Consider the following 121,896-nt stretch of genomic DNA (forward strand, 5'->3'; position numbering starts at 1 on the left):
ATTATATAGTTCATACTTTGTATCATTTATGTACTAAATCCTTTGTATCATTATATAGTTCATGCCTTTTATCATTATATAGTTCATACTTTGTATCATTATATAGTTCATGCCTTGTATCATTATAAAGCTCATACTTTGTATCATTATATAGTTCATACTTTGTATCATTATATGGTTCATACCTTGTATCATTATATACTTCATACTTTGTATCATTATATAGTTCATATATTGCATCATTATGTACTTCATACTTTGTATCATTATATAGTTCATACCTTGTATCATATAGTTCATGCTTTGTGTCATTATATATAGTTCATGCTTTGCATCATTATGTAGTTCATACTTTGTATCATTATATAGTTCATACCTTATATCATTATATACTTCATGCTTTGCATAATTATATAGTTCATGCTTTGTATCATTATATAGTTCATGCTTTGTATCATTATATACTTCATGTATTGTATCATTATGTACTTCATACTTTGTATCATTATATAGTTCATACTTTGTATCTTTATGTACTTCATGCTTTGTGTCATTATATAGTTCATACTTTGTATCATTATATAGTTCATACCTTGCATCATTATGTACTTCATACTTTGTATCATTATGTACTTCATGCTTTGTGTCATTATATAGTTCATACTTTGTATCATTATATAGTTCATACCTTGCATCATTATGTATTTCATACTTTGTATCATTATATACTTCATGCTTTGTATAATTATATAGTTCATGCTTTGTATCATTATATAGTTCATGCTTGTATCATTATATAGTTCATACTTTGTATCATTATATAGTTCATGCTTTGTGTCATTATATAGTTCATACTTTGTATCATTATATAGTTCATACTTTGTATAATTATATAGTTCATACCTTGTATAATTGTATAGTTCATGCTTTGTTTCATTATATCCTTCATGCTTTGTATAATTATATACTTCATGCTTTGTATCATTATATACTTCATACTTTGTATCATTATATTGTTCATACTTTGTATCATTATATACTTCATACTTTGTATAATTATATAGTTCACACCTTGTATCATTATATACTTCATACTTTGTATCATTATATAGTTCATGGTTTGTATCATTATATATTTCATACCTTGTGTCATTATATACTTCATACCTTGTATCATTATATACTTCATACTTTGTATCATTATACAATTCATAATTTGTATTGTTATACAGTTCATACTTTGTATCATTATATACTTCATACTTTGTATCATTATACAATTCATAATTTGTATTGTTATACAGTTCATACTTTGTATCATTATATACTTCATACTTTGTATCATTATACAGTTCATACTTTGTATCATTATACAGTTCATACTTTGTATCATTTTAAAGTTTTCTGATTCTGATTTGAACATGTCATTTGCTCATCACCATTCAGGTTTGTAAGCATGCACATGGAGTCAGACAGACAGATGTTGTATGAATGACCATACAGGGAATCCTTATTTGCATCATTAATATTGTTCAGCTTCAGGATTTTGAATTTTTTAATTTCATTTCCATATTTTCTTTTGTCTTTTAACTTAAAATATGTAGGCTGTGTATTTTGATGAGGGTTGTCAGAGATAGTAGACCACAGCAGCTCAAAGTTTTTTGTAAATCAAATTATAAACGAACAGTATTGAGTGTATATAAATTCTTGTGGAGTACATCTTTCTGAAATTTAATTCTATATTTACATGCTTACAGGAAGACAAATGTTGCCATGTCCATTTGAAATTCAGTGCCATCTGACCATGTTTATTTGAAACACAAGGGTATGGGAATACAAAACTACAAAGCTAGAAACCAAAATTGCTATGGTTATGTCATATCTGGATATTCATAATGGACCATCCTTGACTTCCAAGTCAGTTAATACAAAATTAAATGAAACGGGGCAATTAACGCATTAATACGATATGCATTTCTCTAAATACAAAATTAAATGAAATGGGGCAATTAACGCATTAATATGGTATGAATTTCTCTAAATACAAAATTAAATGAAACGGGGCAATTAACGCATTAATACGGTATGAATTTCTCTAAAAAACAAAATTAAATGAAACGGGGCAATTAACAGATTAATATGGTATGAATTTCTCTAAATACAAAATTAAATGAAACGGGGCAATTAACGCATTAATACGGTATGAATTTCTCTAAATACAAAATTAAATGAAACGGGGCAATTAACGCATTAATACGGTATGAATTTCTCTAAATACAAAATTAAATGAAACGGGGCAATTAACGCATTAATACGGTATGAATTTCTCTAAATACAAAATTAAATGAAACGAGGCAATTAACGCATTAATATGGTATGCATTTCTCTAAATACAAAATTAAATGAAACGGGGCAATTAACGCATTAATACGGTATGAATTTCTCTAAATACAAAATTAAATGAAACGGGGCAATTAACGCATTAATACGTTATGAATTTCTCTAAATACAAAATTAAATGAAACGGGGCAATTAACGCATTAATACGGTATGAATTTCTCTAAATACAAAATTAAATGAAATGGGGCAATTAACGCATTAATACGGTATGAATTTCTCTAAATACAAAATTAAATGAAACGGGGCAATTAACGCATTAATACGGTATGAATTTCTCTAAATACAAAATTAAATGAAACGGGGCAATTAACGCATTAATACGGTATGCATTTCTCTAAATACAAAATTAAATGAAACGGGGCAATTAACGCATTAATACGGTATGAATTTCTCTAAATACAAAATTAAATGAAACGGGGCAATTAACGCATTAAATCGGTATGAATTTCTCTAAATACAAAATTAAATGAAACGGGGCAATTACAAAATTAAATGAAACGGGGCAATTACAAAATTAAATGAAACGAGGCAATTAACCCATTAATACGGTATGCATTTCTCTAAATACAAAATCTAGACTCATATCCTAATTCTGTTTACCACTGAAAATATAGAAGCTTAAGGGATAATACAATGTATTAAAAAAGAATTTTTTTTGTTTTAATTGATGACATAATGTAGAGTTCTAATTGGTTGGATATCCCACAGTGACAATATCAATGATAAAATCATGAGGAGGGGGAGCAGTATACACCAAAAATAAATACATTTGTATTAATCTGTGTGACTGGGGGTAATTTTTATTATTTTTATTCCATCCATTCTGGAGATCCATTTGATATAAAATAAGAAACAAGTGCCTCTTCACACAATGTCATGATAATAAATGTCTCAAACTGATACCCTCGGTCTGTGAAGAAGAAAAAAAATCATGCTATACATGTTACACATTTTATATTTTACATCTATTATACTCTCTCTCACTGTGACATAAAATTTGTATAAATACACCTTTTATATTTTACATCTACTGTACTCTCTCTCATAAAATTTGTATAAATACACATTTTATATTTTACATCTACTGTACTCTCTCTCATAAAATTTGTATCAATACACATTTTACATCTTACATCTATTGTACTCTCATAAAATTTGTATAAATAAACATTTTATATTTTACATCTATCATACTCTCTCTCATAAAATTTGTATAAATACACACTGTATATTTTACATCTATTGTACTCTCATAAAATCTGTATAAATACACATTTTATATTTTACATCTATCATACTCTCTCATAAAATTTGAATAAATACACTGTATAATTTACATCTATTGTACTCTCATAAAATTTGTATAAAAACACATTTTATATTTTACATTTATTGTATTCTCTCTCATAAAATTTGAATAAATACACATTGTATATTTTACATCTACTGTACTCTCTCATCAAATTCATATAAATACATGGGCCCCGAGTGGCCAAGTGGTCTAAAGCTCTCACCGTTCTGGATCACTACCATCTCACCTCTGTCTGCATGGGTTCGAGTCTCAGGCTCGACTGACGTGGGTACATGAGAAAGCTTGCCAGTAGCTTGTCATGGGTCAGTGGTTCTTCCCAAGGTTTCCCAGGGTTCTTCCTCTACCAGTAATACTGGCCGCCATGTTAGCCTATCTTGTGCTGAAAAATGGCATTAAACCCTACCACAACAACATATAAATACACACTGTAAATTTTACATATATTTTAAATTTATCAAATGTCAGAACCAACCATCAACATTAGGAATACATTTTTGGAATTACCAATAACAAGTTTTTCCGCTGAATGATAATAAACAAAACAGCTTTGGTCACTAACATTCTGAACATTCATAATTCTTCTTTATACACTGTAACAATGTTTGGCTATTATTAATGTACAATATATGTGCACTGCATTTTGATGAAAATGATTAAGAAATATATATATTGCCTGGGGGTGGGGTGGGGGTGGCACTGTGGCAAAGGACATTCTTGTTATTTGAAATGGATTTCTAATACTAAATATCCTGTGATGTTTGTTTTAAAAACAATGGCAGGTGGGATCTTATTTCCAAACATGGACCTATGAAGGGAGAACTATCATACTTTAAAGTAAGACCTGAGACCCCCATATCATTTATTATGACCCGATACTCTCCAAACACTTATTATGACCTGAGATCCCCCAAATGCTTATTATGACCTAAGATTGCCATATAACTTATTATGACCTGAGATCCCCATATCACTTATTACAATCTGAGACCCCCAAAACACTCATTATGGCCTGAGCTCCCCATACCACTTATTCTGACCCAAGCTCCCCATATCACTTATCATGACCTCAGCTCCCCATACATTTGTTATGACCTGAGATCCCCATATCACTTATTATGACCAGAGATCCCCATATCACTTATTATGACCTGAGATCCCCATATCACTTATAATGACCTGAGATCCCCATATCACTTATAATGACCTGAGATCCCCATACCCCTTATTATGGCCCGAGATCCCCATACCACTTATTCTGACCAGAGTCCCCATATCACTTATTATGACCCAAGACAGCCATATCACTTCATCTCTAAATTAATAAGATGCATGCAACATCTTAAAATTTCTGACTCAAGGTGATCAACTCTTGGGAGAGACATTTAAGCTTAAATGTACATATACAAATGTTCTCCCTAGACCATGAACAACATGGACAGGTTCAGTGACTTAAGTCCATATAATATCACAAAAGGAACCCTATAATGTAACTCACCACTCTTCTACCATTGTCAAGTGTCAAGTTTATAAAAGTTTATATACATGTAGATTGTTTTCTTATTGCATCATGGGAAGTAGGTGTGTCAGTGATGGATGTTGCAGAATGAGTGAATCCTTGCCATCTTAACATTACAAAAAATTTGCAATTTTTTTTCTTCAATAAACGTCAAATGAAAATTCTTCTGCAAGACAGAGAGGCAATGTTAAGACTGGACTTATAATTTTCACAATAAGATATATAACCAATGTTATTTATTGGATGAAAAAGTTTCATATGCAACTATAAAAAATGTGGTAACAAATTCTATTAGTAAAATGTGATTCTCTTCATAAGCATGCTTTCTTCAAACATATTTCTCTTGTCTAGCATGTCTGTCTGAAGCAGATGCACCGAGATTAAAGTTCCATTATTAGCACAGAGGTTTTTAGCTACATGTATATTAACGTTTAAAAAAATTAACCAATGTTTAAGTCAAAACGAGGAAAGTGACATAATATGTTCTGAGCCTGAAAGATTCTGAGTTATATCTAAAGTGAATTTCATTATCTTTATTAATTAACTATGATTGGGAAAATATATGCACAATTGAACGCTAGAATAATAATGAACACAAGGTGGAAGAAAAAGCAAAAGGATCAAAGTAGGTGATAAACAAGCATGTGTTTGCAGTCTCAACATCAGAAAAACAAAATATCAGAAGTATTCAAGTTTATTATCATGTAAAAGTCAACTAAAATTCTAATTTACAGAATCTTTAGAGAGAGAAAGACAGTGATATGCAGAAAACTGCCAAAGACTGAGAACTACAACAATACAAAACTGGCAGTTCAGTGTTACCTCCCCTGAAATTGCTAATTTCCCACATTATTATTCATTTCTGCAATATATTTAACTTGGAATTTATGGATAATTATCAAATATTAACTTCCACTGTTAATTGATGGGCAATGATTGGAGAATTAAAATGTGACACTCCAAGACTTCATGCAATAAAAACTACACCTTTCCAAGATGGCATTTGAAATTATTGATTATCAATTGTCCAATTATCAAACTTATTTTTGTCCATAGCTTGACTGATTCTTTACTTGGCATCTAGCTATTACTATTCTACAAAAGGTTTGCATGCCTCATTTTGTGAATAAGATGATTCAGAAATATATCAGAGTCCTTTCTTGGGCGATTCTGATGATGGGGTGATTTCGACAAAAAAGTCAATGCTAAACATCAACATTTCCAAACAGTTTTTAATGAAAGTGAAAGGTGTCAGAGACTGTACTTCTGGAAATACACACATCATTTATACCACATTCCCAAAAAATATCAAGTTTTACTGAAGCCATCAAAGTCACACCAATCTCATAACTAGTGATACACCCAGGATTTTATCTAAAAAGGAAGCTTCCCCCATCACCAAATCAAGGAGGACATAGAAAGAAAAAAAAACAATGTGGTATAAATATAATGTAGAAAAAAAATGCAAAAAGAACAATTTGGTAGGGAAGAACCACCACAGTTAATTATTTACCCAAGACCATCTCTCCTTTCTGCTATATTTTGTTAGGGTTCTGCTGAATAAGAAACACATAAGCTGTGTGACATTTAGTTGTGTTTGCATTAATCTGTTGATTGCTTTTGAGCTTAATCTGTTCCTTATCCTTGATCATGTTCTTTGCTGATAGCTACACAGTCTACCATCTGAAAGGGAACATGCAGAAATTTCTTTATTGTTGTAAGTATTGTCTCTTGCATATTTTTGCCCCCAAATAGGCTGACTCAACATATCATATTTGAATTCACACTGCTGTAAAATAAGCTATTTCTTCCTATAACTTTAGCAAATACTGCACTCCTGCCTTGGTGTTCTGTTCTAACCATCTGAACTGTAACAGTCAAAGTTTCTGAAACTATGCTTCAAAAAGATTTTGGTTTCTTCTTTGACTGTTCATCTAACCCAATACCTGATATAATTTTTAGAATTATTGTCCTCTGGTGAGAAACAATACTTCATACTTCACTTTCTTCATTCTTCAATTCACTTTGTACATTTGTGCCACCACTGACTTTAAGCTGACAAAAATCAGTAATTTTCCATCTGCTATGCCAGACTATAACCTCACCTTCCAGAAATGGACTAAATTTTGCACATATGTAATATATTATAATACACCTTTATCGGTTAGGAAAAATTGCCACAATTTCCAAGCATCATTTCTATACAACCCACGTTCGCACACTTTGAAACAGACAGGTATTTTTGATCAAATAAGTATCTTTACTTTTAATTTGATTTTAGATTTTTACCTATTAAGTTAATCCATAAAATTTAAACAACAATTCTATATTGCACTTTAAGATAATCTGCATTAGGTTTCACACAACACTGCTTGCCAAGTGTACAAATTCTTAACATCAGCCTCTCTGCAAAAGCCATGTTGCTAATCAAGTTGGGTTTAACTTCTGACATCACAGGCTCACATGGGCATGTAAGGGTATTTACGAAAAGTTGTTAGGCTGTTTCTGTAGAGGTTGCATTTTTGGCAGTAATTAAATAGCTATATCTCCTAATCCAATCAATGAATGTGTCCTGTAAAGTGAAATGTGTAACAAATTAAGATTCTTCACTTTATTCTATAGCAACCATTAATAAATTCAACCAAGCATTCCTTCTTGTAAAATATATTGTGAGGAGCACTGGACAAAATAGATTATGAACTTAACACTTTAGGCTTATTTAACTGTACTTGGTAGACATGGTATCTTATATATCAAACAAAACAATTCCACAGCAAAGTTTCTTCAGCAATAATTACATACAAATATTAAGAACTGTACTTTAAATTAGTACTGTATAGCTGACATGTCATAAAACAATATAGTCAAACCTCAACAGTCACCGGAGTTCAGTAGTCACCTGGTCACAATGGCCATTCTTCACACATGCCCCATTCAAATTTCCTACATTAATATCAGCAGTCACCTATCTTCTGTGGAGTATGGTCATGTGTTTCTTAACCAGGTCATGGTTTCACTCTGCCTTTGCCAGTCAGTGGTCATGTGTTTCTTAACCAGGTCATGGTTTCACTCTGCCTTTGCCAGTCAGTGGTCATGTGTTTCTTAACCAGGTCATGGTTTCACTCTGCCTTTTCCAGTCATTGGTCATGTATTTCTTAACCAAGCAGTGGTTTCACCCTGCCTTCTGTGATCAGTGAAGCGTATCAGCAGTGACTCCTCCAAGTATACAAAATTAAACTTGTTTTGTTAAATGAGCAAGGCATGGTTTATATAAAGGTATATTACATGAAATGATAGCTTCTTGTTACTCTCTGGTCATCAATGATCTCTCATAAGAACCGACTGTCTTTTAATCTCAGTGAGTTTGAGCAAATACTTAATCCATCAATTGTTTTTAGTGTGAACACATTTTCATGCCTAATTACACCTGCTGGCCTCTGTTTCCCAATCATAGGTAAAGGTTGGATGCAAATTAAAGGCAAAAAAGAATCAAAACTTCGACACATACGATAATGAAAGGAGAATCAGTAATGATGTAATGTACATGAGGGATTAGAGTGAGGATACAGTGTGGAACTTTCTTATATATTAATGTTATTTTTGTTTTTGCTAAATAGATACACTAAATACATGTTGATAGCATGCTACTATTGTTAATACATGCAAAAATAATATAAATGACACTACTAATAATAATAATGCTAATTATATTTGGTACATAGTACATGCATTTGTTATAAACATTGTTTGAGAGCTGAACCTGCCTTCAGTGGTCACCTGTCTACAAAGGCAAACTTGGCCTTTTTCCCATGGATAGTCACTGTGCACACATGCACACACACCTTCATCTTCTAAATCTGACACTGTAACTTAAATTATTCATATCTGCCTCAAAAAACCAAGGCCGAGATAAAGAGGTCAAATATAAATGCTGAGATAGAAAATACATGATCAAAACATAATTGCATCATCAAACAATGTTTGGTTGCATTCAAGATCATATTAATACCCTTTACTTTGGAAAGGCCATTAAACACTTCTAGTCTATGAATGGAAAAACAGCTAAATATTAACTGTCATTGTGGAAAAAGATAAACCATTCCAAATAAGCTATTACTTGTATTCCTTGAAGATATAGGAGTGTTTACTCAAACTTCCTACCACCTTCTAGCTAAAACAATAGACTTAGCAGTGAAATCTGAAAAGTCTGACTGTTTTGGACAAACTGAACCACATTTCTCAAAACTGAATTCAAGCTGTCTTGGAAGAGAGTCGGGATCAGACAGTTTTATGTCAAATTTCTGGTAGGTGTATATTTTTGTACATGGAAATGTGACTAGACAAAACCTATTTTTTTCTTAACCGACTGAGACCTATTCCATTAGACAGGCATGAAGGGACCTAATCCATTAGACAGGCATGAAGGAACCTAATCCATTAGACAGGCATGACGGAACCTAATCCATTAGACAGGCATGAAGGGACCTAATCCATCAGATAGGCTAGAAGGGACCTAATCCATTAGACAGGCATTAAGGGAAATAATCCATTAGACAGGCATGAAGGGACCTAATCCATTAGACATGCGTTAAGGGACTTAATCCATTAGACAGGCATTAAGGGACCTAATCCATTAGACAGGCATGAAGGGACCTAATCCATCAGATAGGCATGAAGGGACCTAATCCATTAGACAGGAATGAAGGGACCTAATCCATTAGACAGGCATGAAGGGACCTAATCCATTAGACAGGCATGAAGGGACCTAATCCATTAGACAGGCATTAAGGGACCTAATCCATTAGACAGGCATTAAGAGACCTAATCCATTAGACAGGCATGAAGGGAATAAATGCATTACACTGGTTATCCAGACCAATCTGCAGACATAGAATTGTGCCAATAACTGATTGTCTGGATGAATGATAACTGCTACAAAATACTGTGCATCTGGAAGACATCTTTATAGACTGCATGACTAACAAATGAGTATAACCAACATATGGATGATTAACATTTTACTGCATTGGAAACAGTGCAACTGCATCTTTATTATCAAAATGAAACACTTACAAAATGGTGGTTAATGAAAGACATATAGTATATTCATCATACATGATTGTGAGACATTTACATTTTCAGAGCTTTAGGATTATACGATGAGCAAGGAAAGGATAAGTTTCTTTCAAATTTATATCTAACAGTCATGTAATGTGTAAAGCAATAAATATGCTCTATGTTTGGAGTCACAGTCATTGACACAAATAATCACCTTTTATATCACATGATTACCAGACAGACAAGTTATACAAATAATATTTTAATCAAATTAAACATCAATATATCATAGTTTCAATAAAAATTGTTCCCAATATAAACAATAGACAATAGACTGTCATCTCACAGCATTATTTCCTCTTTTTGAGATCTCGGATAGCTTTCAGTATGTATCCTTTTGTTCGAATAATGCCACGGCATTTGATAAGGACTGAGTACCGCAGAACCCAGTGTGCCTCCCAATGACTACCATCCTTATATGTACTGTTAGCCGCTACCACTTCCTGTAGAATCTGTGCAGGCATTATGGCTGTGAAGGAAGAAAACTAAGAACATTTTCAATCATATTTTTTTAAATTTAAATCTCCAATGAATTTATTTTACAGATTGTAAAGCAAGTCTTCAAAACATATATATGATATATTGTAGTAAAAATGGTATCATCAATAAAATGGTTGAATTATTCACATGAGGTTTACTGTTGTGATTTTTTATCCTTGTGTACATAAAAATATATATTTTAACAAGAGGTCCAAGAGGCTCTAAGATCACTCATCTGTCTGACATCTGCCTAACAGCCCAATGCAAAAGCAGCTGACCAAAAAATCTAGTTTAGTACCACACTTTCCATAGAAATTTCATCACTGCTGTTGACTGCATAACTTATGAAAACAAATTTTCAAAGTTTACTATGTTTTTTGTACCTCATTCCAACTAACAGCATAATAGCATAATCTGTCCAATCTTGAATGGCCTTTATTCCAGAATACTTTTGTCAAAATTGTTCAAATCTTGCTAACCAGCTTTCTAAGACAGAATTATTCAAATGTTTTTCTTTTTAGTAACAGCAGCCATATCTGATAGTTGATCAGAATCACTTGTATATTTTAAAGCCTTTTATGTGATGCACTCTTTGTCAACTTGTACATTTGAAAGCCTTTTGCGTGATGTGCTCTTTGTTATCTTTGGTCAAATTCTGTAATAGTGGCCATATTAAATGGTTGATTGCATCATTTATGAAAAATTCCGAAATCTAGTAAAATTCACTTCAGTGGTTTTGATAAACAGTTTATTTAGAGTTCTATTTCGGTAATGGTGGTCTTATCTGACATGAATACAATTTATGCCCCAGTTGCTAAAGCTAATACATCTTTAAGAAAAGAACAAGTTGTCCTAGCTCTACCTGCTTCTGACATTACAGACATCATTTCCAAACATTAGTGTTCAAGTTAATAGACTCCTGAAGCTTTGAGTCTGGCCCTTACCAACTGTTTGAGGCCAGATGTCTGAGAACCAAACAATTTATTTGACATGATTTTATAAAATAAAAATATAAAATGAAGTTGTAAAATGATTTTATTGAGAAGTTTTTATCTTCATGATGTTATTAGTCATGATATAAGGTAATATCACATCTGTGATATCACCTTAAAAACAGAATATAAAACATATAAATGTCAAGAGAAAAATATTGACGTTATTCTTATTCCATGTAAATATAAATATGGGGGACAAACACAATTTACCATTGAAGGGGTGTCTTCTGTTTTTTTTACTCAGCATAATTTTAAAATTTTATATTGGTGGTACCCTTAACACATTAAGGAGCATTATGCCAGAATCAGATTTAAAATGAATAGACTTTACAGGCAATGCAAAAATAGGTGCTTACAAAATCCGCAAAACTTATTTTTGTAATAACGATAAAATAAAGAAAAAATATTCATACTTTTTGGATCATTATGAGTAAGAAGCTGGATATCATGTTGTTTGGCAAACTCCCCCAGATCTTTCGGAATGACACAGCATGACTCCAAGTTTACTTGGTCAATAACAGGTTTTACCTGCAACAGAAAAAGAACACAATATTTAATTGTATGTAACACATGCCCCAAGATATTTAATTGTATGTAACACATGCCCCAAGATATTTAACTGTATGTAACACATGCCCCACTGTGGACAAGATGAACTTAGATCAGCCGTCACATAACTCTGGGTCTGTATTGTTCGTGGTACATATGTGATCTGTCAAGCACATTAGGTTAGGACAGATCTGGATCTCTATTGTTCATGGCATGTGTGTGATCTCTCAAGCACATTAGGTTAGAACAGATTTGGGTCTGTACTGTTCATGGTACATATGTGGTCAGTCAAGCATATTAGGTTAGGACAGAGCTGGGTCTGTACTGTTCAAAATATATATGATCTTACATGAAGAGTGTTTATGACAATTGTCAAGCATATTAGGTTAGGACAGATCTGGGTCTGTACTGTTCAAGGTACAAATATGATCTGTCAAGTACATTAGGTTAGGACAGATTTGGGTCTGTACTGTTCAAAATATATATGATTTGATATGAAGAGTGTTTATAGTGATCTGTCGAGCACATTAGGTTAGGATAGAACTGGATCTGTAATGTTCATGATAGAACTGGATCTGTAATGTTCATGGAACATGTGTGATCTGTCAAGAATATTAGGCTAGGACAGAATTGGATCTGTACTGTTCAGGGTAAATATGTGATCTGTCAAGGAAATTAGTCTAGGATAGATTTGGATCTTTAATGTTCATGATACATGTGTTATCTATCATGGACATTAGGCTAGGACAGAACTGGATATGTACTGTTCATCGTACATGTATGATCTGTCAAGGACATTAGACTAGGACAGATCTGGGTCTGTACTGTTCATGGTACATATGATTTCAGGTAAAGAGTGTTGGTAGTGATCTGTCAAGGACATTTGGCATGAACAAATTTTGATCCATACTGTTCATTGTGCTTATGATTTTCAGCAAACATTCTGCCATCATCAATCATTACACTGTCCTCTCAAACAGGAGTTCTACCAATATAAGCAAAACTGAAACAAAGAGTAGCAATAAGCAGAAATCCACTGACCTATCCACATTGGCTTCTAAACCACCAACATTTGCACCACAGTGAAAACTACCTCTTAAACCTCAAATATCATGATTTGATTAAACTTCCTTCAGCATCTCTGGATGGCATTTTGTCTTTAAATGAAAGCAGTCTCCACACCACATACTAGCAATGGTATGCGAAGATGTTCAGTTACAATTTAACCATATCTGCATTTAGTATGTGAAAATAATGAATATATACTTTAATGCAAAATTAATCAACTTAAAATGGTAGAAAGAAGTTAAGAAGACTATATCAAACAAAAACACCACAAAGACCATTACTATTTCCGCTGCTGCATGGCTGCTAAGATAAGTGTCTGTGTTAATTTCAATGAACCAATCTCGTGGATATAAAATTAAATATTTTTATATCATATTAATGCATTTCGTTCTCCACAAATACACAGAAACACTCTGAAACACGAACACATGTACATACATGCACAGATATGGTCCATGCAGGGTATGATGGCATTTTTTGTGCATGTCATATATACCTGTTAATAAGTCCAACTGTAAAACTGCACAGACCCAGATCTGTACCACATAATGCATGAACAGAAATGGGCCTATGCAGTTGGTTAGGAGTAATCAGGAAAACAAACAAGACAGGCCCTGCTCTGGACTACAGACAAAAGACAATCCCATAAACTCTTCGGGTCTATGACCAGAAGAAACCAAAACCTGTCCCTTGAACAGGAAATGTGCTCTGTCGGCACACCGTGTGATAGCAGTTCATGGTCTATGGCATCTTCAGCTGAACTTGACATATAAGTGAGTACACATGGTATTGAACAAGAAATATTAACATTAAACACATGCTGAAAATATATATTAATATTGTTTTTTCTGTCATATTACTGAAGATTCTGATGATGGCAAATTATAAGAATGCATGAACAGGACATGGTCTCTAATGATAAACTCTGTCCATATCCCAACATTGTGTTATGTATATACTGCACGCAAACACGTGCTGACAAATACCTTACCTGTGCCCACTGATACAGCTGTTCTAGCATCCCTTTATCCAGGTCAGAGATTCCAAGGGACAGGACTTGTTCCTTCTGGACAAGCCCCTGCAGTACCTCCCAGTATGGTTTGATAATATCTAGAGTCAGCTCCTCCCCATCTCCCTGCTCTGGGAGTGAAATCAGAACTGTTTCCACAAAGCTCACACCCAGTTCTGTCAGGGCTGTGGAACAATACTCAATAATTAATCAATCTTACAACAGACATTTTTTAAAAATAACCTAATGCATGCCAAATTTTCAATCTCAGTATTTATGTAACTACTGGAAGAGAGTGGAAGAAAGTATGCAAGAAGGAAGACGAGTTCATAGATCACCTCATCAATATGCACAGACCACACTCATAACAGGACTCTCTGCATCACTGAATGCTATAGGCCTATTTACAATGTGCAAATAAAACTTTTCATATGAAATACTCTGGAAACTCTTTGCTAATGTGAAAGGGCAAGTGGTATGTCATTACAAAATTAGTGAAATAACAAGCAGGGAAAACTCATACTGTAACAATAGTAATGCAAAGTAGTTTTCTTTCCAGACAGCTAAAAGGGGTGATTTTAAGGACTACAACAGCTTCCAGCATGCTAATGGATTTATACAGCATATATTATTCTGAACTATAAACCAAAACACCAAATCTGTAAAGGGACATAAATCTAATATTCTTCTCATACTGCTCATGGATACTTGTCTCCCTTATTTCAGAAACCAGGGCACAAAATTAGGACTGGTACATGCATGCAGTTGAATCTTACCTCTATCTACTATTTCCTTGAGAGCATCAGGGGGAAGTAATTTACACAGAAATATCTTCACTGGAAAGAAAATATGAAAAACTATTAATTACTGTCAATCAAATTCAAACATTTTCACAACAGTAACTATAGTGCTTGTTAATGTGGTAATGTAGAGTGTGAGTGTGTGTGTGTGTGTGTGTGTGTGTGTGTGTGTGTGTGAGAGTGTGATTTGGATTTTTAATGGAGCTTTTTAAAAAAATTCAGTTGTATCACTACAATGTCTGCAGTGTGACAGTTAATAGTGATGTCTAGCACTGGGGCATCATGTAGCATGATGTCCCACCCAGTCACATTATCCTGACATCACTAACGACCAGTCCTAACACTAACCTCCTAATGCTGCGCCTGAAACGAGGCAGCTGTTAGCACCATTTTTGTAAGTCTTTGACTCGACCAGGGATCGAACCCATGACCTCCCGCATCCGACGCAGACACTCTAACCACTAGGCCACCAATTAAATACTAATATAGTTTAACCAAAGTCTATTCAGTGCTGATTTTTATTAAACACTCTGTTACATAACTGTCATCAATAAACTTCCGGACAAAAGTTTATGGGTTGCTATGGAGTTTTACAATACTGGTCAGGTACTAAACTGGGTCAAGAAGGAGCATGTCAGATCTAATCATAACAATACTGGGTAAAATAAATTCTTTTTTCAACATGCATAGCTTTCATTGCGACATCACAACATGCAATATTCAATCTGGTTTGTAATCGATGACACATTTAGGTTGACCTCATCAAAAATTCCTATGTACCTTTTGACACTGAGTTTTGCTTCGTGTGTTTATCACAGTGTGTAAATAATCAAGGACTATGGATGTGTGAGCATCCAAATTAAGCTAATAATCAACATTTAAAGGTATATGTAATCAAATTATAAAAAGTGATACCCATTGCTGAAATGGTACTAAATACAAAAATGACCTATATGCCTTTTATGACAGAAATATAAACACTGTTCAAATTCAGCTGAAAGACAATTCAGCCTTTTCAAGTTAAAATATTGTCTTGTCTGGAGGGAAAACATTTTAATTTGATTTGGAATGATTTATTAGGCTGTCTTGCACTTTTTGTGCAGTCGAAACCTCCATGGGCCAAAATCCCTAACAGCTGAACTTACAATGAGTCAAAACCTCCATGGGCCAAAATCCCTAATGGCTAAACTTAAAATGAGTCAAAATCCCTAACGCCTGAACTTAAAAGAACCCAAAACTTCCAGTACTGTACATAGAATAGTGCTGTGGTAATGTAATGATAAGCTGACCAACAGGCACTGACTTTTTGAATTTTCATGCTTAAAGGAAATTGTCTTCAGATTAATTCAGCAATGAGTACTCAAGTAGTAATTTGCAAGTCAGGTATCCAAATATTGGACTTGAATATTCAACAAAAACATAAGATGACTCCCACTGACAACTTGGAAGATATGTTAGTTATAATTTTCATCTCATCTCAGTTAAATCTATCTTATGGCTCTTTTCCTTTCTTGAATCATAGGCAATACTATTTTAGAAAATATGAAAAACATGGGAGAATCCTTCCAAACTTTTGAAACAAACTGATTTTATAAGCTGTATAATGGCAGCCTAATAAAACAGTACTGATGTTTACTTAGAAATCTGCCCCTGTACTGTGACTGCCCCTGTACTGTGACTATGTTTGTACCAATTATACAGTCGCCCTCCTTCCTCTCCAATCCAACAGTACCAGTCTCTCCCACAATGAGATAAATTATAATTATGTTATTATTTTGTAATTCTAGAAAGCAACCTCCATCTAATCACAAGGACTTATGTCTTCATCTTAAATTTTGCTGATGTTATGCCCATACATGCAGGCACTGACAACATTATGCCCATGCATGCATGAAGCAACATTATGCCCATACATACATGCATTGATTGATGACAGTATGCCCATACATACATGCATTGATTGATGACAGGATGTCCATACATACATGCATTGATTGATAACAGTATGCCCATACATACATGCATTGATTGATGACAGTATGCCCATACATGCATTTATTGATGACATTATGCCCATACATACATGCATTGATTGATAACAGTATGCCCATACATACATGCAAGCATTGATGACAGTATGCCCATACATGCATTTATTGATGACATTATGCCCATACATACATGCACTGATTGATAACAGTATGCCCATACATACATGCATTGATTGATAACAGTATGCCCATACATACATGCATTGATTGATGACAGTATGCCCATACATGCATGCATTGATTGATGACAGTATGCCCATTCATACATGCACTGATTGATGACAGTATGCCCATACATACATGCACTGATTGATGACAGTATGCCCATACATACATGCATTGATTGATGACAGGATGTCCATACATACATGCATTGATTGATGACAGTATGCCCATACATGCATTTATTGATGGCATTATGCCCATACATACATGCATTGATGACATTATGCCCATACATACATGCACTGATGACATTATGCCCATACAAACATGAATTGATGAAGCAGCAGAGGGGGCGAATCCGACATTTTGTCCAATCGTTATTTTGCTTAATTATTACTTTCTGCACTCAACGATCTAGTGTCGTCAGCGCCTGGTAAAAAAAAAACGACGTCGGTCCATCTTACACGATGGTGACGTCATTTGGTTTAATTAACACCTTCTGCGCGCCGATCCCCAGCGTCGTCAGCGTCCAGTAAGCACATCGACGACCGCGTCGATGTCATCGCCCCCTCTGCTGCTAAGAAGTTATTTACAATGAAAATTATTTACAACTAACCGAATATTTGGTCAAGTCCGATACGATATCGTGTCCGAGGATCATGTAAATTTATCGTTATGAATCCATGTGGGGTCGACTGAGCATGACTAAAAAAGTTTCGAAAAACATTAAAGTCCATGTCACCGCCGCACCATGTCTGCCAAATATTTCGTAGCGTGTGTGTATCAACGCCGTTGAATACAGCAAGAATATTGCAGTTATCTCTGATTACTTTTGGAATCTGAGTGTATCGTTGAGTGACATATATCACGTCAGTGTTTTTATGCCTGCCTCTGGAAAATATCCTAGCTGGGTTCTTTTGATTGTCTAACATAACATCATCGTACACGACTAGATTGTTAACGTCGCCATCAATATCATCAATACCCGGTGCATCATTGATATCCGTAATAAACTCAATAACATTCTTTTTAGCGATCGCTGATGCATTCTCGTTGAAATCTTTCAACACCTCGTAGCATCGTTGATCATCTACGCTAGGAGCAACCAAATACAACTTATCCCACTTCATCCATCTCATTATTAAATTGAGTAACAATTGCGTCTTGCCGGATCCAGATGGTCCGATGATAATCATCCGGATCGAGTTTGGTAACGCTGCAACATGCTTAACTGGTTCTCTTGTTTTAGTCGCCGAAAAATCAATTATATTCATATCTCTATACATAAATTATGGATCTATATTGTGTGAAGTGTAGAGTGCGTACTGGCACAAATGATATGACAACCATTACGACAAGAAATAACAGATCGGCGCTTACTGGTAAGTGTGTACAATGCGGTACAAAGAAATTTAGATTTATTTCTATTAGACCCGGAGATGTTTTAAAAAAAAGCGAGGAGGTGACATCGCAGCCAAATTGGCAAAACTCCCCGGAACACCGTGGGCAAAGTATCCAGGAGAAAAACACCTCCCAGGATATAACTACTGTGGCCCCGGAACACGATTAGATATTAGACTCGATGATCAAAATCAGCCCAAACCCGGTGAGTATCCAATAAACGCTATCGATAAGGCGTGTCATGCTCATGATGTTGCTTACAAAAGTAGCGATCTGCAACAGCGTCATATCGCAGATGTAAAATTAATTCACGCGCTAAATGCTATTCCTGATAAATCCGTCAAAGAAAAATTGGCCTCATGGTTGGTAAAATCGGCTATGAAAGGTAAATTAATGATTGGCGCTGGTAATTAATAACAATCATCCAAGAAAAACGATGGATTCCATCTATTATTCTCCGAGAGGATACTGGAAGGGGAAGGCCGCAATTGGTAAGCTTGCAAGCGCTGCAAAGGTAACAAAGACCACTGCGGCTAATTGGTTATCCAAACAGGCTATATGGCAAATCTATCTACCACCGCCTAAACAAATCAACTTCTCGCGCTTTGATGTCAGCGTACCTAATGAAGTTCATCAGGCTGATATACTATTTCTGCCGCATGACAACGGTTACAAATACGCGCTAACCGTAGTTGATGTTGCGAGTCGATACAAACAAGCGGAACCGTTGAAAACAAAGTCAGCAACTGAAGTAGCCGATGCGTTTGAGCGGATTTATCGAAGAGGTCCTCTGCGCTGGCCAAATCTATTACAAGTTGATCCTGGTAGTGAATTTCGCGGCGCTGTTTTATCAACGCTGAAACATCATAGCGTCGCGATACGACGAGGTCATACTGCGCTACATCGTGATCAGGCAATTGTTGAACGATTCAATCGGACTCTCGCTGAACGGTTATTTGGATATCAATACGCGAAGGAATTCATTCAAGAAAAACGATCTCGTGAATGGGTCAAAAGGTTGCCAGGTGTAATTGCAGCGTTAAATAACGAGATTACCCGAGCAATCAACATGAAGCCCAGCGACGCGATTAAATACGAGTATATACCCGGAAAATTAAAAATAAATAGCGTTTCTAAGCCGATTCTTGGCGATGTCACTGTTAGATATCTGTATGAACCAGGAGAGCTTGAAGGCGGTAAAAAAAGGGTTACTGATCCTATTTGGAGTGTTACCACACATAACATATCAACGATAACACGATCAACTGGTAGACCACCGATCTATAGGCTGGATTCAACTGCTCCTCGGCGTGGATTTACACGCGAGCAACTACAAGTGATACCTAACGATACTCAATTACCCCCACGTGGTCTTAACTAGCGCCGTTGCGTCTATTACACTCAAGACAGGTCAACCTCACATTGTTTTTGACATGACCGAGACTGTTATCGATCCTATCCACGGTAAATTGGCGAGTGTCTTTATCCGAATAACGCCAACTCATTATACAATTGCAACTCGCGCAGTGATTATTCTGTTGTTGTCGTAGCGAGATTATTAATTCGGCATCAATATCAAAACGCCGCTGTTTTTTTTTATCCTGTTGGCGGTAACCCGAGAGTTTTCTATCAATGACGCTTGCATCGATGGTGACTTTGTCGCCGGCTTCGTCAGTGACTCCGTCGGTGACTTCGTCACTGACTCCGTCAATAACAATTCTTCGAAGCTGATTTATCCTTCGTACTCTGGACACTGCAAGATAGACTAGATTCGACCATTCGATGCGATTATCAACTATCCAAACAATTGTGTCCGTGATGGTTAGTCCCTGCGAGGAATGTATTGTTGTTGCGTATCCTAGCGTCCACGGGGATTTATCAGCACGTAGCGCGTCCTCGACGACGCTGATATCAACGAGCACGATATCATTCAGCACGAGAATTTGTTTTTTTGTCCCCGACGCTGTCGGGGCTGGAATTTCAACTTCAATGTTCTGCCGCCGTGTGTCCGCGGGTCTATAACATAACGGCACTGGACGCGTTGGAAACTTTTCCTTATGCAACGCAAACAACCTCCGCTGAAGTGTGTCTCTGACTATCTTTCTACTCGCTACAATCAAATCGTTTGGTCTCCATGTTTCCCAGAATTCATTCAACGGCGTTTCCGGAATTACCTCGCGGATTATTTCACACTGAACTCTATCCGGCTGTAATCTGATTAATTTCTTAACCTCGCGCAGTTGTTCATCAAGTGCTCGGTAATCAGTATCGGTTTTTTCATAATAGTCCACAAAACCCCTTAACCAATCATGTGGACCCTCGCCGACAAATGGTGGTGGTTGGCCATGATCTCCACACATGATTACCGCTGTATTCGCGCGCAGCAACCACTCAAGAAACATTTGTAAAGTATCTAACGAAACAGTACATATCTCATCCCAGATGATAATGTCGGGAATAAATTTTTCACCCATTCGATCAGGAGTCCACTCACCGCCGCTGTATCGAAAAAAGCTGTGATAAGTAACGGCGTCAACATTTCGTTGTTTTATCTCTCGCGCTAGTCTATGGGTCGGTGTAAGCACGATTATACTTGCCCGCGTTCGAAATAATTCAATTACCCGAGTCGTCTTTCCTGACCCGCCACAGCCGCTTAAATAAACCGTCTTGTGTCTACAAATTGGATCAGAACACGACGGTGCATTAGACCATTCTGACAATTTATCACCGCGTAAGTAGTTGTTCTCAACGGTGACATCTGCTGACGGGGAATAATCGCGTCGTATTTCATTTTTAATTCTCCATGTACCCCAACTCTCGTCCGGACTAGTAAACCCGGCTACGTTTCCCTTGTACGCTACGTCTATATAAAACGAATCAACGGCTACTCTAACCGCGGTATCGGGGAATCTATTTATCATCGAGAATAAATTGATAGCGGCATAACCCAGCATAGACGCCCTCAAATGTGGATACGCCGGGCTCTCTCCATCGCTGTAGGTAACAACTGTACCCAACCTCGTTCCATTGGACAAGAAAGCTGTTTTGCAGTTCACGTATCTATTTTTTGCCACTGCGTCCTTGATTACGAAATCATATTCTGCGTCATCTATAATTAGCCGTGAGCAATATCGTTTGTAGTCGCAGTTTTTTCCACCTTGTGTGAACTTACCAATTATTCTTCTACCGAGATCTTTTGCCTCGTGGTTTCGTTGGTTAAATATCCTCCTGGACCATTCGATGATATATTCCTCGTCGGCATCAATGTGTTTTCTGGACTCGTCAATTATGCTATCTAGACGCTCCGGTTCTGGTAACCAGACTTCAGTCTGTGCCCGGTATGATATAATCGCGTCACTGACAATCAACGAAACTAGCATTTTACAATCAATCATATACCGTAGCAGCGCTATTGGAAGCCATCTCTTTTCAGCTATGTGTCTACCGATCCAAATATAGCAACAGCGATGGAGTCCTGCCGCGAATTCAAATGATACTATGCGAGCGAATCCGGTTAAATCAAAATCAGGCAGTGGTCCATTAATAGCAACACGAGTCATTTCATGTCTGGGGTGTCCAAATCGTTTGAAATACTCAGCGGCGGATCCATACCCGAGAAAACTCGCTGGATAACAGGCAACCATATCAACCGAGATCATAGCGTCGCGGTTGTATTCAGTGTTCCATAGTCCACCGTGATAGTATTCCAAACAACTGGATTGTACATCCGGTAGAAATTCCTTGCGCGTTGGTCTCCACGCATTTTTCCTTGCTGCAACATGAGCTACAACCGATGGAATCGTAAAACAATTTGTTAGCAGTTGTTCATCATGCTCTTCAAATTCCATGGCGGTTTTTTTCATCTTGTTGTGAAACGCTTCAGTGCGATATAATTCACCGTTTGGTCTTACAAACTGATCAAAGGTATCCATGTCGTTTTCAGCGCTGCGAAGTAACCACACTGATACAGGGTCGTTTTTACACAAACAAGCAATAGCATCAAATAGTTTCCTCTCCGCGAGAAAACCGTTCTCTTCCAGGAATTCCCCCGGGATATACTTTACTGTTCTATCCCGTGGAAATATTGTGATCGCGGGCGTCCATGCGTGTTCGTTATGATCAATAATTTTGATTGGGGCTCCATTTGATTTGTACTTTGATTCGTATAATACTTCACCGGTTATCGTTGTAACGGTTATTGGAAATCTCAGCAATGTTTCTAATCTCGCTATGTCGCTGATGGTTGCTCCACGCTCTTTTACGGTTAGTTCCCACTGGTTGATTTTGCTACGTCGTAAATCAGTCAATTTGTTTCCTCGACATGCATTTGTAAAATGCTCTATTATTCGTTCTGCTACACAATTTATCCCCGTTGACTGTTTCATCGGTTTCAGTTTTCCGATATCAGGTTTCTTATTTAACGGGTATATTCCATAAACAACTGCTGTTTCAGGATACGCTCGTTCATAGTATGGTTTGTCAATTCCGGTTAACAACCCCGGCTTGGAGTCGCGGCTGACAATGACTGTTTTCTTGTCGCTGAGAACCGGTTCAAATTTATCACGTATGATCCAATCACCTGATTCCACCCGGACAATGAATTTTACTCTGAAGAAATATCTTTTACCGTCAAGTTGTGATATTATCATTGCTGCGCGGTTGTCGTTCATGGTAGCATCAACAACACCATCAATTCGAAATGTTGACCAACTGTGAGATGCGCCATCACGCTTGAATTCATTGATACAATCGCGTATTTTATTCAACAGGGTTCTATCGTTTATTAACGCTTTTGGTGTGTCCTTGAGGACTCTATCGAGATTGAATTTAATATTTTTCCGGGGTTTAATTGCTGCCAATCTCTCAAACTCATCCATATAATTAAAACAAGTATTTAAATGAAAGAACATAGTATAATGAATCACTGCAAATGGTTGATGATTGGGTCGATAACCCCGTGCAATAAATCATGTAGAGGTGAATTCTGCGGGTATCATTTACAAAGCGTTCGTAATGGTTCTCTTGGCCCCCTACCGTGCTTGGTTTGCCACGTTGGTGTAAGAGGAAAATCGCAGTTGTGTATCAATTGTGGCGGAAAGCGATACAGAGAGTTAAAACGCTATTATGATAAACGAATAAAAAACGCCGTCATTGACCCCACCGCTGACTCAGTCATCAAAACCCCCCAAGACTACGTTGAAAGATTCATAATTAAACCAAATAATAAATTAGACAAATAGTATTATTATACAAATGGACCAAGAATTTCAGCCGCATCCTGTGTTCGTCAGTTACGAGGCGTCTCGCGACGGCATTGTTAGAAACCGCAAACTGAAGAAGCCGGTTGGTACCGTAAATAATCACGGGTATTTAATGTTTGGTGCCGGAAAGAAGAAATATCTCTGTCACAGAATCATCTATGAATGTTTTCACGGATTAATCGAAAATGGGCTTGTGATTGATCATATTAATAATAATAAGACTGATAATTCTCTTACAAACCTGCAAGCCATCTCTCAGAGTGAAAACACCAAAAAAGGTAAAACAGGGAAGCACGCAAAAAAAGCAAAGAGCGTCAAATCGTTTGATACAACAACGCACGAGGAAAAAACATTTCACTCCATGAATGCGGCAGGAAAATATTTTGATATTTGTATGCCCGCAGTACGATTTGTTGCAGAACGAGTATATCAAACAGCGATCTCAAAAAAGACGAGTCACAGAATTCGATTTTCATATATAACAGAAATTAGCGAGTGACAAGGTCACCAGCGCCTATGGCGCTGACAAGGCCACCATGACAGTGTGAAACGTTATTGTCTATTCCGGAAGAAAACAAAGTATGAACACCTTCGGAATTGATACACGGGGTTTCATTTTTTTTTATTTAAAAACAAGATGTTTTATAAGAATAATGAATATCGAAGACATCAATAATATATTAGCCGAGATTTCAAAATTAAAAAATCAAGGAATTGAATTATCTGATGGTCTCGACAGTGAAAAAATATTATCCGATTATGAGATTATTAACGAACAGTCGAAACGGGGGCGTTTTACCCTGGCCCGCGAGTACTTTTTTATAAAACGATTACAACATACGATTAATGAAAACTTGTACCACAATGACGCAAATGCATTCATTGGACTATTTACTGCCGTTGAAATAATACGAAAAAAACTCGGACGTGTTTATGAACGACGCCGGGAGATTTCTAGTAAAATCAAAAACATTAGAAGAATTATAGACGGAGCCTCCGGCGAGAAATTAGAAATTGCTTCGCAATTGCAATAATGGTAGGTGAATCACTTACTACTCGGCTAGCCAGAGAGCGGCTAGCAGCGCTTAAAAAGTTCATACCGTTACGAGACAGGGTCCGAGAACAACTTCAAACGCGGCAGCAAATGCAAACTGATTTTACTGTTGGAAGCGAACAACTCTTTGCCCCGGTAACTAAAGCGACCAAAGATGTTACGGCGGCAACTGTACCCGTTCTTGGTGCGCTTGAAAAGATAGCGGCTCAGACCGAACAAACAAAAAGGTCTTTAGAAACACTTCCTGCAAAAATAGCGGCTGCTACAACACGGAGGCCGCCACCACTCGCTATAACCGAACCACAAGAACCCTATGTTACAATGGCCGATGAAGAAGAATTAGGTGCTACTGCGAAAGAACCAGAAGAAGAAATACCCGAAGAAACACCAGAAGAAGAAATACCGGAAGAAAAAGAGGGGAATATACCCCGTATTGTACTCAAGAAGAGCACAATAGATGAAATTAGAGGCTTCAGCAGCAGGGAAGAATTAATTAATTTTACCGCCAACAATTTTGCTAAGAGCATACGAGATAAGAAGCATATCAATAGCGGTTACGAGAAAAATATAAAGTCGTTAAAAGACTGGGCAAGAATAGTGTATTTAGCAAGTAAACATAAAGATGCATTACCACATCGTAGTAAATCCGATTACGACGCATTCCACAAGGAAGTTAAGAGTATAACACCAAAAAAAGGAAAAGGATACCCTGTTGGTAAAGAATCCTACGGCGTTACCTGCCCTAATAGTGTTCTCAGTGATATATCACGGCTGGAAGTACTAATTGGAGGAAAACGAGCCGGAAATAACTCTCCGGAAATAATCAATGAGGCCGCTGATATTTGCAAGCGTTTATTTGCAGGCGGTATTATGGACATTAATGCATATCGAACGCTCATAGACGAACTCGTGGATGATTAATTGGAAAACTGGTGTTTTTAATAAGGATGATCATACACTACAACCATGATAAACCAGTACTCGTCTACGTGGTAAACTCGCGATTGCCTGTTTACCGCGCGTACTATGGAGATGGTCTCGGTAGCACCATTGCGGGGTTATTTACAAGAATGGCTCCAAAAGTAGCGCCGTTAGCCAAACAATTAGGAATGAAGGCTATTGATGTTATTCGTGATAAGGGTATTAGTGCTATTGGAGATGTTGCCGGAAAGGTGCTTTCAGTCGCGCGGGACAAACTAATGTCATTGGTGAAATCCAAGAGAAAAAAACAGAAACCACCGGTAATGCCATCAACGACAGTGATGCCTGCAAATGTCAGTAAAGTAATAAATAACGCCGTGGAAGAAAAATTAGAGTCGTTGGCGGCTCAGCCATCCGCCGATGCGGCAACCAACGCGCTCATGAACGCGATAGCGGGGAGTGGTTTAAATTCAAAGAATTTACGACGAAAAAATCGCAATTGAAAACATCAACATGATAAATAATAAAATGTTTGCGCGAACCGCTGATCCCGCGTTTGATATGGATGCCCCAGTGCGCAGGGATGATTCTGTCCGTGATTATCAATATTATTCTTATTATGCAGCGCAACCCGACCTACGATCGCGAATTGAACTTCAGGTCCAAGATACCAGTAAATACTTTCTGCCGTGTGAAGCGTTTATCGAAATCGAGGGAGAACTCGTGACAAATGCCGCCGATAATGCACCATACGCAGATGACCATCGTGTTCGAGTTGGCTTCGTCAACAACGGTATCATGGCGTTATTTGAGAGCGCCAGATATCTTATTGACGGGCGAGAAATTGAATCAATAGAACGCGAGGTTGATGTTGCAACAACGATAATTGGGTTGGCGAGATACTCGGATGATTATACAAGATCGGCGGGCCCATCTATGATGTTTTCGAAGGACACCACCAATAACGCTGACCATTTTCAGTACATCAACGTGCTGGTGGAAAAAGATACCGCAGTTGACCAGGTTGAAGCAAATAACCCAGACCGCAGAGTAAAACCAGTCGCTAATTTCAATATTATAAAAAGCACCAACAATGATTACAATCTAGGATTCGCAGCACGAGTAGGAATGTTGCAAGGACCACGCCGACAGTTTTCATGCGCGATTCCACTCCATCACATATTCGGATTCTGCAGAAATGTCAGAAAAGTTATCTATGGGGCTAAGCATACAATCGCGCTAACGCGAAGGGGCGATGATAACAATGCAATATGGCGTGCTGCTGGCGTCGCTGCCGGTAAAGTCGTTTTAACTAAAATGGCATTGTGGATGCCGGTGCTGACTCCATCAGTTACCACGGAAGCACGATTGTTAGCATTTATGGAACAGGGAGGGAAATCGCTGTTGAGTTGGCTAACGGTAACAACTGATGCTAAAGAGGATAACGTCGCCGATACGTTTACATGGCACCTAGCATCAAAACAGGGTGTTTCGGCCCCACGTCATATATTCATAGCGCTACAGAATAGGGAACGATTGGGTAATCAAGAACGCAGCCATATGATATTTGATCGATTAGGAGTCGTGGAGGTTTCGCTGAGAATAAACGGACAACAGGAACCATCCGAGGATATACAGCTTAATTACGGTGACAACCATGTCGCACGTGTGTATCATCGATTGCTGTCATATATGGGTCGTGATCAAAACGTCGACACTGGTTTGCAAATATCACAACTTGATTTTAAAAACCTGTATCCGATTTATTATTTTTCGCTGGAACATCTTGATTTAACGAGACAATCCGTCGTTGATATACACTTCCGAGCTCGTATAGCCCCAGCTGGTGTTAATTACAGAGCGGTCGCTGTCATTCTCAGTGATAAATCAATGCTGCTAGAAGGTGTTGGTGGACGAATGAGAATCGTTGATGCGCCAGTGGAAAACATGTAATTGAAAACACAAAACGCGTTTACAATAAAATGTCGTATAGTGTCGTCAGTGTAGAGTTGACTGATGGTCAAGTCAAGAAATTACGATCAAAGTCGGCTAAACAATGCGGAACCACAATAACGCTGAAGCCGTCACAGATGGCAGGTGGTAATCATAAGATATCGTTGACGGCGCGTCAAATAAAACATTTCAATGATGCGATGAAGAATAAAAAGGGTGTTCAAATAGATTTTTCAACCGCAGCAATTAAAAACATGGAAAGGACCGGTGGGATATTTCCGCTGTTAGCTGCGATTCCGGCATTAATTGCCGCGGCCGCACCAGCAGTGGCTAAGGCGGCGGCGTTAGGAGCCGTTGGTACCGCGGCGGGGATGGCATTGAAGAAGGCAACCGGGAAAGGTTACAAAAAAAAACGACCCGTAGCCGGAAAGGGTCTAAGACTACCGGGAACCCCGTATTCATGGTACTCGGGAAAGGGTCTAAGACTACCGGGAACCGTTTATTGACTCCAATGTCTAATTTTGATTTAATAGACGCCGCAAACGCGCTAGCGATAAAAAACTTCAGAGGTGTTTTCATGAGGGATCAATTACCGGCGGCACCAAGGAATATTGAAACCGGTATAATTAACCTCGATGGGTCCTCCGGAGCGGGAACTCATTGGGTTGCATACGCGATTGATCCGCGTGCAATCGTCTATTTTGATTCATACGGGTTAGCCCCGCCGAAAGAGTTCATGCGGTATATCCGGGCGTGTTCAGCCCGGGCGTGTTCAGCCCGGGTTTTTTATTCCACGCTGCCAACACAGCGATTAAGCGACCCACCGATATGTGGCCGCGAGGTATTGAACGTACTTGCGGCGATTTCATCATCGCGGAAACCACCTCATGTGGTTGTAAACGAATACACTAGTGGGGTCGTAGAAGCTCAACGGATTTTAGAGAATAACATTTACAATAACGATGATTGATATCTGGGGACGACCGGTTTCGGCGCTGAAAAAGCCCACGGAAACGGCCGCAACCGATGACATAAAAAAACTAATTGAGGATGAAATCGCTGATACGTTGAATTTAACAAGTGTTGACCCAGGTGAAATAGTTGTATTTCAAGACCGCCAGGGTAAATTGAAATCCGGTAATGTGTCACTGAATGACGTTTTAATACGACAGCGTGATACCGACGAGGGCGCTATCGCGTTGTATACCGCCGACGGACGACTCAGACCGGGTGGACATATATCAGCGGTGACGGATAGGGTAACATTAGTCCAGGACGGTTTTACAAGGTTAGATAGATCGGTGACCGAACTTGACGCGCAGGTGAAAAAATCTGCCACCGAGGTGAAAAAATCTGCCACCGAGGTGAAAAAATCTGTCACCGATATACAACTCACTACCGCTAGTTTTTTTGGAACCCCGACGGTAACCGAACCGAATCTTGCAACAATAAAAAATACTATTTTGGAGTTTACGACGCTGTCGGGCCAATTTACCTCGTTACGAAAAAATGTTAACAGGATCGATGACAACTTTGATAAATTCCTTGGTAAAAAAAATACCAAACCGGATGAAATCACAATAACTATAAATGATATCACTGCGTATGGACAGGAAATAGAAACAATCAAAACTGATGTTGCAACGAACAAAAGGAGTGTAGACGCGCATGAACGGGAAATAGAAATAATCGGCGCTAATGTTGCAACGATCATAAATAATGTAGACTCGCATGGACGGAAAATAGAAACAATCAAAACTGATGTTACAACGATCATAAATAATATGGACACGCATACACAGGAAATAGGAACAATCAAAACTGATATTGAAGCGAACAAAAAGGGTGTGGACGCGCATACACAGGAAATAGGAACAATCAAAACCGATATTGAAGCGAACAAAAAAAATGTAGACGCGTATTGGCGGGGAATAGGATTAATCAAAACTGATGTTGCAGCGAACAAAAAAGGTATAGACGTACATACATATGAAATAGGAACAATCAAACTTGATGTTGCAGCGAACAAAAAAAGTATGACCGAGAATACACGGGAAATAGAAACAATCAAAACTAATGTTGAAGCGATTAAAGACGGACTACCGAGAATAACAGAGCAACTCGAAACTAATATTGAAGCGAACAAAAAAAATGTAGACACGTATGGAGGGGAAATAAAAACAATCAAAACTGATGTTGAAGCGATTAAGGACAGACTACCCAGAATGACAGAGCAATTCGAAAAAATAAAAATCCCTCATGAGAACATCATCAACACAGTATACACAATTTGGCATGGATCATTCGATTGGACTCCTACACAGAATACAGTAAATATTACCGCAACTGTTAAGGGTATTTATCGATTGACACTGGTTTCAATGATGCAGTTTAATATATTATCGTCGAGTTCATCCGGGTTTAACAATACAATATCAACAATTATAGACAGGAACGCAACTGAACAGTTTACAATTTATGCCGTTGATAGAAATCTAACCCGGGCAAACATTACATGGTATGTGGAATTTGCAGCGAATCTAAGTAATTAAAAACACTAACCCTTTTAAAATAAAAATGACCACCAAGGAAGTTGAATCAGAGGTATCACCGACGTCACATCAATATCGATTCGATACCGCAAAAGAATTTTCCGCGAATTTGAAAACGCTTTCCGAACAATACCGTGCAAAAATAAAAAAATACCGCAGAAAAATAACCGCCATCGACGCGGTCGTGTACTCGGTATCGGGTATAGTAGCTGGCGCCGGTGTTATTTTATCCACGGTGACCACGATAACCCCGATCGCTGTTCCAATCGCTATCTCCGCGATGACAACAGTTGCTGGAGTTGCCAACGCAATCACTAGGAAGATATCATCGTGTTTTCAGAAAAAACTCAACGAGTATACAGTAAAACATCAAATAGTATCCGACGCATACTCGAAATTATCCGGGTTGATCTCGTTATCGATTGATAATTTATTCGTATCCGATGTTGAATTCTCCACGATGGTCCAGTTGTATAGCTCCGCGATGTCAAAAATCGAGGATTTTCAACTGGAAGCCGAAACCACCTGGTTGTTGAAATTAGACACTAAAGACAACAAATAATAATAATGTCGCTGAACCCCGAAGGGTTTCAATTACTTCAGCGGATCGCGGAGAACACCACTCCGGTACAAACAAGTATGATATCGATAACGTCAACGAAGCCAGAATTCAATGTAAACTTCCCTTCTCCGATTCCAGTAAAGGAAATAGCGCTGGCAAAATTGCGAATATATCACAGTTGGCCTAATATTCGAGCGAACGCATTTAACGGACAACAACCTAATAACTCGCTGGTTTTTGCACGGACAAATAAACCCGATGGAACCCCAAACTGGGAGGAGGTTACAATACCAACTGGGTCATACCAAATAGAGCAAATCAATAAAGAATTTCAACGCAGAATAAAATCGATCACAGGAAAGGAATCAAAAATCGCTATTACGGTTCATGAACCGACGTTATCATCGACGATTGAAATAAGCACACCGGGGTATATGGTTGATATTTATAACAGTTCAATAAGAACCATACTAGGATGGCCTAAGAATCCACCTTATGAAAACCCCGAGGGTAAACAATCGTATCATGAGATTAATCCCAATTATCGAGATGTTTTGTTTGTTATGAAAAACTCGTCACCCCCCGACTGGTTTACATTTCAAGACAGGAATACCATGTATTGGTATTTTAGGTACGAGAAAACTCCTGGATCGCACATCAATGCCGAACTTAATTTAAATGATATCGATAGGTTTTTTATCGAGATTAATCGTATTTGCCAATCACAACTAGAACAGCTACGGGAAACAAAAGCACGAAAACACATTGAGGTGTTAAATCAACTTATATCAGACATGGAATATATCAATGAAAGAATCATCGGGGTAATATCCACTAGCAGAATTGATAATAAACAAAAATTCCTAACCGAGTATAATATCGCAGAAGCCGATTTACCCGATTTCAAGTTTCCAGGATACAACGCGCCAGAACTAAGAAAGTCTCTTAATGATTTTCTCGGTCCATCAACTTATATCCTCAGACACGATAACGGGGATGATGGTAGGCATATTGCTCCATACAACGTAAATATCGCATCGGTGATAGCAATCAATCTAGTGTGTGATGTTATCGAAGGGAGTTACCAGGTAGATACCAATCAATCAAATCAAGCTCAACAGGGATATATCCTTTATTCATTTTCACCAACAGCCCCTCCGGGATTTTTAATCGTTGAGAATCCGATTAATCCGGTCTATATGCGATGCCATGATCGGTTTTTAACGAGAATTAATTTTAAACTCACCGATCAGTCAAATAACCTAATTGATCTACAGGAGGAGGAGTTAGTGATCACTCTGTTTGTAAGATCATTGTAAGCAGCAGAGGGGGCGATGACATCGACGCGGTCGTCGATGTGCTTACTGGACGCTGACGACGCTGGGGATCGGCGCGCAGAAGGTGTTAATTAAACCAAATGACGTCACCATCGTGTAAGATGGACCGACGTCGTTTTTTTTTTACCAGGCGCTGACGACACTAGATCGTTGAGTGCAGAAAGTAATAATTAAGCAAAATAACGATTGGACAAAATGTCGGATTCGCCCCCTCTGCTGCTGATGACATTATGCCCATACATGCATGCATTGATGACATTATGCCCATGCATGCATTTATTGATGACATTATGCCCATACATACATGGATTGATGACATTATACCCATACAAGCATGAATTAATGACATTATGCCTATACATGCATGGATTGACAATATGCCCAAACATGCATGCATTGACAGTATACGCATACATGCATTGATTGATGACAGTATACTCATACATGTATGCATTAATGACATGCCATTACAAGCATAATGTTGACATTATGCCCATACATACATTTACTGATGACATTATGGCCATACATGCATGCATTGATGACAATATGCCCATACATGTATGCATTGATGACATTATGCCCATACATGCATGCATTGATGACATACCCATACATGCATGCATTGATGACAGTATGCCCATACATGTATGCATTGATGACAGTATGCCCATACATGCATGCATTGATGACATACCCATACATGCATGCATTGATGACAGTATGCCTATACATGCATGGATTGACAATATGCCCAAACATTCATGCATTGATGACATTATGCCCATACATGCATGCATTGATGACATTATGCCCATACATGCATTTATTGATGACTGTATGTCCATACATGCATGTACTGATTGACAGTATACCCATACATACATGCATTGATTGATAACAGTATAATCATACATGTATGCATTAATGACATGCCATTACCAGCATAATGTTGACATTATGCCCATACATGCATTTACTGATGACATTATGCCCATACATGCATGCATTGATGACATTATGCCCATACATGCATGCATTGATGACATTATGCCCATACATGCATGCACTGATGACATTATGCCCATACATGCATGCATTGATGACATACCCATACATGCATGCATTGATGACAGTATGCCCATACATGCATGCACTGATGACATACCCATACATGCATGCACTGATGACATACCCATACAAGCATGCATTGATGACATTATGTCCATACATGCATGCATTGATAACATACCCATACATGCATGCATTGATGACAGTATGCCCATACATGTATGCACTGATGACATTATGCCCATACAGGTATGCATTGATGACATACCCATACAAGCATGCATTGATGACAGTATGCCCATACATGTATGCATTGATGACATTATGTCCATACATATATGCATTGATGACATTATGTCCATACATGCATGCATTGATGACATTATGTCCATGCATGCATTGATGACACTATGCAAACATGCATGCATTGATGACACTATGCCCATACATGTATGCATTGATGACAGCATGTCCATACATACATGCATTGATGACACTATGCCCATACATGCATGCATTGATGACACTATCCCCATACATGTATGCACTGATGACATTATGCCCATACATGCAAGCATTGATGACAGTATGTCCATACATGCATGCATTGATGACATACCCATACATACATGCATTGATGACATTATGCCCATACATGCATGCATTGATGACATACCCATACATGTATGCATTGATGACATACCCATACATGTATGCATTGATGACATACCCATACATGCATGTATTGATGACATACCCATACATGCATTGATGACAGTATGCCCATACATGTATGCATTGATGACAGTATGCCCATACATGCATGCATTGATGACAGTATGCCCATACATGCATGCATTGACGACACTATGTCCTTACATGTATGCATTGATGACATGCCCATACATGTATGCACTGATGACAGTATGCCCATACATGCATGCACTGATGACAGTATGCCCATACATGCATGCACTGATGACAGTATGTCCATACATTCATGCATTGATGACAAACCCATACATGCATGCATTGATGACATACCCATACATGCATGCACTGATGACAATATGCCCATACATGTATGCATTGATGACATACCCATACAAACATGCATTGATGACATTAGGCCCATACATGCGTGAAGCAATATTATGCCCACACACACACATTTACTGATGACAGTATTCCCATACATGCATGCATTAAGGACATGTCATTACAAGCATAATGATGACATCATGCCCATATGTGCATTTATTGATGACAGTACACTCATACATGCATTTACTGATGACAGTATGCCCATATATGCATGCATTGATGACATAATGATGCTCTGAAGTTTGTGAAATGTTTTTACTTCACTAAAAATCCTCTCACAATTAGCATTAGAGTGTGGTAAAGAAAATGTCCTGACATAAAATAACCCAGATGACTATTTTCATTCGGGCACACGAGTAATCCTTTTCAATTTTACTGTCTGGAAAAAAGTGTACAAAATAAATCACCAGTATCACTGGCAACTGAAAAAGGAAGGTTCCTTTCTAATAGAAATTTAGTAAAACGAACTTCAGATTGAATTACAGCAAGTTTCTCTCTGGTATTTATAAACATTTTAAGTTCAGGTTGTGCTGTTGATGATGAAGCAGCAAGTTGATGTTTATTAGATTTTCATGGGCGCCTCCATGACCAACAGCAAAATCACAATTACACAATTTGCAAAATGCAAAGTTTTCTCCTTTACTAGATGGTTTCACAAATTTAAACATGATGGTATAATTGTCTTTGCAGTTCTGTTTTCTTTCCTTTGCTGCAGAAAATTCTGAATCTTCTGCTTTCCTTTTCTATGTGAAAAAGATGAGATACAGTGATACTGGCACATGCTTTGCACAATAAATATGGTGGTTAGCTCAAATTCAAATGAACCAATCATGTTTTAGTACTCTGTATCACTATATACATGCAATACATTTACTCTAATGTAACCAGAGTCCTGTTCTAAAGAGAAAATTTCCAAGGAAATTTGTAATTAAATTTTTTATTACAAAAACAGATTTTTAACACGAAAAACATACAACTGTATTCAAGGGTACAAATAAGGAAAAAATGGAACACTTGGCAGCTATGGTACATGCATGCACCAATGACATTATGCCCATACATGAATGCTTTGATGACATTATGCCCACAAATGTATGCACTGGTGACATTATGCCCATACATGCATGCACCAATGACATTATGTCCATACACACATGCATTGATGAACATACATGAATGTTTTGATGACATTATGCCCATACACGCATGCATTGAAGAACATACATGAATGTTTTGATGACATTATGCCTACAAATGTATGCACTGATGACATTATGCCTATACATGAATGTTTTGAAGACATTATGCCTACAAATGCATGCACTGATGACATTAAGCCCATACATGAATGTTTTGATGACATTATGCCTACAAATGTATGCAATGATGACATTATGCCTATACATGATTGTTTTGATGACATTATGCCTACAAATGCATGCACTGATGACATTATGCCCATACATGCATGAATTGATGATATCATGAACATACATGAATGTTTTGATGACATTATGCCCATACATGCATGCATTGATGACATTATGCCCATACAAGCATGCATTGATGACATTATGCCCATACATGCATGCATTGATGACATTATGCCCATACATGCATGCATTGATATCATGAACATACATGAATGTTTTGATGACATTATGCCTACACATGTATGCACTGATGATATTATGCCCATACATGCATGCATTGATGACATTATGCCCATACATGCATGCATTGATGACATTATACCCATACATGCATGCATTGATGACATTATGCCCATACATGCATGAATTGATGACATTATGCCAATACATGCATGAATTGATGACATTATGCCCATACATGCATGAATTGATATCATGAACATACATGCATGCATTGATGACATTATGCCCATACATGCATGCATTGATGACATTATGCCCATACATGCATGCATTGATGACATTATGCCCATACATGCATGAATTGATGACATTATGCCCATACATGCATGAATTGATGATATCATGCCCATACATGCATGAATTGATGATATCATGAACATACATGAATAAATGGACAAGATCAATAACTGACAGAAGAAAAGCTTCTACAACAAATTACTTGCCTGTAACTTTGAGTTCTTCTCTCTCATCTGTTGGAAGGGTTTCTTGAAATTTAGTGTTAACACAATTCAGCTCTGTTTCATACTGAAAAAAGATACCTTTCATAAACACAAAAATAACTCATAATTCAGTTAAAAGATGTATATTTAAAATGTAATGACTTACTGTTAACCACAGGTTTTTCTTTAAATTAATGGTTTTCATGAGTTTTAAAAATGATCATAGATTTAATATTAGCATCTTTTATTGTGTTAATAAAGTCTTTGATGACAGAAAAATATAGAACTTTACTGGCAATTGATCCTCTGCCACTTGCTGTCAAGTCATATATTTAAAAAAACAGTAAACCTGAAACCTGTTACGTTCAGCATGGATATAATCACATGTATAGGCCCATTTTTACATTGCTACATTTTGAATTAAAAATAAGCTATAGTTGACAACATCCAATTCAAGAACTGCCTTTTTCAATGCACAGAATGACTAGTATACACACTGCAGTTACGACACGAAGTCAAACCTTTATATTTAATTAATCTTTATTCATAAGCATGTTGATATTTTTAAAAGAAAGATGTTCAATAATAAATTGTATAACTTTCTTTAGGTTTACCACATTATAAGTACCACCCGCTTACAAGTCAAGCTCCAGCTACATAGACTCCTATCTGCTGGTGATGGTATATCGGGGTCTGTGCAGTTTTTTTAGGAGTGATCAGGATAACAAACAACATGGACCCTCATCGTCTATATTTACCCATGGTTAAGCCCCCCCCCCAAATTATTTGGCTTATACGCAAGTATATATGGTGTGTGATCTAATATGTGCTCAGGTTTCATTTCCACATACACATTAAAGAAGAGTTGTTTATTTATTGTTTAAGTATATTTAATTTGAATTGTTTGTTAGTTTTTATTTCTCCATGATTATACATTATGCATAATCGTATTCTAGACCTGACTTCGTCCAAAATCAAGTTCATGTTGCACTTGACCAGTAAAATTGTCTTATGGACAACAGAATGTATAGCTAATATTTTTCCTATGACTGTGGATTGAGTATTCAGATTATTAATGTGAACTTGTTTATCTTAGTCTGAGTCTGGGACACTGGAAGTGCCCCATGAAAAGTCCTGGTCTACCTGATGTTTACCACATTCTTTATTATTATTTTGCAACAGATTTTATCTTGCTGATAACTTAGAATTTTCGAGAAATGAACTTTTGACCGTCATCCTGGTTTTACTTGTGTGTCTTATTTTTTTATAATCTTGTTCATTTGAGAAATTACTCATTGTTGCTTTAAAATCTATAGCAAAGTCATTCTTATGGTTGTGTTCAGTATTTAATTTGGGTGGAATTATTTATTCAAATTATTAATCACTGGAAATACAAGTGATCCTTATTACTATTCTTGGACAGAAACATTAACTTGGATTTATAGTGAATTCAGACAAGGTCATTTTGGATTATATTATTGTGATTCATCAAAGACTGTTGGCACAACATCACACTTCAGGCAACTGGCACACCACATTCGAGACTACAGGCACTTCAACCCTTTCAATATTGGAATTTAATTGGAATACCACTGGTATTCAGTTGGAACTGTATTCATTAGGACTAGTGATAGAATTTTTTTGGACTACATATTTGGGATTTAATTAACAATACTGTAAGTTCTTCTTAAATTTTTACTTTGTGTTCCAGGGAAATAAATTGTTGGCTAAATTTTTACAAAACATGCTGGTTTTCGCTCTTTTCTATTACTTAATTTAAAACCATAGTCATAATATTACGTCCTACATTATTTCAAAATATTGAGTTAAGTTCACCCAATGCTGCACAAGTAAAGTGCATGCTATGAGAAAACCAATAGACCTTGAACACACTGGCCATGGATTGCACCACATTCAGGGTACTTGTAGACTTGAGGTAGACAGTAACTATACAATACAAAAACTCTTGTCAGGGAGCTGTCCACTTTACAGGAGCAAAATCTTCAGCAGTAGAGGTATGTGAATTATAAAACTCTATTCTTTTCACTACATGTATTATGTGATCAAATAATTTTTTACACTGGATGTTCCAGTATTTATTCTCAATTTTAGAAAAAGTCAGACATATGTCATATAACTCTATGTTATCAGATGCTGTTTAGTCTGTTTTCAAGTTCACCATTTTATAACTGAACAAATGAATTTAATCAATTTCAATGTTGCATGTATTACGGATGGAATAAAATGTTCCAGTGCTGCATAATATAAATGTATTCAGAGCACAGTATAATTGTACTTGGTGCATAATACAAATGTAATTAGTTCAAACTGAAATTATCTGTGATTTATTATTAAGCTCACATCAATTTACTGTATAGTGAGACCTAGCAATCACATTTCCAAAACTCACTAAGTCATATTAAGGTTTACCTTTAACTTTTTCATCTTACTGTGGACTTGACACACACGTCTTGGTCTTTTTATTTAAACAAAATACATCAAATATGCAAAATTTGGAAGCAACCGAAATGCATTCATTCGATTTAACCACTGTTCATTCTAAGAAAATTTACCTGAAGCTGATTTTTATCTGATTCATCAAGAAACACTGCTAACGTTGATCCTACACATTCAGTAAGCTGAAATGATAAATCAGATACAAGCTGAGAATGACTGAAAAAAGAATCAAAGATAAATGTTTGTTGAAAAAAAACCAGCATACCTTAGAAAGTGGATCTGATTTAGTGACTCAAAACTTATTTTGCTCAATTTCTGTTACAACAATCATAAGTTTTAACTAAAGAAAACTTCTTCCTATGACCTTTATTGCGATGACAAGAAAGTCAAAGGGCTGACAAATCTTGTGCCAAAGCTCTGGGGCTGTATAAATGCAGAGTCTAGACATATATCTTTAAGCAAAGCCCAGGGGCTACAAGAAAATGCAGAGTCTATAAAATAATCTTTTGGCAAAGCCCTAGGGCTACAATAATGCAGAGTTCAGACATGAATCTTTTAGCAATGCCCTGGGGCAACAAGAAAATGCAGTCTATACACAAATCTTTCAGCAAAGCCCTAGGGCTACAAGAATGCAAAGTCTGGACTATGCTGGAATCTACAATTTTCAAAACAAATCAGAACTACAATGACTCTCCAACAAAACCACTGTTTTCACTGTATATTCCAACACACACACACACACACACACACACACAAACATGACAGTGACCCAAGGGTCATAATGCAAAATATGTCAAATATATAATGCATCTTCCTGCAGCACAGTTTGAAGTCTGGCCAGAAAATATTTCAAAATGTACATGTAATTGAAATTTGTGTACAATGATCTTGGACTCTCTCCTACAGACCCCAGACATAGAAGCCAATAATGACATACCTGTCATATGGTCACCATTTAAAACACATAACAGAGATTTATGAATTTCCACACATTGGTTTAGAGCAATGGTATGATCGATGAATGGAGAGATGACAGACATCACAATATCCCCTATGCTTTAAAATGTCTGGGAGTAAAAAAATCTGTCATGAAATAGAACAATTGTTGATGACCACTCATAAAAGTTACAAAACTAAGTGATCATGCAACTAGTTTTCATAGTAATGTGACTTCTCTCTACCAGTGACTATACGGTCCTTTTCTAGCAGCCTTTTGGGTTACCATTGGATTCTGAAATGCATTGAACCAGGATGTTTTAATAAAAGTATCTTAGGGCATGGGATATTTAAATGTTGCTTTACATTTAAAAAATAACTGTGACTTTCAATATACAAAAAGAATAAACATTTTAGACTGGAAGAACAGGACAGCATAATCTGAAACCTTACTAACTTTGATAAGTAATAAAATAGCATTTTTCTCAAGTGTGTGATTTTTAATGTAGCTTTAACAATTTTTCAGTCAAAACACTACGATGTCTGCAGTGTGACAGTTTATAGTGATGTCTAGCACTGGGGCATCATGCCGCAGACATGTAGCATGATGTCCCACCCAGTTACATTATCCTGACACCAGGCTGACCAGTCCTAACACTAACCTCTTAATGCTGAGCGCCAAGCAAGGCAGCTGTTAGTACTATTTTTGTAAGTCTTTGGTATGACTCGGCTGGGGATTGAACCCACGACCTACCTCATCCGAGGTGGATGCTCTAACCACTATGCCACCAGAGTGGTCTTTTTCTGAAGTGAGGGTGAAATATGTTCTAAGATATAAGGATGCAACAAATTAATAGCTAAATACACTGACATTCTGCTACAAAAAAAATTTCCCCCAGGAATTCAGATAAGACCAATTATTCTTCCTTGTAACTCCTAAGCATTAAAACCATCTCTGATAATGAACAATACGAGTTTGAAATTAGCCACTGTGTCAACCATTTTGGGTGTATGATCAGTACCTTTTTCAGTTAGGATATGACATGCCTTCCTTAATCTTTGGCAAAAAAATCATCTTGATATGACCATCCATTGTGAAAAATCAAGTTTCTCAATATCTATGTTCACTGTGCCAACCAAATTTGATTGGCACCCTTTTCATTCAAAATTAAACAGATATCACAATCAGACTTCAGCTGAAAACTCAATGTTAGTATCAATTTCCATTTAGGAATAGCAACAAGCTTTTCAAGATGGCTGCCATTGTGGCTGCACTGGTTGCATCAGCACCATTTTGACAAAAACCCAATGTGAGTAGGACTTTTCCATGGAATAGCTATAAGGCTTTTTAAGATTTTGAGAATATCTAGTGGTTCCTAACTGACAATCTGATGTCCCATATGGCTGCATGGCAGCCACTTTGAAAATCTTGTTATTGCTATCAAATAAGCAAAATCTTTATTTAAGTCCAGCTAGACATCATAAAATGTCTTTCAGTGAAAATGCTCACTGATATTCAGAAACAGCAGCAAGATTCAGTGTCAGATCAGGGCAATTTTTGTTTTGGTCAATCCACTAGAGAACATAAGATGCCATTTAGTGATACACCCATCCATTCAGAACAAGTACAGATAGCAATATTTTCAAGATCACTGTGGTAGCCATATTTGATTTTAGGCAGAACCATTTTTTGTTTAGGAGCAATCAGACATCATTAGAAGTCTTCTTGTGAAACAATCCATGCCACTATCACTCTCCATTCAGGTGAATTTGCAATAAGAACAATTTCAAAATGGCTGTAGTGACAGCAATACCAGACATCAGACTGTCACCATTTTCATTACAGACCAAATAAACAATATAAAAGGTTATTTTATAGATAATAACCATTCAACAAGATTTTCAAGATGGTGGAGGCCATAATGAATGAATTTTTATTTAGGACCAACTAACAAAATTCATGCGATATAGTGATAACAAGATTTTGGCCAACTGGATTTTTGAATCTCACCATTCCATTTATGACCAACTAGACATCATATGAAGTCTTCTGGTGAAAACTGCATGTTGATGTGATTTTTGATTCAGGGGAGCCAAGATAGTATGCCTGACTCATGACTGAAAGGGCGAGGTTTGAATCCAGCCAGTAGATCAGCTTGCGTTGGCTACTGTAGTGCATGCTTGGGCGAGGCACTTTGCTCCAAAGGCCTCGGCATTAAATAATCTAGTTATGCTGATGTGCTGAAAAAAAACACCAAATTAAGCCAAAACTTTCCATTCAAGATTTTCAAGGCTGCTCTGGTGGCTGGCCATATACTGGATGTCTGAGCAACACCATTTTCATTTAAGACCAACTAGACCTTGGCATGAATGATGGACAAAAGGCCGTCCCATATGCTCTTCTAGTCTATGACCAGTGGAGGTAAGAAAGGGCACTCAAGCATGAAAACATAGCCACAATAGCTTAAAGTTGAGTTACTATGATTTTGACGGATCAACATACAGCTGTAAAAAGTTTACAAACGTTCTACTGGGTACCAGTCAATCTTAATTTCAAACCAAACAGAAACTCTTGATGTAAGCAGAAAGACTGCTCAATGTACTATTGTGGTGCCTAGAACAGTCCATTTCAGTAAAAACTTTGTTATCAATGTCCATTATTTTCAATGTTTAAATATTTCTATTAAAAAAACAACTGAACAAATACAATTTAAGGAATTAGAGATTATCAAAGATGGTGGACTACATCATATATGTTGCTTGAAACATAGACTCATCCATACAAATACTCGCCCATGCAAATACTCATCCATGCAAATATGGCAACTGTGTTCTGAAAGAAACTCCCACTTGATTCAAATGCCAATTTGATTGTGTCTGAGATCCCCTGGCAAGAATCAGGTTAGGAATTATAAATTGATGAACCAAATGACAAAGTTTTGTTAATTTTTATATCCTGGATGCTTTTTGTTTTTAAAATTGGTAGGGGGTGGGGTACAAACCAACAGGAGAGTGTGCAAATACAACAGAACATATTTCATCAACCCATAATTTAGGACATCTATTTAGATCTTATCTAATAAGGAAACCAAAGTAAACATCAATAAATGCATAATTCTTTTATTTTATCAGACTTTAATTAATGTGTGTCCTTACAGGCACAGCTTTACATCTGTAGACAACTGCTAGACAACACATGTCAAAATTAATTTAAAAAATCCCATTTGCCATGATAATACATTGCCAAAGTAGCATCTGGCATGCTAGTTTAATTGATTCAAATGAAAACAATGATGATTAATTTCTCAATCCTACCATGAAGAGTGTGATTTTGGTTTATTCATTTTTTGCCAGCATCCGGCAAGACCTGTCAGAAAAATTTATTTATTAACTTTTACTTATTATAACCTGGTCCTTATTATAACCTGGTCTTTGTTTATACAACAATACCTAAACTGAGATTCAAAACTTATCTATCCCTCTTAAATTTATAAGATAGCAATTATGTCTGTGCAACTGTGCACATGTTGGTTTTCCATGATGTCACAGTTTTAGGACATCTTGGAATTTAATTTAAAGCCACTACCTATTAACATGACCTATTTAGAAAAGGGTCTATATAATAAAGCTAAATTCTTAGTCAACGCATTTATCCCTTACGGAACTGCAACTGATGAAAATGTGAAAGTCATTCAATGTAAGACTACTGTACCATGACAAGCCTGCTATGTCATTTTGCACGAGTCATTTTTCAGGACAAGACCAAGCCTCTTCAATACATTACTGACTATAAATACTAACGTGACTTTCATCACGCATCTTTCAACTTGTTTTGTGTTGATTTTGATATGGATATTACATCGAACCATCACTGATTTTATATTATGTTCAAAGTTATTTTAATATGTACGCAAAATATATGCAACCAAGCAGAGACACGTAAACCCGCATCCGACTTGTATCGTCCTGATGGGTCGTCAGAGAATCTGAAAATACATTTATCTGACAGCTGTTTCTAAAGCTAAATATTAATTTGAACTTACCTCTTCCGTTGGGGTTTGATTTGGTTTTCTCTTCAATCTGTTCCAGTTTACAATATTGCCGCTCTGCACGAGCAATGTACAGGCTTTCGGTATCAACAAGACTTCGTCAGCCATGTTTGTAGCTATGAATCTCAATAGTACTTAACACACAACAGATATGGTTTATTCAGGGGTCGAAATTAAGATAGGGGGAGTAACTCTTACTCAGGTGCTAACATTAATAATAATAATGAGGACTCTGTATAGCGCCTCATCTTTAGAAGCTCTAAGCGCTTTACAACATTAGACAACACCTGTAAAATAAAAAACATAATAATATTATTACAAAAACAAACACCATGAAATTAGAAAAACATTAAAAAATAAAAAACATGCTGAGAATATTTCAGGTAGGAAACATTATTATAGGTCTTTAAGTTTGTTCTTGCTGTCGAAATAAGTGAGTTTTGAGAGCCCTCTTGAATGTGATCACTGTGTCTTTGTGTCTAAGTTCAGTGGGCAATTCATTCCACATTGCTGGGTCCTGGTATGCAAAAGAACGCTGTCCATATGACTTTGTTTTCATAGTGGGAATAATGAATATATATATATTGACTGGTTTATGTGAGCACACAAGTGGCTCAGTGTGTACTCTGAAGGACTTGTGGTACTTAAATCTAGCTTCCATAGTAAACATACAGAAGAAACAACATGACATTAAATATTTCTGAATGCTAAACAACATACATATATTTCTTGGTACACACCGATCTGTGACGAGAAGACCATATGTTTCAAGGCACTTTTTGATCTGTTTGAAACATGTTTTCCATTCTGCCGCTGAAGAATCAGGTACTAATTTCTGTAATGTGTATCCCAAAGTAAAATCCATAAAACAGCTAAAATTTAATCAATAAAATATTTCCTGTTTTTTTTCCAGTTGCAAACTGGTTAAGTTCTTTAATGATTCTTTTTACCAAAATGTTACTCCTCATTGTCAAGCAAAAATAAGCCATCCAACCCTATTTTATCTTCAGCCACTTCTAGACTGGTTCCCATTCTTCATATATAATTAATAATGTGAATCCTGTAATGTCTTTGTATACTATACAGGATATGGCACTGGATCAGCAAAGGATATGCAGCAGTTCCACTATTCTTGCTTTTGCCTCTGTAATTCCCATCAGTTCATTGTTTGTAGCTCCAGTATGGACAAGATTGCACCAGGTGGAATGATTCTATAGATCTTCCATATTATCGTTATTATAATATATATATATATATATATATATATATATATATATATATATATATATATATATATATATATATATATATATATATATATATATATATATCCAAAGATCAGACTGGCAAACCAATAAAGTGGAAAGGAGCCCAGTGGAAGAACATTTCTATTCTCCAGGCCATATTTTCATTGACGTAATCCTGACTGGGATTGCCCATAACTCAATATGGAGTACAGAGTTTATGAAATCCAAAGAAGCATATTGGATTCACCAGCTGCATATTTTACACTCTAGGCCAATAAATCAGCCTCTCACCCATGATGATATTGATTGGCAGCCAACTTTGGCTGCACACATCAGTATACATTTTATAAGTTTACTGGTATTTCTCATGGCTGTGGAGCTACAGTTGGTTGATGAGTGCTTCTGGTGGCATGTACATTGTATTTCCAGAGCAAATCTTTTGTTTGGTGACTTGTAAATCAACCTGGAATAGCACAACCCTCTATCCTGTGGCAATTTTGAATTTCATGCCAGATATAGTTGCCAATTACTAGTATGTATCGAAAGTGTAAGCAGGTTTCTTCTGGAAAGATTTGCATGCAACAAAATTGCACATTTTAATGAACAGGTGACATCAAACCCACAAATCATCCCTCAGTATCAGCACAGACTGGGTGAGGGTTGATTTATTGAACAGTGTAAACTCTAACCTGGCAGCTTAAATCAGGAAGAATCAATATGGGCATTTGTCATGCATAAATAATAAGGAACTAACAGGTTACCAAAAATGTATTTTCCTACCATTTATTTGCTTTCTCATTTTTATGTAAAAAACATCTAAGAAATGCAATTATAAGTTTATTACCCAGAATTTATTAAGCTATTATATACTACATACTCAATGACACAATAGACAAACAGCTCATGAAGATATTACATCCAGGATGAAATATTATATCCAGGATGAAATATTATATCCAGGACTGAAAAGCTTATAGATGGAATCGGGTCACAATTAGTACTTCCAGTTCAGTACCCACGAATGTAGTTCTAGTCTATTTTTAGAACATTTCTTCTTCTCTCATTTTTTTGGTGATAGAAGAGTTTATTTATGCATGTTTGGTAGGGATTTAAAGGTAATTGTTTATTCTTGATAATATGAGATCAGGGTGTTGCTGTCTGTGTGTCTTTCAGCGACAGTGCACAGTGAGTAATAAGGCCTTGGTGATGATCCGGAAGTGAAATCTGTGTTCTGTTTACATGCTGCTATGTTGACAGTCCAGCATCTAAAAAAATAGCAGGTCAACCTTTGACAAGAACTTCACCGTGAAGTCATCTTTGAAGGTATTTTAGATTAACAAATGATTTGCATTGATTGTCACACAGTGGAAAGGACAGTACTGAGAAACAAATGTGAGAACATATAGCAAAATTATTTGTGTTCCATGTCCAGATGGCTCGAACAATGACCTCCTAAAGCATGACTGGGGTCAGTTGTTATAGTTGCTAACACCAGACAGTAACAAAAACTCAGCATATTCCAACCTTTATTTTGTATTTAATTGCACTTGCCTAAAGCAAACATAATGTAGACTTTGTATAGTAGTCACATTTTGTGTTTTGTTATGTTGTCCTTTGTGTAATAACAAAAGATATGAAAATTTCAAAAGAACAGACAAAGTTTTTAAAAAAATGAAGAGAATCTTTAATTGAATTGGAAAACAACCAGCTTTAATATGATACACAAATAATCATTGATAATTCAAACTCATCCAGAATGCTTCATGGACACTAAATGGGCCATGTAAAATGACCTTACAGTCACTGAAACAATACTTACGACAGTTCCAGAATACATAGCACAAAGTTATCAGTACCTTCACAAAAGCCACTTGGTGAAATGCCTGCCTGTTCTTGTCCGAAATTATAACAACTGAACACTTGCATTTAGGTCCTGATAATATTTTCTATAAAGATGCAACTCAATCAATCCAAAGCTATAAACCATATATCTGTAATGATAAATGTATGAATGAAATACCAGATGAATATTAAGAAACAGACTCAAGCTATATTACTAGCTGCTGAACATGCAAGACAAAGACTATATACCTCTAAACAAGACAAAGACTATATACCTCTAAACAAGACAAAGACTATATACCTGTAAACAAGACACAGACTATATACCTCTAAACAAGACAAAGACTAATATACCTCCATGCAAGACAAAGACTGTATACCTCCATGCAAGTCAAAGACTATATACCACTAAACAAGACAAAAACTGTACACCTCCATGCAAGACAAGACTATACATCCATGCAAGACAAAGACTGTATACATCCATGCAAGACAAAGACTGTATAACTCCATGCAAGACAAAGACTGTATACCTCTAAACAAGACAAAGACTGTATACCTCCATGCAAGACAAAGAATGTGTACCTCCATGCAAGACAGGGGCCCCAAATGGTCGAGAGGTCTAAAGCGCTCTCAGTTATGGATCACTGCCATCTCACCACTGTCTGTGTGGGTTCGAGTCTCCGATTCAGCCAATGTGGGTATGTGAGAAAGCATGCCAGTAGCTTCTCATGGGTCGGTGGTTCTTTCTGGGGATTTTCTCAGGTTCTTCCTCCATCATTAATAATGGCCGCCATGTATATCCTATCGTGTGCTGAAAAATGGCGTTAAACCATACAACAACAACAACATGCAAGACAAAGACTGTATACCTCCATACAAGACAAAGACTGTATACCTCTAAACAAGACAAAGACTATACTTCCATGCAAGACAAAGACTGTACACCACCATGCAAGACAAACACTGTATACCTCTAAGCAAAACAAAGACTGTATACCTCTAAGCAAGACAAAGACTGTATACCTCTAAGCAAGACAAAGACTGTATACCGTCATGCAAGACAAAAATTGTATACCTCCATGCAAGACAGAGGCTAGATATATCCATGCAAGACAAAGACTGTATACCTCCATGCAAGACAAAGACTGTATACCTCCATGCAAGACAAGACTGTATACCTCTAAGCAAGACAAAGACTGTATACCATCATGCAAGACAAAAATTGTATACCTCCATGCAAGACAGAGGTTAGATATATCCATGCAAGACAAAGACTATACTTCCATGCAAGACAAAGACTGTATACCTCCATGCAAGACAAAGACTGTATACCTCTAAGCAAGACAAAGACTGTATACCTCCATGCAAGACAGAGGCTAGATATATCCATGCAAGACAAAGACTATACTTCCATACAAGACAAAGACTGTATACCCCATACAAGACAAAGTCTGTATACATCTAAGCAAGACAAAGACTGTATACCATCATGCAAGACAAAAATTGTATACCTCCATGCAAGACAAAGACTGTATACCTCTAAGCAAGACAAAGACTATTCTTCCATGCAAGACAAAGACTGTATACCACCATACAAGTCAAAGACTGTATACCTCTAAGCAAGACAAAGACTGTATACCGTCATGCAAGACAAAAATTGTATACCTCCATGCAAGACAGAGGCTAGATATATCCATGCAAGCTTAATGACTGTATACCTCCACGCAAGACATTAAGACTGCATACCTCAAGTTATATTAATAGCAAATGAACATTCAAGACAAAGACTGTCTACCTCAATGCAAGAGAAAGAATACCTCCAGCTATATTCATAACAGAATCATATCAAATTATTGAGAATTCTGGTGGCATGGTGTGTTAAGGTGGCACTCACCAGATAATATGTACTTTTGAGAGAGTGACATATGTAAGGTGAAGTAGTTCGCATTTAAAACATGCACAGTGGAGAGAATGTTGGCATATCTCTATGCTACATTAATGTAATGTGGATGATATTTCTTTTGGATATTGTACTTTTGGAAATTTTATATGATTTAAGCACACTGCTAACTAAAATGACTGCTCCCTTGTGTTAAAAAATCAGTCTGAATTAGTCTAAAGTGCACTATACATAGCAGCTATTAAAATAGGGAAAATGAATTTTGCCAGACTAGACAATACCAGCTTCTGAAAGTGCAATGAATGAATTACCAAATATATAAAATGTAAAAAAGGTTATCGGCTCTTTTTTATACAACTGACCTCTGAAGTTCAGGAAGTGAAAATGACCAAGTAGAGCTAGCACTTTTTTGAAAGGTGCACATTTGAAGTAAGGCCAAGCTGTATACTCTATAACCCATAGTACACCCATCAATCATACACCAAAATAAAGGGAATTAAGGGTTCTTTGCATTATACCTAAGATATACAAGGTCTTTTTTAAATAGCCAGTATAACCAGTGAGGAAAGCCGGGGAAATTCTTTTTCTTTAAAATCCTAATGCAAAATGCGAAACTGTATAGCGCCACCTAAATTGATACAGAGATAGGGGGAGTAACTCTTAACATAAACCAAACCAGTTAAGTGATGTTATTTTTATATGCTCCAGCTTCTGTCTCTGTAATTCCCCTCAGTTCATTATTTGTAGTTCCAGTATGGACAATACTGCACCAGGTGGAATGATTCTATAGATCTCCCATATTATTATTATTATTATTGCTATCAGTGGAAGTTTTCAAGGGAGATAACTGTCTTTTTCTTATTTCTTTCCTTCATGCACACACATATATATACACACACATATCCATTTTATTTTTCCAGTAATACAAACTATAATTGGTAAAATGTAATCCCTTAGCCAAAAGTCCTGATTCTACTCTTCAGCTTTTATAAAACTTAGTTGTTGTTTTTTGGATTTAATGCCATTTCTCAGTGCAAGACAGGCTATAAATGTGGGTCAGTTAATAACTGGCTAAGGATGAACCCAGGAAAACCCTGGTAAGAACCAATGGTTCATGGGAAGGTACTGTCAGCTTTCTGACATACCCACATTGGCCAAGATTAAACTATGGGCTATTTCTCTGATTAGCAACTCACATGTCAACATAATTGATTTATTTCACAATTATCTTTAAAAGTCTTTGAATTTCATTTTTTTTAAGGGTACCAATATTTACAATTTTGTGGATGAATGATTGCAATGAAGTAAAATATTACTATGGAAAGTAAAGGACATCATCTACAGTCCATGAATAAGTTACAACAAACTGTCAATTTGTCCAGAATCATGAAAACTGACCCTCATGAAAGTAAGTGAATTCACAGTAGTACAGTATTCTGTTTATTTTCATTGGTTAAATTGCCAGTAAATTAAAAAAGTCAATGTATTTAATGCAATTTAGCTGAGATATCATACAAGGGTGTTATATACATTATACAGTCCCTCTCATTTACTGGTATATCCTTCTTTTTATTTAGGCAGAATTGTGCTGACATGCAGTTCAAGCACGCACACACACATATGCATGCACACATACACATGCATGCAAATACACACAACCAAGTGATTTTAGTGTGAGAAAAAGTTACGATGTATAAGGCAGAATGGTCCAGAAGTAAGTTACCAGTATCAGGTTTATATTTAATAATATGTTGGGGCCAAGAATTTGGAAAACATCAATATCTGGGCAAGTTTCTGGAATTCAGGAAGTCATTACAAATCTGGGTAACTGGGTCATATTCTTCTGTAGCAATATCATCACAAATCTAGGTAACTGGGTCATATTCTTTTGTATCAATATCATCACAAATCTGGGTAACTGGGTCATATTCTTCTGTAGAAATGTCATCACAAATCTGGGTAACTGGGTCATATTCTTCTGTAGCAATGTCATCACAAATCTGGGTAACTGGGTCATATTCTTCTGTATCAACATCATCACAAATCTGGGTAACTGGGTCATATTCTTCTGCATCAACATCATCACAAATCTGGGTAACTGGGTCATATTCTTCTGCATTAACATCATCACAAATCTGGGTAACTGGGTCATATTCTTCTGTATCAACATCATCACAAATCTGGGTAACTGGGTCATATTCTTCTGTAGCAATATCATCACAAATCTGGGTAACTGGGTTGTATGTAATGCTGTTTCAGCACATTTAGTTATGGTATGGTCTGAGGGGGAAGGTGGCCATCCATCATTTAGTTATGGTATGGTCTGAGGGGGAAGGTAGCCATCCATCATTTAGTTATGGTATGGTCCGAGGGGGAAGGTGGCCATCCATCATTTAGTTATGGCATGGTCCGAAGGGGAAGGTGGCCATCCATCATTTAGTTATGGTATGGTCTGAGGGGGAAGGTGGCGATCCATCATTTAGTTATGGTATGGTTTGAAGGAGAAGGTGGCAATCCATCATTTAGTTATGGTATGGTCTGAGGGGGAAGGTGGCCATCCATCATTTAGTTATGGTATGGTCTGAGGGGGAAGGTGGCCATCCATCATTTAGTAAGGGTTAGCTAATCATATTCTGTATGAAAGGGAAGTGGGTATTGGAACTGTATATATTATATAATTATATAGAAGACACAGACAGAGTTAGTAGCCATCCATTTAGTATGTATGCAAAAAATCTGGCAAAACTTGACCCCTCCATTCCTCCCTGTACACATGCATACTTTTTTACACACACCATACCTGCGTACGTACACTTGACGCACGCACACTCCCCCCCCCAAATTCTATAGAACAACCTATATTTAATCCATGCAGAAACGATCAAGGATTAATAATATTAATGCAATTAATAAAACAGATAGTCCACCAACACTGAATGTCTGGCTCCATCAAAGAAATAAAGCTGCGTAACTTTAAGAAGTTTGTCTAGTGTCTGCTAAAATTCAAACACCTACTGAACCCAGTCGAACAGGTTATGTATTAGACAAATTTCACCCCCCACCCACTCCATTTCCTATGCATACGTACATTATCAGTAGAACCCCCCCCATACGCAAGCGTATGCATTTGGGTTTACCCCCTCTCACCTCCATGCATATGTACTAAATGGTTGGCCCCTTAGGGGACCAAGATAGGCTGGAATGGACAGTGAGAGAGAGAGGGAGAAATAGGTATGAGACTGAAATAGAAGAAAGACAAATACAAAATGGGGACTTAACGGAAGAGATAGAAGACATAAAACATGTCGAGTGTAATGGAGAAATAGATACATATTATTAGAACAGGCAACCATATGATAAAACCATGTAGCCAATATGTAGTGTACAACATGGACAGGTGGACAGAACATCAGTAGGTGTATGTTCTGATATAAACAGAAGTCGGCCTTAGTATTTTAATTATATACCACTAAGGCCTTCCCTCTCCCCAAAGCTAGACATGAACACAGTGGGTTAGACATGGTAGAGACCGATGATTCATACATACATACATACATACATACATACATACACACATATATATACATACATATATTTATATTTAATTTACATAGTTTGTTATTTTTATGTTTTTATATTTTTTATTTCATTACATGCTATTGTAATGTAACATTGTATGTTGAATTTGACCGTGTCCAAAATCGAGTTCATTTCTGCTTGACCTGATTGACTTTTTTTATTTTATTCTGTTTAAACAACTAATACATTGCTAAATTATTCTGTGTATGGGCTTAATATCAGGATCATTATTAACAGAAGCAGTAAATATGTTTATCTGGGTCTAGGTTTTTGAATTTCCTGAGTGTAATCCATGTTATGGTTTTTATTTTGTACACATTAGGATCATTCTAGGAAGTTATTTTCCATTAGATAATGGGTCTTTTAAAAAAAAATGGCAATTGTGACCTGAGGTCAAGTAGAAATTATAAGTCCTAGCAGAATCAAGTTGTATTATATGTTGTGACCAGTAATTTTGGGCTGAATTTTATTTCTTCAAATTATTTCCATCCATCCGTCCATCCACCCACCCAATAAAATGGAATTGATCTGGATGTATTTTCAACATATTGCCAGAAGGTAATGACTAACTCTCAAGATGTAAGAAATACCAGTACGTGTCTAAAATGTACACCGATGTGTGTAGATCTAAGTGTCTAACACCGATGTGTGTAGATCTAAGTGTCTAACACCAATGTGTGTAGATCTAAGTGTCTGCATGGACTTGCACATTTTAAAGAATAGTCAAGATCAGTCCAAAAAACATCAGTCTGTATCGGTACAGGTTTGGGGCTGATCTATTGGACTACAATGAATACACAAACTGCAACTTGTATTCATTATACATTATTTATTACATGTTGTAGGTGCAGTATATTTTTAACTATGGCATCCTTTACGAAATATTGCAACAAGTTTAGCTTACAGATAATGTAAAAAATGTGTCAAAAGACATGCTACCTTAACGGAACCATTGTATTTACACAACAAACCCATGTTAAAGTTTTTAAAAATTGATTTTATTTTAAATTTTATACATTAATGATATGCTTGCACTATCTCACCCCACCCACAATGAAAGTTTACAATTTTATACAACCTGTTCATTCTCTACTTTGTTACACCAAACTATAATCCAATGTTAATTTCAAAGCGCTTTATTAAATAACTGTCACAACCATTCGCTCACTGCATAAACATCTTGAGGAAGAAATGAATATTTTCATAGTCAAATATAAAATATGAGATCAGTCAAATCTATTAAGAATCAAATCTTACCTCTGAAATCAGTCACATTTATCAAAAATGAAAACTTACTAATGAAATAAGTCAATCTGTCAAGAATCAAACCATACCACTGAAATCAAAGTGTCAAGAGTCAAACCTTACCACTGATATTATTCAAATCTGTCAAGAATCAAACCATACCACTGAAATCAGTCAATCTGTCAAGAATCAAACCTTACCTCTGCTTTCATTTAAAAAAAGTCAAGAATCAAACCTTACCACTGAAATCAGTCAAATCTGTTAAGAATCAAAACTAACTGCTTAAGAGTTTTACTGCTTTCTATTGCTACACATGAAGATAATTGCTGAATATGTCCATAAAACTGAAATTAAGTGTATTTACCCGCGTATGTATCCTGGACTATGGACAGCACAAGACCATGATCAGGGAGATGTTTTGGCCATCTGACAAAATGATCTATTCTGGCCCAGATTTCACCACCGTAATTATGTCCTAAAATATGGTCATGGTCAGATTGTTACTACAACATAGCCATATTGGTTGTTCCACGTACAATTTCAGACCCTGCTCATAATGGCATCATGTGATGAGTGTGTGTGTGTGTGTTTTAGGTTTTTTAGGTTTTTAACGTAGCTCTAAAAAATGTTCAGTCATATCACTACGATGTCTGCAGTGTGACGGTTTATAGTGATGTCTAGCACTGGGGCATCATGCCGCAGACATGTTGCATGATGTCCCACCCAGTCACATTATCCTGACACCAGGCTGACCAGTCCTAACACTAACCTATTAATGCCGAGTGCCAAGCAAGGCAGCTGTTAGTACCATTTTTGTAAGTCTTTGGCATGACTCAGCCAGGGATTGAACCCATGACCTCCCACATCCGAGGCAGACGCTCTAACCACTAGGCCACCGGAACGGTTGCATCATGTGATGAGAGATTTGGGTTGCATTCTGTTTGGGAAGTGTGATAGCTCAGTGGTTAGTGGGCTGGACTCGTATCCGAAAAGGTACAGGTTTGAATCCTACCATTGGATCAGCTGGGGTTGGTTATCATGGTGTGTTCTATTCTAACTGTATTGGTACTAAATAACCCATTAGTGCTGCTGTGCCATAGATAACCAAATCAACAACATGAACAATAGCTATTCAATCAGGCTTAATGCAATATTCCCTTCAAATGCTCGTGGGTTGGTGGTTCTTCCCGGGGTTTTCCAGGGTTCTTCCTCCACCAATTATACTGGCCACCATGTATAGCCCATACTGTGCTGAAAAATGGTGTAAAACCCTACTACAACAACAACAACAATATTCACTTCTAGTTCTGAAGGCTATTTAACTTGATGGAACAGTCTGTCCTCTCATGGCAATTTTCAACATGGTGGTCAAGTACTTACATCCAGTCGTTACAATACTGAATTTTACATTTTTAAACTCTTGACAGATTAACAAAACAATGTTAACGCGCCCTTTCAAAATGTACATTTTATGCACATTGTTCAATTAATTGGTCAAATTATGGTTCAGGTGCACGACAGTTAAGAAAAGTATTTGCACAGCCAGGTTCTCCATGTCTCTGTTTATATGTCAAAGTTGGTAAGCGATTCTGTTAAAGTAACATGTTGCTCATGGATAGCCCCCTCTCTCAGTTGCAGCATTTGCTAGTAGCCCTTACAGTTGGCTTGAAGAATTGCTAACAAATGCCTAATGCCACATGATACCTTTCATTATTCAACACAGTCCTGGTTCTATCCTATTCCAGTCAGGAGTCCATTACAGTTTGGCATGCACTGGGATGCTGGCTGAAATATATCAGCAGTTTTCCTTTATTACATAAGAATGGCTTTTATTGCACATAAAACAAAATAATTACACTCTTACACATATAATAAAACATAATAAAACAAAGACAACTAATGATAATAACATACTGAATGAAAATTAACAATATTTCAATACATTAATGATCTTTCTGATGAAACTTTACCAAATAAGTGAAATAACTCCTGTTTCAGCAAGTTTTTGCAGAATTTGATTTTGGAGGTATTCATAATAAAAAAAATACAAGACAAATGCCCAAGTCATATATTCTCTTAAAGAAAAACAATTTCAATTAGAATTAAAGACCATCACTTGCATCATAAATACAAATTAAAATCAAATAAAGATTTCCACTTGGATCATAAATCCAATAAAATCGAATAAAGACTGCCACTTGCTTTATATACCAAAATAATTAACTGTTCCTTGATTTATCGCATACACAAATTGCTATTTCCTATAAAACTACATTATACAACACCATGCAATATTTACCTTGTGTTATATAACATAATGCAATATTAACCTTGTGTTATATAACATCTTGCAATATTTACCTTGTGTTAAATAACATCATGCAATAAATATTTACCTTGTGTTAAATAACATCAAGTAATATTTAATATTTACCTTGTGTTATATAACACCATGCAATATTTACCTTGTGTTATATAACACCATGCAATATTTACCTTGTGTTATATAACATCATGCAATATTTACTTTATTCAATACTATACAAACTAGATCTAATCAGTCCCTATGACATAACCACATGCCTTTACTACAGATAAAGCTCACAATAACAGTTCATGTATTTATACTACTTCGTGAAACTACAAATCTACAATACAGTTGCCCCTATTACAGAACCCCTAATTATACCGTTGCTACTCATATATATTGGAATTCTCAGCAAAATTGGATATCAATGAGGACCTCAACTCAATTACAATTAACTGAATGTATTTGTTTTTGTATACACAATAGCATTACAAATAACTGAATGTGTTTGTTTTTGTATACACAATAGCATTACAAATAACTGAATGTGTTTGTTTTTGTATACACAATAGCATTACAAATAACTGAATGTGTTTGCTTCTGTATATACAATAGCATTACAAATAACTGAATGTGTTTGTTTTTGTATACACAATAGCATTACAAATAACTGAATGTGTTTGTTTTTGTATACACAATAGCATTACAAATAACTGAATGTGTTTGCTTCTGTATATACAATAGCATTACAAATAACTGAATGTTTGTTTTTGTATACACAATAGCATTACAAATAACTGAATGTGTTTGTTTTTGTATACACAATAGCATTACAAATAACTGAATGTGTTTGTTTTTGTATACACAATAGCATTACAAATAACTGAACGTATTTGTTTTTGTATACACAATAGCATTACAAATAACTGAATGTGTTTGTTTTTGTATACACAATAGCATTACAAATAACTGAATGTGTTTGTTTTTGTATCAAAGATTTTAAATTGTCTGGAAGAATATTTGCTCTTGTCATGGCTCAATAATATACAATACAGTCTTACACACACACACACACACACATGTGCACACACACACACACACACACACACATCTGAAAGCTCTAAAATGAAAGTAAAATCAAAGTCAGCATTCATCTTATAACAATAAATGTTACATACTATATTAATTAATTATCACACATTAGTGTCTCCATATCTCAGGACATATTCACACCTTGAGAAATTTCCCAAAAGCTCCAATTTAAAATCTCAGTCAATTGGCTCTATTCTATACATGGTCATTGTCCTATGCGAATCAATTGGCTCTATTCTATACATGGTCATTGTCCTATGCGAATCAATTGGCTCTATTCTATACATGGTCATTGTCCTATGCAAATCAATTGGCTCTATTCTATACATGGTCATTGTCCTATGCCAAAAGTAGTTTCTGACATATTCTTTAAGCACATTAGCAAAATACATTTACAAAAAATTGGAACTTGTCATTTATCATGCTATCTCACTCTCTCTCTGTGACTGCTCTGTTACCATGCCATGTACTTAGAGCAAAGGCCTTCAATTCCATGTGGAGATCAATGGTGAATAATACATTTCTACTTCATGTATTTTTTTTTTAAAGTACAAATTTTATATGGCACAGTGTCATTACCTTCTTGGTTAGTTTTCTAAATTCAATAAACCAAATATATATATATATATATATATATATATATATATATATATATATATATATATATATATATATATATATATATATAAAACTTTCTGTGAGAATTTAATGGTGTAATTTCTTTTCAATATAAACAATCCATACCTCATTATGTTAGGAATTATCTGTAGGCAAAGACAAATGGGAATTGGTTTTTCTTTTGTCTTTCATTTGTATAATTAACATCAGTATGGTTTTGTTTTGTTTGCGGGTTTCAACAGCACTTTTAACACATTATTGGCTCTATCACATTACTGGCTATATCATGCAGAGGAAATAGGAGCTAACTGTCTTTCCTAAAGACATGCTGAGGCTGCTGACCTGCATTGTCCAGGGCAGATATCAAACTCACAACCCTTGGACTATTAATCTGAAGCTCTACCAAGCTACCATAGCTCTCAACCTTCATAATAATTATCAACACCATGATTTAGTATGGGGATTGTGTGAATTCTCCACCCATCAATAATTATCAACACCATGCTTTAGTATGGGGATTGTGTGAATTCTCCACCCATCAATAATTATCAACACCATGCTTTAGTATGGGGATTGTGTGAATCCTCCACCCATCAATAATTATCAACACCATGATTTGGTATGGGGATTGTGTGAATCCTCCACCCATCAATAATTATCAACACCATGCTTTAGAATGGGGATTGTGTGAATCATCCACCTATCAATAATTATCAACACCATGATTTAGTATGGGGATTGTGTGAATCCTCCACCCATCAATAATTATCAACACCATGATTTAGTGTGAATCCTCCACCCATCCGCTCATTTATCCATCTGTAGCCACATCTCCTAAACTGCCAGGTGGACATGTGGTAACTCGTGAGATCACCCTCTCCATAAGCGATACGACTTTTGTAACACTCAGCAGAGGTCAAAGGTCAAATATGCAAAAATTGTAGTTACTGTGACCTTTATTATTTATTTTACTAATTTAATAACTGTAGGTCAAATGATGTATGTTTGTAATGGATCTGATCTGCAATCCATGGGACACAGTAATAGGGTGTGTGATGGGAATGGAATAATGGAAGGTGTGGGGATTTTTCATGGCAATGGATCTGGGTTGGAATTAAGCTGAAACCCAAAAACAATAAAGTGCTGATAATCTTGGCAGCATATTTCATCAAATGAACAATACGTACATATTTTTACTCAGGTGTAAGTATCAATGGCTGAGATAATTTGAGGAACCATCAGTGAAAACTAGATCACTGTGAGCAATATTTCATTGTTCAGTGTTTTAGTCTTTTGTACTTACTACAAAGTTGAGTAATTTGTATTGACATCATTTTCTCACATTCTTTTGCCCATAGAATCATACATCTTTGTATTTTGATGTGTCATTTGGTGTACTATACCTTTCAGTGAAAACTAGATCACTGTGACCTACATTTCTTTGTTCATTATTTTGTACTTACTACTGGGATGAGCTTGGAATATATTGGGTATCCAAATGGAATAACTTTCATTTAGGACCAAGTGGATATCATAAGTCTTTTGGTGAAAACCTCATGTTGATATGACTTCTGTTAAGGAAGAGTAGAGATAACAAGATTTTCAAAATGGGTGCCATAGTGATACTTCTGGATGTCAGATTTCATTTAGGACCAAATATACATCATGAGAAGTATTTCGGTGAAATCCCAATGTTGATAGATCATCCATTCTGGAAGAGTAACAATAACAACATTTTCAAGACGAGTGCTGCGGATGCCTGAGTGGCACCATCTCCATCTGGGACCAATTAGATCTTGGGATGAATGTGTGTGTAAGTTTCATGGCAATCCTCCAATTACTTTAAGAGATGTAGCAATAGCAATAGCTAGCGCTAATCCACAATGGACAAAAGATCATTCCGTAAACTCTTCTGGTCTATAACCAGTAGAGATGCAAGTTGATCTCATTAATATCCATGAATCTCATTATTGAGATCTTCATGACACACATCCATATAATCAAAACTGGATCAGAGATATGGCCTCCAAGCGGTAACAAGCAATTGTTGATCGACCGACAAGTTACGCACAGCAGATGCATCATAAGTACACTTGGCCTTATTGCTAGCTGAGTTTGAGATACAGGGCTGGCCAGTTTGAGATGCAGGTGAATTTATGATACAGGACCAGCCAATTTGAGATACAGGTGAGTTTACGATACTGGACCAGCCAGTTTGAGATACAGGTGAGTTTATGACACAGGTGAGTTTACGATACAGGAGATACAGGTGAGTTTACGATACAGGTGAGTTTACGATACAGGAGATACAGGTGAGTTTATGATACAGGGTTTGCCAGTACTACCACAGCATGTATCATTAAATAGGATCCTCAATTTTCCATCTAAGGAATTCCACAGCAAAGGTAAAGTGCATGGGGGTTTGTGGGGGCGGATATCAGACAGCACTTAATATCAATTATACATGTGGTAAGGAGTTATTCAGAATGTTTTAATTACTTAAATGTTCATGTTAACCAGTCTAATTAAAATTTGATGGATTTGGGTATCTTAGAATCCTTTTATGACACACCCACCATTCTTTTTCTGGAGTGAACCTGATTAGCAAGCCAGACACACAAATGAAACGGTGCAATTTTATATCCTACCACTGGGTCAGCTGTTGTTTCTGTGGGTAAGGCACTTCACTCCAATCACTTCAACACTTACATTTCTGTGCCATAAAAGACTAATGCAACATTTAATTAATTGGCAACCAATTTAAGAATATTCAGCTGCATATAATTAGCAAGTCCTGCATTATTAACACGTCATATTTCCTTGTGCCTTTGTGAAATGGTGATGCCTTTTAATTATGGTAAGACTAGAAAAACTGCCTGAAGGAAAGTAAAGGCATCCACCCCCATCTACTGGGATGGTCTACTCTGATCCTTAACTGGTTCTGTATTAATTTTAACTCATCAGTGGAAAAAGTTACAGTCTGATGCAAATTCATCACAAGTAGACTGCACAAGTAGGAGAACCAGTCAAATTACATGCATGTTTGCCAGTATGTGATTGGTCAATTCATTAGGGTTCAGCAAATGCAAAACTTACTGACAACCACGTCAGTGTGTTTGAAAGGAAGATTATGAATGTACCAATTTAAGTAAAATGAAAATTTATCAGAATTTTCAAATTTTAACTCAGAACTGCATAATGGTCATTTGGTCCACTTAAACAGCAACTTCTGCAGGTCTAAATAATTTCCTGTCAGTAATTACAAACTGCCCAATGCTAATTTCCAAGACTGGTAGTACCAGTCATCTGAAACAAGCAGCATCTCTCATGTCATACATAACTTCCAAGGGTCCATATAATGCCTAGACTTGGGCTAGATTTTCCAAAGTCACCAACTTTTCTCCAAAATTACTAACATGTACAATAACATCATATACCCACGATGGTCTGTTCCATTCCAGATCAGGGCCCGGAGTGGCTGAGTGTTCTAAAGCGCTCTCCATTATGGATCACTGCCATCTCACCTCTGTCTGCGTGGGTTCGAGTCTAGGATTCGGCCAATGTGGGTATGTGAGAAAGCTTGCCAGTAGCTTCTCATGGGTCGGTGGTTCTTCTCGGGGTTTTCCCGGGTTCTTCCTCCACCATTAATACTGGCCGCCATGCATGGCCTATTGTGTGCTGAAAAATGGCGTTAAACCCCACAACAACAACAACCATTCCAGATCCTGCTGGTCATTTACTTGTATTGTCTTTCATAACTCACATACTTCTCCTATAGGTTTTGTTTCAAATTAATAAAAATTAGAATTGATTGCTGAATAATGCATTTTTGCACACAAAAAATCCCATATCATTTATTCAACCTGAAAAATATGTTACAATAGTAGATGTCAGCAGCAACATCAAAGAAAAAATCTGTCCATCTTTCCTTTATAAAATTTAATGTTTTGTTGAAATAAATTACCATCCGAATGTGACTGGTGATTTCAGCATTTGCTAACACCAACACAAAATGCATGGATCTCTGGCCATGTTAAACACTAAAGTAGCTTGGAATGCAATTTTTAACTTCACAATGGAAATAGCAACATAAACATGTAACATTTTTTTGTCTTGCATGCTTTGCTATATGTAACACAGACATAATCATATCTGACATTAAAAAAAGAATCACACACACACACAAATATATAATGTGTTGTTTTTGTTTATCAGCAATAATATTTGTCTCACAGTCTGTGTCATGTAATGCTGACATTTTAATTCTGCAATGGATTCAATAATTCAGAGTCAACTTATCAAATAACTGCAAAAACCTGTTAGTCACATGCAGTGTTAAAAAAAATATGTTTGTCACAATATCCTTCATGATTCAGTCATCATTTTCCATGTTTTTTTTTGTGATAACCAAAGTGAAATAAACAAGTTTAACAATTTCAGTAGGTCAGCATGACTAGTACCCATGACAGTCACATAGCTGACAATTCATGAAGTCAGCATGACTGGTACCCATGACAGTCACATAGCTGACAATTCATTAAGTCAGCATGACTGGTACCCATGACAGTCACATAGTTGACAATTCATGAAGTCAGCATGACTGGTACCCATGACAGGCACACAGTTGACAATTCAGTAAGTCAAGCATGACTGGTACCCATGACAGTCACATAGCTGACATTCATTAAGTCAGCATGACTGGTACCCATGAGTCACACAGCTGACAATTGAGTAAGTCAGCATGACTGGTACCCATGACAGTCACATAGCTGACAATTCATTAAGTCAGCATGACTGGTACCCATGACAGTCACATAGTTGACAATTCATGAAGTCAGCATGACTGGTACCCATGACAGGCACACAGTTGACAATTCAGTAAGTCAAGCATGACTGGTACCCATGACAGTCACATAGCTGACATTCATTAAGTCAGCATGACTGGTACCCATGAGTCACACAGCTGACAATTGAGTAAGTCAGCATGACTGGTACCCATGACAGTCACATAGCTGACAATTCATTAAGTCAGCATGACTGGTACCCATGAGTCACACAGTTGACAATTGAGTAAGTCAGCATGACTGGTACCCATGACAGTCACATGTTTACATCACAGCTTATCTTTTCATACACATGACAGAAAAATCTCTCCAATGTGCAGTCCTTTTCTTGGTTCATTGTGACTGCGACCAGTCTTGGGTCAGTTAGCATGGGTCATCAGATAATGCAGTAGCTATGTTGGAAGAGCATCGGACTTGTTATCCCATGGTCATGAGTTTGATACTCATCCATACCAGTGTGTCCACAGAAAAGGCACTTAGCTTCCTTTTCTTCAGCATGATATAGCCAACTAAAGACTCAAAATGCCCGTAAAGCCAACTAAGTGCTAAATGTGTCCTTAAAGCCAACCGTCTAATCAACAAGCAACCAACAACTGCATGATGATTTGGTTTCATCACAATATCAAACAATGTACTTTAATGCCATGATAGCGTCTAACATTATTTAAGTGTTTGCAAAGAAAGCAAGTCAATGATGTGATAAAGTGAAATGAGATAAATATATCTCTACCTTATTACAATAACAAATCAGTGAGAAAATTAATCAAAGGGATTGGCATCAAGACAATGCAATCCAAATCTCAGAGTTACTATACATTGACCTTAAAGAAGATAATGTAAGCAATTGGCTAAGAGTTCCTTGTCTCAGTGTCAGGCCTAATAGTGATCTCACCTCATACCTTCTGTCTCAAACTATTACAGGAGCAAATGAGTCACATGTAACAGTGTCACATTTTGTGTCTGAGCTTATCTCACATGATTAATGAAACATGCCACATATAATGTCCAATAACCATCTCTCCTTGCCGCGTGTACTTAATATCAAAATGAATCAGCTAGTCATGTGATTCTTTTGTCTTGACTAATCATGTTACCTTAATTTGTCTCTCCTATGTCTTTATTTTTATCTCAATTTGCTAAGGGATTTTGTCTCAAGCCTGTTACATGTCATCATAGTTTTGCTTTACACTGTCTAGCTAGTTTCTATAATGATTCATAGTCTGCTTCGGCCACACTTTTGGGGGATGAAGTATCCTCTGCCAGAAATTTCTCAAATTCATCCATGTTTTCCTCTTCTTCTGATGCAACTTTATTTTTCTTCTTTTTCTTCTCCTTCTTGCTGCTTTCTTTTTCTTTCTCACCAACCTTCTCTTTCCCTTTACCATGATCACCTCTACTCTTCTCTTTCTTCTTGTGTTTCTTCTCTGACTGATCCCCCTCCTACAGACAGACAAGAAAGGTTCTGAAAATTAATACTTTTCTTGCTTTAAAATAACAAGTAAATGCTCATAATATTGACAGTGAATAACTGGGTCAAACATACAACTGCCATAATTTCCATAATAATGACAATGAATATATGGGTCAAACTTACAACTGCCATAATTTCCATAATAATGACAATGAATATATGGGTCAAGCTTACAACTGCCATAATTCCCATAATAATGACAATGAATATATGGGTTGTACATACAACTGCCATAATTCCACTAAATAATGACAATGAATATATGAGTCAAGCATACAACTGCCACAATTCCACTAAATAATGACAATGAATATATGGGTCAAACTTACAACTGCCATAATTTCCATAATAATGACAATGAATATATGGGTCAAACTTACAACTGCCATAATTTCCATAATAATGACAATGAATATATGGGTCATACATACAACTGCCATAATTCCCTTAATGACAATGAATATATGGGTCAAGCTTACAACTGCCATAATTTCCATAATAATCACAATGAATATATGGGTCAAACTTACAACTGCCATAATTCCCATAATAATGACAATGAATATATGGGTCAAGCTTACAACTGCCATAATTCCCATAATAATCACAATGAATATATGGGTCAAACTTACAACTGCCATAATTCCCATAATAATGACAATGAATATATGGGTCAAGCTTACAACTGCCATAATTCCCATAATAATGACAATGAATATATGGGTCAAGCTTACAACTGCCATAATTCCCATAATAATCACAATGAATATATGGGTCAAACTTACAACTGCCATAATTCCCATAATAATGACAATGAATAAATGAGTCAAGCATACAACTGACATAATTCCCATAATAATGATAATGAATATATGGGTCACACATCCAACTGACATAATTCCCATAATGACAATGAATGTATGAGTCAAGCATACAATTGCCATAGGTCCCATAATAATGACAATGCAAATATGGATCAATCATACAAATGCCATAATTCCACTAAATAATGACAATGAATATATGAGTCAAGCATACAACTGCCATAATTCCACTAAATAATGACAATGAATATATGAGTCAAGCATACAACTGCCACAATTCCACTAAATAATGACAATGAATATATGAGTCAAGCATACAACTGCCACAGTTCCACTAAATAATGACAATGAATATATGAGTCAAGCATACAACTGCCACAGTTCCACTAAATAATGACAATGAATATATGAGTCAAGCATACAACTGCCACAGTTCCACTAAATAATGACAATGAATATATGAGTCAAGCATACAACTGCCATAACATACAGCTGCCATTAACTCCCTTAATGACAAAGAATATATAGCTCCAACATACAGCTGCCATAATTCCACTAATTAATGACAAAGAAAGCTGAAAATCAAATGCCACTAAAATATCATGAATGTAGAGATGCAATCCAATACTTGAATTAATGTGCTGAAACGTAAGTGATGTGGTCCTTCAATTGGTTGCTATAGGAACCATAAACAATAATGCTGATGGAATGCTGAAAGTCAAATTAAGCTGAGGTTAAATCAGTATAAAGTTACATACCAAATTGGTTGAAATCTGAATCATGGTAGCTCTTTTGCTGAAAGGAATGTAAGTGAATATGAAAATCAGGGGCATTAACCCTGCTAAACGTTACGCTGCATGCTGAGCATGTTACCTTAGCAACACCACCAGTCAAACTCTGACGATCACCAATCAAACTCTGACGACCACCAATCAAATTCTGACGATCACCAATCAAACTTTGAATGACCACCAATCAAATTCTGACGATCACCAATCAAACTCTGACGAGGTCTTATTAATATCAAAGTGCCACTTAAATTTGTTTCATATCCAATAAGGGAGTCATTTTGCAGAAATGAAAGCAAGTGGGTCTGACAATCAAAGACCCATAATTATACTAAATGACACAGACTGCAGACAATCAAAGACCCATACTTATACTAAATGACACAGACTGCTGACAATCAAAGACCCATAATTATACTAAATGACACAGACTGCTGACAATCAAAGACCCATACTACTAAATGACACAGACTGCTGACAATCAAAGACACATAATTATACTAAATGACACAGACTGCTGGCAATCAAAGACCAATAACTATACTAAATGACACAGACTGCTGGCAATCAAAGACCCATACTTATACTAAATGACACAGACTGCTGACAATCAAAGACACATAATTATACTAAATGACACAGACTGCTGGCAATCAAAGACCAATAACTATACTAAATGACACAGACTGCTGGCAATCAAAGACCCATAATTATACTAAATGACACAGACTGCTGGCAATGGAGCTTAGCCAAGGTCAAATTACATATATATCAAATTTCGCTGAAATCCAATTAAAATTAAGTTTTTGCAAGGGCTAATAACTCCAATAAACAAAGGTGTAGAGTGCTGTTAATAAAACTCAGTAAAGATTCAATAAATATCAAGCTGTCTGCCAAATTTGGTTGAAATTTAATTAAAAATAAAGGAGTTGTACAGTATTGAAAGTGGGCGAGTAAAAAAAAATCAGGCTCTATAGTTATGCTCAGCAGAGATGTATAATGCTGACAATCGAACTCTGCCAATGTCTGATCAATATCAAGCTGCCCTTAAAAAGTTGGTTGTGACACAATATTAATTAAGAAAGTTATTATTCACAAAGAAAAAGTGTGTGTGTGTGTGTGTGTGCATGTTTGTGATTTGGATTTCTGAGGTAGCTTTAAGAACTTTTCAGTCATATTGCATCAATGTCTGCAGTGTGGCCATTTACAGCGTTGTCTGCAGTGTGGCCATTTACAGTGATGTCAAGCACTGGGGCATCATGCCACAGACATGTAGCATGATGTCCCACCCAGTCACATTATCATGACACCAGGACAACCAGTCCCATTAACATCTCAATGCTGAGCACCTAGTGAGACAGCTGGAAATTTACGTCTGCAAGGTCTCATCAAGCTAGGTACCAAATTTGTTTGAAATACAATACAAATTAGGGGAGGTATTGTTTGGAAATGTTTGGTCTGAAAATCTGAAGCCATAACTCTGATAAATGAAGACAAAAATGATGGCAACACCAACATCAGGCAGCGTAACAAATTTGGCTTAAATCCAATAATAACTAAGAACATATTGAGTGAAATGAAGGTGGGTGGGTCAGCAGCTATAAATGTGCTGAATGAAACTTGGTAAAGGTCATGTCAATATCAGGGGCAATAACTCAGTTAATCAATGAAAATGCTGACAATGAAACTTGGTAAAGGTCTTGTCAGTATCAGGGGCAATAACTCTGTTAATCAATGACAATGCTGAAATCCAATAAAGATAAAGGAGTTTTTGTTTGGAAATGAGAGTGGATATGTCTGACTATCAGGGGCAATAGCTCTGTTAATCAATAACAATGCTGAAATCCAATAAAGATAAAGGAGTTTTTGTTTGGAAATGAGAGTGGATATGTCTGACTATCAGGGGCAATAACTCTGTTAATCAATAACAATGCTGAAATCCAATAAAGATAAAGGAGTTTTTGTTTGGAAATGAGAGTGGATATGTCTATCAGGGGCAATAACTCAACTAAACAATGACAATCTGCTGGCAATCAAACTGTGCCAAATCCTAATAATAATAATTAAGAAAGCTATTATACACAAAATTAAGTTAGATGGATGAATGGACAGCTGGACATATGGATGGAGGAATGGACAGCTGGGCATATGGATGGAGGAAAGGTATGACTGATTATAATATCCTCCCCCAGCCAAGCAATTATGATTCACATAAATGTGTAACTTTACTTTGTGTGCGTGTGTGCAACAATTGTACACCTCTCACAATGCAGACTCATGTAAAATGCCATCCTGTAATATCTTGACAGATCAGAGTTGAGAATGTTTGGTCCTTTGATGATTTCAAGTGAACACTAGACACAAGTCTGCCAGCTGTGTTTAATTAACAGTATGCCCTGAAAGAAGTTAAACATGCCTGGTCTACACTGTCACAGCATGATGAACACTGTCCATGGGTGAAATCTTTATCTTGTATTATTTTTATGTGAAAGAAAGTCACTACCATAAAGCAATGGTACTTCATGCAAGACAAGAATGATACCTGAATTCACATTATATTCTAATTATCAATTAGACCCAGATATTTATTCCGACAATTTGTAAACAATTAGATTAGTATAATTATCAATAAACTCTATATATCTATTTAGACAATTAGAAAACAATTAGGCTATTCTAACTGTCAATCAGACCATTCTAACTGTCAATTAGGCTATTCTAACTGTCAATTAGGCTATTCTAACTGTCAATTAAGCCTAGACATTTATTCAGACCATTAATAAACAAGAGTCGTCTAGAGATGATGTATCAACTTGCTTATTAATATGAACACCAAGTTTGGATGAAACATCTTGAATCTGAACACCAAGTTTGGTTGAAATACTTTGATATGAACACCAAGTTTAGTTGAAATACCTTGATGTGAACACAAATTTGGTTGAAATACCATGAACAGTTTTTTCAAGTTATGCTCCATAAATGCACATGTTTATGGTCAAATGGACATTGTGATGACTAAATCCACCCCCATATTATACTCCTGGCAGTGAGATGGACATAGTGATGGCTAAATCCCCCCCATATTATACTCCTGGCAGTCAGATGGGCATAGTGATGGCTAAATCCCCCCATATTATACTCCTGGCAGTCAGATGGACACAATGATGGCTGAATTCCGCCCCCCATAGTACACTCCTGGCAATCAGATGGACAGAGTGATGGCTGAATTCCCCCCCACCAACATATTACACTCCTGGCAGATAAAAATATCTACAGTTAGATGGACACAGTGATGGCTAAATCCCCCTCCCCCCATATTACACTCCTGGCAGACCTGGCAGATAAAAATGTCTACAGTTAGATGGACACAGTGATGGCGAAATCCTACAATCCCTCCATTCATACTGCAATCCTGGCACATGAAATATAGCGAAATCCTACAATCTCCCCCATTCATACCGCAATCCTGGCACATGAAATATAATGTTCTTCTGATCATGCTTTAATTGCCCTTTTATATGATGACAGTACTCGAGTTTTCAGTACTTCATTAACTGATTGATCAAGGATGAAAATTTCAATTAAATGTGCTGAATTATACTTAATGTAGTTTATCATCATGTAGTCCCATCAACTATCATGATGTAGTCCTACCAGTTATCATATACTTATCATCATGTAGTCCTACCAGTTATCATATACTTATCATCATGTAGTCCTACCAGTTATCATATACTTATCATCATGTAGTCCTACCAGTTATCATATACTTATCATCATGTAGTCCTACCAGTTATCATATACTTATCATGATGTAGTCCCATCAACTATCATATTGCATCATGATGTAGTCCTACCAGTTATCATATACTTATCATCATGTAGTCCTACCAGTTATCATATACTTATCACAATGTTGTCCCATCAACTATCATACTGCATCATGATGTAGTCCTACCAGTTATCATATATTTATCACAATGTAGTCCCATCAACTATCATACTGCATCATGATGTAGTCCTACCAGTTATCATATATTTATCACAATGTAGTCCCATCAACTATCATATAGCATCATAATGTAGTCCTACCAGTTATCATATACTTATCATGATGTAGTGCTACCAATTATCATATACTTATCAGGATGTAGTCCCATCAACTATCATATATGCATCATCATGTAGTCCTACCAGTTATCATATACACATCATGAGGTAGTCCTACCAATTATCATATACTTATCATGATGTAGTCCTACCAGTTATCATATACTTATCATGATGTAGTCCTAACAGTTTTCATAAACTTATCACGATGTAGCATTAGTTGTATATGTGTATTGTTTCACTAGTTAAATAATTTTGTAGTTCTGCTCTAAGTAAAGAGAATGATGGATGGATGGATCGATAGATGGATGGATGGATTAGACAAATGGATATAAAGATAAAAATATTGATGCTAAAGAAATTTTAGTAGCTATTGGCACACCTACACCAATAGTCTAGTAAATGTACCAAATTTCACTGAAATATCATATACTGGTTTGGTCCAATAAATGTATCAAATTTCACAGAAAATATATATGGCTTTAGCAGTTTCTCCCCAGAAACAAACATGTGAATAATCGAAAATGATCAACCTAATGCATGCACTTTCTACATATCATTACCTTTTCTTTTTCTTTTTTCTTTTTCTTTTTCTTCTTCTCACTGCTGTCTTTAACACTATCATCTATTCCATTATGACTAGATTTATGTCCAGTATGACTAGATTTTGAAGTCCTCTCTAAAAATAATAATAATAATAATAACAATAATTATGATAATAAGACATGGGAGGTAACAACAAATGTGGAATAGAACACATCTTCAACTTCCAGCAATTTATCTTAAAACAAAACTCATAAATTATTGACAGGAAGGGAAAATGTCACAACACTGTTAACGCTGTGCTGCTCTGTTGAATATATGAGGCTTATTCTCATGTTTGTCTTTCAAGATAGGCCCAACGGGCAAGTCAGTACTGGCCTTAGAGACTGTGCCATGACCTGTTTTTGCTGTGGAGCCAAAGGCAATGAAGTGAGGCTACGTGAAAAGCCCAAGACTGCAAGGCTTCACAGATTTTCTTGTGAAAAGCTGATCTTTCCGTATCTAGTGGTTTAGTCATGAGAACATTTCTGACACTGGTGGCATTGGTGACAATGCTGATAAGATCAGTATCCCTGTTTGTTCCTTTCATTGCGCTCTTATTTTCCAGAATTAACTGCTTGGCCTAATGGCTGCCCATCTTTTCTCAGACCACTGCAAGCACACGCTGCATGAATGATTCAAACTGCCCCCCCCAACCCCCCAGGTAAAATTAATCGAGATGGTATGATTATCTTCAGCTAGCCTGAACCACCTGCGTCCCACAAACTTAATCCTGCCCATTGTTTTAGGAACCTGTAATTAAAGTAAAACAATTTCATATACAGGTAAAATAAACTGAGCATTGCGCTGGACTTTCTCTTAAGTGAATTACGCTTAATACAAAAGAAAATTATAGAAATGATCTTATTACTGTAAACAAATAATCGATTTGCCTGATACAACATTTACCTGATGCATCTTACTAAAACACGTAATTCTGACTTGAATTAAAAGTACCACAGACAATAAGGCAAGCAATTAAGATGGCACCAATCAGCTTATTATACAACAAAGTTTGAAGTACAAATTACTGATCTACAATGACTAAAGACTGATATTTAAACAGAAAAATAAATAAGTTAACTTCCCAGAGGTGAGAAAACTTGAAAATGAAGCTCTGAACTGATGACAAGGCAAATAAATGAGTCATTAATTGCAAGTCCTCACACAAGAATGTGCTGACACAACAGAAACTAGAAACTGGTGATGGACACAATTTAGTGTCAATCCCCTATCCAAGGGGAGACCACTCAACTGACTTCAATACTGGTAATCAGAAGACATTTGAGCCAAAACAAGACACAAAAATTTTGAGATGGCTGGATCTGCAAGGTAGTAGATGAATTCCTTTATGTATTTGAGGAAGAATGTGAATACTATGACCCCAAGTTTTTTCAAAATTAATAATAATAATAATAATAATAATAATAATAATAATAATAATTAATAATATAAACAATAAAAATAATGATAAAAATAATAACAATAATAATAATAATGATAAAAATAATAAAATATTATTATTGTTATTATTATTATTATTATTATTATTATTATTATTATTATTATTAATTCAGACTCTGGCCCACATATGAAAAGTAAGTTATCACATAATAAAATATAAAATTTTAATCCAATATCAGATGAGGGCAGAAGCATAACTACATTAAAAATAAATATTATGTTTTCAAAATTTTATTATCAAACAGTTTCAACTCGACTCCTTTGGGAATAAATAAATCCTTGGTTACGGTAGTACTAAAAGGCCATCTACTCCATAATTATCAAATATGGCTGAAGCATTATTTTAACTTTATTTTCTATTAAGAATTTAGTTATTGTTCTGGCAAAATGACTCAGAAACAGGATATATATTGAAGTGAATTTGGGTTGAATGTTGTCTGAATTTACTTAAGAAACCACGACAATGTTCTGGAGAAACAAAATATAAAAAATCTGAGTTCTGCAGAGCAAGGTACCTATCCTACTATCTGAGCCATGATGTATCCCCCCCAGTATCACCTGTGACTAAGCTGTTATGTATATCTATATTTTTTTTAAATCCTGGTACATGATTTTATCTAATTTTTATAATTCTTATTCATGGCTGTAATGTGTACAGAATCAGCTTGGTCTATGTGACTTGGATACAGTATGACATAGGATTTATAAATGGCTGTTTACTTATGTGTTGACGATCAGTAATAATGATCTTAATAATAAGACTAAAAATAGCACCTATGGCATATTTTCTCAGTGACTGATGGGATGCTGATGTTTCCAGATAAATTATATGGCTTCCCATTGGTTGTGCTAGGTCATGTGATTATTCATAACTGACCCAAAATCAATAGTGTATGATGTCACATTGGGTCTACTGCGAAGTACAGTCACAATATACTATGTATATAAGGAGATAGTTAAGCAATCAGATTCAATCTGATATTGGAGTCATTTATACTGTGTTCCTGTTGTAAGTCTGCAGACTTATTTTGTGTTATACTTAGACACTGTTCGAGAGGAAAAAGATTTGCTTGGACTGTTCAGTGGAAATGAAAAGTGCTCATTATCTGGACTATAATACCTATGTCTCAGCATGTTTACAAAATTAAGAATGAAATATATCTTTAGTTCAAGTTCAAAAATCAATAAATGATTACATCATAATATGGTATCCTGCACTTCGAAACACAGAATAAAATTAATCCAGTCTTACTTGGTCTTTCTTTCTCTTCTTCTTTTGCTCCTTCCTCTTCTGATGAAAGACTGATCGGAATTTTGTCTTTTTTTGAGGACTGACTTTGAACTTTGTCTTTCTTTGAGGACTGACTTTTGGCACCAGTATTTTGCATCAATACCTGTTGAAATATACAGTAAAAATTGAAGACATGGTAAGTACTGTATATACAGATCCCTAACTGTAACCCTGTTTAGGAAAGTACTGTATATACAGATCCCTAACTGTAACCCTGTTTAGGAAAGTACTGTATATATGGCTCCCTAACTGTAATACTGTTCAGGAGAGTATTGAATATATGGGTCTCTAACTGGAACACTGTTCAGGAAAGTACTGTATATATAGGTCCCTAACTGTAACCGTGTTCAGAAGAGTACTATATTGGTCTCTAACTGAAACACTGTTCAGGAGTGTCATTTCATATAAGAACTTCAAGTCAGTTTTGTAGCTTTGGGTTTAAGGATGTTAATGTTTGTTTACTGTTCTGAATTGAATTTTATCTCTGACACTTCAGTGGTGGTATCAAGAAATATTTAAAAATATAATCGGCATCAGCATCATGATGTTGACAATGCCTATGATGTTTACAGAAATTCCAAAGTCTTACCGAACCATTCAGCCTAAGTTGAGAAATACTGTTGTCTGACCATATCAATCACTAATACAGTCTTACCATGCCATTTGGCCTTGGCTTAAGCATAATTATAACCTGACCATGCCATTCAGCCTTGGCTTAAGCATAATTATAACCTGACCATGCCATTCAGCATTGGCTTAAGCATAATTATAACCTAACCATGCCATTCAGCCTTGGCTTAAGCATAATTATAACCTGACCATGCCATCCAGTCTCAGCTTAAGCATAATTATAACCTGACCATGCCATTCAGCCTTGGCTTAAGCATAAGTATAACCTGACCATGCCATTCAGCCTTGGCTTAAGCATAATTATAACCTGACCATGCCATTCAGCCTTGGCTTAAGCATAATTATAACCTGACCATGCCATTCAGCCTTGGCTTAAGTATAAGTATAACCTGACCATGCCATTCAGCCTTGGCTTAAGCATAATTATAACCTGACCATGCCATTCAGCCTTGGCTTAAGCATAATTATAACCTGACCATGCCATTCAGCCTTGGCTTAAGTATAAGTATAACCTGACCATGCCATTCAGTCTTGGCTTAAGCATAATCATCACCTGACCATGCCATGTCATAACTATTTTGAAAGCATTCAAACTGCACAAAACTCACCTTCTCTTCCTGTGAATCAAGCCAACTGCTGAAAACATCTTGTTCAGCTAGAGCTCCTGTACTGATGTCCACACATTGTAATACCTGCACTTGCTGACCCTGGTCATCTGTCTCTGAATCTGAAATGTGATTGGCTGATTTATCCTTTTCTGCACCTGAAGACTTTGTAACTGCATGATCCTGTTCACTGTCTGATGACAATGACCTAGATGCAACTAGATGTTTGCTGGTGGATGCAGGACTTTTTATATTTGAGTCTGATTTTTTATTCTCAGGTTCAGAATTTTTTCTAGTTTTAGAACCTTCCTTTAATTTAGCTTTTGATTTTGTTGGTGGTTCCTGATCAGAGTCCAAATCTAATTCAGCAGACTGAACAAGGGGATTTGGAGAGGGTTGTCTCACTTTCCTCTCACCCTCTTCCTCCTTCTTCTTCTCCTCCTCCTCCTCACTAGACAGCACAATATCCTGTTTTACCTTCACCTTGGTTGCTTTGGTAACAGTAACTTCTGGTTCGTCTTCAGAGTCCAGGTCATCTTGGAATCCAGCCACCATTGGGTTGCCTTCCTGCTCATCGTCGCTGTATAAAGATTCATATTCACATCAGGATCAAGTTTTCATAATTCCTCTTTTTATAAATTCCACAGTTACTTCATAAAATTTATTTTATCGATATTATTTTTACATTTTATCCTTGATATTTGGCTCAAGATTTTAAAGTGGGAGAGGCAGGTGTTTTAAAGTTCAAATATTTAAAATTTGAATTCAAAGTCAGACTATTTTGGGCTTTACAATACTGCACATTTCTACACTTGTATTTTTACAAGATTTAGATGAAATTCTGAATGAGTCATCCTATGCAGAAGGCTCCTCAGAGATGAAAATAAAAATGCTTTCTTGTTAGAATTACCTTGACCATCATCTTTGACCTTCTGACCTTTTGAACCCAAATCTATAGTTTCTTTTTAAGTCAATGTGCAAGCCATCCACCACAAAATCTAGTCACGAAACTTACTCTGGAAGTTCTATGACTAGATTTTGTGAATGGCTTCCACTGGATGGCTTAGTGTGTAATACATATTTCTTTGAGTCAATGGCCTTGACCTTTGTCCTTTGTACACCTAACAGCATCCATCTACAAACTATGTTCAAGGTTCATGAATTTAAGCTACCATGTAAAACTGATTTTTTGTTTAGTAAGTGACCTTGATCTATGACCCAAAACCAACAGACTTCTCCCTAGCTAAAGTGCAAACCTTTCACAAACTTTGAGAGCTGAAAATCTGTCCTGAAACTATTTTTATATTTTTTCACCAAAGTGAATCTTGATGTTTGACTTTCTGGTCCCAAAATGGATAGACTTTTTTCCAACCTCAAATGCAAGCCATCCACAAAGTCTGATCCAGGTCTGTTCAGAGAAAACTAATGTTTTGTGCAGAAATAAGTTTTCTTCAGTCATAATGAGTTTGACCTTTGACCTGTAGAACCCCAAATCAATAGCTTCTTGCTAAATGTTGTTGGTGTAAAACTGAATGTACTGCAAGGAATGAAAACACTGCAGACGGAGAAGGAACATGTGTTATAATGTACAGTCAATGTATTGGCAGGCATATAAAAACTAGTTATTTAGTTCATAATGCAAACACTATATCTTTTTTCATACAGAATGATTATGAGTGTTCTCTTGAACAGTGCTGTCATTAGAAAATGCATTAAAGGCTTAAAAAGAATTACAAAGTGACAATGAGCCATGCACTGGCTCTAACTCTCTCCACAGTGAAGTGGAAGAAACTTTTTCTTCAATAAGCACAGTTGTGCTTATAAGACAGTTGTCTTAGGGGGCGCTCACCAGATAATATGTACTTTTGAGAGTGTGACATACGTAAGGCGAAGTAGTTCATATTTAAAACATGCACAATGGAGAGAATGCTGGCATACCTCTATGCTGCATTAATGTAATGTGGATGATAGCTGTATACTCTATAACCCATAGTACACCCATCAATCATATGCCAAAATAAAGGGAATTAAAGGTTATTTGCATTATACCTAAGATATACAATGTCTTTTTTAAATAGCCAGTATAACCAGTGAGGAAAGCCGGGGAAATTCTTTTTCTTTAAAATCATAACCCTATGCAAAATATGAAACTGTAGAGCGCCACCTTAACAGACTCAGACTATGTTAAAACATTTCTAAACCAAAATGGAGCTCTAAGCGGTAACCTCCAATGTAAAGATCTAAAGTCAATCAACAAGGCCAATAACTCTGTCAAAAATGATTTTCTTCCATGCACATCAATGTCTTTTAGACAATGTACATACCAAATTGCAAAAGACATGCTGAATGGTTCCTGAACTGCACAAAATGAACACATGAAAATGAAGGTCAAGGCCAAGAATGAAGCAGAAGAGAAGAAAACCCTAAAAATTACACCTATGACAAAAAGACATTGTGAGGGGTATTCAGGAAATTACATTCTGCTTTTGGCAATACAACATGCATGAACGACTGATAAAAATGAAAACCCACAAGTTTTCTTTATATCTGGACAAAAATGTCTAAATAACTGATAATGCAACATATTTGAAAAAACTTTCTGTCACTTTGTACGTCGCTGGGTCATTCATAGAAATGAGTTGAAAGTATCAACTACTGGTAAAGTGCAACAAAGCATTTGTGCATAAGAGTGAAAAACATAATTTTAACTGAAGTATTTGTAAAACACATGTCTCCATGCTTCCAGGCTTTGCTCAAGCATCCTCCAAAACCTATGCTCTGCTACTTGCCAAACATACCCTAAAAACCATGCACCCCTACTTTGCCCAAACATCCACTAAAATCTATGTGCCCCTGCTTTGCCCCAACATCCACTAAAATCTATGTGCCCCTGCTTCGCCCCAACATCCACTAAAATCTATGTGCCCCTGCTTTGCCCCAACATCCACTAAAATCTATGTGCCCCTGCTTTGCCCCAACATCCACTAAAATCTATGTGCCCCTGCTATGCCCAAACATTCACTAAAATCTGTGTCCCTGCTTTGCCCAAACATCCCCTCCCAAAAAAAATGCTCCGAGGGTCGTGTTGTTGTTGTTGTTGTTGTGGAGTTTAATGCCTTTTTTCAGCACACGATAGGCTATATATGGCAGCCAGTATTAATGGTGGAGGAAGAACCCAGGAAAACCCAGGAAAGAACCACCGACCCACGAGAAGCTACTGGCATGCTTTCTCACATACCCACTTTGGCTGAATCCGAGACTCGAACCGGCGCAGTCAGAGGTGAGATGGCAGTGATCCGTAACGGAGAACGCTTTAGACCACTTGGCCACTCGGGGCCCCTCCGAGGGTCGTGAGTCTGGGATAAGAATACTCAGGCATGAGTGAGTTGTATATATGAATTTGTCATTTTCATGTACATTAAGTGTGTACATAATTACAGGGTGAAGTTAAAATCCAGGGAACACAACTGAATATAACCCTAGACGTGACCCAGGGTCTCAATTGATCACCCAATTTAATTTGTGTTGACCCATATGTCAGTGACACACACACACACACACACACACACCAGTTCTCAAAAATTAAGTCTCATAATTTCAAAGGTATTTTATATTTATGCAAAACCATGCCCAAAGCCCCCACCCCAAAGAAACTGCATAAAAGTTCTAAAACTGTTAAGCACATCTATCTACAGTCTCTTCAAAATCCAATCACAAGATTTTATTTACGTCTATATCCGTTTTGAAGAAGTTGCATGACACTGTATGCATCATTTATCAAGAACAGTGACATATGCTAATGTGTGGGCTTGAAGCCTTGAATGATGGGTTATGTGTCCTAGCCCCATAGCTGTGAGTGCTTGCTTTATACCAAGTAGAAATCTATCATCAGGGTAGAGTAGGCTGATGATGCTATATGGAAAGTGGGACAATAATTACGTACACAGTGAGTTAATGGTACTGTACATACAGTGGGACACTGGTACTGTACAGAGAGGGGGACTATGGCGCTGTATAGAGAATGGGACATGTGCTGTATAGAGAATGGGACAGTGTTGCTCTAAAGAGAATGGGATAAATACTTGTTGTTGCTGTTGTAGGGTATAACGTCATTTTTCAGTACAAGATATGCTATACATGGCGGCTAGTTTTAAATGGTGGAGGATGAACCAGGGAAAACCCCAGAAAGAACCACTGACCCATGAGAACCTACTAGCAAGCTTTCTCACATACCCACATTGGCTGAGCCTGAGACTCAAACCCACGCAGACAGAGATGAGATTGCTGTGATCCATAACGGCAAGCACTTTACACCACTCAAGGCCCCCTGGGACAAGTGCTGTATAAAGAGTGGGACAATGGTGCTCAATTGAGAGTGGGACAATGATATGTACAGTGTGAGCTAATAGTGCTGTACAGAGAGTGGGACACTGTTGCTGTAGAGAGAGTGGGACAATGGTGCTGTAAAGACAGTGGGACAATGCTGCTGTACAGAGTCTGCAGTTGTTGTTGTAGGGTTTAATGCCATTTTTCAGCACACAATAGGCTATGCATGGCAGCCAGTATAATTGGTGAAGGAAGAACCCTGGAAAACCCTGGGAAGAACCACCGACCCACGAGAAGCTACTGGCAGGCTTTCTCACGTACCCACGTTAGCCAATCCTGAGACTCAAACTCATGCAGACAGAGGTGAGATGGCAGTGATCCGTAACGGTGAGCGCTTTAGTCCACTCAGCCACTCGGGGCCCCTGCTCTACAGAGAATGGGACAATTGTGCTGTACTGAGAATGGGACAATGATGTACAGAGAATGGGACAAAGGTACTGTATAGTGAATGGGAAATGGTGCTGCATGATAGAGGGGACCACAGGTGCTGTAAATAGAGTCTGATTTATCTTTACATTCATCAAAGCAATGCCCCATGCATCATACATACAAACAACACACACAGACAGGATTGCTTTGGCTTTTATAGGTTTAACACTATTTTTATTTTTCAGCACATGTTAGGCTATACATAGCAGCCAATATATCTGGTAATGGAAGAGCCCAGGAAAACTACAGCAAGAACCATCAACCCATGTGAAGCTAGCTTTCTCACATACCCACATTAGTCGAGCTGAGATCTGAACCAAAGTGGACAGAGATAAATTGAGATATCAGTAATCTGTAAAGATAAGTGCCTTAGACCACTCAGCCCCCACCTGTGGCTCCCAAACAGACAGGAGTAATTACCAAACCCATCCCTAGTAGACTGGTTAAAAATGAACCCATTCAGCCACCTGTGGCTCACAAACAGACTGGAGTAATTACCAAACCCTTCTCTAGTAGACTGGTTAAAAATGATCCCACTCAGCCCCAACCTGTGGCCCCCAAACAGACAGGAATAATTACCAAACCCTTCTCTAGTAGAAAAATGAACCCACTCTGCCCCCACCTGTGGCCCCCAAACAGACAGGAGTAATTACCAAACCCTTCTCTAGTAGACTGGTTAAAAATCAACCCACCTATCACTGTCCAGATTTTTGCGGGCTCCTGGTTTTGTTGAATCTGACATATCTTTGGCATCATCAAGGAATGATGCATCGAGTTCGCCAACATCCGGTACAAAATCCTCCACATTTTGGACAGGAACTGTGTTGAGCCCACCATGATCACCATCACCTCCTGACAAGGACAAAAATCAGGCTGATTCAAAAAGCCAAATTACAGAAAAAATACAGTACGCAATAATGTGTATGTGAGTATGTGAGTAATGTCTGAGCAGTGAGTAGAATCATGTCTGTGTGAGGATATCATGTCTGTGTGAGATATCATGTCTGTGTGAGATATCATGTCTGTAACTTTTCTGCATCAAAATAACTCTTCCCAAAAAGTATTTTCTCGTACTTCAATGTTTCATAGGCAACTCTCACAAACTCCAAGATTTAAAAACAATCTGAAACAAATGTTTCACTGAAATATGACTTGCTGAAAATATGAACTCACTGCAAGATATGTGACTTTTGGGAAATCAAAACAGTATGCTTAAATACAACCAATCAAAATTTGATATCAATACTATATTAGCCTTATAGTCCGTACACAAAGATGAGTAATGCCTCCTATAGACAAGGTCTTCAAATAGACAAAATTAAAAACTTACTGAACCAAGCTATTGAGACTCATTGCCCATCTCAGGGCTATTCCATTTAAGAAGAATGTATCCTTGGTCAAAAGGTAAGCTAACACAACTGGGTTGCTGTTCTTGAGTATAAACTATTCTTTTACATTATTTCATTAAAGAAATGATCATGTCTGTTGATTTGGAGTCTAAATCAAACTTCCAATCCAACCCTGGAATGTACTTAAAATGAATATTTAGTCCTCAAATGTATGTGTGGCAGAAAAGAGAAGCCCTCTCTGAAATGTTCTGAAAAACATTAGTAAAGAAAACAAATCTATTAATTTGTAAAATCAACTTTAATTTTCAGAAAAACAACTTAAATTTTTACTGCTTATTTGAGTCTATAATCATCTTAATTATTCCAAACCTTGAGCTGCAAACCCTGTGAGCATTGGACCTATAATGTAATGAAAATGTGGGTTGTGAGATTTGTGTACTTGTGTGCCTAGCAGTGCAAATGGTGAGTACCAAGTCAAATTTCATAAGCGCCATAGTTTCATCTCTTTCAGCAGATTAAAGATTAAACAACTGTACTACTCACAGTTTCTGAGAATGTAAATAATTGTCATATCGATTTCATGCATGTATGACTCGATGTAACAGTGCTTAAGTTTGGATTGACTAAACAAATGTTAATGGCAAGCACCCAAGTGATTCATACTGCAGCCTCCAAATATTCTGGTCAGAACTGAATAAATTTATCTCAACATCAGTTCAGTTATGGCTAAATTACATATGCTTCTGTCATCAAATGGTAGCCAAAAATTCCCGGGTTTTCCCCAACTTTCATCAATATTTGCAAAACTCAAGGACTTTTCACAGTTCTGAAAAAATTATCTTCCTCGAAGCGTGGGAACCCTGAGGTTCTTTTTTCAATGTCATCACATTAAAACAGATTTGGAATGGACAGTGTATTTTATGGCTCACATGAATATTATAATACAATTAAAAATAATTGCCATCTTCTGGGGCTTTAAACATTACTGCCAATTATACTATCACCCAGTCAGCTTATACTAAACAGTAGAAGGAAATGCCTAAAAAATGGCAGTGGCATTTCCTCTCATCAGCTGGGGTGCTGGCCTGGTCACCCACAGTCCCTGGGCACTTTTGTTAGCATTGTAACTCATCAGTGGGAACTAATTGGGTGTAGATGCATTGATTCAACATTACTGCACTTTTTTGTCAATGTGGAGTTTATACACAGCATAACAACATATAAGTGTTTGTCAATGTGGGGGTTTATACACTGCATAACAACATATAGCAGTGTTTTGTCAATGTGGGGTTTATACACTGCATAACAACATACAAGTGTTTGACAATGTGGGGTTTATACACTGCATAACAACATATAACAGTGTTTTGTCAATGGGGGGTTTATACACTGCATAACAACATATAAGTGTTTGTCAATGTGGGGTTTATACATTGCATAACAACATATAGCAGTGTTTTGTCAATGTGGAGTTTATACACTGCATAACAACATATAAGTGTTTGTCAATGCAGGGTTTATACACTGCATAACAACATATGAGTGTTTGTCAATGTGGTGTTTATACACTGCATAACAACATATAACTGTTTTGTTAATGTGGGGTTTATACACTGCATAACAACATATAGCAGTGTTTTGTCAATGCAGGGTTTATACACTGCATAACAACATATAAGTGTTTGCCAATGTGGGGTTTATACACTGCATAACAACATATAACAGTCTTTTGTCAATGGGGGGTTTATACACTGCATAACAACATATAAGTGTTTGTCAATGTGGCGTTTATACACTGCATAACAACATATAAGTGTTTGTCAATGTGGTGTTTATACACTGCATAACAACATATAAGTGTTTGTCAATGCAGGGTTTATACACTGCATAACAACATATAGCAGTATTTTGTCAATGTGTGGTTTATACACTGCATAAGAGCCAGTAGAGCTGTTTTTGTCCATTACATAGGTACAGCCAACTGGCATAGATCATTAGTGATATCACAAATACACCAAGTACACACTCCCCATCTGGTATGGATCATTGGTGATATTAATAATACACCAAGTACACACTTCCCATCTAGTAGGGATCATTGGTGATATTAATAATACACCAAGTACACACTCCCCATCTGGTATGGATCATTGGTGATATTAATAATACACCAAGTACACACTCCCCAACTAGTAGGGATCATTGGTGATATTAATAATACACCAAGTACACACTCCCCATCTGGTAGGGATCATTGGTGATACTAATAATACACCAAGTACACACTCCCCATCTAGTAGGGATCATTGGTGATACTAATAATACACCAAGTACACACTTCCCATCTGGTATGGATCATTGGTGATATTAATAATACACCAAGTACACACTCCCCATCTGGTAGGGATCATTGGTGATATTAATAATACACCAAGTACAAACTCCCCATCTAGTAGGGATCATTGGTGATATTAATAATACACCAAGTACACACTCCCCATCTGGTAGGGATCATTGGTGATATTAATAATACACCAAGTACACACTCCCCATCTAGTAGGGATCATTGGTGATATCAATAATACACCAAGTACACACTCCCTATCTGGTATGGATCATTGGTGATATTAATAATACACCAAGTACACACTCCCCATCTAGTAGGGATCATTGGTGATATTAATAATACACCAAGTACACACTCCCCATCTGGTAGGGATCATTGGTGATATTAATAATACACCAAGTACACACTCCCCATCTGGTAGGGATCATTGGTGATACTAATAATACACCAAGTACACACTCCCCATCTAGTAGGGATCATTGGTGATATCAATAATACACCAAGTACACACTCCCTATCTGGTATGGATCATTGGTGATATTAATAATACACCAAGTACACACTCCCCATCTAGTAGGGATCATTGGTGATAATAATAAACCAAGTACACACTCTATCTGGAAGGGATTCAACCTCCATGTTTATTTGGGAGTTTCCTGAAATTTTACTTTTGTTGAACAGTAGCTACAAAGATAATTTCCATTTATCCATTATGATAATTTGAAGTCAAGCTGTACTTTTTATTATTACTGTCATCATTAAAAGGTATTAATTAGCATTAACTAATTAATACATAATTAGATGTAACTGATTACAATTAATTATAACTGCTATTACTGACCTGCGTTTTGCCTAAGTGTTATTATCACACAAGTTATTATCTGAATTGCTTAACTGCCATTCTGATGACTAACAACTGTAATTATACAACTGAGGAAAAGTACCAGTAATTATACAACTGAGGAAAAGCATCTGTAATTATACCACTGAGGAAAAGCATCTGTAATTATACCACTGAGGAAAAGCATCTGTAATTATACCACTAAGGAAAAGTACCCGTAATTATACCACTGAGGAAAAGCATCTGTAATTATACAACTGAGGAAAAGCATCTGAAATTATACCACTGAGGAAAAGTACCAGTAATTATACCACTGAGGAAAAGCATCTGTAATTATACCACTGAGGAAAAGCATCTGTAATTATACCACTAAGGAAAAGTACCAGTAATTATACCACTGTGGAAAAGCATCTGTAATTATACCACTGAGGAAAAGCATCTGTAATTATACCACTGAGGAAAAGCATCTGTAATTATACCACTGAGGAAAAGCATCTGTAATTATACCACTGAGGAAATGTGTGTGCATGTGATTTGGATTTTTAACATATCTTTAACTATTTTTCAGTCATATCACTACGATGTCTGCAGTGTTACAGTTTATTTTGATGTCTAGCAATGCGGCATCACACCGCAGACATGCAGCATGATGTCTCACGCAGTCACATTATTCTGACACCAGGCCCACCAGTCTTAACACTAACCTCTTAATGCTGAGCACCTAGCAAGGCAGCTGTTAGTACCATTATTACAAGTCTCTGGTATGACTCAGCCATGGTTTGAAGCAACAACCTACCACAATTGAGGTGGAATAGTAAATGTAATTATACCATTGAGGAAAAGTACTTGAAACTGTACCACAAAGGAAATATACCTGTGGGTAGAGATGGCTTCTGTGGACCACTGGTAGACTTGTTCCGAAAAATTCGTGAAAAGAGTCCCTGCTTCTGTTCTAGTTTTTCTTCTACCTTAGACTTAGTTTTGTTGTTTGTCTGTGTTTCTAAATAGGGACTGGAAACCGGAGCTGGCTGTTGTGTAGGGGAGAGGGTGGGGTCTGGGGATGTGGTTTCAACAGCTGTTGTGGCCTTTGGTATGGCTGGGGCAGAAACAGACCTTGGTACTGTCAAAATACATAAAGAAAACTGTAATGATAATAATAATGATAATAATATCATTCAGACAGAATGTTATATTTGTAACTTTCCTTAACTGTAGTTATATATTACAGTTAAAATGTCATGAGAAACCCATACGAATAAGGCAGAGGCCCAAGAAGGACTAAGATTACTCACCTGCCTGGCATCCTACCAATAGCAAGAGTTGTTTTCCAAAAATTCTGGGTTAGTATAATTCTTGAAATCAAATTTCTTATAATTCTTTTAATAGCTCATGTCAAAATTTGTTTGAAATACTCACTTATTTTTAATATCTTCTGTCATATGTGATAGTAGATGGCCATCATTTATATAAAGATGAAGGATCTGGAAACTAGGATATTTTCTGCCAAATCTTCTTTTAATGTGGTTTTTGATAAGCAGTCATTTCAAAATTTCCTATTTTTGTATCAGCAGCAATGCTGGAAACCAGACTCTCTTACAAGTCCAAGTACAAACAACACTGACTCTGACTGGCCATCATACATTGTGCCAGCAGATCAGGATCTCAGTTGTTTGTTCTACTGATTACTATTAGAAAACTGCATGGATGGCTGATCTCTGTGCACTTGGACTTGACTTACAAGCAAGAATATATGGTACATCCTTGGCATGAATTTAAATGACATTACACAAGGTTGGAATCCAATTTTAAAAAGAGTATGGTACATCCTTTGCATGAATTTAAATGACATTACACAAGGTTGGAATCCAATTTTAAAAAGAGTATGGTACATCCTTTGCATGAATTTAAACGACATTACACAAGGTTGGAATCCAATTTTAAAAAGAGTATGGTACATCCTTTGCTTGACTTTAAATGACATTACACAAGGTTGGAATCCAATTTTATAAAGAGTATGGTACATCCTTTGCTTGACTTTAAATGACATTACACAAGAGTGGAATCCAATTTTAAAAAGAGTATGGTACATCCTTTGCTTGACTTTAAATGACATTACACAAGAGTGGAATCCAATTTTAAAAAGAGTATGGTACATCCTCTGCTTGACTTTAAATGACATTACACAAGAGTGGAATCCAATTTTAAAAAGAGTATGGTACATCCTTTGCATGACATAAAAAGAGACATCGCACTGTGTTGCTTTCTGTCAAATTCGGACATCTTATGCTAAATGGTGTTTAAAATGATGTCAGTAGGTTTTTATATTTTTAGTAACAATATCACTGGACCACAGATCTGCATAATTTAAATAATTAAGTTCTTCATGCCAAGAAAAATATCAGTGTTCAAAGATATATTTTTCTATTTTTAGAAACAGTGGCCATACTGGATTGGCATTAAAGGTACAACTTTTACAAACCTGAAAGACTTTATGCCAGGATGCTCCCTTCCAAATATGTCTGAAAAAATGTTTTTGTTTTGTTGGTATATTTTTTAATTTTCTTTGTTAGCTTTTGGGGAGTGGGAGGGAGGAGAATTGTTGAAGATAACAAACATTGATGGACACATAACACAGTATGTAGAATGCAGGACAATACTTTAAAATTACTTTGCCTTAGTGTAATGACTCTAGGCCTTAAAGTAAGTAACAGAAAGAAGTAAAATCAACAAGTGTGTGTGTGTGTGTGTTTAAGATTTTTAACGTAGTGAGGCAGCTGTTTGTACCATTTTTATAAGTCTTTGGTATGACTCGGCCAGGGTTTGAACCAGCGACCTTCCACATCTGAGGCAGATGCTCTAACAAGTAGGCCACTAGGGCAGTAATAATTTAAGTAAAAACAACAAACAATTTATTTCTCCAAGTTACAAAGTGAAAATCTAAGAGACAGTATTAAGAATTAAAATGAAATAATCCTAAATGTTATGTCATAAGTCTATAAGTATAGAATGTTCCAAATGAATTCGAATAGTCTTGAATGTCTTGATGTAACACAATGATGCAAGATAGAATGTCTTTGAATGTGTTCACAACAATTCCAAAATGATGTGTTAAACCAAAGTCAATGAGCACTTGTTAGTTCCAAAGAATAATTTAAATAATTCCTCTCAAATTATATCTGAGCACATCTGTAAAATCTGATAACAAAAGGATTCCATTAATCTAAAATAGGAACGATTTGTTTATCAAGTCCCTATTTCTACACATTTTCACATGACCTAGGTGAGTCATTATAAACTCGCAAAGCTATGTCAGTATGTTATTTACAACTTAGAATCATGGACAAAAGTTAGCTATGTAAACATGCTGTATACAACTGACCATTATCTTAACGTACAACAACCATGAACAAAAGTTAGCTATGTAAACATGTTGTTAACAAATGACCATTATCTTAAAGTACAATCTACAATCATGGACAAAAGTTAAGCACACAGTATAGATATACATAACACTTAGAGACATAAGCTCCAAACACTAACTTGAGTAACATATGTTGCAATCAAGAAGACAAAGAGACACTTGCATGCTACAAACATTTTACCATTAAGAGGAAGACTGTTGGGTTTAGACTGGCTCTGTGTCTCTTGCTTTCCTGGCTGGTCCTCAGTCTTCTGTGAGACTTTCTCCTGCTGCTCTCGTCTTTTGCTGCTTAATGCTTCAATAAAACTGTAGTTAAAAGACAAGCAAAAGCAATAACAATCAAACTTTGTCAAACACCACCTTTATAACACAGCCACCTCTTTAAGAAAGCCACATTTTTCAAGACTCAACACCATATAAAATTAATCTTTTGCAATAACACTGTATTATAGCTTATTTTATGTAGTTCCAAGACCCTCACCAACCAAAGAAACTTGGGTTTCCAAAATAGGTCTGACTCCCCAAAAGAGGCTTGGGGATGTAACATAGGACTGACACACCCCCCAGGGGCTTGGAGTTGCAGAATAAGCCTGCCTCCACAAAAAGGGTTTGCAGATGTAAAATAGGTACCAGTCCCTCAAGGGGCTTAGAGATGCAGATTAGGCATGACTAGGGACATAGGCATGACCCCTTCACACAGGGTTTTGGGGATGTATAACAGAAATGACACCCCAAAAGGGGCATGATGATGTAGAATAGACCCCGACTCCCCAAAGAGGCCTGGGGATGTAGAATTAGCCTGAGCCGAAACTGGGCTTGGGGATGTAAAACTGGCTTGAGGCAGCCTTCTGCATATCACAAAAGGAAACAAACGAAGGCAACAGTGACCTGAAATGATTCCCTAATCCACAACAATGATCCTTCTGTGAAAATGATTTCCTAAGACACAACAATGATCCTTCTGTGAAAATGATTTCCTAAGACACAACAATGATCCTTCTGTGAAAATGATTTCCTAAGACACAACAATGATCCTTCTGTGGAAATGATTTCCTAAGACACAACAATGATATTTCTGCCAAAATGAATGCATAATACACAACAATGATTACTCTGTGGAAACATTTCCCATATCCACAAATTTAATGTTTTAAAAACTCCAAAACATGACATCCACATAAACCATAGAGTTCATATTATACTTAAACCTGAACAGATCTTCAAAACACAAACTTAGAAAGATAAACTTTTTCTGTGATTAAATGTACCTAAACTGATGCAATATTTGAAAACCAAACATTACAATTCTTAATTTTTGGTACATTTCTTGCTTTAAAGTTTCTTTAAAATCTTTGACATGCAACTAAATTTAGTATGGACTTCATCAACAACTTGTTGAATAACTTTATCTCCTATTTTCAATAAAATACGCGTGGCCTATATTGTTATAGTATCAATCAAAACACAGAGTTGGCTTTGTGTGCTTAAAAGATATTAATTTTGATAGGATCAGATGGAAGAAGATAACTCCAAAGATATTGCTATTTTCAAGGAACAAGTTACATTGAACATACTGCTCTACAATATTTTCTAATTCTCTTTTCTCTGTATGTCACAAGAGAACTTATTTTAACATCTGAAACATTGTTTGAGGAATCATTACAGTGATTGCCATTTTAAGACCATTTTCAACTACTGTTTCATGTATTCAATGGAACAAATATCCAAGGGAGATAACATCTAAACATTTACCAAAATCTGAGTTACTTTCTTTGACAAACAAAATTTAACCTAAAAGCCTATGGATCTATGCTTTATTACTAATTTTAAAAAGAACATAAGCTTGTTACTATTATTAGTAATACAAACTATATCTGGTAAAACAGAATGAAAACTATGCCATAATAATGGAGGGACTGAAATCTGTCTAAGCCAAAAGAGGTTAACAATGCCAAATGGGTCCAAGTAGGAATCAAGATATGCTTTTGTGCCTGTTTAGTGGTTCATCAGTCCAGTGTCATAAGAACATGAATCTTACTTTGTGCTTATTTCTACACGAAGTTTATGACATTCATACTGTAATGAAGCAAGTCTTGGAACCTAAAAGTTAATTTTGGACATAATTAAGGTTGACCCATGGCAAAAATTCATTATGCTATAATATTTATATAAATTTCTTGCCAATAAAATAATCTAAGTCAGAAAGGTTCATAATTTAGTGGTACTAATATGCATTTGTTTTCCATCTCTTCAATTCTGGCTGTAATCCCCCGTTCATATACTGGCAAGGGTATACAGTCATCAATCCAAAATCAATCACTCTTTCAAATGTCAATTAAATAAAAAGAACATATTATGCAACTGACTTTTTAGCCTCCAGATAACTTCCACCAGCTGTCAGTCAAACATTGTTCATTCAATATACCAATGAACTTTACACCTGAGCTATGTGTGATTCATAATGTAATAATGACAGAGGTACAGTACTAAGTTTTGATGGGCCACCAATTGTTTGACACCTTAGCAAATTTTACACCTTAGTAAAAGGTGCCAATTCAAACTGTTACAACTCTGCAATCTTTCACACAATTTTCTCACATAAACAAAATAAAAAATTAAACTGTAATAAAAAGCAGAATTTTTGAAAGAAAATCAAGAAAAAAATGTTAGTTGCTTGGTAAGACTATCTCTTACTTGGGGACTTTTAAATGAACATTGAATATAAAAAATTGACTGTACAACTTACACATCGTAGTTTTGCTCCTCAGACTCCTCCAGAATATCCAACTCCTCAACAGTTGAGGCCATGTCTTCAGCATTCAATTCCAGCTGCTTCTGCAATGTCTCTTTCTAAAATACACCATATCTGATTCTGTTTAACACAATCCCAACTAAAAAAGTACAGAACCAGATCTACCATTGCATATTGCACAGACAGATCTGTTACCATATATTGTACAGATCTGTCACTGTATATTGTACAGACAAATCTATCACCATATATTGTACAGACAGATCTGTCACCATATACTGTACAGATAGATCTGTCACATTATATTGTACAGACAGATCTGTCACCATATATTGTGCAGACAAATCTGTCACTATATACTATACAGACATATGTCAGATATATTACACAAACATGTCACATATATTGTACAAACAGATGTCACATATATTGTACAGACAGATCTGTCACATATTGTACAGACAGAAGTCACATATATTGTACAGACAGATCTGTCACATATATTGTACAGACAGATCTGTCACATATATAGTACAGACAGAAGTCACATATATTGTACAGACAGATCTGTCACCATATATTGTACAGACAGATATGTCACCATATATTGTACAGACAGATCTGTCACCATATATTGTACGGATATGTCACCATATACTGTACAGACAGATCTGTCACTGTATAGCGTAACGTCTAATCTGTTCCTATATTGTACAGACAGATCAGAGTCTAAGCTATTCACTTCACAAGACTATATTGAATAAGGGCAATTTTCTGCACCTTTTATAATAAAAACAAATTTTAAATAATTTCAAGACTGCTTATGGTCACTAAATACACAAAGCAAACTGTTTTATCTGTTTACTTTTAATATTAACTTTGTAACACCTTTATTTTTGCAAAGAACTCATTTTAAGTTGACTTACACACTGGGCATATTTTTTGTAGTAAATTATATTTCTCATAATACTTACTTTATCACACTAGGGTAACTTTCTTTGATAACTCTGAATCCAGCCCAGTCCCCACCCCACCCCGATCCACCCATGGGAAAGATGGAAAAAGCAAATTTTTAGTAAATTGTGTTTCTCCGAGAATACTTACCCGATCACATTAACGTTAGGGATATAAGCCTGCTACCTCTCAAATCCAGCCCTACTAAAAGACGAAAATTCATCTTTTCTGTCTATCTCATATAGACCAAAGGGCAATAACTCTTGCCCCTTACCTTCCCTTGCCACCGCCAGGTGTCACTAGTTTTTTAAGCTGAGCGATATATATTATACAAGGATGCTTGCATAGCGGGGTGGTTGGGAGGGTTTTTAAGCAATGTGATCAGGTAAGTATTCTTGGAGAAACACAATTTACTAAAAATTTGCTTTCTCTATCAAATACGTTCCCCGATCACATTAACATTAGGAGAATAAGTAATAGGAGGAGGGAATGCTGAGCATCCTACCTCCACCCTGGGCACCTTCTAGGGAATGATGGCTGGATTCCCCATTTGAACGATAACCCATTCTCCTAATTTCATCAGCAACACAGCCTAGGGTCCCGTGATATGTGACCCCTATATATGGTTAAGAAGATAGTTAATGAAATCTTCTTACCTATGAAATTCCACTGGCGAATCCAGTGAAGCTGATAGGCTGTGCTGATTGTTTTAAATGGGTCTGGTGGTCATTTGGGCTCCTGACACCAGACCTACCAGATTCAAGGTTTGCCTCTGCGAAGCCAAATCTCTGAGATAAAAACTGGAGAAGGTTGACTCTGCATGCCAGCCAACAGCTTCTATTATATCTCAGATTGAAACCTTGCGTTCGAATGCCAGGCTCGCCGAGATTGCTCTAATCTCATGAGCCATAATCTTCATGAGGCGACTCTGATCTTGTGAGACCTCAGAGTACGCTGAGTGTATAACCCACTTCAGCCATGAAGCAAGGGCTTGAGGGGTGATATCCCGTTTACCAGCTTTGACCGGAAGAAAGAGGCGCTTACGTGTGTCCCGACACACCTCTGTGCATTTTAAACAGTGCTTGAGTGCACGAACAGGATCTTGCATGGCTGCTGCTCTTGACTTATCTATGGAAGAGAGCGAGCGAATGATGATTCTTTGATTGCCAATGGATGGTAACCTATTTTTGGCTACAAAGCATGGTTGTGTCAGGAGGACCACCAAACCATCTGATCTGAACTGAAGAAAGTTCGGGTCACTGGAAAGGGCATGTAACTCGCTCACCCTGCAGACTGAAGCTAAGGCTATCAAGAAACATGTTTTGTATGATAGTAGCTTTAACGAAGTGTGGGCTAAAGGTTCAAATTTGTCTGAATTGAGCCATGTTAAAACCCAGGGCAGATTCCATTTTGGAAACAGGGTGAGGGATTTTGGTCGACTGAAATCAAAATTGGCTAAAAGATCTGACAGATCTTTGGTTTGCCCAATATGTCTGATATCATGGAGCAGTAGCCTTTGATAGTAATTGGGGCCAACTGTTTCTCCTTGAAAAGCCAGAGAAAAAAGTCTCTCCACAATCGAAGGTTTAAATTGTTTGTCTCGCAAGGCTGCCCGGACAAGAGCCAATCGTGAAGAAGAAGATGGTCCGGGCAGGGGTGGAACACCTGTGACCGCAGTTGTTTGAGAAGATTTGGGCTGGTTGGAATCTTCCTGGGTAGATCTATCGCTAGATCGAGTAGATCGGTGACCCAGGACTTGTTCCATCTGAGAGGGGCAATCAGAATCATCCAACAGTTCTGACCCCTTAACCTCTGGATTATTTTCGGTACCAAAACCGTGGGAGGATAGGCGAATGCCCACAACCCCTCCCAGCTGATTGACAGAGCATCCACGGCCCAAGCCTCTGGGTCTGGAACTGGAGAGACGAAGGTGGGCAACTTGCGATTCCACCTTGTTGCAAAAAGATCTATCATCGGACGTCCCCAAAGTGTGCAAATCCGAAGAAAGACTGATTGATGGAGTGACCATTCCATGTGAATAACTTGACCTTTCCTTGATAGAGTGTTGGCCAAGACATTGAGTCTGCCAGGAATGTGTCTGATTTGTACGTTGATGTGGAGGTTGTCACACCAATGTAGAAACTGCCAGATCAGAATGCACAGGTCTGGTGATTTGGTGCCCCCTTGTTTGAGGAGGTAAGTCACCACCACAGAGTTGTCTGACATAATGAGGACAGTTTTTCCTGAGAGTTGATCCTTCCAGAAATGAAAGGCATTGATGACAGCCCTCATTTCTAAAAAGTTGATGTGGAGAGGCCTCTCCCCTGGCTCCCACGTGCCGCTGACTGTAGCGAAGTCCGGCAACGGGTGGGCACCCCAACCGTAGGTACTGGCGTCAGTACATACCATTATGTCCGCTTGGGGCATCTCCAGAGGAATCCCCGTGGACAGCCAACCGGGGTTGTGCCACTGACCACTGGGATGAATGGAGATCAGACTTTTTCCAGTTCACGAGAAAGCCTAGATGATCTAAAAGCACTAAAAGATCGTTTCTGCCTTTGAGCAGAATAGAACTTACCATATGTTTCTGGAGGATGTCGTCCAAGTACACTGCCATCCCTGTAGATGAAGTCGAGCGGAACAGGGTGACAACGCAATCCATAACCTTGGTAAAAGCCCAAGGGCTGATGTTGAGGCCAAAGGGTAGGACCTGGAACTGATAAACCGCGTCGCAGTAAGCGAATCGGAGAAATTTCCGTGACGCAGGGTGGATAGGGACGTGAAAATATGCGTCGGTCATATCTAGACTGATGGCATACTCGTCCCACCGGATGGAAAGACGGATTGATCTCGCCGTTTCCATCTTTAATTTCGGTGGTAAAATGTATTGGTTGAGGTGACTCAGGTCGATGATCGGCCTCAACTTGCTGTTTGCCTTCTGGATAAGAAACAGCCTGGAATAAAACCCCAGCGATTGCAGTTTTTTCACAATCTCCACCGCCCGTTTTTCTATGAGCGACCGTATCTCCTGTTGTAGAAAGGTATCCTTCTCCCGATCGGACGGTACGTTCATGAAGAGGGGAGAGGAGGACAGGGGAGGGGGTTGGATAAATGAAATCCGAAGTCCCTCCGAAATGACCTGGATCACCCAATCGTTCTGAGGAAAAAAGGTGGTCCAGTGGTCCTGAAATTGCAGGAGGCAGCCGCCCACAGGTAGGCTGTCCGTGGGTGGTGGAGAGGGTATGTCAATTTTTAGAGTTAGGAGGCTTGAAGACGGAGAAACTTTGTTTCTTACCGCCTCTGTATGGTTGCCTCCTAGCTTGATTAGACTGTTGTCTCCTGGCATTGGGTTGGGATCTATGCTGCACATTTGATTGTAAGGATCCCTTGTCCCTGGTCCGCCAATCATCCCTCCACTGTGGCAGGGGCTGATTTTTTCTAAACACCTGCAAGGGTTGGGCGGCGAGTTGGAGGGGCAGTCCCTGAGCTGCCTGCTTCCGAACTTCTTCAATTTTTCTTCCAAAGAGTAAAGGCGACCCAAAGGGAGTCATCCGTAAAGCCAGAGTATGATGGGGTTTGAGCGACGTGGACCGGAGACATGCGTCACGTCGTATCAGGTCTAAGTTGGCAGAAGCAGTCAACGCATTACCCATGGAATGGTCAGCTGCCCTGTTAATAATTCTAGCAATCCAGGCCGTCGCTTCCCAAGCGTGGTCATTGTCAGATTTTTCTGCGAGTCGGAAAATGGCTAATGAAGCCAAGTCTAACATTGAAGACGTAGCGACTACATTCCGGACTAGCTTTGACGTGGCATGGAACACATTTTTGCCCACTCTGTAAAACAGTGGAGCAGACATGTGAACTGCTGCCATATTTTTGTCCAGGGCCGGAAGATCCGTACTGAAGGCGTCTGAATGAGTTTTGTACCAGCGATACGAGAACGTCGCTGGTACTTGGCTTTCTGAAAAGAATGCCTTAGCATTCCCTGGATCACCTATTCGTCCTGATAGACGATCATTGATCTCCTTAATTTTTGCCGACTGGGGAAGGAGCCAGAAGGATGGTGTCTCTTCCTCCCCGTCAAGATCTACAGACGCCATAACTTATTAGTCTTGAGTGGCGGTAGAAGGTGGAGGGCATTCTGAAGTTGCCAACACCCTATAAATTTCTTCCACTGCCGCCTTGAAGCCAAACTCAGTTCATTCCATAGATGGATCTGTGTACAGCTGATTTGCAGGAGTTTTGTCACCCTCACTGTGTGCCGAGTCGTGTTCTGTAATAGCTTGCATTTCTGGATGGAGCATACCAGGTGGCATAGATGACGCGATTCCATCATCCTTAACACTGTCACTAACTCTCCCTTGTGGATAAGCCATGAACATATGGACGGCCAGCCCTGCCGGCTGGTTTGTCTGGCCTGTGGTCGGTCTGAATGTTGGCGATGGTCATGCTATCACCGGTACCGGCTGCTCCAATGGCCTGGCTGGACGGACAGATTTCTCACTAAAATCTCCGCCACAGTATTGGTATGTTGCTGGCGGTACAGCTTGACAGACAGATTTATCACTAAAATCTCCGTAAGTCATGTTTGGTCGGACCGTTTTAGCAATAGGGTCCCCATGCTGGGACAGCTGGACGGCCGGTGACGTAGAGGTTGTATAAAGAAATGGATCCAATGGATCTGGTAAAATCCCCATGCGTCCTGACTTACAGGCCTGAAGACCATGCTTGGAGATGTGGGGGACTTACGCCCACTGGGCAACCTAAAATTGGGGGAACATTCCCCCAAAGAGTCAGAAAAAGCTGTGGAAGCGAGCGAGGGAAATAAGGGTAATATCTGGCCTGATGTCAATAGCTGCGTCGTCGTTTCCTGGACCAAACAACACATCTGTTCAAAGTTGGACTGTTGTACCCTGTCAACATTATTTTCCTCCATTGCCGCTGATGTTACTGTGGCTGATGGTTGCAAACGATGAACATTAGGTTGAGGGGGGACCCCAACATCCCCCACAAGGCTCGCAATGGAGGCTGTCTTCTGATGTATACTGAGGACATCAGTGCTATCTTTCTTCAGCTTATTCCGTCTATCCCTCCCTTTTGCTGCCTTCTGGACTACATCAGCCCACGTTTGCTCTGTCCAAGTATTACACACGCTGCATGGTATAGATGATGTACACTTGGTACATACAATACAAGAGTCATGATTGTCTTCTTTTGCTTTGAACTTTTTCATGCATTTGGTTGACATTTCTACTGAAACAACACAAGAAAAGAAAACAAAACACACATTATCAATTCAGCATGTTATTAATTTGCTAATACCACAACCGTTACTAACGGAGTAAGCAAAATTAGTCAGTGTCGCATTAACTCTTAATTGACAACACAAGTTCTGCGATAGCGTGTGTAACATGGTCTTCAGTAAACGAAATCCGTAAGGATGACAAAGTCACTCAATTTTGAAAAACATTTTTAAAATAATGTATACAACCTGTAGAAGAATGATTGTCCAATGCAATAAATCCAAATTTAACTTCGGATGGTCCAATTTAACGCTAAGATGGCTTGGATTGTTTGGAGGTATAATGCATGTGTTATCAGTACAAGCGAAGTTTAAAAACTAGTGACACCTGGCGGTGGCAAGGGGAGGTAACGGGCAAGAGTTATTGCCCTTTGGTCTATATGAGATCGACAGTAAAGACAAATTTTCGTCTTTTAGTAGGGCTGGATTCGAGAGGTAGCAGGCTTATATCCCTAACGTTAATGTGATCGGGGAACGTATTTGAAGGAGAAACATTTTTTATATAGACAAAGGGAAGCAACTCTTACTGGTTAACTGACCTTTCAACCAGCTAGGTAACTACCATTATACTGAATTTTAAAAAGTATTTTTTTCACTTGAGCAACACTTTAAAGGATGGATGCATTGTAGGGAAGGGTGGGGAGGATTATCTGTAATGTGATCAGGTAATAATTATTGGAGAGAAATAATGTACTAAAATGATATGCTTTTTTTCCATTAAATTACATGTTCTTGTGTTATTATTGTGTCTTCATGGGGGTGTTTAGGGCATCTCAATTTCACCCATTAAACTAATCAACAATTCTAATGAATTCACAAATACAGTATGGTATGAGGTTGTTGAGGGGTGGAACATTCCCACATCAGATTAATAATAATAATAATAATAATAATAATAATAATAATCAACATCATCATCAATAATAATAATGTGGACTCAGTACAATGCATGAGGGGTGGAGAGAGCATCTCAACATTCCCACATCAGATTAATAATAATAATAATAATAATAATAATAATAATAATCAACATCATCATCAATAATAATAATGTGGACTCAGTACAATGCATGAGGGATGGAGAGAGCATCTCAAAGTCCCCACATGAGATTAATTAAATATTCGGACATGAGGTGGACGTTAAAGTCTTGTTACAATGTACTGAAGCATACCCATAAGCTGCTTTTTCAAAATTCTGGACTAAGTACTTTTGTAACATTACATGTAGATGAATGGACTATTTATGATAAGAGTACAAAATAAATCATTTTTTCACCTTTCTGCATGAGCTTTTTGCATGAAGTTTATACTATTTATATAAATAAATTTATTGGGAAGAACTCTGCTGTATATCAGTTTAACAGAAAGAATAAAGGCAAATAAAACCGAATTATTTCAGGTGATCTCCTCTAAAAATCAGTCAAATATTTTGGAATTGATAAAGATAATAGAACTGATAAGGCTTTCACTGTGATCACTCTGCATTTACACTGTCTCTACATTTACACTGTCTGTACATTTACACTGTCTACATTTACACTGCCTCTACATTTACACTGTCTGTACATTTACACTGTCTGTACATTTACACTGTCTACATTTACACTGTCTGTACATTTACACTGTCTGTACATTTACACTGTCTGTACATTTACAGTTTCTTGGTTCTGGGGATAACGAGTTCTGAGATGGGACATTCAAAGTCGCTTAGAAGCCTATTATATTTACATATGCATCAATAAGCAGTTTATCTATACCAGTATAAAGCAAATTACTCTCCTTGATCAACATACAAAGGATTTTTAAAAAGGATTTGACATGTATGAAAGGATTTAGAAGAAAAACAGCATGTGAAAATACAATAAAAATCAATAAAAGTTCTGAGAGTTTAAGGGTGGAAAATTCCAAAATATGACAACACATGACAAGGTGGAAATATTGCTAGATAAGAAATATTTTATGTCACTTGACTGGAATTTGTACAGAATATAAGAGAATAAGTATGTATCTATTGGATGGAATCCTGTATCAACTATGTATCTATTGGCTGGAATTCTGTATCAAACATGTATCTATTGGCTGGAATCCTGTATCAAGTATGTATCTATTGGATGGAATTCTGTACCAAATATGTATCTACTGAATGGAATTCTGTACCAAATATGTATCTATTGGATGAATATTCTACATAACATGTACAATGGCAAATAGTCATGAAAGGATGGTGCATAGAGTTGTACGCATTAAAGGTACAGTTTTTTTACATTGTTGCAAGCAAGACAAAACTGGCTTACCTGTAGCTGCAGGAATGGCAGATTCAAGAATTTATGGATATACTTTAGTCCAAAGCTGTTTCTCATGGATGACTCAGCATACCTGATGTGAGCAGCACCCTCTGGTCTTCAAAGGGAAACAATCATATGTAAACCAAGTGCACGTATGAGCATGATTTATAAGAAATGCAATCAATGATAATTAGATGACAAAAAATGTTTTGAAACATTTGAATAAGCAAAAGAAAAGCAATAATTTGGCTGAAATATCTCCATCAATGCAATGTAACTGATGTGATGAACTTGGACAAACAACTTCCCATTACAACAACTGATTTCCCATTACAACATTCGATTTCCCATTACAACAATTGATTTCCCATTACAACATTCGATTTCCCATTACAACAATTGATTTCCCATTACAAGAACTGATTTCCTATTACAACAATTGATTTACCATTACAACAAATTACTTGCTTACATCAAAACACACTATACAATTTGTTTAATATTCTCATTCCTACAAGTCAGTGATAAATCAGCTCCTTTCTATTACCAGAGTGTGTACAAGTTTTTATTTCTTTTCCATTCTGCTAATTGGAAATCCATTCATTCATTTTTGAGAATACCAGCAACTACAACCCAGAAACCAAAAGAAAAAGTTAAAATAAAACAACAATATTTTTAGAAATGCTGCTGATTCCTTCATTTCTGGGCTTAAGACATTTTGTGTTTTTTGTAGACACGATTTATTAATTTCTTTCAATGCTTTGACATGGTCAGGATTGGGCACCAGGCTTGACTATAAATGTTTCGACATGGTCAGGATTGGGCACCAGGCTTGACTATAAATGTTTCGACATGGTCAGGATTGGGCACCAGGCTTGACTATAAATGTTTCGACATGGTCAGGATTGGGCACCAGGCTTGACTATAAATGTTTCGACATGGTCAGGATTGGGCACCAGGCTTGACTATAAATATTTCGACATGGTCAGGACTGGGCACCAGGCTTGACTATAAATGTTTCGACATGGTCAGGATTGGGCACCAGGCTTGACTATAAATGTTTCGACATGGTCAGGATTGGGCACCAGGCTTGACTATAAATGCTTTGACATGGTCAGGATTGGGCACCAGGCTTGAATATAAATGCCTGGACATGGTCAGAATTGGACACCAGGCTTGACTATAAATGCTTCAACATGGCCAGGATTGGGCACCAGGTTGATTATAAATGCTTCGACATGGCCAGGATTGGGTACCAGGCTTGACTATAAATGCTTCGACATGGCCAGGATTGGGTACCAGGTTGACTATAAATGCTTCGACATGGTCAGGATTGGGCACCAGGTTGACTATAAATGCTTCGACATGGTCAGGATTGGGCACCAGGTTGACTATAAATGCTTCGACATGGTCAGGATTGGGCACCAGGCTTGACTATAAATACTCTAATATGGTTGGTAATGAGGAGACAGCAGGCTAGGCATACAAATACCTTTATGAAATGATTGACACTGGGCAGCTGGCTAGAACTATAAATGCCTTTCTAACATTGTCAGGATTGGTCTGACATTATTGACATTATGACATAGTTGTGATTGGGCAGCAGACATAGGCTAAAAATGCCATTATGACATGGTCAGTATGCTTTGAAACCACAATAATGTTTGTGAATTTTTAATGTAACTTTAACAATCTGAGTCATATTGCTATGATGTCTGCAGTGTGGCAGTTTATAGTGATGTCTAGATTGTTGATGTTGTTGTAGGGTTTAACGCCATTTTTCAGCACACGATAGGCTATACATGGCGGCCAGTATTAATGGCGGAGGAAGAATCCGGGAAAACCCCGGAAAGAACCACCGACCTATGAGAAGCTACTGGCAAGCGTGGTCACATATCCACATTGGCCAAATCTGAGACTCAAACCTACGCAGACAAAAGTGAGATGGCAGTGATCCATAACAGAGAGCGCTTTAGACCACTCGGGGCCCTGTGATGTCTAGAACTAGGGCATCATGCCATAGACATGAAGCATTATGTCCCACCCAGTCACATTATCTTGACACCAGGCCAACCATACCTAACACTCACTTCTTAATGCTGAGTGCCAAATGTGGCAGCTGTTAGTACCATTTTTATGAGTCCTTGGTATGACTTGGCTGGTGTTCAAACCCTCAATCTCCTGCATCCTAGGTGGACACTCTAACTATGTCTCTTAAGCCACTGGGTTAGTCTTCAATAATCTCGTATCAGTTTTATCTGTTGCTAAATGAGAAACAAAAGACTCAGAACTCCAGAATCTCCAAAATGGCTGACACAAAAATAAATTCTGACCAAAGTGCCTCTCACCTTTCTAGATGCCTGACAAAGTAATGTGCCTTGTCCTCCAACACAGTGCGGTGATGGCCCATGTCTCTGTGGTTTCCCAGGACAAGGATTGGAATGTGTGGTGGTATCTTCTCGATCTCTCGCTCAACATATGAGAACGTCCTAAAATGGGAGAAACACAACTTAGTCAAGCCTAATTCTTTCTTTGTTAGCTATTTCAACATATGAAAATGTCCTCAAACTGGAGAAACACAACTTAGTCTAAAACAGGGAAAGACAACTTAGTCTAAAACAGGAAAAGACAACTTAGTCTAAAACAGGGAAACACAACCTAGTCTAAAACAGGGAAACACAACTTAGGTGGCGCTCTACAGTTTCGTATTTTGCATAGGGTTAGGATTCTAAAGAAAAAGAATTTCCCCAGCTTTCCTCACTGGTTATACTATTTAAAAAAGACCTTGTATATCTTAGGTATAATGCAAAGAACCTTTAATTCCCTTTATTTTGGTGTATGACTGATGGGTGTACTATGGGTTATAGAGTATACAGTTTGGCCTTACTTCAGATGTGCACCTTTCAAAAAAGTGCTAGTTCTACTTGGTCATTTTCACTTCCTGAACTTAAGAGGTAAATTGTATAAAAAAAAAGCTGATAACTTTTTTACATTTTATATATTTGGTCATTCATTCATTGCACTTTCAGAAGCTGCTATTGTCTAGTCTGGCAAAATTCATTTTCCCTATTTTAATAGCTGCTATGTATAGTGTACTTTAGACTAATTCAGGCTGATTTTGTAACACAAGGGAGCAATCATTTTAGTTAGCAGTGTGCTTAAATCATGTAAAATTTCCAAAAGTACAATATCCAAAAGAAATATCGTCCACATTACATTAATGTAGCATAGAGGTATGTCAACATTCTCTCCATTGTGCATGTTTTAAATGCGAACTACTTCACCTTACATACGTCACTCTCTCAAAAGTACATATTATCTGGTGAGCGGCCCCTTAGTCAAGCTTTATCTTAATTAGTCATTTTCATAATATGGGTAATTTTGGGATGAAGACGTTAAATGAACCAATAACCGGTTAATGTACAACACAGACACAATGAAAGGGAGATAACTCTATGCAACGGTTTCTTCCTTGGTGTTAGTATGTCTTAAAATCAGGATGCATACAATAAGCATGATTGACTGCTAGTGACAAAGGTAATCAGATTGCATCAAACTTTAAAAAAAAAATAATTTATTGCTTAAAATGAAGATGCTGATGCTAACATGATTTACGATTAAACACTTCTTAAAGGCCGAGTTCTGAACCACACTGAAAATTTAGGTAACACTACATCTTATAATCAAACTTAACGTGTTTCTCAGACACAAAAAATGATCTCTGTGACCTACTTTTTATGGAAGGCCATATATGTATGAATAATAGTATCAACATCTTGCAAAAACTGTCTGACCATATTTCCAATACTGTTTATCCTATAACCACAAAACTTTAAATTGTTACTATATATTAAGGGGTCATATTCTCAAATTCATATTAAAAAAACTGTTGGTAACTGATCTTAACTGTTTATTAGTTAGATGATTTATTGCTAACGCTACAGTAATTCCCATTATCATTTCACTCCAGAATGTAGAACTTAACATGTAAATTCTTACTTTTTTTCCACTGACTGAGGCAAGGTCACTGAAAGAATACATAAATAAATTCTGACTGGCTTCTTTTGACAGTGATATGTAGACAAGTAAGCAAGTTTTATGTCTGAATCTCAAACAGCACTGGAGCATAAGTTCTGAAAAGGTAAGAAACTGACCTTGACCTTAAAGATCAACCTTGACTTGATGCATGAGATGCCATCAAATATAGAAACACACATGTACTATGGCTGATCCATGAACCTCAAGCAGTTTTAAAATGCAACGCAGACACAAAAACAACCATGAAAGATACATTTGTGATCTTGACCAAGAGGACTTGACTCCTAATGTGTAATGCACAGAGCATCTGGTGACAATACAAATGTATACCAACTTTCATTCATTTAACTAAAAATAGTTCTTAAGTATTAAAGTGGCAGGGAAAATGTGACTGAAACCTAAAGTATTGACCTTGACCTTGACCCCCAGTACAGTACATGATAAATTCACAAAGTTTCAACCCTTAATCTCAAATGATTCTAAAGTTATTGAATATATCATATCATAATGATCCATTACCCTGACTCTGAAAATAGGACCCCTACTTTGATATGCAATGCACATGCCAATGATGAAGTAAAACAATGCCATGTTTCATCTCATAATATCAAAAGTCATTGAAAAGAAATGGAAAGTAATGGTCAATTTAAAATACTGACCTATGACCTTGATCTTGAAGATGGAAACAATGTGGCATGCAACACACCTTCTAATGACACAATGGTGTAATCTCCTACAGCTCTTAAGTTTTCAAAAAAGAATGGAAAGTGTCATGGAAAAGTTAAAACATTCAACCATATGCTTGACCTTTAAATATGATCACCAATGTGGTACGTGACACATATCCTAATGATGAGGCAAATTTACACCAAGATTTATTTCTTAATCTCAAAGAGTTCAAATGTTATAGTGCATAATGGAAAGCTTGATCGAAGACTTAAAAATACTGAGCTGTAACCTTGACCTTGAGGAAAAAGTCTCCAGTGTGACTAATGACACACCTTCTAGTGATAATGCATAAATATACTAAATGTAATCTGATAATCTCAGATGGCTTGAAGCGGAAATAAAAGTGTGCAGGAAAACTTAACCTATTGAGCTATCACCTTGACCTTAAAAATATAAACCCCCAACTTGTATGCAAACACCCTAAAATGATAATGTAATAGTAGTACAAATTTTATCCCTTAATCTCAAATGGCTTTAAAATTACAGAGTGGAAAAAGAAACTTTAATGGGTAGACAAAGAAAAAGAAACACAGATTCTATGTCCCCAACTTTTAGCAAAATGGTGGAAGACAAAAACAGGAAACAAACCACTGTTTTGTGATGTCATACACCAGTACGACTCCCTGAGTTCCCTTGTACACATCAATAAACTCTGCATCCAGGCACAGCTCTTGCTGATCTTCTTCCTGAAATGAAACATAAATATACAGTAACATGACATGGAATGTTGTATCATGTTGACTTGACATATCTGTACAGTAACTTGACATGTTATGTTGTATCATGTTGATCTGACATATATGTAGAGTAACTTGACATGGAATGCTGTATCATGTTGACTTGACATATCTGTACAGTAACATCACATGGAATGTTGTATCATGTTGACTTGACATATATGTACAGTAACTTGACATGGAATGCTGTATCATGTTGACTTGACATTATATGTACAGTAACTTGACATGGAATGCTGTATCATGTTGACCTTACATATCTGTACAGTAACTTGACATGGAATGCTGTATCATGTTGATTTGACATTATATGTACAATAACTTGACATGGAATGCTGTATCATGTTGATTTGACATATCTGTACAATAACTTGACATGGAATGCTGTATCATGTTGATTTGACACATAATCTGTACAGTAACTTGACATGGCATGTTGTATCATGTTGACTTAACATTGTTCATACAGTAACTTGACATGGAATACTGTATCATGTTGACTTGACATATCTGTACAGTAACTTGACATGGAATGCTGTATCATGTTGATTTGACAGCATTAGTGTCTGCATCCAATTAGACCCAAATGGCAAGTGTAATCCCAATCTGGGTACTGTCAACAAGATATGATATTGCAATTCATATCAAGCTTGTGTAATAATGATGATTTACATCAATAATGCTATACAAAACAAGGAAAATGGCATTTAAGCTTTCCTACTGCACATTGTGTGTGACAATGATGATTTATGTGTTATTTACATCAATAATGCTATACAAAGCAAGGAAAATGGCATTTAAGCTTTCCTACTGCACACTGTGTGTGACAATGATGATTTATGTGTTATTTACATCAAAAATGCTATACAAAACAAGGAAAATGGCATTTAAGCTTTCCTACCGCACATTGTGTGTGACAATGATGATTTATGTGTTATTTACATCAATAATGCTATACAAAGCAAGGAAAATGGCATTTAAGCTTTCCTACTGCACACTGTGTGTGACAATGATGATTTATGTGTTATTTACATCAATAATGCTATACAAAGCAAGGAAAATGGCATTTAAGTTTTCCTACTGCACACTGTGTGACAATGATGATTTATGTGTTATTTACATCAAAAATGCTATACAAAGGAAGGAAAATGGCATTTAAGCTTTCCTACTCCACATTGTGTGACAATGATGATTTATGTGTTATTTACATCAATAATGATATACAAAGGAAAGAAAATGGCATTTAAGCTTTCCTACTGCACACTGTGTGACAATGATGTGTTATTTACATCAATAATGCTATACAAATCAAGGAAAATGGCATTTAAGCTTTCCTACTGCACAGTGTGTGACCAAACAGTCTGTGCTCATAATGCATAGAGCAATGGGTGATTAAATATGCTAATTATTCATACATGATGGTTTGTTACCTCTCTAAAGTCCATATTTCTGATTCAGTTGTGTTCCAATCAGCAGGTGATTGTTACCTCTCTACAATTCATATTTCTGATCCATTTGTGTTCCCATTAAACACAAGTGGATCAGAAATATGGACTTTAGAGAGGTAACAATCAATTGTTGATGGGCAGAAAATGGACACACAACACAAAGCAATACCAATAAACTCATTTGGCTTTCAGGCCATGTAAGCTAAATATTATTATTTTTATTACACTAGGTCTTAAAAATATGTAACAGATAAAAGGTGAAAAAATCAACAAGCAATTTATTTCCCTACAAAATGAAAATCCAAGAGATAGTTACCATACTGTACAGCAACGTGTTTAAAAATAACATGAAATTTGCTTCGTTTCAAAACATTTTAATCATGTAATTGTAAAACTTATGACCCAACATTATTATTCAGTTGTTAAATTTATCAGGTTTGATGGCAAACTTTTTCTGATCATTTCTTTGTTATCAATGATTGAGGTTAATGTATATTAAACTTGTAACAAGTACAATGCCTTAAGCAAAATAATACAGTATAAAAATTACACTTCCGTAAGTTAATTGCCTTGAGTAAAATAATACAGTATAAAAATTACACTTCCATAAGTTAATTGCCTTAAGTAAAATAATACAGTATAAAAAGTACACTTCCATAAGTTAACTGCCTTAAGCAAAAGAATACAGTATAAAAATTACACTTCCATTAAGTTAATTGCCTTAAGTAAAAGAATACAGTATAAAAAGTACACTTCCATAAGTTAACTGCCTTAAGCAAAAGAATACAGTATAAAAATTACACTTCCATAAGTTAATTGCCTTAAGTAAAATAATACAGTATAAAAACTACACTTCCATAAGTTAACTGCCTTAAGCAAAAGAATACAGTATAAAAACTACACTTCCATAAATTAACTGCCTTAAGCCAAAGAATACAGTATAAAAATTACACTTCCGTAAGTTAACTGCCTTAAGTAAAAGTATGACTCATGTACACAGTTAAAATGAAAAATCTTGAATGACTTCTGAGATTTACTCATAATTTAAACTGTGAATGATAGATAGATAATTTAAACTGTGAATGATGGATAGATAATTTAAACTGTGAATGATGGATAGATAATTTAAACTGTGAATGATGGATAGCTAATTTAAACTGTGAATGATGGATAGATAATTTAAACTGTGAATGATGGATAGATAATTTAAACTGTGAATGATGGATAGATAAGTTAAACTGTGAATGATGGACAGATTGATGAACAGACAAATGGATGAAAATGTTAAAAATACTGAAGTAAAGAACTGTGAATAGCAAATGGCACATCTAAGGCACCAGTCTGCAAAGTTTTACCCCCAAAACAAATGTGAATAATGGATGAATTGATGTATAAATGGCTATAACATTAAAATGAAACTAAAGAATTGTGAATAGCAAAAGGCATGTCTGGACCATTAGTCCTACAGGTAAACCAAATTTTATAGGTATATCTTGAATTGCTTTTGAATTATGATCCAAAAACAAAAGTATGAATGGTGGCTGGATGAATGAATAAAGGGGCATCTATACCACTAGTCTAAAATATGTAACACATTTCAGAGATATCATAAACAGTATTGATGTTTTGAAATAAAAGTTAGTGTGGATAATTGATGGATGCTGTAAAGACAGATGGATATAAACATCACAAATACTGATAATCAAGAATGAGAATAGCAAATGGTACATCCAGACTACAATTTTCAGACTGTTCCAATCGTGCATGGTTTTAGAGTCCTGCTCTGGAAACAAAACTGTGACTGACTATTTATGCCACATTTTGTTTCCATGGTATCATAAAAGCAATGAATGCTTAAATGCTGAAGCACCCCAATGTAATTTCCTTGACACATGCACCAAGTTTGGCTTAAATATCGTAATTAGTTTGAGTTATTCTCCAGAAACAACAAATGAATTTATATACTTCTTATGCTACATACTGTTTCCATGGTAACTAAAAAAATATACTGAATACTGAAAATTCTAAGCAGCAAAAGTCACCTATATGCAACTTGCCTGACATTGCAAAATTAGGTTGAAATATCTTTAACGCTCTGAGCCCAAGAAACAACAATTTTTTCAAAATAAAGGCAGATGCATTATTGACTGACAAATGTACAAAAGCAATATTTTGTAACAGTGGGTAATAAGTGAACACACTGAATTGTTGTTGCCAAATTCCTACCAGTTCACCATGATCAATCTTCAAGCCATCCAGTTTTTTCCTCTTCCTTCCTTTGTCCACCACATCCCACACCTCCACCTTCACAACATCATCTGTTGTCTTGTAGTTCCAATGGATGCTGGCAACCTGTAAATAATGTGGCACAAACATGAATATCTTTCAAGTCTGTGTTTTCTAGAAGTTTTAATGTACATACAAAGCATGAAATCAGATTCAGTTTTGTAATTCTTGTAGATGCTGACAACTTGCAAACAATGTTACTCACACAGGTGATTTCAAGGTCATTCAAATCCAATACATCAATTCTGTTTTACCAAAATTCTTCAAAGGCATTTTTTTAACTATTCAATTTCTGTTATGAATAATAAAAACCCACTGGTAATATCATTAAAGTTGTAATAACTCCGTACTGATGGAAACTACTGATGTACCGGTAGAAAGAAAAAGTACCATGGCATTTACCACCAGAACAAATACAGTGGTAAACTGGTTTACCAGTAATACAGTGGTAAACTGGTTTACCAGTAATACATTGCACCTTCAAAATACAATATCTGGGATTCATACTTGCTGTGTCACTGATGGAAATTAACTCAGACCTATGGCATTTCTCTGAGAGTCATGCTTACTGTTCGTAGTTGAAAATTCAGACAGATGTCAGTTTTTTCTTTGAATCTTAAGAGTCATGCTAAATATTCACAGATGGAAATTCAGTCAGACATATGGTGTTTATCTAGGAGTCATGCTTACTATTCATAGATGGAAATTCAGTCCAATGTAACTTTTTCTTTGAATCTTTTTGATGCATATTTACTATCCATAGATGGAAATTCAGTCAGACATATGGTGTTTATCTGGGAGTCATGCTTACTATTCATAGATGAAAATTCAGTCAGGTGTATGGTGTTTATCTGGGAGTCATGCTTACTATTCATAGATGGAAAATCAGTCAGACGTATGGTGTTTATCTGGGAGTCATGCTTGCTATTCATAGATGAAAATTCAGTCAGACATATGGTGTTTATCTGGGAGTCATGCTTACTATTCATAGATGGAAATTCAGTCAGACATATGGTGTTTATCTGAGAGTCATGCTTGCTATTCATAGATGGAAATTCAGTCAGACATATGGTGTTTATCTGGGAGTCATGCTTACTATTCATAGATGGAAATTCAATCAGACGTATGGTGTTTATCTGAGAGTCATGCTTACTATTCATAGATGGAAATTCAGTCAGACATATAGTGTTTATCTGGGAGTCATGCTTACTATTCATAGATGGAAATTCAGTCAGATGTATGGTGTTTATCTGGGAGTCATGCTTACTATTCATAGATGGAAAATCAGTCAGACATATGGTGTTTATCTGGGAGTCATGCTTGCTATTCATAGATGAAAATTCAGTCAGACGTATGGTGTTTATCTGGGAGTCATGCTTACTATTCATAGATGGAAATTCAGTCAGACATATGGTGTTTATCTGGGAGTCATGCTTACTATTCATAGATTGAAATTCAATCAGACGTATGGTGTTTATCTGAGAGTCTTGCTTACTATTCATAGATGGAAATTCAGTCAGACAAATAGTGTTTATCTGGGAGTCATGCTTACTATTCATAGATGGAAATTCAGTCAGACGTATGGTGTTTATCTGGGAGTCATGCTTACTATTCATAGATGGAAAATCAGTCAGACGTATGGTGTTTATCTGAGAGTCATGCTTGCTATTCATAGATGAAAATTCAGTCAGACATATGGTGTTTATCTGGGAGTCATGCTTACTATTCATATATGGAAATTCAGTCAGACATATGGTGTTTATCTGGGAGTCATGCTTACTATTCATAGATGGAAATTCAGTCAGACGTATTGTGTTTATCTGGGAGTTATCCTACTGTGAAGCTTTGTAATGGATTCTGGAAAGACACCTACACCAGATACACCAGAACAGTTGTCAAGAAAAACAGCATAACTTGCCCAAACACCACAAAAACAAAATCTTAAACGTTAACTTTAGCCTAAAGATTTTTCCTATAAAATCCCCCCCCCCCGGAACATATACCTGCAAAAAATTCAGAAAATTGGTTTTAAAAAATATTGAATAATGTCAGGCTCATGTTATGACTCTTGCAGTTCCTTCCTACAAGCATCAAATAAAACTTTAAAAACCAACTTTACCTACTGTCTACATAGAGCAAACCTTAAATGCAACTTCCAACGCAAACGTTTCCCCATAAATTGCTTCACAACCCCTAAATCAGTAAAACTGGGTTAAAAAAAGCATTAAACATGGCCAGGCATATGCCATGAACGCACAGCAATGGAATTTAAATGTAAAAATTCCGTCATCTGAGCTAAAATCAAAACCTTAAACTGACTTTAAGCTTCCGTCTACAGCTGCTGTATACAAACAATGCCAGGGTCATGCCATAAGCTCTCCAGTACTTCAAATAGCCAAGCCAAATGATGTGACATGACCATGCTCCTCTTTTTATCCCTCTTAAAAATTCATCCAGAATACTTAGTTTATCTTATTCTAAGATAAAAGAAAGAGCAGAATATTGCATATTCCAATAACACATGTAATAGAGATCTATTTTCATGTCCAGATTTTTAAAACCTTTATAGCAAGCATACCTGAATGTCCAGATATTTTTAATATTTATAGCAAGCATACCTGAATTTCATCAGTAGGAAGGTATTCCTCTACAAATTTCTGACCTTGAAGACGGAGGAAGAGACAAGTCTTTCCAACATTTCTGTCACCCTTTATCACAATCTTCACTGAAAGAGATAACAACCATATACCATAAAATTGGGATCAAAGAAATCTTTTTAATTAGTGAAGGCATTATGTCCTTTTCATCAGTTAATTTCGAATTACAATACTTTCTCTTTATAACAATGTACATCAGTCAAAGAAAAGACTTAACGACAAGGTACATAATACATCAGTCACAGAAAAACTTTACAATGAGGTACATAATACATCAGTCACAGCAAAGACTTGAAATGAGGTACATAATATATCATTCACAGAAAAGACTTGACAATGAGGTACATAATACATCAGTCACAGAAAAGACTTGACGATGAGGTACATAATACATCAGTCACAGAAAAAGACTAGAAAGTGAGGCACATAATACATCATTCATAAAAAAAAGACTTGACAGTGAGGTACATAATACATCATTCACAGAAAAGACTTGACAATGAAGTATATAATACATTAGTCACAGAAAAGACTTGACAATGAGGTACATAATACATCAGTCACAGAAAAGACTTGACACTGAGGTACATAATACATCAGTCACAGAAAAGACTTGACATTGAGGTACATAATACATCAGTCACAGAAAAGACTTGACATTGAGGTACATAATACATCAGTCACAGAAAAGACTTGACATTGAGGTACATAATACATCAGTCACAGAAATGACTTGACATTGAGGTACATAATACATCAGTCACAGAAAAGACTTGACATCGAGGTACATAATACATCAGTCACAGAAAAGACTTGACATTGAGGTACATAATACATCAGTCACAGAAAAGACTTAACATTGAGGTACATAATACATCAGTCACAGAAAAGACTTGACATTGAGGTACATAATACATCAGTCACTGAAAAGACTTGACATTGAGGTACATAATACATCAGTCACAGAAACGACTTGACATTGAGGTACATAATACATCAGTCACAGAAACGACTTGACATTGAGGTACATAATACATCAGTCACAGAAAAGACCTGACATTGAGGTACATAATACATCAGTCACAGAAAAGACTTGACATTGAGGTACATAATACATCAGTCACAGAAACGACTTGACATTGAGGTACATAATACATCAGTCACAGAAAAGACTTGACATTGAGGTACATAATGCATCAGTCACAGAAAAGACTTGACATTGAGGTACATAATACATCAGTCACAGAAAAGACTTGACATTGAGGTACATAATACATCAGTCACAGAAAGGACTTGACATTGAGGTACATAATACATTTAAGTTCACATAATGACATAACATGTATGACCTTATTCACCTTATAACAGAAGTTGTATCATAATGAAGGGCCTTATAGTGAGTGTTGTACTGCATAATGTCATTCTTAATTTGATTCCTTTTAGATCCAAGGTGAGGGTCATTCTCCCATCAAATTAGTAAACAACTTGCTCCTAGAACATTCTAAACATTCTAATTTCTATTTTTTTTTAAACTAGACCTTGAACCCGACATCTGCCAACATGTTTACCTCCAAGTAATAATGATCTTAAAATATAATATGAAATCATAGGCAAAGAATTATCTGCTATTTACAAAATAACATGACATTAGTCTGGTAGGCCTAGCTTCTACCCTGAATTATGGATAAAGGTGAATCATACAAAACAAGTTCAACATACACTGCATAAAATTATGGACAGTGCAAACAGTGTGTGTGTGTGATTTGGATATTTAACATAGCTTTAACAATTTTTCAGTCATATCGCTATGATGTCTGTAGTGTGGCAGTTTATAGTGATGTCTAGCACTGGGGCATCATGCCGCAGACATGTAGCATGATGTCCCATCCAGTCACATTATCCTGATACCAGGCCGACCAGTCCTAACACTAACCTCTTAATGCTGAGAGCCAAGTGAGGCAGCTGTAAGTACCATTTTTATAAGTCTTTGGTATGACTTAGCCATGGATCAAACTCACGACCTCTCGATTCCGAGGCAGACGCTCTAACCACTAGGCCACCAGAGCGGTCAAGAAGAAGTATTTTTCATTGCATGGTATTTGTTCAAAAACCAGGTCTGAACTGTGAAAGAGCATGCAAAAAGTCACCTGTGTCCAAAGGCCATTTGACTTTTTCCCATGGGTGAACATTATTGACAGGTTTAACTGTATTAATAAAACTAAATTATACATTTGATAATGTATCATTTACTGTTATATTTATATCCACTGATAATATACACGTATCACTAATGTTAAATTATACATTTGACAATGTATCTCTTACTGTTAGATTTGTACCCCCGATAATATATCACTAATGTTGAATTGTACCCTTGACAATGTATCAGCTAATGTTGAATTGTACCTTTGACTATGTATCACTTACTGTTAGATTTGTACTTAATGATAATATATCACTAATGATGAATTAACTTGTGATGAAAATGTATCACTTACTGTTATACTGAACCCCTTTCGCAAATTTCCTCTGCAGCTGTGCCCCCATTGACTGATGTCCTGGGGGTGGGGTTCCTCGCACTACTGACCCTTTCCCAGCCCCTCCTTCCTGAAGGTTGCTGCCCAGAAATTTTCTAAACAAGGACATTGTGGTTTATTGCTTTATGTCATCTGTCTTATACACTTGTCCCTGCGCTATGCTAACAAGGCGTTACCGCAGTGCTGAAAATAAAAGGAAAATGGAGAAAATATAACCTGCTGTTACGGTGTGTCACATTTTTATTTCTGAATCATCTATAATACATAACATTTTACTTTGTCAATTTGGTATGTAGCAAACTTCATCATTATAAAAACAAGAGCCCAAAGTAGGCCTGATATTGCTCACATGGCTTACATAACTTAACACCTCACCATTTCATTAAGCTTGTATATATAGTATTGTAAGAGCAAAATTTATACAACCTATCTCTCAAATTTGATATCATGTTCATTTTACCTATTTAACTACATCACAATAATAATTCTTTCCAAAGATCGCAGTATGATCAATAAGTAAAACTTCATGCTTGTAATCAAGTCATCCAAGATACAATGCAAGATCATCACATTAATACATGGATCTGGCTCATTTTCAAAGTCATCCAAGATCGGATGCAAGATCATCACACTAATACATGGATCTGGCTCATTTTTAAAGTCATCCAAGATCTGATGCAAGATCATCACATTAATTAATATATACAATGATCTGGCTCATTTTCAGTCATCCAAGATTGGATGCAAGATCATCACATTAATACATGGATCTGGATCATTTTTAAAGTCATCCAAGATCTGATGCAAGATCATCACATTAATACATGGATCTGGCTCATTTTTAAAGTCATCCAAGATCTGATGCAAGATCATCACATTAATTAATATATACATGGATCTGGCTCATTTTCAGTCATCCAAGATTGGATGCAAGATCATTACATTAATACATGGATCTGGCTCATTTTTAAAGTCATCCAAGATCTGATGCAAGATCATCACATTAATTAATATATACATGGATCTGGCTCATTTTCAGTCATCCAAGATTGGATGCAAGATCATCATATTAATACATGGATCTGGTTCATTATCAGTCATCCAAGATCCGATGCAAGATCATCACATTAATACATGGATCTGGTTCATTTTCAAAGTCATCCAAGATCTGATGCAAGATCATCACATTAATTAATATATACATGGATCTGGTTCATTTTCAAAGTCATCCAAGATCTGATGCAAGATCATCACATTAATTAATATATACATGGATCTGGTTCATTTTCAGTCATCCAAGATTGGATGCAAGATCATCATATTAATACATGGATCTGGCTCATTTTCAAAGTCATCCAAGATCTGATGCAAGATCATCACATTAATTAATATATACATGGATCTGGCTCATTAATGATCTGATCCAAGAAGATAAATGCCTATATTCCATTTTCCCATGGGTCAGTGGTTCTTCCTCCACCCAATATATTGGCCACCATATATAGTATTTCATGTGGTAAAAAATGGGTTTAATCCCCATGAAACCAAAACAAATCCAGTTTGCTTAAAATCCAATAAAAAATGTGGCTTCAAGAGCAGTAACACCCAATCAATCAGATGCAACGTTCTCTCATTAATGTGTGGATCCCACTCATTACTGAGCTCATTCAAGACCTGAATGATATAAGCTCATATTTCAAGTATGATCAAAATTAGATAACAAAATATGGCTCTCTGAAGCTCAGATAATCAGATACAAGACTGCCATATTTAATATGTGGATTCTTAGTCTTTATTAAACTCATTCATGATCATAATATGTGTGGATCCCGAGTCTTTATTAAACTCATTCATGATCATAATATGTGTGGATCCCGAGTCTTTATTAAACTCATTCATGATCATAATATGTGTGGATCCCTAGTCTTTATTAAACTCACTCATGATGATAATATGTGTGGATCCCTAGTCTTTATTAAACTCATTCATGATGATAATATGTGTGGATCCCTAGTAAACTCATTCATGATAATAATGTGTGGATCCCTAGTCTTCATTAAACTCATTCATGATCATAATATGTGTGGATCCCTAGTCTTCATTAAACTCATTCATGATCATAATGTGTGGATCCCTAGTAAACTCATTCATGATGATAATATGTGTGGATCCCTAGTCTTTATTAAACTCACTCATGATCATAATGTGTGGATCCCTAGTCTTCATTAAACTCATTCATGATCATAATATGTGAGGATCCCTAGTCTTCATTAAACTCATTCATGATCATAATATGTGTGGATCCCTAGTAAACTCATTTATGATGATAATATGTGTGGATCCTAGTCTTCATTAAACTCATTCATGATGATAATATGTGTGGATCCCTAGTAAACTCATTCATGATCATACTATGTTTGGATCCCGAGTCTTTATTAAACTCATTCATGATCATAATATTTGTGGATCCCTAGTAAACTCATTCATGATGATAATGTGTGGATCCCTAGTCTTCATTAAACTCATTCATGATCATAATATGTGTGGATCCCTACAAACTTAATTAACAATTATTATTTTTATTATTATTATTATTATAACTGATGATTTGACAATAGTGTCATAATCTAACTTCTGTAAAGCTTCAATTACTTTTATGATTTATATTTGCAATGTCACCAGTTTAACACCATTACAACAAGGCATTGATTATTTGACCATCAATTGTAACTGCTCACATACATGGTACCAGTGTAGCTTTCGGAAAGGCAGTCCTTTTCATGAGATAATTACAATGAAAAAGATTAACTGTTTAGTCATGCTGGTTTCATGCCTCTTTACTTAAATCTTGAATTTACGTGTTCTGCTGGCTAGCTATCAAAATAGAAAAAAGGAGGCATGCTGGGGAAAATAAGACATACCATGAGGATGTTTTACAGTGAGAAACTGTGCGTTGTTTAAGAATTTCATGCATATCTGACCCTGCAACTAGGGTCCCTGAGTACGGTTAGTACTGGATATCATAAATGTGATCAAAATTCACCAGTATTGGTGAATGTTATGGAAATCAATTTTTTCAGGATTTTACTTCAACATTATAGAAAAATGGGTGGACTGAGACTCTACTGAGTCGAGTTTACATAACGTCTTTTCATGTTTTAATAGAAGAGATAATAATTTTGACACTAAACAGAATTAAGAGATTAAACCATGAATTTTACCTGACAAGACATATTTAATTGGTGTTAATTTCCTTCAATTTTTCCACCTGTTTGCATTTCCCAAAGTTTTTCATTGATTGCTATTTTACCATATATTATTATTTACAGTGTATGAGAAACCAATTTTTAATAGTAAAACATGTTTCTTCTAGAGTACTTACCCAATCATAATACCTTAGATCTACTGCTACATTGCAAATCCAGCCATCCCAGGCTAAAAACATTTAGCTGAAAAGATAAAAGTTATCTGCCCACCTAAGTGGGGGTCAGCTCAGTGACCTCCCCTTGGAACAGGGAATGGCACCAAATCCTGTGAATATGTCAGTTACTACTGGAGTGGAATGCAGCCTCTCTATATGGATGCAACTGCAGGGAGGCAGGGAGGGTGTATGTGTAATACAATTGGGTAAGTATTCTCAAAGAAACATTTTATGATAAAAAAAATGTTTTTTCTTTAAATACTTTACCCAATCATAATACTGGCGGATAATAGGGAAGAGGTGGAAGGAGATACATCCCCTTACATCAGAGATACCATCTCCAGTCACTTAAGGTATGTGAGACAGCTTCTAGATAACCCAGCTGGATAGGACTCCATCTGTCACAGAGCAGCTTCAAATGGGAAACTATTTCCATCCCACAAAACCAGCAGAGGTTATGAAGCTGCATTTGAAAAGGTAACCAACCTTTTGTACCTCAAGTAACCTTTTGTACCTCACGTAACCTTTTGTACCTCAAGTAATCTTTTTTCACCTCAAGTAACCTTTTGTACCTCAAGTAAAGGTTCCTCCAAACTGAGTTGAGCCCTTTGGGATGAAAGATCTCAAATAAGAACTCTGATCTCCATCCCATGATAATTAGGGAAGTTTCACTCATATGCAATGATTTTGGTGACTGTACTAATGGCTTCAACCAATATTCGAAGCAAATACATTAGTAGTGTTGAGCTTAAGTGTGGATTGTCAATGAAGACACCAGTTTAGAAAATCCAGAACACAATCATCTGACTACTTGTTCTGCTATGCTGTTTGAGATAAGTCACCACAGCTAAATGCGGTAAAACTTGGCACACAGACACTAAGACTGCATGGGTATAGACAAATTACCTGTATGTATCTGGTCGTAGTAAAAATTATACATATATTTTGAGTTTTCTAAAGACTTGCACACACATATAAGTTAAAGCTATAGACAGAACTACTCTGAAGTCACATAGGCTACCAATCCAAATAGGTAAATACTATTTACGTGATAGCAAACTGAAAGGCAGAACTTTCTCAACATAGGAAGAAAGAAAAGATGGAAATACAGATGGAGTATACTTCCCATTAGATATGAAGACATGAAGAGATTCCAAAAACTGGGATTTTGCAAGGTCTCTCTTGATGAGAGCATGCTGCTTGGTTATAGCGATAGCAGTAACCGATGCTTTGTCAAGATTTGGTGCTAATCCATGTACCAAAGGGAGATCACTCTGCCCAACTGCCAACTAGGTGGTCAGATAACTTTTACTTTTACAGCTAAAAGTTTGTAACCATGGAAAGGCTGGATTTGTGAGACAGTAGTTCTCCTAAGGTACTTATGATTGGCTAATGTATTTCAAGAAGAAATACTTTTCCAATAAACTCTAACAAAATATGTGATTCTCTCTGCACTGGATAGCGGAAAGATTACAGTCCTCACCCTCCTTGATTTGTCTGCAGCATTTGACACAATAGACCATGATATATTACTTCACCATCTCCAGCATGTATTTGGCATTTATGATACAGCCTTACTGTGGTTCAAGTCCTACTTGGTCAACAGGACACAAATTGTATCTGCAAATGGAATACACTCCAGCCCAGTTGATCTATGTTGTGGTGTTCCACAGGGGTCTGTTCGTGGACCTGTTCTCTTCATTCTGTACACTCAGCCACTCTCAAGTGTCATAGATCATCATCCAGTGCCTCACCAATTGTACACTGATGACACACAAATATACAAATCTAGCCACCCAAATGAAGTTGATGCTACCATCCAAGGTGTAGAGAGGTACATTTCTGATGTGAAATCATGGATGACTTGTAACAAGCTGCAGATGAATGATGATAAAACTGAGGCCATTCTGATCACAACACAATGACTTTCTCATTCACATCCTTTACCTCAAACAATAAATATCAGCAACGCCAACATTAAATTCACACAATCAGTACGAAACCTACGTGTTACTCTGGACAGTACTCTCACATTGCACCAACATGTCATGAACATATGCAAGGCTGCATATCTTGAGCTAAGACGCATCAGCTCAATTCGCAAATATCTTTCAGTTGATGCCACAAAAACATTTGTGTTCATTAGTACTTTCAAGACTGGACTATTGTAACTCCATTCTGTCTGGTTCATCTCAATATCTACTCCAGAAACTTCAAGAAGTTCAAAACACAGCTGCTCAGATCATACTTAGAGTATCATGATCACAGCACACCTCCCCGCTGCTCTGTACCCTACACTGGCTATCCATTCGATCCAGAATCAAACACAAAATTTGTTCTTTGTGCTATGTTTCATGACATTCACACACACTTTCTTTTCTTACTATTATCAACTAGTATAGCAGCTCAATGGTTACGGCACTGGCTCATGACCAGAATAGTCAGATTCAATGTGTGTTTTTGGATCTTTGACATAGCTTAAACAATTTGAGTCATATCACTACAATGTCTGCAGTGTGGTAGTTTATAGTGACGTCTACCACTGGGGTATCATGCCACAAACTTGTGGCATCATGTCTCACCCAGTCACATATCCTGACACCTGGCTGACCAGTCCTAATACTAACCTCTTCATCCTGAGAAACAGGAAAGACAGCTGCTAGTACTATTTTTTTAAGTCTTTGGTATGATTCAGCCCGAGTTAAAACCCATGACCTACTGCATCTATGGCAGACACTCTGACCACTTAGACTACCAGTGCGGTCACAGCTTCAATTACTGACATCAGATCAGCCTATAATATCAGTCATACAGGTCATTATTGTTCAGTGCCAACCATTTCACTAATGGGTGTGTTTGATTATGAATACCTTTAAATGGTGATTAATCACTCTATTTGGATCCTCATACATCAGATCAGCCTAAAACATCAGTCATACAGGTCATTATTGTTCAGTGCCAACCATTTCACTAACGGGTGTGTTTGATTATGAATACCTTTAAATGGTGATTAATCACTCTATTTGGATCCTCATACATCCATATTCCATTAGAAGGTGTGTTTGATTATGCATACTTTTAATCCTCATACATCCATTAGAAGGTCATTAAATTCATGCCACTTGAAACACAATGTTAAAGTATATGGACATTTAGGGAAGAAGTCAACAGAAAGGAGTGATCCAAGTTCTTTTCATGAATCAGTGATCTAGCCTCCATGGTAAAAGTCCATAATTTTCATCTGGGAGTTTCCTGATGATAGTTGAAGTGCAGAGAATTCAATAATCAGGACTGAACAGACTTTCTTGAAACTTTCAGTATTAAATTTTAAAACATAAATTTATATATAATATCAATAAATGCAGACTGACTTCCACTACTTGCTTACTATTTACCTATCAGTCCAACATGGAGAAATCATAATTTCTTCAATACATGGTAGCTAATGTGACAGAGCAATTTTGTGTACTTGGTTAACCTAGTATCGATCAACTTTTATGATATTTTCAATAAATAAATTATATCCAAAGAACATAAGCTTGTATATAACACAATTTGAGTGTAATTGGAGTATATCTGTACAAACACAAACACACATAAATATACATTTACTACCTATGATATGCAATATAAACAAGGTACTTGTTTTGAGGTTATCAAACAACAGTGGAATGTTTTAATATAAATATTGAAAACTGTTATGTCAATATACATAATTTAAACATGACAACGAATTTTTTTATACATAGATATTACATACGAGAGCATATTAAAAAATAAAACAAGATAAAACGAACCATATGCTAAATTTCAACCATCTACTGCAACTTGTCTACTTTTCTGCTATTTCGCGTAACGCTAGACCAGCAAGTTGTTCTCCACCTTTTTTTTTTGTTTGTTTGTTTGTTTCTGACTGGCGGCGGTCAAACAAAACAAAAAAAGGTGGAGAACAACTTGCTGGTCTAGTGTAACGCATGATACCTGAAGAACATTATACCTTGCATTTCGCACGTATCAACGGCAGATTTGGAGGTGGATTTGAGTGGATTTGGTGGTGGATTTAGGTGTTTCGTATAACCCCACACTCTCTGCTTTAATGATTGTTCGCGATGAACGTAATATATTACACTCAGTATAGATCAAACTCCATGTCAAACTGCTATGACAAATGGCATCTTATTTCTCAGACCGTCAAAATACAAATCAATCTGAAACATGTGATTCAACCTAAACATAATTACCAAAATTAAAATACTTTATCCTCAGAGGTAACCATAGTTCATTAAATTAAATGTGTGGAAAATATTTTGTTATGAACACATATCATCTCGTCAAAATTGCGATCTCGTAATTTTGGCATCCGGTTGACTCTGAGTCGTAGAGGCGCATGTACTTTTTTTTTTTTTTTTTTTTTTTAATGCACATTCCTAACTATCAAGAAGAAGCACTGGTGGATTAGAGACGTTTCGCCCCACTGACGTTTCGACCCAGGTCATTTTGCCCCACTTCAGTGGACATTTCGGCCCACTTTAATGGACGTTCCGGACCATGACACTGTATGAGTTCTGACATCAATTAATAACTAAAATGTTTAAATTCAATTAAAATATTTCTTTATATTTCAAAACATATGTGCTATTATTTTATTTTATTTACACAAAAGCTTCAATGACTTATTTAAAAAGTAAGACAAATTAACAGAAGAAGAAGAAGATACTTATAGCCTATTAGAGTCACACCATTTTATTGTAATAGATGGTTGTAGGTAACTAATGGTGATTAATTTCTATAAAAATGGAGGAGAGAAGGGATTACAATAAAATCTGAATGGTAAAGTAAAGTGGGGACAATGGTGTAGTGTATCAATTTCTATAAATATTCATCGAAGTGGGGCCAAACGTCCTGGTCCGAAACGTCCGGGTGCCGTATTCTCGCGGCACTAAACAAGGAACGAATAACAAATAAAAGCAATAATTTACATGCTAATGAAAGTTGCCTTATTTGTTTATTTATCATTTATCTCCGTTCCTGTATTCCGAAAATATTGTAAATGATGTCATTCTGGCAACAAACTGCGTCCAATAGAACATATTGCGTCTACTGCAAGATAAAACGAGATTATCGTATTCTCGCGGCAAATGTAATCGTTGTACGGGGGCCCAAATCAGGTACGAAATGAAAACAGTGACAACAATAACACGTCGTGCGTAAAAGAAAACGTATAATTAAGTTTTAAAAATATGAAAGATTTACAATCGTTATGAGTCCTTATAGCTATATATTCAACTATTCACTGA

General features: G+C 36.7%; 2 protein-coding genes across 4 annotated transcripts; both read right to left on the reverse strand.

The window, feature by feature from the left end:
* Nucleotides 1–5,906: 5,906 nt before the first annotated feature.
* LOC149777688 (glutamate--cysteine ligase regulatory subunit-like) lies at nucleotides 5,907–44,384 on the reverse strand. Its single transcript, XM_089938739.1, has 7 exons — nucleotides 44,232–44,384; nucleotides 39,369–39,434; nucleotides 36,799–36,880; nucleotides 15,224–15,283; nucleotides 14,430–14,632; nucleotides 12,235–12,349; nucleotides 5,907–10,815 (listed from the first exon to the last, which is right to left on the reverse strand). The coding sequence occupies exons 1-7, from the start codon at nucleotides 44,343–44,345 to the stop codon at nucleotides 10,637–10,639; spliced, it is 819 nt and encodes a 272-aa protein (XP_089794865.1). The 5' UTR covers nucleotides 44,346–44,384; the 3' UTR covers nucleotides 5,907–10,636.
* A 9,400-nt stretch (nucleotides 44,385–53,784) lies between these two features.
* Nucleotides 53,785–120,991, reverse strand: LOC149777689 (rab-like protein 6). 3 transcript variants are annotated; one of them, XR_016415443.1, is made up of 16 exons: nucleotides 120,841–120,991; nucleotides 113,140–113,361; nucleotides 110,603–110,709; nucleotides 107,925–108,050; nucleotides 104,102–104,199; nucleotides 101,095–101,235; nucleotides 98,756–98,861; nucleotides 90,200–90,303; nucleotides 87,635–87,759; nucleotides 84,907–85,152; nucleotides 80,188–80,347; nucleotides 74,684–75,260; nucleotides 73,407–73,548; nucleotides 70,672–70,787; nucleotides 56,519–64,355; nucleotides 53,785–56,487 (listed from the first exon to the last, which is right to left on the reverse strand). XR_016415443.1 is itself a non-coding variant. In XM_089938740.1 (15 exons), exons 2-15 carry the CDS (start codon nucleotides 113,285–113,287, stop codon nucleotides 64,119–64,121), a joined length of 2,433 nt encoding a protein of 810 aa, XP_089794866.1. In that variant the 5' UTR covers nucleotides 113,288–113,361; nucleotides 120,841–120,991; the 3' UTR covers nucleotides 53,785–64,118. The 3 variants fall into 3 exon arrangements, 2 of the variants coding, with proteins under 2 accessions (XP_089794866.1, XP_089794867.1); XM_089938740.1 differs by having other exon boundaries at nucleotides 53,785–64,355; XM_089938741.1 differs by having other exon boundaries at nucleotides 53,785–64,355; nucleotides 120,597–120,991.
* Nucleotides 120,992–121,896: the final 905 nt, after the last annotated feature.

The sequence above is a fragment of the Sinohyriopsis cumingii genome, chromosome 17, assembly GCF_028554795.1.
Source record: "Sinohyriopsis cumingii isolate HCF-2022 chromosome 17, ASM2855479v2, whole genome shotgun sequence".
Taxonomy (NCBI): Eukaryota; Metazoa; Mollusca; class Bivalvia; order Unionida; family Unionidae; genus Sinohyriopsis; species Sinohyriopsis cumingii.

Bases quoted from the DNA above. Each gene is read 5' to 3' on its own strand.
- LOC149777689 (XM_089938740.1), bottom strand. From the start codon at position 113,287: ATGTCCTTGTTTAGAAAATTTCTGGGCAGCAACCTTCAGGAAGGAGGG. The intron at 90,304-98,755 runs GTAAGCCAGTTT...GGTGTATTTTAG, and splicing joins TGCCATTCCTGCAGCTACAG to AAAGAGACATTGCAGAAGCA. The intron at 75,261-80,187 runs GTGGGTTGATTT...ATCTTTATACAG, and splicing joins AAAAATCTGGACAGTGATAG to CGACGATGAGCAGGAAGGCA.
- LOC149777688 (XM_089938739.1), bottom strand. From the start codon at position 44,345: ATGGCTGACGAAGTCTTGTTGATACCGAAAGCCTGTACATTGCTCGTG. The intron at 36,881-39,368 runs GTAAATTTTCTT...ATCTTTTTTCAG, and splicing joins CAGATAAAAATCAGCTTCAG to TATGAAACAGAGCTGAATTG. The intron at 15,284-36,798 runs GCAAGTAATTTG...TTTTCTTTCCAG, and splicing joins AGAAGAACTCAAAGTTACAG to TGAAGATATTTCTGTGTAAA.